Source organism: Kogia breviceps, chromosome 5, assembly GCF_026419965.1.
Source record: "Kogia breviceps isolate mKogBre1 chromosome 5, mKogBre1 haplotype 1, whole genome shotgun sequence".
In the NCBI taxonomy this organism is placed as follows: domain Eukaryota; kingdom Metazoa; phylum Chordata; class Mammalia; order Artiodactyla; family Physeteridae; genus Kogia; species Kogia breviceps.
Genome location: NC_081314.1, coordinates 41,396,849 through 41,541,027, shown reverse-complemented (window position 1 = coordinate 41,541,027; position 144,179 = coordinate 41,396,849). Strand labels below are relative to the sequence as shown.

The 144,179-nt window shown below is 38.4% G+C and overlaps 1 protein-coding gene across 1 annotated transcript; it reads right to left on the bottom strand.

Moving 5' to 3' along the window:
* Positions 1–37,129: 37,129 nt before the first annotated feature.
* On the bottom strand, positions 37,130–131,126 carry GMPS (guanine monophosphate synthase). The gene is made up of 16 exons (XM_059063809.2): positions 130,756–131,126; positions 92,157–92,338; positions 88,680–88,794; positions 81,755–81,852; positions 79,028–79,131; positions 70,141–70,334; positions 69,338–69,503; positions 52,819–52,970; positions 51,569–51,742; positions 50,077–50,182; positions 48,592–48,707; positions 46,073–46,198; positions 42,809–42,924; positions 39,618–39,748; positions 38,303–38,475; positions 37,130–37,252 (listed from the first exon to the last, which is right to left on the bottom strand). Exons 1-16 carry the CDS (start codon positions 130,780–130,782, stop codon positions 37,151–37,153), a joined length of 2,082 nt encoding a protein of 693 aa, XP_058919792.1. The 5' UTR covers positions 130,783–131,126; the 3' UTR covers positions 37,130–37,150.
* Between the last annotated feature and the right edge of the window lie 13,053 nt (positions 131,127–144,179).

The following is a 144,179-nucleotide window of genomic DNA, read 5'->3' as shown; positions in this document are numbered from 1 at the left end:
AATTCTAAGAGAATCCAGAAGAAATGCTAGAGATCAAAACCACTGTAACAGAATAAAGAATGCTTCCAATGGGCTTATTAGTAGACTGAGCACAGCTGAGGAAAGAATCTCCGTGCTTGAAGATATGGCAAGAGTTCTATTCTTGGGGGCTTTATAAATAATGTAAATTTAAAAAACAGAAAACTCTCCATTTGGAATCCTTGAGTTTCCAAATGTCATCTTTATAGGGCAGCTTCCCTTTGAGCAGCATTCAAAATTATGAGATGGAAGAATCTGAAAAAACAACTGCCAATTACAGCTCTGAACACTCCAGCATCTGTTCCTGCCAGCAGAGAAGTGAGCTTTCCCCTTGCTGTTGCATTTGTCACCTTCTGAGCTGAAATAGAGGGCCAGCAGCAAAGTGAAAATAAAGCACTAGAACACTAGTAACTTATCTCACAATACTCTCCCCAGCATCTGTTTTGTCCTAAAGCTCTGAAGACAGTCTTGCCAACAAACAAAGGTTTGGTTTCTCTTAGACAGCTAGAGAAATACAGAGCATACACAAGGGAAATCCACGTGGATATCTATGGGTTTCTTTCTTTTATTTGTATCTCTGAAAATTCTTCTTTACATCCCACCTGGCTTCCTGGAAAGAAAGAGTACTCTGTGGGCATCCAGTTGCTACAGTAAGTATTTTAACATTCCATAGCCATTTTATAAGGATACTGAATCATGTCTACAGTTTGACACTGACATTTCTAACATTTATAATATTCTAAACTTGTGATTAAAGTGGAAACACTGAGAAAATTTAGGACTTTAGGATGATAGCCAGTAACATCACTCAACAGTAAGTAGCACCTGCTTTTTTTTTAATTTTTTTTTTTTTTTTTTTTTTGCGGTATGCGGGCCTCTCACTGTCGTGGCCTCTCCCGTTGCGGAGCACAGGCTCCGGACGCGCAGGCTCAGCGGCCATGGCTCACGGGCTCAGTCGCTCCGCGGCATGTGGGATCCTCCCGGACCAGGGCACGAACCCGCGTCTCCTGCATCGGCAGGCAGACTCTCAACCACTGCGCCACCAGGGAAGCCCGCACCTGCTTTTTTTTAAGGCTTATAAGCATATGATTTTTTCTAGCTTTTAACTTAATAGACCTTATCATTTGGGGATTTCTGAAAAGGAATTTGAGTTTGGGTATTAACAGGCCCACTGGCTTCATCACCCAGTTATTCTCACAGTACCTGGCAATGACAGCTACGTAACTCATCCACACATAGTCTGGCACCTTAGGAATCCATGTCCTTTACCACTATACTACAGTGCCTCTTCCAGAGAACAGAAAAAGAGGATGTACTTCTCCAATCCATTCTATGAATTAAGTATAAACTCAAGATCAAATCAGACAAGTAGCACATAGGAAAGTATTATTACCCACTCATGAACATAAAGCCACTCGTGAACATAAATGCAAAAATCTTAGAGCATTAACACAACAAACCCATAAAAATGATAATATAGTTGACCTTTGAACAATTCGGGGGTTGGGACTTTGCCCCCTTCCTCAGAAATTAAAATTCTGTGTATAACTTTATAGTCAGCCCTATGTATCTACCATTATACATCTGTGAATTCAACCAACCTTGGATTGTGTAGTACTCTAATGTATTTACTGAAAAAAATCTGTTTATAAGTGGACCTGTGCAGTTCAAACCCATGTTGTTCAAGGGTCAACTGTACATCTTGACCAAGTTGGGTTAATACCAGAAATGCAAGGATAGTTAAACTGTATAAAATCTGTAAATGTATTTATCATGTTAATAGATTAAAATAGAAAAACCATACATATAATCATTTCAATAGATGCATAAAAAACATTTGATAAGATTCAATATGCAATCATGATTTAACAACAACAAAACCCTCTTACCAAACCAGGAATCAAAGGAACCTTGCTGAGTTCCCTGGTGGCCCAGTGGTTAGGATTCCAGGCTTTCACTGTGGTGGCCCGAGTTCAATCCCTGGTCAGGGAACATCTCACAAGCCACACAGTGTGGCCAAAAAAAAAAAAACAAACCTCTTAAAAAAAAAGGAACCTTGCTTACCTTGATAAAATACATAAAAAGACTGAAGAACAAGAGCAAACATAATTCTCAATGATAAAAGTATTCCCTTTAAAGTCAAGAAAAAGATTAAGACACCCTCTGTTATGAATTGCGTCCCCCCCAGAATTCATATGTTGAAGCCCTAACCCCCGATGTGACTGCATTTGGGGATAAGACCTGTAAGGATGTAATAAAAGTTAAGTGATGCTATAAGGTTAGGGCCGTAATCTGACAGAACTGATGTTGTTCTTATAAACATCATCATGCACAGAGAAGAGACCATGAGAGGACACAGCAAGAAGATGGCCATCTGAAAGCCAGGAAAGGAGGCCTCATCAGAAAACAAACCTGCTGACATCTCTGAGAATTCCAGCCTCCAGAACTGTAAGAAAATAAATTTCTGTTGTTTAAGCCACCCAGTCTGTGGTATTTTGTTATGGCAGCCCCAGCAGACTAAGACACTCCTCAGTAGTTGTTTCAATTCAACTCTGAATTGCAGGCCTCAGCCAGATGTTCTCCAACAGGAGAACACTCTATGACTTCAGGATAGGGATGTAAGCAATACAAAAAAGTTCTATCCGTAAAACAAAACATTGATAACTTCGAAACTGAAAAGACAAGCCACAACCTGAGAGAAGATATTAGCAACACATATATCTAACAAGAATCAATACCAAGAATATAAGAACTCCTACAAATCAATAAAAAAGGATACAATAGAAAAATGTGCAAAAGACATCAGCAGGTATTTCAAGGACAAGGAAGCAAGAATGGTGAATATAAATATAGAAAGATGTTCAATCTTCTCAAGGAAACAGAAAATAAATAAGACACCACTGTATACTCACTACATTGTCTGACAATATCAAGTATTGGAAAGGAGTAGATCAATGGGTTTGTTTTTTTTTTCACACATACCCACACTCCTAAACCCTATATGGAACTATAAATTGGCGCAGAAACTTCGGAAGATAATTTGACATTATCAAGTAAAGGTAAATATGTGTGAATCTTACAACTCAGCAATCCCACCCCTTGTTATACACCCATGAGAAACTCTTACACATATGAACCAGGAGACATGTACAACTATTTTTACACAAGCATTGTTCAAGATAGAAAAGCACTTGGAACACCCAAAGGACCACTGATGAGAGAATGGATGAGTAAATTATGGGGTATTCATACAATGGAAAACTATACAGAGATAAAAATTAATGGATCACAGTTACATGCAACATGAATGAATCTTAGAAATATAAAGCTGACTGAAAAAAAGCCATGTTTTAAAAGACTACATGCAGTTTAAAAACAATTTTATAAAGCACACAAAAAAATATGATTTAGTGATATATGTGGTAAAACTATTTACTTAAAAAAATGAAATGTAGGATAACATCTACCTCTGGTAGGCAAGGGATAGAAAAGAGGAGAACCGACCGGTTAAAAGGCATTGGCAGAGCTCTAACTCTTAAATTAGGTTGTGAATTCATCAGTGTTCATTTCATTATTATGCCTTTTAATTTACATCTGTGTTGTATACATTTGTATATAAATAAAATATTAAATAATTAAAAATTTTTTTAAATACTAAACTGATTTTTGGTTGGCAGTAGCCTGGACCCAGGAAAATTCAGGCTGAAGTTGAGTTCCAAAATATCCTCATGAAACAGGGCAGCTCCTTAGTCTTGTACTACATGACTCTTTAAGATTCTTAACATGTCTTGAGAGCCTTAACTCTAAAACATGTCCTATATAAGACATGTCATGTGCCATCTGTAATTTTGATTGCTGAATGTGTTGCAATCTACTGATAAGGCAAGAAGTTCTGATTTTTTCTTTAAAAATTCTACTTCAGTTGAAGATATTTTCATGGCTATAAGGTGACTTTTGTAGACATTTTCCATTTTGTGTGTTCAGAAGATTTCAATATATCTACTTTATATAGCACTGTAGCCCATCATTTGTGTGTTACTGATTTAAAAACATATTGTTTGATAGAGGCTCACTCTGGTTTTTGCTTTCTCCACTAGAAGAATAGTTCTTAAAATGTGGTTTGCAGATCCCTGGGAGGACCAAGATCCTTTCAAGAATTTCATGAGGTCAAAACTACTTTCACAATAACACTAACTTTTGCATTTTTAAAGGGTGTTGACACTTGCACTGATGGTGCAAAAGCAATAGTGGGTAAAACGTTGGCTTTTTAGCATGAATCAGGACAGCGGTACCAGCTATGCTAGTAGCTATTGCATTCTTCACCTCCACACACTTGCAGGGGCTGGGGCCTGGGGGAAGGACCCAGGTCACTTGTGAATGTCCCTGATGAAGCAGTAAAAACAATTACATTTCATCTTACTTGAGCAGATGTCTCTTACATATGTTGTGGCATGAAATAGAGAGTACACATAGAGTCCTTCATCACACCCACGTCTGATAGTTGTCTCAGAGAAAGCACTTGTGCAGCTGTTTCATTTGCAAGCTGAACTGCTTTTTGCATGGAACACCATTTTTACTTGAAATAATAGCTGACAGATAAACTAGGTTATTCAGATTTGGGTTTGGTAGACATTTTCTCAACAATGAACGAAGCAAGCCTGTCACTTCAAAGAAAACACCTTACAGTGTTTGTCACTAATAATAAAATTCAATTTTTAAAGATGACATTAAAATCTTTGGAAACTTATGATGGCCACCACGAACTTGACAGCTTCCCAACCCTCAAAGGCTTTTCTGATGAGATCAGTGGTGATATTAACAAATATGATTTTTTTATTGTATACAGCAACGTGCCACATTCGGAAGAACTGTATAACAGCAAGCCAATATTCTCCAAATGACCAACGCATGATGTTATAAAATTATACATGGCTCAAAGGTCAATTCAAATTGCAAAATAGATGAATTTTAAAATAACAGAGTGGGAAACCTAATAATCTTGTGAATGCTATCAAATTAACTCTTAACAAATCAAACTATTTTAACAAGTTTAACAAAAAGTTATTTTTCTCCCTCTGTAACTGCAGGAGAGAGGGACCTTCTCTGCTTTCCTTGTTCAGCCTTCTTTGGTTAATAATGAAGACTTGGTTTTTTTAGGATCTTAGCGCTTATAAACCAAAACCGGGCCTATACAAAACTATAATGACACAGAACAGATCAATGGATGCTTAGTCTTGGGGGTGGGGGACAGGGATCAATTGTAAAGGGCCAGGATGAACCTTCTTAGGGTGAAGGATCTATTCTAATCTAGATTGTGGTGGTGTTACATGACTGTGCAATTACCAAAATTCAACAGAATAATATCTTAATAAGAGGGGAAACTGGCCTATAGGGCTCAATTTTCCTGTCAGGAATGGAGTAAAAGGTGAATAGATTTTACTTAATAAAAATGAAATAAAGAGCACAGAGCTTTTTCTTTCTATGAAAAATCTTTTATTATAGGCCAGGTGGTCTAATCCCAGAGGTAGAATGCATAGCGGTTACAAATTCAGACTCTAGAGTTAGTCCTGAGCTTCAAACCTGGTGTTGTCACGTACTATCCATGTGACTGTGGGTAGGTCACTTATTCCAAGCCTCGCTTTCTTCATCTGTAAAATGGGGATCAACATAATACGTATCTCACTCTTTTAAGAAGTAAGGTAACGTATAAAGTGCCCAGCCCATAGGAAATGCTCCATAACATCTTTAATTACTTTACTGAACCATTTAGACATCTGATTGCTGTTCCCTTAGATGCTGTTATGGGTTGAACTCTGTCCACCTCACCCCTGCCCACCCCACTAAAGATGTTAAAGTCCTAACTCTCAGAATGTGACCCAATTTTGCAAAGAGCGTATTTACAAAGGCAATCAAATTAAAATGAAGTCATTTTAGGGGTAAGCCCTAATCCAATATGGTTGGTATCTTTATAAAAAGAGGAAATCTGGACACAGATACAGACACAAATGCAGGGAGAGTGCCATGTGAACATGAAGGCAGAGATCAGGATGATGCATCCACAAGCTAAGGAATGCCAAAGATTGCCAACATAGCACCAGAAGCTAGGGAAAAGGCATGAAACAGATTCTCTGTAACAGTCCTCAGAAGGAACCCCCCGCTACCAACACCTTGATCTTGGACTTCCAGCCTCCAGAACTGAGAGACAATAACTTTCTGTCATTTAAGCCACTCAAATTATGGTACTTTGTTACAGCAGCCGTAGCAAACTAATAAAGATGCTAACTGTATAAAGGCCAACCTTTATTAACTCCAGGTCACCAAGTAACTCAAAGAGACTATAAAATATGAACATAAATGAGTCACTTCAGGCAGAGAGAGGAGAGGGACAGAGAGGAGAGAGAAGGGGAAGGGGAAGGAACACAGAAACAATGATTGGGACTTTCAAGGTGAAAGAGGAAAAGCTGAGAAGGAAGCGGTTTGCATTAACAAGAGAAAATAAAAACCACGCAGAATCCTGCCCACTTCCTCTTTCAGGCTTCCCAGGGCTCCTCACCATGCATCACAATCAATGTCTGTATAAAAACTCACCCCCTATTGGCATCCATTTACTGGGTGAATCAGATATTTAAATATTAAGCTGTTACTTCTCTTTCCTCTCAGAATTTCTTTATGGGAGGAAGGTCTCAGCTCAGTTCCTTTATCAAACCACCTTCTAACCACTGACACAAGGCTTTGCCCAAAACAAGTGAGCCCAATGCTTCCAACAAACGTGTACTTTCCCTCAGACTCAGAAGCCCAGCCAGCCTTTACCCCTGCACAATAATTTCAAATCTTCACAACTCACTGGCTGCATAGATAATGGACTGTCACCTAAGGTTTTCTTATAAGAAATATTTCCTATTTATTTTTGTTATAAATTGCCCTGTACCTTGAATTCAAATGAGTAGGTCTCGTTGAGGAAACTAGAATAATCACTTTAACAATTTTCCTAAAAACATGTCCTAGGAGAAAGAGCCCTGTAAGGTAATCTGGGTTAATTCAACTACCAAATATTTAAATTCTAGTCAAGAACTAGAAATGATATAACCAGGACTTAAGTATTAAAACTCTTGACTTTTAGTACAGTGCTTTTTCCTATGTATCATTCACTCCCTGTAACTTTATAATAATAAAATAATTGGGTCCCACAATTAGATAAGGGCTAATTTGGATGCTGAACTTGCCCTTTCGAACAGAGTTTAGACTCCCTCCTTTTACAAGAACAGCTAGCTCTAAGTATACCTTTGCCTGTTGTATGGAAAGTAGGAAGCAAATGTTTGACAAATGTTCATGCGGACGTTGGCAGCTATCTGCCCCTTTCTGTTGTAAGAGTTCTGAAGGCCAAGTCACTGCCTCAGGGTGCCAAGGCAATTACAGGATGCACAGACCAGTGATAGGGCTCGAAAATGCCCAACATGCACTGTCCTCTGTCCTCAGGGTTATGCAGAGAAATAAGTCATGGAAGGACCAGACGAAGAAAGATACATACTCCAGCAGAACACTTACTCTCTAGCTATTCTGGGGACTAGGCTTTCAGCGGCTGAGATTCTCTGAGTGTTCACTCTAAGGCGAAAACGTGACATGACAATTAGCAGCAGATCAATGCCCACAGTACCTAAAATGGTATTTATGCTTTTCACGTGTTACACCCTGTTCCAAACACTTTACCCATCTTATTTTCTCATCAAAACTCCCGGAGACAGATATCATTACTATCCCTATTAAACTGATGGAGAAATTGAGGCACAGAAGGATTAAGTAACTCACCTGACATACCAAAGCTAACAGTAGCGAAACCAGGATTCAAACAGAGGCAGCCTGGTTCTGGGGTCTATATTCTGCACTGCATTTCTACTACCCTTACATCTCTACTACCCCCAGTGGTGTGCTGGTAAATGTTTAACAACCAGTTCTTGGGGGTGGGGATAGGGGGCTGATTTATAATATTTGCCCAGTTCCATGGTGTAAACAGTCCCACTATGGCCAGTTTCAAGCTGCCAACATGATATCACTGAATATAAAGTAGGTGAGAGCCAGCTTAGACACACCAGTAAGTTCAGCCAAGGAGTGAGTGAATGAAAGAAGACAGGGAGTCAGGTGCTGCCTCTCCTAGCAGCAATGCCTGAGGAATCTGCAGCTGTCACAGGGAGGACCCACTGAGGAGTGATTCTGATGCCTGACTCACGTAGTAGACTCTCTCACCACCACCCTGAGAAATGGCAGTCTTGGGATGTAACTAAAATATGATGACAAAATCCACAGCTTTTGGTTGAGCCCTGCTAGGCCTGAATGCTGGATCCCACCCCAGCCTCTTCCTTTCCCTAATGGGGGATCTCACCATTCCTTACTTCAGCCCTCTCTAACCGTGACCATCTCTGACTCTGAGCAGTGGAGTCACGGATGATGCTTCTGGCTGTCAACTCTGCCACCTGGTTGACAGGATGGCCTCCCCAGGGCCAGGCAGGCACCAATTTCCCCAGCTGCAGCCTTCACCTTGTTGCTTCTCTCAATCAATATTGCTGCTATTGTGCCACCATGCTGGATGTCAGTGGCACGGGTAGGTACCCTAGCACTGCTTCTGGCCACAGCACCTCCCAGTCCTACCCACCATTTCAAATGGCCCTTCTCCTTCCCAGACAGAGCAAAGTTGGTCCTCCAAACACCAGGGGGTACATGCCTATCTCAAATCCAAACTGGGGCAGAGCAGTTCCACTTCTGCCTCAAACTTGATTACCCTAAACTGAACCAGTGTAGCCCCCCATTGTATAATGGATTTTTACTGAGTGCCTAGGCACCATGCTGCTCTTCAGGAATGTAACAGTGAACACGGCAGTCCCTGCTTCTGCGGGCTTAGTCTGGTCAGGGATCAGAGGGACAGATTTCAGGTAGGTTTTGCTTTGCTATTAGAATGCATCAAGGAAACTGATCCTGAAAAACTGACCTCTAGTCAGCTTGCTGGAAAGCACTAGGAATGAGCATTTTACTTGCCCCCAGGCCTTGGCTACTTCTCTGATCTGGCTCCTGGAGCTCTCCCCATCCTCCTCATCTGGAACCGTTCCTCCCAAGATATGTGTGGCTCCCTGCCCTCACTTCACTCAGGTCCTGGCTTACCCATCAGACATGCGTTGTCTGCCCACCCTATAAAAAAATAGCATACCCTCAGCAACTTTCTATCCCCTCGCCCTGCTTTGTTTTTCTTCATAGAAAGACAGTCACTATTAAGTTTCTCATTTGTTTATTGCCAGTCTCTCACTACCGAAATGTAGGACCTTTGTTTTCTTCACTGCTGATTAAGGTAGGCAGAATCATGCTCCCCCCAGCAAGTGTGAACATGCTACTCCCTGGACACTGTAAACATGTTACCTTACATGGCAAAAGAGACTTTGCACATGTGATTAAGTTAAACACCATGCAATGGGGAGATTATTCTGGATTAATGTAATCCAGTGTAATCACTAATTTCCTTGTAAGTGAAAGAGGGAGGCAGGAGAAGCGGAGAGGAGTTGTGATGACAGAAGCAGAGGTCAGAGTCCTGTGATGTAAGAAAGATTCAAATGGCTATCGCTGGTGTAGAAAGTAGAGGAAGGGGCTACAAGCCAAGGAATGCAGGCCTCTAGAAGCTAGAATAGGCAGGAGAATGGGTTCTCCCCCAGGGCCTCAGCAAGAACACAGCCCTGCAATAACTTCATTTTTTCTCAGTCAAACACATTTTGGGCTTCTGACCTCCAGAACTATAAAAAAATAATAATAATCTATGCTGTTTAAAGTCACTAAATTTGTAGTAAATTGTTACAGCAACAATGGAAAACGAATACACCAATATCCTCAGCACCTGGAGCCAAACCATGAATAAGAGTTTGAAGGCAGCTGGGGGAAGGGTTTTTGAAGCAGAGGAAGAAGCATAGGTAAAGCCATGGAAGTGAGAGAATGACATGTTTTCAAAGGAAGTAAATGGTATATATAACATTGTATAGTTTATAACATACTTTCACATGCAATTTCTCATTTTTTCTTCCAGAGATTACCTTCTCCATTGAATAAATAAAAGCAAGTTAGTTATGGTAAGTTTGAATTCCTTGCCCAAAAACCCAGAGTAAGTTAAATGTAGGAACACATCTATAATCCAAAAAAAGTTAGGTTTGATGGAATATCTGCAAGCACGGAAAGCCGTGGGCCCTCTCGGTTAAGTTTCTTAGGAAGAGCTAAGATTTGGACTTGTGTTAGATGTTTGGGGGAAGATTCGATAAGCATGGTTTTGTTCTGGATTGAGTGTTCCCAGGTAGCAGGGGCAATTGTATACTGGGACATCTTGATAATTTGTAACTAGCATGCAGAAGGAACAGTGGGGAGAATGCTGTAATTGGTAGATAAGCAATGGTCACTGGTGTGAGCGACATGAGAAGATGTTAGGTATTCTTGCATTTTGCACCATGTTCTCTTTTGTCTGTGCTCAGACATGATTACAGAGTGGTCTGGTTTTGTCTCCCTCCATCTCAGACACAGAATGACCTTGGTAGATACTGGTTTTGTGAAACAGTTAACATTCAACAGAACACCACAGCCTATCCGTGAGTGCCAGGCCAGCTCCAGCTCACGGCTGTCAGGGGCTGCTTTTTTCTTTCTCACGCGGCAGGGCCCAGGTCCCTATCTTGTGGTGGCCGGCCCTGCACTCCTCCTGCTTCATGCTCACTTACCAGGCCTCTTGGGACTGTAGAGATGCAGCAGTTACCAGACCTTACTCGGCAGTTCTCCTTATCTCCCTTCTCTTCTGTTCCAGTTCCTTCTCCCACTTATTTTCATTTTCTGATTATATTGTATATGTTTTGCATAAATTAATGAAAAATCATAATCACAAAGGAAAACAAATTTGTACAATACAATCACTCACAGACCCACATCCCTAACACACCACATGGTTCAGTTTTGTATTCCCTTCCAGATCTGGTCTACAAGCATCCACACTTTTATCCAGGCATGAGCACAGGGTAAATATAATTATGTATTTTGCTTTTTTCATTCAGTGCTATATGAGAACCTTGTTTTCCCAATTACAAAATTTTATAGCATAATTAAGAACAACTTTGAATAACAAAGTATGTGCTTTCAGTGCTTCCACTCATTTTGTCTGGCTGTCAGTGGAATTCCACACCCAGGATGAAAAAAATGAGGTGAAAAGTACATAAGTAGGTCTAGGGGGTGGGGCTAAGCAGAGCTACTGAATGACTGAATGATTTCTGAACGCCCACTCTTTGGAGATCCCAGGATTCCATAATTGTGTTCTTGAGCTCTACCCTATGAACCATGGAGCTCCTCTTTGGAGATATGAGGGTTCCCTAGAGGTAAGGATAATCTGGGGATCTTTTCTCCTGGCTCAGAGAACAGCAAAAGGAAAGTTTAAAGGTAAATTTAAAAGATGATTGCTCCCTTAACACCAATCGAGAAGAGGCTGGATACACTCCTTGGAGGAGCATGGACTAGGTCCACTGCTAGGAAACTCATTAGGAGTTTCCCCAGCCATGTGAAGGTAGAAGTGGAATACAGAGTTGTTGGGTCTACTGGAAGCCAGTAGGCAGAGAAACAATGCACCCTGGAAATTGAAGACAGACCTGTTTTAGAAACCAACTTCTCGAGGAGAAGGTCCCCCCACTTAAGGGACAATGAGGCGTTTGGGGGCTGATACCATGTCTCATAATCATCTTCCACAACTGTGCTTAGTAGAGTCCCCTTAAATGATTTTTGAATAAATGAAACTGACTGAGGAAAGCAGATACTAAGGGCAGCACCAAAAAAGCTTTGCTGATGAATGAGCTGTTGCTCCCCAGCACCACCTGCTGAAATCCTTGGAAACTGACACAAGTCTTGGAGCCCCTGACAGACAGCTCTTAGACTGCTCAGAAGCTAGGGAATCATGCACAAGAGGAACAGTACCAGCTTTGGGACTGAAGCAGAGCAGCTCTTGATTGCTGAACTTCCTAGTCGTATTTCCCATTGGGAAAACAAAGGGGTAGAGATTATTGATTTCTTTTCAATCAACAGATAATGGTGGGGAAGAGGAAGGCAACAGAGCCAACTAAGAAACATTACGGGGTTTGGGCTGATAAATGTAGTGGGAACTAGATGCAGCGTGGCTGACCCAGATCCTCAGAGTGCAATAAAGCCTATTTCAGGAGGAAGGAGATTCATGGAAAATATTTAATTCACTGCAAAATAGTCTAAATTCACTTCATAAACTAGGTGTATATGTATGTAATGGTCAGTTCCTTAACTGGCGGCTTTAGCTCCAGCTGCTGTAAAAGATGTTTACCTTGGACATCTGAGATTTCTGGGTGCCACTTCTCTATGCAGAAAAGAAAATTTCTGAAGGCTGAGCTGTTTATTGAGACATAAAGAAAAATAACTGCACATGGTGTAGTTAAGGAGCTCCTCTCTCCTAGGAGGGAAAGTATTGCCAGCCTTAGGACAGGGCACAGATTGATGTTCCAGAATCTTAAGGTTTCTCCTTAAGAAGGCAGAGCCTCTCAAGTGTCTGAGGGAACTTTGTGGAATAGAAGGGCCATAGGATAATTGCAGATTCAGTGGTAGCGGGCTAGGTCGGGAGGGGAGATGGAATGTCTGTTTTTTCTTTGCTCCTGATAATGAGAAGGTAAAGGTAGAGGGGGAAGAGGGGATGAAAAAAGGCACATGGCCATTAAAACCGTAAGAAACAGTTGAAGCATGAAGTGATCCAAGACTAACTTTTGGAGAGCTAGCCACTTCTTTCTGAGGCTGGGGTCAAAACAAAGGAATTGCCTGTTGTGTTTTGTTGAGAGCGGCATTTGCTTCACTCTAATGGGAGAAATTATCTGATGTCACTTCTAAATCCACATAGACAAAGGGAGGGAAAGAGATGAGGGTGTCAGAAAGCAATGATAAGAGGGTGCAAGGAAAGGGAGAAATTACCAGACAATGGATATATCACAAGGGTCCTAGTTTTACCCCTTGAGTATCACTTCTGCAGCTACTGGGAGGATGTCCAGAAGTTTGGAATCCTAGGTAGATCTGGGAGCATTGGACTGACAAGTGCCAACACTAGTGCATTGGTTTCTGAGCATGGAATGGGTAGGGATATAAGGACAGAGGCTGTGGTTGTTGGATAGGGAGTCTTCTCCTGCATGTAGAGAACTAGCATCTTAACTGGGCAAAGAATTGGCTCCTGGAGTTGCCTCTTTATAACAAACAGTATGCTTGAATCTAGAGAGCCAGGTGGGGCCCACATTAGTGAGGACTGGACCCTACAAAATGTTGGCTCTCTTGTTAATGCTAATTGCAGGAATGTAAGATAGACTACAGAGGGAGGTGGAGTGGAACTGTGATAGGACAAAACTTGGGTAACCAATCTTTGTTAATAGGGACAAGCCAGGTAGTGGTCACATTGGTGAGGAACTGGTGCTGGAAAATGTTAGCTAAAGTTGATGGTAATTGGAAGTGCTTGACAGTGACTACAGAGAAGGCTACAGTGAAATATTTGGTAAGACAAAGCTTAGCCCATTTTTATTCATAGGGACAATTATGACTGTGTTCATACTGAATGAGGAGCAGAGTACTAGAAAATGGTAGAAAGAGTAGAGTACTAGAAAATGGTTCTCCTTTTTTGATGGTAATTGCAAGAACTTTAGGGCAACTAAAGACATTAGAGTCAAGTAGTAGGGCAAAACTTGGATGGCCATCTATACATAGGGACCAGCTAGTAAGTGCCCACACTAGGTGAGGATCTGGGCTCCCCAAAATGTTAGTACCTTTGTTGGTGGTAACTGGAAGAATTTTAAGGTGATTGTACAGGAGCTTAGAGAGAAATTGAATTAGGATAAAACTAGATGGCTAAGTTGGATTCAAAAGGACAAAGGTGGGGCTTCCCTGGTGGCGCAGTGGTTGAGAATCCGCTTGCCGATGCAGGAGACACGGGTTCGTGCCCTGGTCCGGGAGGATCCCACGTGCTGCGGAGCGACTAAGCCCGTGAGCCATGGCCGCTGAGCCTGCGCATCCGGAGCCTGTGCTCCGCAACGGGAGAGGCCACAACAGTGAGAGGCCCGCATACCGCAAAAAAAAAAAAAACCCCTCATCAAATCCTCCCGGGTTGGGACACATAGTTTCTCAAGGCAGGAGCCCTATGTGTTCCCCTTTGCCTGGCAAAGTAAAAAGCTATCCTTAAAAAAAAAAAAAAAAAAAAAAAGGACAAAGGTGGAAAAGAAGTGTAATTTCTCAAATCTACTGGGGCAGTGAGCCCTGCTCCTGTGGGTGGTCAAATGAGGCAGTCTCTTATAGTTAAAAAAAAAAAAGTTTTAAGATAATAGAGTAAGACACACAGAAAGAGGAGCTTCAAATAGTTGAAGTTGACATTGAGAATAAGAAAGAAAGAAATGTAGATACAGGGAGAGAGAAGAAAAAAATGCATACTAGGAGAAAATTAGTGGTATTGAAAAATTACTGCTGCCAAATGCCTTTAGACATAGACAAGGTTCAAAAGGATCACTCAACACTGCAAGGTGTAGGGGGCAAAGAAGATGCCATATACACACTTGAGTTGAGCGTTTGGACTGGGCCAACTACAGTACCGCCAAACCCCAATCTGGAGCAACCTAGAACAGACATTTGTGCTACGTGGAATTTTTTAATAGACTGATAAAAGTTATAGTTTTAGCATTACCAACTAGTATATAAGTTATTCTTTAATATATTATTGATTGGTTCTCTGCTTCCAAAAGGCTTTTGAGGTAGCTTTTGTTGGTACTGGCTTCCCATTTTCATGTAAAAAGGAGGAAAGCTCCAGGAGAACGAGATGGGTATATATAAATTTTAATGGGAGCAAATGGAGCAATAAACTTGAAGTATTAACATCACAGGGAGGTTCCTTCAGAAGCTACTGGCCACTGGAGAAGAGTGGCATATGTACCAGATCACTGCTCAGAAGGAGGAATAGGAAACAGGATTTCAAGAGGAAGAAAAACTTCTCTTCAGAGTTTTGCAACATTCTATACACATACACAAATGATAAGGAACACTGTATCCCTAGTGTGGACTTGAAGAAATTGTAACACAGAAATGGAAATAATACATTAATTTATTCTCTTGAAAGGTTCTAGCATACAGAATAGAGCAAAATGTTGAAGTCCCAATTTCCCCCTCCACTGACCTATCCCAAAGGCAACTAACTAGACAGTTCATAGTTCTTTTTCAAGCATTTATAGAATTACATTTTTTCAAATATAAGTATGATTAAGCTATATATGAGTTTTCCATATCAGCACATAGAGCTTTTTATTCTTTTTAGCAGCTACATGAATACTAGATTAGGCATGAACCCTATTTTGTTCTACTGTTCTCTGGATGGACAAGTTTTTCCCTATCTTATATTATTAAATACATTTCTACCATGATAATCCTTACATAAGTCAAAAAATTGTGTGTCATGAATCATTACGTAAACTCAAGGTGAATGTATAATTAAAGCCAACTTAATAGTTTTCCTTTATAAAGAGAATTGTGAAATGTTGCAATAGAATTAAGACCAAGAAACACACTTTGCATTAAATATATATAAGTAATTTAAAAAATAGACATCATTTCTCTAGTATGCATAGGGAAGAACACAGTCCAGCAAGGGGAAAAAAGGGAAGAGTAGTGAGGGAGAAAGGAAGAGACAGATGAAATCTTTGCTCTTTCTGAAGCTCAGTGGGCCTGGTATTAATAATACACTTGGTCCACACATTTTCTAAAACAAAGCTTCTCAGCTTTTTAAAGTCCAAAAATATGGATAAATCTGCCAAGTTTAAGAATTCTTACTTAAAATACAAAAGCAGAAACTTTCCTCAGATCCTCCATTTTCTGGATTTTCAATGAAAAAATATAGCTCTGTAGACTAGAGAAAATGGCTTTACAGATTTTAGGAATCAGAAGTTGAATTTCACAGAACACCTCCCTTGTCCTGTCACCCAATGTCCTAGAATTCAGGGGATTCAGAATCCCCTGAATTCTAGGACATTGTTACAAAATACTTTGGAAAGCACTTTTTTGTCTACATACCTGGGCCAGCTCATATTAAACCAAGGTAGAGATCAGATGAGGGAGAGTTTTTCCTCTCCTCTCCTGCAGGCCTAGTCACCAAACTTGGAATGAAGATTGTATTTACCAAGAATGTACAATATTGAGTGATCCAGAAGCAACTGAGGATCTGAATTTAATTATTAGTCTGGAAAATAACTTGAATTAATCAACTTTGATTCCTCAGAGGCTGAAAGATTAAAAAACAGACAAGGTAACAGACACAATATGGTCTTTCAGTCACCTTTTTAATGTTACTTATTTAACCAACTCTAATATAGAACTTTATATAGCCCAGGCTCTGATCTAAGGGCTTTGTACTCTGCCTATTCCTTGTCTGTAAACTAGGGATAATAATAACAATACCTACTTTGTAGAATTGTCATGAAGTTATATGAGGCTGAGTAACTTGTCCGAGGCCATATATCCAATGATGTGTTTCATCTCCTTTAAAATTTGTTCAATTTCTGCTTCCCTTCACTACTGGGGTTCATTAATTCTCCCAATTTACTGCAAAGAATGATAGAGGTGAGATGTGACCTAAAAGTTCTACTCGATACCCTTTTTACTCATCAGCAAGTTTTTTAGCACTTGTTCTTTTTTTTTTTTTTGTGGTATGCGGGCCTCTCACTGTTGGGGCCTCTCCCATTGTGGAGCACAGGCTCTGGACGCACAGGTTCAGCAGCCATGGCTCACAGGCCCAGCCGCTCCGCGGCATGTGGGATCTTCCCAGACAGGGGCACGAACCCGTGTCCCCTGCATCGGCAGGCGTGCTCTCAACCACTGCGCCACCAGGGAAGCCCAAAACTTGTTCTTAATGAGTGCTCAGTTGCAATTGATGATATAGAAAAATATTTTAAAATATTCATTTAAATCTTGATCTAAAAATCTCATGACAATACAAAACCTAAATGAAAAAGAAACTAAGGAATTTTTAAATAATTTTGAGTAATTATGAAAGCTTCTTCCCTTTCCTTTAACTCTTATCTGACAAGATTTGATATTTGGAATAGAAAAGGAGTTTGTCCAGGCTTAGGCTGATTTGGACCAACTGTAAACCAGTTGGTGTTTTTCTAAATAAACGTTCCTGGTTAGGGCAACAACTAACCACAGTTAATTAGTGACAGTGATTCAATATTAAAATTCAAAATAACCAAAAATAAAGCAATGCATGTCAAAGAATGTCATTACGTATAAGCTCCCACCCCGACACACACACACCCACTCATTTCTCATATGTGCACCTTTCAAGAGCCACTATTTACCTTCAATGGAAGGGCCTGAGTGGAGTTCCCTCTCTAATCTAGGCCCCTAGTTGTGTGGCTTCTAGCTACGGATTTATATTTAAACACATTAAATAACATGGAGCTCATTCCTTACAAGGTGCCCAGGTTCCCTAGACACACTTAATTTCAAAATTTCCAACAAGGGCATCAGGCCAAAACATAAGGCTGGAGGTTTTCTGTTGGGCAACTGCTTTTTTGTTTGTTTTTGCACTTTTTCTTGGGCTTTCAGGAAACTCATGCTCCCCTGCCAAGTGTCAAAAAGTTTACTTTTATCAAGACTTCTCCTTTCCCATATTCCCCCAGGCTCTTAAAAAGCTCTTTTAATCCATTAATTTCATCTAAAAGCCCTATTCCTTGTTTCTTCAGCTAATGGTTATGGTTTCTCCAGCTAAAATTATGGTCTAATTAAAGTACGGTTACGCCTTCTTCTCAGAGGAGTATCTACTTTTGTTTCGTGAGAATTTTCTTCTTACTGTGAAAGCATGCATTTAATTGTGGATAATTTAGAAAATTCAAACAAAACGAGGGGAAATTTTAGAATCCCCTCTAATCTCACTATCCTGAGTTAACACAGCAATAACATTTTAGTGAATATCCTTACAATTATTTCATATGCATATTCTTGCAGTAGTGGGTTCATTTAGTTCATAATGTTTTACATACAAAAACTACCTTCTTATGATGATTTTCTGTAATATCAACTTTAATGATTGTATGAATGTGCTTTAATTCATTTAACCAATATGCTTTTGTCCTCAGGTTACCAGACCCTGAGGACTTGCACCTAGAAGAGAGTGGACACCAGAAACCCTGAGAAGAGCAGGCCCACAGCATGATGGGAGCTGTCTTCTGATGGGGAGGGTGACGATGCATTTGTGGTTAGATGTAGATGGGTAATCTTGTCAGGTAGAGGATTTTTTGGCACTGTTTCTACTTATGGAACAAATGGTTCTCCCCTGCACAAAGCCACAGTATTTAAACACTAAACCTTTCTGCCCGTCTCACAGTGTAATTCTTTAAAAGTGATCTTACTTCAAAGTCATGTTTAGTGTTAGGTACAGACACCAAAATAATTATAGATACGTGTATATGTATGGGCTAATTAATATACATACATAGATTTCCTAGCTTTGTCCAGTGAAAGAGCCTAGAAACAGTGAAACACACCTCGGTAGCAAAAAGCACACCCAGCACCCAGATCTTGGCTTCTAATACTCAATACCGTTATACAATAAAAGAAATCAGAATCCTTGGAGAAACTGCTGATCCTAGAGCTGGGGCAGGGAATACACAAGATGAGCCAGAAACATCTTACAGTGACAGGAGAAAAAGGTTTTAACAAAAAGGTGGCGGGGGGCGGGGAGGGGGACGGCAGAATGTCAAAGAGACACATCACAGGAGCCAACCTAAAAGATCTCCCAACGGCTAAAACTAGAACACTTTGAGTAACAAAATAAATGACATGGGTCCAAAGTATAAAACAAACATCCATAGGGCTTCCCTGGTGGCGCAGTGGTTGAGAGTCCACCTGCCGATGCAGGGGACACAGGTTCGTGCCCCGGTTCGGGAAGATCCCACATGCCGCGGAGCGGCTGGGCCTGTGAGCCACGGTCGCTTAGCCTGCGCGTCCGGAGCCTGTGCTCCGCAACGGGAGAGGCCACAACAGTGAGAGGCCCGTGTACCGTAAAAAAAAGAAAAATAATCCATGAAATATCTAAAGTATAAAGCAAATATATTAATATAAATAAATGAATGGAAGAAAAGAATCAAATCTCCTAGACAGAACTCCAAATAATTTATGTATATATTCCCACCTTCCACTCCCCACCCCAGTTGCTGGCTAAGAGTAGGGTACAGAAAGGAGGGGAAAACCAATTTTACAGAGGAGAAAGCTGCCAAACACTACCTGGGCCAGGTGATCAAGATTAATATCACCAGTGATAAGTCATACAGACAGCATGTACTCCTTGATATGATGTCATGAGGGCACTTCATCTATGTGATCTTCCTCAGAAAAAAACATAACTCCATTCTTAGAAGAAAAACAGCAGAAAAATCCAAATTAAGGAAATACTGGGACTTCCCTGGTGGCACAGTGGTTAAGAATCCACCTGCCAATGCACGGGACACGGGTTCAATCTCTGGTCTGGGAAGATCCCACATACCGCGGAGCAACTAAGCCTATGTGCCACAACTACTGAGCCTGCGCTCTAGAGCCTGCGAGCCACAACTACTGAGCCCATGCACCACAACTATTGAAGCCCGTGCGCCTAGAGACCGTGCTTTGCCACAAGAGAAGCCACCATGATGAGAAGCCCGTGCACTGCAACGAAGAGTAAACCCTGCTCACTGCAACTAGAGAAAGCCACGTGCACAGCAACAAAGACCCAACATAGCCAAAAATAAGTAAATAAAATTAAAAAAAAAATTCAGCCATAAAAAGGAATGAAGGACTGATACAAGCTACAACACTGATGAATCTTGAAAACATTATGCTGAGTCAAAGAAGTCAGCCATAAAAGGCTACTTATTGTATGATTCCATTTATATGAAATGTCCAGAATAGGCAAATCCATAGAGACAGAAAGTAGATTAGTGTTTTCCTAGGGTAGGGGTGTTGAGGTGAGGGAGGGAGAACTGGGAATGACTGCCATTAGGTATGGAGTGTCTTTCTGAAGTAATGAAAATGTTCTAAAACTGACTGTGGAAATGGTTGCACAGCTTTGTAAATATACTTAAAACCACTGAATTGTACACTTTAAATGGGTGGATTTTATGGTATATGACTTCTATCACAATAAAGCCATTATTACAAAGAAAAAAACAAACTGAGGCACACTCAACAAAATACCTGACCAGTAAACCTCAGAACCATCAGGGTAATCAAAAAGCAAAGTCTTAGACACTGTTACAGACCAGAAGAGGCTGAAGAGACATAAAAACTATCTATAAGGTAGTAGTCTAGATAGGATCCTAGAACAGAAAAAGGACATTAGGGATAAACTAGTGAAATATGAATAAAACATGTTTAATTAATAGTAACGCACCAATGTTAGTTCCTTAGCTGTGATCCATGTAGTGCATAGAAATGCACTCAAGCCTGACTCCACAGTCAGCATTTTTAACCACTGAAAGCCCTGTCTCTCTTGTAGCCCTACTTACGGAAGCTGAGCCTTGGTTCCTGCTTGGGTGCTGCTTCAGTCTGGGATCGTCTCCCCATACTGAGGTTGGGATTCATGGACATGTGGGGATTGGGGAGAGGCCTAAACCATGTTTAGGTGTCCTCACCTCAGCCCTCATGTTGGAAGATTGTCTGTCTCATCCAGGCCTACCACTGCCATTCCAGGATTCCTCATGAAAAAAGCCATATGAGTTTAAAAAAAGAAACAACACTTCCTTAGCTCTGTCTCAAGATAGATTAAAATATAAAGCAGAAGCAAAGTATCTGAAAACCATATCATGATTCTCTCCTAAGTGTCATAAGATGATTCAAGCATGGAGTGGGCATTCAAATGTTGGTTAAATTATTAAATAAATTAGCTTTTGAAGACATTAAATATCCTTTTTTCAAGCTCTTAAAAAGTTAGGGACTTCCCTCGTAGTCCAATGGTTAAGAATCCGCCTTCCATTGCAGGGGACGCGGGTTCGATCCCTGGTCAGGGAACTAAGATCCCATGTGCCGTGGGGCAACTAAGCCCATGTGCCACAACTACTGAGCATGTGGGCCACAACTGGAGAGCCCACGCACGACTAGAAAGAAGCCTGCACGCCAAAGTGTAGGATCCGCACGCCACAACAAATATCCCAACGAAGATCCTGTGTGCCACAACCGAGACCTGAAGCAGCCAAAAATAATAAAATAAATATTTTTTTAAAAAGTTAAATTCTTCTTTCCAGAAAGACCACTAAGGATTGAAAAATCAGTCTCTATGATCTGATACAAATTAGCTTGAAAGAGGAAAAGATCTTGCAGGTGGTGGTTCTCTCTCTGCTAAAAGGACTGTGGTCTTGCTTCCAAGAAGGAAGCAGGATGGGTTTCTTTTTTAAAAAAATTAATTAATTTACTTTTGGCTGTGTTGGGTCTTTGTTGCTGCATACGGGCTTTCTCTAGTTGCAGCGAGCGGGGGCTACTCTTCATTGTGGTATGAGGTCTTCTCATTGCGGTGACTTCTCTTGTTGTGGAGCACGGGCTCTAGGCGCATGGGCTTCAGTAGTTGCAGCACACGGGCTCAGTAGCTGTGGCGCATGGGATTAGTTGCTCCATGACATGTGGTATTTTCCCCAACCAGGGCTCGAACCTGTGTCCCCTGAGTTGGCAGGTAGATTCTTAGCCACTGCGCCACCAGGAAAGTCCCAGTCTTCTTAGTTTTAAACCAAACTTGATAGGAGGCCCCAAATGATATGTCAGTGACCCAAGACATAGACCAGACTGATGGGAAGAGACATTTGCTCTCAAGTGGGGTTGTGGCTGGTGGGAGATGGGTGGGTCTCTCCCTATGAAGCTCTACAGGGCCGAGAGTGTGATGTAGAGAGACGTGCCCCCCAGGCTGGAATCCTCTACATAGCTCCACTTTTAACCAGTTGTGCAATCTTCCCATCACTGGAGCTTTAGTTGCCCTTTGGGATAAAATACAACTCTTTTTCCAGATCCTTACCAATTCTCATCTTCTAGAAATCTGAATGAACTAGAGATAAGCCACGAACAGTCTTGAGGCTAACCGTATTTCCCATCCCACTAAACTTCTTTATAGGCTGAAATTATCAAGAAATAAAATTAATTAGTGTTTCTATGCCTTTCCTTCTTCTTTCCTTCCCAATGACCAAGCTAATACAACAAGCAGGTCTATAGCTAAAGTCAGGCAGTAAGAAGACAGGGAACAGAGGGCATAAATAATTAGGCTCACATAACTGAGGGATGGATAGGTAGGTATCAAAAAGCTTTTTAAACAAATTATAATTGGACCAAGCCACACTATATGAGCTTCAACAGCCTGCACCCACCAATTTATACACCCTATTTTTGTTTTTCCTAGAAGGCAAAAGGCTGTAGCAGAGTGATAAAATGATCCAATTGTTTAAAACAAAGAAAAACTGACTTCACATCTTTTTTTTTCAGACATCTGGTTGCAAAAGTGTTTTAAATTGAGACAGGCTGACTTCTGGTGCTGAAGGATGAGAAGGAAAAGAAACCAATTAAAATAGGAACTCTTTTTGACGCTGAATCAGAAACTAAGCTGGTAAAGAGCCCTGTGCCTCAATCTGGGTGTGGGAGGAAGGAGAGGGGGAGCTGGAGATTTGGGGAGTGCTTAAACGTTGTTATGCAAAGAGGACTCTTAGGTAAACCTTAACATTATTTCTGAACTATTAGACAAGGATGCGTGGATTTTACTAGCCCAGTTTCACTGCCTAAACTGCAAAAATGAACTAAGGTTTATTTTCCCTTTGTTACTCAAATTTTCAACAGTTGTGGCATCATTTGGATCATTTAATCTCAGCTGTAAATTGCATACTCTGTGGACTCCCACCCCCAACTCTGCTCTTTGGTTTGGTTCTTTTGGGTCTTAATGCCAAGCTCCTATCCATCATGAGTCATGACTGGGATCTACCAGCCCAGCACCCTATACCTTGGTGCCCCCCAAGTGACCACATTTGAGCCTTCCAGGGAAACAAAGATTGCTCCTGTCATGACTCTCCAATGCTAAAAGGACCCAGAGATCATACTGCAGACAATTCTTCAGTAACTCTGTCTAGAGAAGCACACCAGGCATCAGCTCTGCATGAACGTGCCTAACTAGCTGGACTGTTACAGCCCTTGAGTCTGCTCCCTCTCTCACTCTCCCTCCCTCTCTCCCTCTCCACTCTCAGCCCAATCCCTCCCCCCCGCCAATATCCCTGGCTCCTTTCTGGACATCTCTTCTGTTCTTACTTAACCACCATACCCTGCTTACTTATAACCTCACCTTGCACAGGGTCAACACAGCCTCTCAGGATCCAACTCTAATTTATCTTAAGTTCCCACATCCCTAATAACTCAGTCTTTCAGAATCTCCTAGTTTAAATTCCCAAGGCAGGAAATAATAATCACCTCTACCCGAGAGAAGGTCTTCATATCAGGCCACTTCTCAGGTCACTGGCCAGTCTATGAACAGACTGCCTTTGTCTGTTCCTGTCAGTTGTAGTTAGGGTAGTTAGGGTGTGAAGGGTCATACAGAACAGAATCAGTCCACGAAAGCAGCAGAGGCTGTGGGCAGAGCAGGCAAGGTGTGCATATCGCTACCATTTGCTGGAAAACTGTTATGTGCCAGCATTGCACTAGGTGCTACATCTAATCTTATTTAGTCCTTACAATAATCCTAGTTAAGTAGGTAATATTTGCATCTGATTACAAGTGAGGGAAAAAGTTCAGAAAGATTAAGTAACTTGTCCAAGATTATACAGCTGATATAACCGATGAAGCTGGAGAAACAACCTCAAGGACTCCCTATCCCATGTTACTTCTACTCTGCTGACCTGCCTGTCATGCACAAACCACCTTTGACCTTCATTACCCAATCCCTGTTAAATCTGAGTGATGAGAGTTGCTTCCCTTTTAATCACTGATGCTGGTTATTTATGAAAACTAAGATAGTTTGCTGGCCAAAAGGCAAGCAATTACAAACACACATAAAACACAGAACATAACATCAATCAAACATTTGCTGAGCACCCGCTACAGACCAAACACAGTTACAGGTGTTGATGGGACACAAAAGGCAAGACCCATTCTCTGCCCTCACAAAGTTGACAACTGTGTATGGGAAATAGGCAAGCAAACAACTGCAAAGCAAAGCAGAATGGAATAAAAGCCGTAAGACAGATGCACATAGTATGCTATAAAACTGTAGAGGAGAGAGCAAATGCTCTGACCTAAAGGAACTGAGGGAAGATTCTAGGAGAGGTGACTTGCGTTGGGCCTTAAAGCACAAGCTGGCTTCATATCACACCAGCCTAGGCAGAGCACAGCCTAGACACACAACAGGGGCAGAAAGATGCCTAAAGTTTGAGAAGATCCAATGGCTGGAGGATAGTCTTAGAAGATGAAGATGGAAAAATAATTACATGCCAGGTAAAGCAGTCTGGGCATTATTCCATAGACACAGTAAGTTATTGCTGTGTTTTGAGCAGATGAATAAGGTGACCAGAACATCTTTATGAGCCCATGATCTGTGTTTCGAAACAAGAGATACTAGCTTGGATAGGGAAGAAACCAGGGGCAGAGAAAACCCCTAGTTGCTACTGCAATGAAACAGATCAGAGACAACCAAGAGTCTAGACTATGGTTGAAGCTGGGAATGGAAAGGAGCAGACTGACGAGACATCTTGGAAGGAGGCGAGGTCATCTGAAAACAGTGGATATATGTGTGGAGAGTTGGGTATGGTGAAGGAGCCAGAGGAATCAACCATAAAACAATCTCCTCCAGGCTTGGAGCCTCATTCTCTGGAGTCTAGCACAGTGCCAGGCAGGCATAGAACAAGTGCTCAGCCAGCAGTTACTGCCATGAATGAATGAGTGTTTGCTTCTTGGAGGATAATAAATGTCAAGTTACATACACCTTCCCTTTATTGAATAAATGCAAAACGTTTAATTATTACAATAGATAATAAATCTCCCTTGCTCTTCTACCATCAAGCCACAATATAAAACAGCCTATGGCTGCCTCACATTTGCCAGGCCACTCAGCAGCATATTGGTACTCAAAAATAAACCTCATGCGCAGTGGTTAAGAATCCACCTGCCAATGCATGGGACACGGGTTCAAGTCCTGGTCCAGGAAGATCCCATATGCCATGGAGCAACTAAGCCCGTGTGGTACAACTACTGAGCCTGCGCTCTAGAGCCCGTGAGCCACAACTACTGAGCCCATGCGCCTAGAGCCCGTGCTCCGCAACAAGAGAAGCCACCGTAATGAGAGGCCCACGCACCGCAACAAAAAGTAGCCCCTGCTCACCACAACTAGAGAAAGCCTGCACGCAGCAACAAAGACCCAAAGCAACCAAAAATAAATAATTTTTAAAAAAATAACCTCGTAAGATAAATACCATTATTCTTTACTTTTGTGAGTAATGAACTAAATAGTGTCTCCCTTCTGCAACAAAAGCTGAAAAACAACAGTGAAACCCTCACTCAGGATTAATTGCCTAACCTTTCCCAAAATTCTGCTTTAATCTTGTGAAAAAGAGTACTTACAAGATGTCCAGAGCAGAATTAAAGAACAGTTTCTAAAGGAAACCTGAACTGCCAACTGGCCTAACTATAAGCACCGTGGAAATTGTTCAGACCACCTTAAGTCAGGACCACGATTGCACTTCTTTGAATTCTGTGGTTTATTGCTTCCCACACTGGGAAGCCCCCAACCACCCAATCTCATTGAACAAATCCCCAATAACTGAATGCTATTCTCCAAGCATTCATATTTTAATTTATAATTCAAACAGAATTTGCAAAAAAAAAACAAAAAAAAGACTGCCTGCCTAGAGTTAAAAAAATAATTTTTTAAAAAACACAGCACTGTACTTAGGGCTGTAACACAAAAGGCTGAAGATACAGATAACTAAAAATGTAAGTGGTTTCCTATTTGGTGATATCAGTGTGGAAGCAAGGGTGCAGGCTAGGTTATCTGCCTGAGCTTAGCTTTTTCACCTAGGTGTTTGTTATTTGGAATTCTACTATTAGACATTTATTCCTTTGAAAAAAGCTTTGTCCTCTCCTTGCAGGTTTTTCTAAAAAGCATTCCCAATTTTGCATTTTATGACCCATGCTCTAAGAGTTCAAAGATAAGTTGTTGACCTTGACTTCAAAAGTTTGCAGTCTGGCTGAAGAAAATGAATACAAACAAGTAAAAGAGAAGCAAGAAATAAAATATAAACAAATAGTCATGGAATTCCTCAACAGACAGTGGGAACTTGGAAAAGGTATGAAATTTTCATAGAGGAGACCTTCTACTGACAGTCGTGACTAAATGTTTGCAGACATTAAGGGCCCTGGGTCTGGCACTCCAGATAGATGGAGCAGTAGGGGCAAAGGGGAGAAGTGAAACACCAAGGGCATGAAGGACCCACAAGTGGATCCACCTGGCTGCAGAAGGCAAGTTTAAGCCTGACAGGTAGGCAAGAGTTAGGCTGCGGAGGGTCTCAGAAGCTAGACTAAACACATTTCTCAAACATATAGCATGTCACTTGAAGCACATTAAGTAGAATGGAGAAACTATTCGTGACTGACTAGCCTGACCACAGCTTATCACAGACCTTATTCACGGCAAGGGAAAAGGGTTGATGCCACTTTCTTACATAGGAGGTGGGCTACCAGCTTTTCCAGTCCTTCTGACTTAGCCAGGGCATACTCCCAACAGGGCACACAATTCAAACCCTTGGCTAAATCACAGCCCTACACAATTTTGCACTAACTCTCCAGTTTTATCCTCCCAAACAACTCAGGCCGGGCAAAGTTTACTCACTTCTGGCTCCTTCTGGCCTCCACCCACCAGCAATATTCCATAATTTCTACCTCTCCGTGGACTACTTCGAGGACACAGCTCCAATCCAGAGGGTGACATAAAGCATCTGAACATCACATGAGCTTGAGGTGTCCTCCCTCACCTCTCAACTTTTTATGGAAATTATTGCCTGAATATTTTATTCTGCAATTACTCACATGCTAACTTATCACATGTGTTATTGTCCCAAATTTCTTTCCCCAACCAAAAGACAGAGAGGACAAATGTTTCATTACTACACAAACCACTAGAATCAGAAGAGAAAGGAAAGTAGACATACAATTTTTGTACTTCTCAAGTGCAAGGCTGGAAATTAAAAGACAGAAGTCAGTGAGATCTGTTCCCTTAGTCAGGGTTATTATCACATGGTATAAATTTCATAAAAACGAATACAAAGTCCTTGTACAGGTAAAAGGAATTAGCTCAAAATCTGGAGATCTGGCATAGTGTAAATTTATCTGAATTGTCCCAGCTAACTGAGCACAAGGAAATTATTAATCTGCATCATGTGTTTTATGTGCACTGCCATCTGTTTTAAGTAACAGGTTATGCTTCCACTAGCATTTTACAGATAATATTTTCATACATATTTCATTTTTCATACTTGACCCACACAGGCAATACTATTCCTAAATTACATTTGAGTTAACTGTTGCCCAGGAGATTGGTGTCTGGCCCAAGGTAACATAGCTACATGGAGTCAGAGTCAGAAATGAATCAAGTTTATTGGATTTCAGGCTAATGTTGAATCAGCAGAATTAGGAACAAATATTATTTCTAAAATACATTCCCAAACTTACACTTACCAGTTTAATAGGAACCTTACTTGAAGTCACTAATACTCTTAAGATTTTGTGATAGATTCTATTCCCGTGTCTCAGAGAGAAGCTTTTTATTTTCTACAATGGTTCTGAGACTTAGGGTAAAGAAATCACACAATGGTGAAACTATACACAAGACAGCTATGCTCCCTTCGTAAGCTGAAGTTCAATTTATTCCCAAACTAATGTGAGCTGGGCTGATTCCCTCTCTCTGCCAGACAGAGCGACATCTCTAAATTCTCAAAACACATTCAAGAGATGGCCATGCCATCACTGTCTACTTAACAAAGATTTTTTTAAAGTGTGTGTGTGTGGTATGTGACTGTTCTCCCTTGTTTTACAAAGAGAAATTTAATATAGTAGTAACAAATGTGTAGATAGCATATTTAGCGTAGTCTAAATCCAGTAAATTAAAATATTCACTACTACATATAGGTCTAAAAAGCATAGGATAGTTTTAAGCCTCTGTTCTAACAACAGGTACCTGACAAAACAAGCTCCAAAGTGAATGAAAGTGTATATCAAACTTGGATCTAGGCACATTCTATACACATATACTTTATATAATATATGGCATATCTGTTTCTACACTCCTAGGAAGATGCACTTAAGATTTTTAAATATCTATACTTTTGCAAAATATTCCAATTCTTAAATGTCAAAACCAAGAAAGACAACTCTTTCAATATTAAGGACACAAGTGTATTTTAGACATACCCTTCGAAGTTAAGACAACTAAACTGAGAAGAAAAAGAAATGAAAACACTGAGACTACATGGTTCTCAAACTGTTCATTCAGGCACTCCACAAAATAGGGACTATAAATAAGAGTTCAATTCATTACATCCTCACCACTCCCACTGCAATGTAGTTGCTTTCCAAAGAATTTTCTTGCACTTTGCTAAACACTAAAATTTAGTCCCCTGAAACTTTTTTCTTATTTAGAGCAAGTATCAATGTCCTAATGCAATTAGGTAAAGGCATCTTGACAAAAGGCACTCATGTTTTCCACTATTTTAATGTGGGAATTTAAAATATAGTTTTCTCTATGGTGTTAATTTTTTTAAAAAGGGTATGTGTTGGCAGGTTACATATTATCTAAAAGAACAGTAATATACAGTTGCATATGAAACAGCATCCTGAAATATAAAAAAAATTTTTTTTCACTAGAATTCAACACAGTATCTGGATAATCGTAAGGTTTAAGTGGGGTTCCTAGATGCTTTTCCTAGTATCTAATGTATATAACTCATTCCAATAATTCACTGACACTCCAAGAAAAATCTTAGCTGTGGTGTAAAATATAGCTTTTGATAAAAGTAGAATTTTTTGAAAGGTAAAATGACAGATCTGTGAGAGTACAAGATAAAAACTCAGTAATATTTTTGTTTTGAGCCATGTTAAAACAGTAAAAACTTTACGAAATACAGATGAACCAAATACAGTCTTCCCAGATAGCAGAAGGCCAGACTAAGTCACTGATCTGAAAGGATCCAGCTACCAGAGCAGTGTAGCCACCTGAAAGTAATTACTGAATTCAGTTTCTGAACATGGTCATTTCCTCTAATTTTCATATTGGTAACTCACTAATACATTTACTTTGATGGGTTTGATCAACTCTGATAACATAGTTCCAAACAATGAAATGAATCTGACTTCTGTATTAATAAAGGCAACTTATGTTTTAAGAAATTGAGAACAGTTTTGATCATATATAAATGAATATGTAAGAAATCAAATAAGTATGTATGTATACATGCATGACTTTAATTTTGGAAACACAAACAACTTTAGCTAATTATTTAAATAAAAAGATACCCAATATTTTATGTCTACTGTGTCCACTGTTAACACTATAGGTAAAACACTAACACCCTCCTGTATAACTAAGAGAAATAGATTAACTTTATCATCCAGAAACCTCTGACAGCATATGCAATTTCCTATTTCCCATATCCTGATAGTGTCTGTCCTCTTTTCTCCTGCTTCTTTTTCTCATGAACCCTGAAGCTTAATGACAAATACGAAAGTCATCATTTCCTCCTTTATGAAGTACACTGAAGACAAAAAGCATTAAAATCATTTCACATTAATTTAGCAAAGCTATTTTATGCCAACTTTATTACCACAACACACAATAGACAGTTCAGTATACCATGAACAATTACATAGTGATTTTACAACTACACTATTTACTCCGGTTAACAAAATATTTCTTTATAAAAAAATCTCTTCGAAAGGAGGTTACATTCACGTCTTCATTTAATATCATAAAGTGTAACAATGGTCATAGTAGATTCAAAAACAGAAAATTACTTACCTTAAACATCTGTATTCTCCAAAGGTATATACTCTACTTGGATCAGTCAAGGTTCAGGCTTCCTGGAACACTCAGAGGATTTTGGAGCTACTGAACTTAGTATACCCAAGAAATAGTCAAACATCCCCCCCCCCCCCACCGAGAGTCTCCTGATTTTGCTAATTCAGGGGTCATTAACAAGGTCAAGGGATGCCACAGGATTTACCAGTGAACAAAGACCCTAAATGGGTAAATTAAGACGGAACTGCTCAAAAGATTTCATTCAGGAAACTGAGGTTACAGGTAGGTAATTTCTAGCTTTGTAGAGAATTATATTGAAATGACATGACTCCAGAAGGCTTTCTGAGTAATAGTCTCAGTTTCATAATCTGGCTAAAGTCCAATTTGGAGACTTGGCTGCAGCATAGGGGTGGATTTCTCCTCTTTGACGAAAAGCAAAAGGAGTAGGAATAAAGAAGTTGAAAGAGAAAACCCTGTGTAGTTGCTGCACAGACCTCAAAGGGGGTAACATCTATGTCAGCTACCCTGAGTATTACCAAACGGGCCCGTGGAGTGTCTGACCTACAAGACAGTACAGGTATTCCTTGCTTTTTGAAAGTTCACTTTACATCACTACACTTTTGCGAAAGACCGACAGTAGTTCCTGTTTTCACAAACCGAAAGAAGTTGGAAAAGGATTTTTGCTTTTAGGAAAAAGGATGAAAAGTGAAAATAGTGTTCAGCGTTTGTTCTGCAGTGAGCTGATACAGAGGCAGCGCACACCTCAAGCAGCAAGAGTGGTGGTCCCAAGCTCCTTCCCTTCGAACTACACTCAGCATCTGGCTGCCGTGGCTTTGAACTCTGTGAGCATCTGGGCTTTATCTGGATTTATTTCATACATCATTAGCCAGATGTGTCCTAAGGTGATTGCTTCTTTGCTTTACGACATTTTGCCTAAAAGGTTTCATAGGAAAGCTCTACTTTTGGATAGTGGGGATAACCTGTATAGATAGAATCAGTTGCAGAGTCTGGTCCCTAGCTTTGAACTACTTTAGTTACACGGATCTTCACCAAGACAGTACCTAGGGCCTTCTCTTCTCACCTATAGGTTTGAAAAAGATTTTAAGCTATAATTAGAATGGCCAGGTATGTCCCTCAATAACAACTTATTCCAGCTGGGACATTTTAAACTGTCAATGCTTGGGCCTCACCAAGATTCTAATTTAACTGATTGTGGGGTCTGGGTGTTATAGAGTTAACTTCTCAAGTAGTAACAGCAGGCATCCAGGGTTGAGAACCACTGAAAAAGGTTAGATTTGGGTGGTATACTTGGGCATATTCAATATATGACTAGGGTGGGTGCCGGCATTTTGGCAATCTTTGGGGGATTTCAAATCTTTTGTCATTAAATGAAATGTTTGGACATATAAAAGCCAAGGATGCCACCATTATTGTCGTCAGGCCCTACATTGATGAAAAAGATTCCATGGTTTCCTACATTATCTGTGTGGCTAAACTACCTCAGTAAGGACAAAGGGGTACTTTCCAAGGGTGGAGACATCCAACTTGTATTCAGTTCCCCATTAAACTCTAATTGGGTGTACCAGTTTACATTCCCACGAACAGTGCAAGAGGGTTCCCTTTTCTCCACACCCTCTAGAGCATTTATTGTTTGTAGATTTTTTTGATGATGGCCATTCTGACCAGTGTGATACCTCACTATAGTTCTGATTTGCATTTCTCTAATAATTAGTGATGCTGAGCATCTTTTCATTTGCTTTTTAACCATCTCTATGTCTTCTTTGGAAAAATGTCTATGTAGATTTTCTGTCCATTTTTTGATTGGGTTGTTTTTTTGATATTGAGCTGCATAAGCTGCTTGTATATTTTGGAGATTAATCCCTTGTCACTTGCTTCATTTGCAAATATTTTCTCCTGTTCTGAGGTTTGTCTCTTTGTTTTGTTTATGGTTTCCTTTGCTGTGCAAAAGCTTTTAAGTTTAATTAGGTCCCATTTGTTTATTTTTGTTTTTATGTTCATTACTGTTGGTGGGAATGCAAACTGGTACAGCCACTATGGAGAGCAGTATGGAGGTTTCTTAAAAAACTAAAAATAGAGCTACCATATGATCTAGCAATCCTGCTCCTGGGCATCTATCCGGAGAAAACCATAATTCAAAGATACATACACCCCAATGTTCACTGCAGCACTATTTACAATAGCCAGAACGTGGAAGCAACCTAAATGTCCATCAACAGAGAAATGGATAAAGAAGATGTGGTACATGTATACAATGGAATATCGGCCATAAAAAAGAATGAAATAATGCCATTTGCATCAACATGGATGGACCTAGAGATTGTCATACTGAGTGAAATAAGTCAGACAGAGAAAGACAAATATCATATGGTATCTCTTATATATGGAATCTAATAAAAGGCTACAAATGAACTTATTTACAAAACAGAAATAGAGTTACAGATGTAGAAATTAAACTTATGGTTACCGGGGGTAACGGGAGGGGGAGGGGTAAATTGGAAGATTGGGACTGACACATACACACTACTATATATAAAATAGATAACTAATAAGGACCTATTGCAGGGAGTTCACAGGGAACTCTACTGAATACTCTGTAATGGCCTATATGAGAATAGAATCTAAAAAGGAGTGGATATATAACAAATTCACTTTGCTGTATACCTGAAACTACAACAACATGGTAAATCAACTACACCCCAATAAAAATTAAAAAAAAAAAAAAAAGAATGAGTAAAAGTAAAAAAACAAAAATAAATAAATAATACTACGAACAGTCCAAAAAAATTCTAATTGGGGGCCAATGAAAGAAGCATCTACTGAGGTAATAGCTAACGTGTGTTCTCACCACATTCCAATGAGAATTCAGGAGAGGGGGAGAGAGGAGGAGGGTGTTAGGAGTAGGAAAGGGAGTTGTTTGGAAAGGTAGGAAGAAACAGATACAACATTGGGCATAAGAGTTTCAGAAGATTTCTGAGAGACAGTACTATTTCCAGAAACTAATACTCACTTAGCTGTAAGAAGATGACTAACACCTTGGAAATACACTTATCCCTGATGGTCAATTACACACTGAGAACCTCCTGTTAAGCCTTGCCCTGAAGGGCCTTGGAGCATTACCTCTTCAATGTAGAGAGCAGAAAACCTGGATTCTAGCTTTGCCAACAATTAGCTATATATAAGTTGAGTATGGGAGACTTTTCACTGGTCTCAAAGCCAAAGCATACTCTTGTTAACTTTTCCAAAAACACATAAAGAGATTGCTCCTAGGAACATGTTGTTGATGAGTATCTTCCAAGTGTCACGGTCACAACAGAAGAAAGATTCTCAAGTGGTCAAACCTTGATTTATGCCTCAGGTTCAAAAAATGGTAATTAATATCTGATTTTACAATATTTTAATGTTTACTTTTGACCGGGTCATATCTGATGTTAAAAGCACTTAAAACTATCCCATTTCTCCATTCTATCTCCTGCTATGTTTTTTCTTAAAGCATTTAGAACTGGATTTGATGTAAATATAATTCAACTGCCTCATCTTACATGTTAAAAAAAACACAGAAATGACCAAGTTCACACAGCTGTTTAATGGCAAGACAAAGCACTAAAGATGAATGGCCCTACCTACCTATTCTGAATGTCCTCATTTTCAAGAGCAGTGGTCCCCAACCTTTTTGGCACAAGGGACCAGTTTTGTGGAAGAAAATTTTTCCACAGACAGGCTGGGGATGGTTCAACCGGTAATGATGGCAAGCAATGGGGAGCAGGAGATGAAGCTTTGCCCGCCGCTCACCTCCTGCTGTGCGGCCCAGTTCCTAACAGGCCACAGACTGGTAGCAGTCCGCGGCCCGGGGGGTTGAGGACACCTGCTCTAGAGGTTTGATTCAAGTTACTCAATAAAATGGGCTATCAGGGAATAAGTCCAAACATAGCAAGGAAACAAACTTTTATGATGCCTGTTTGGCTACATGCATGCACCTATCTTAGGATAAAGGAGTGGCAAAAGATGGGAAACTCAGGTAACCCTATCTCCCAGATACATCTAAAGACCTACTCTCAGCAATTATGCCAGGTTGCTACTTTTAACAGAGCTGATGATCATAGATGGGGCCACAAAGTTAGGGCAAGGTTATTTGGTTCTCAAGTTTCTTTCAAGCCCACCAATCTTAAGAAAAAATGATGCTTTCACTAACCTGCCTTCCTCCTTCTATAGGTACAAAGAAACAAAATATATTTATTAGATAGAATATATTCCCAGGTAAGTGGTGAGTGTTGGGAAAGAAGCAGTCATGAGCGGCCAAGGATAACCAATGATGAATGTTATTAGACAGGGAGACAGTGTTCTAAGTAAGCCTTGATTAAAAATAAACAGCCAGGGCTTCCCTGGTGGCGCAGTGGTTGAGAGTCCGCCTGTCAATGCAGGGGACATGGGTTTGTGCCCTGGTCCGGGAAGATCCCACATGCCGTGGAGCAGCTGGACCCATGAGCCGTGGCCGCTGAGCCTGTGCGTCCGGAGCCTGTGTTCCGCAATGGGAGAGGCCACAACAGTGAGAGGCCCGCGTACCGCAAAAAACAAAAAAACAAAAAAACCATCTAGTAAGTTTATATAATTTTAGGTGCCAAAATTCACTTAAAAAAAGAATAACTGGGAAACCCTACGTTTAATTCTTAAACTCTTTAGGTAGCTATTACTAAGCTGAGCTTGTTTCCTTAACTGTAAAATGGAACTGCAATCTTTTTTTTTTTTTTGCGGTACGCAGGCCTCTCACTGCTGTGGCCTCTCCCATTGCAGACACAGGCTCCGTATCGCAGGTCAGCGGCCATGGCTCACGGGCCCAGCCACTCTACAGCATGTGGGATCTTCCCGGACTGGGGCACGAAACTGTGTCCCCTGCATCGGCAGGCGGACTCTCAACCACTGCACCACCAGGGAAACCCTGGAACTGCAATATTAACTTTTCTCAGGTCCTCAGATGAAATACTGTGAAGGTATAGAGTAGTACTATATGGCACAAAGCAAAAAGTTCTTTGCAAAGGAAGAGAGGGTACTAATTATTAAGAAATCTATGAAATGTAGATTTTTTTTACTATATCATGTCAAGAAGTGTTGTGGAGAAACCATTTTTACAGTTTTAAGGATTATATAAAAAGGAGTTTAGTGAACAAATATCAGGAAAACATTAAGTTAAAAAGAATTGTTTCTAACTTCAAATTTTCTCAGAGCTTTGAAAATAACATATACCATAAATCTCCAAGATGGAAGGACAAGTGAGCAGCACTTTCCAAACGTATATGATCACCTAACCCTTTATCTCTGTGCAACAGTGTTCCACAGAATTTAAAAAAAGTCTTCCTAGATTCCTATTATTTGCTTGAATACAAAATCATAAGACACTTTTGCTAGAAGAGGAATTCTTTTCACTAAACACAAATGTTTATAAGCCTTTTTTAGGTTGTCTATTCCAGCTCTAAAATAACATGCCTCCAAATCTGTTAAGGCCAGACCACTAATATACCCTTTTTGCAAAAAGCCATTATGACTTCCTCATCATTTGGACAGAGAATGAACTCTTCAAGTTTTGTAGAAATCAAATACTCCTGTCTCTCAGATACAGATAGCTGTTACAGCAGTCAAAAGCTCTTCCCTTGCTGGTCTAGCAACACAGTTTTCTTATATGCTGTGCCAAACGGAATGAAAGGAAGACTTCTGCCATGCGTAATTTTATTATTTACCTAACACTGAATCCAAAACAAAATTGTATACCTGATTAATACAAAAGATCTTGAAGATTAGGTAAGAGGCAGCAACCTGAGATGGAACTGGTATGAGAAAAACATGGTAACATTTTTAAATAGTAACATCAGCTAAAATACTGAGAAATGGCTGCAGAATTCAAAGCTAGTACTGTCTATTTTTATGAATGTTATAAAAGCATCTGTTAGAAACTGGTGGCAACAGCAAAGAGTCCTACACCAGTTCTTAAATCTTCTCTTACAGCTGGTAGAAAGGAGTACAAAGTTCGGCAATACTTCGCACGAGCCAAGACTGGTCACAATCTTCTGAGCAGTGCATAAAATAATGTATCTATAGATTACATCTAAGAGTTCATTTTACAACTCTTTACTAGATTACTGCAGGCATGCATTTGTAAGTTGTGGGCATGCACGATGGTTTGTGATCTCAGAGCTGCTCCTCTGACCAAACAAGATTAAAATGCTTGAACTTTATCTATGCTAGACCAAAGACAGTCTCTTCTGGGGAGAGAGCAGAAACTTCCTCTACAAGGCTATGGGAGCTGGCAATGTAAGTCTGGGAGGATAAAGCTCCTTACCGATGAACAGGCTGACAGTATGCAACGTGGAGCATGATTTGAAAACATTTTAAACTGAGACTACTCATAGTTCCTTCCTCCCACGGCTGTGATGACATAAAATTCAAAGAACTTGAACAAATTCCTGGTGCTTTTCCATCTTAAGGTAGCTTACCATTTTATGGCCCCAGTGTCCTGCAAAAGTGGATGGAATAGCCCACCTCAACCTTTATCTGATATGTTGACTCCTTCCCAGAACCTTTGGAAGAATAAGGTTACTTTATGGGAAACGCAGATTCTCCATAAGGAATACATACTAAGTCACACTGGTAAATAATGGTGTTTCTAATATCTCTTAGAAACTGGCAAGGGGACAGAAGTCCATTACCAGCCCCCTAACTCACCCACTCCCATAAATCTTCGATGACAGAGACATCAATAGCAACAGTGAGTTTATACATAAAGAACAAGTGAGGCAGAGGTAAAGGCAAAAGCAGTGTCAGTCTGTCTGAGTGTAGGCAATGGTGCTTTGCTTATACCCATACAAACTCTTCAGTCCCTTTTAGTTATCCCCAACTCAGCTCTTAAGCCGTAGATTTTTGCTGCAGAGAACTCAGATGTGATGTAGTTGCTCCAGTAACTGTTTTGACAGTACTGCATGTCAATACTGGGAATGGTTTCTAATCAATTTAATCTGCACACGGAACTTTAGTAGAACAAGAAGTTTATTACTCCCACTCAGTAGTTCCTGGGGGCTTTGATGTTAAGTCATACATAATTCGAGAAATACCAGGAATCTTCTTAATCTCAGTGACCATCTTTAACACCACCTGTTATAAAACAAAGATTATAAATAAAGAGCCAGGGTCCACTGTGTGTCTAACAGACTTAGAAGTCCTGCATTTGTAACTGAAATTAAAACACAATCTATTTTTACTATTGTCCTCTATGTATATGGGATATATTTATGATTAATTTATGTAGTGACCCTCTACAGATTTAAGTGACTTAAATTCAGTACTACTCAAAGTGCAGTCAGCAAATCATGTTTGTTACTGGTCCATAACAAGTGTTTAGAAGCATTTATAGCAATTTGACATTGCTGTGGCATCCAAGTATCTGATTTTACAGGTTTATGCCAATGCTTCACAAATTATCTGTGGCTTACAACGTCGAGGCCATGAAGGTGGCACATAATGCAAGGTAATAATAATCATTGCTACATGTATAGACGAGGAAGGCCTTGTCACTTGACTGGCCAGAGACGTGGCAAATGTGAGCCTAAGGGAAAACAGACTCTAAGCCACATTCCCCAACCCAGCTATCTAGCTATATATAATCAGAGCCCTGTATTAAGAGTCCTAGAACAGTGGTCCAACAAATAGTCTCACTTTGACTTTCATTCATTATGCAAATAGCTCCTCTAGAACACTCTAGTGGAGGGATAATAAGAAAGGAAGATGGTGATCAAAACTGCAATTGGTAATAGGCAGAGCAGTAAGAAATTCATGGGTGCCTGGCCATAATGCCATCAAATCTCACCCCTATGTCTAATAAACTCTTCTTCACTCTTAGTGTTTTCTTCTCTACTTGGAAGATACTATTTATAAAGTAGAGGTTGGCAAGATTAGATAAAATATGATAGATTAGAGTTGGTGATTCTCCACAGAGTAATCAGACATCTGTAGTTTAATAAACTTAAGGTCTTTTTCTACTATAGTGCATTAAACAACCAATTACATGGAGATTAAAAAGAGCCTATTTTATGAACAGAAAACCAACCTCAGAAATACCAACATTGCCATAGCCTATTCCATTCGCCATTATTATAAAATGTATAAGGTATTAAAAATGTACATTAGGAAAAAAGTATCAGTTACCTCTACAGGGATCTCATTGCCAGGGGTTGCAGGTATACCAGTCATGAAATCACTAGTAATAAAGGTTCGAATAACCACGGATCTCTGGCATGAAGGCTGCTTCTGAAGTGGGTCCCGATCAAAATGTAAAGGTGTCAAAATCACCGGCATCTGGCTGATTTTCCCAGCATACCCTAAAGAAAGGAAGTTAACATGTAGAGCTAATCACCACACAACAGAAAAGCACTCTCTGCTCAATTAAATCCCCCCAGACAGATCTAAAATCGCACACATACACACACCACTTCTTAGGACTGTCATCATGTACTGTTTTTAGCTACTCTTATAGCACTGTACGTAAACATAATCACAAATACAAATTACAGAATTTGATGACTGCAGTGATATGTTACAGCGATGTGATATACATATAAAATCAATTCATTATTCATAGTAGTTATCTTCTATACTGCAGACACTGAATAAGAAAATACTGAACTGGGCTTCCCTGGTGGAGCAGTGGTTGAGAGTCCACCTGCCAATGCAGGGGACGCGGGTTCGTGCCCCGGTCTGGGAAGATCCCACATGGTGTGGAGCGCCTGGGCCTGTGAGCCATGGACGCTGAGCCTGCGCGTCCAGAGCCTGTGCTCCACAACGGGAGAGGCCACAGCAGTGAGAGGCCCATGTATCACAAAAAAAAAAAAAAAGAAAATAGAAAATACTGCACCACTAACCCAGGGGAAATACAGAGTTAGGTTCCCGACCACTTTCATCAACTGATTAATACATGTCCTTGCTTATGTGTGTTTCTGCTTAAAGACACCTTATGCAATATTTATTGTAGGTTCATTAACGTTGAGCTCACAGCCAATGGCACTATAACTCATGCCTGAATGAATCTCATCTAACAAACCTATTTTCTCAGTAAGGTACATCACAGCCTTCCTGTGCTCAGGAACCTAGACAGCACCTCAGCGCTATTTTAAACAGCGATATCACCAACAAAAAGCACGAAAATGCAAAAAACATGTCATTAAATAGACCACTAAAAGGACACTTGTTTATAGAAAGAGCTGAAACAAGAAGGCAGAGGATGGCCTTGTTCAACCTCAGCTGGGATCTTATGAGTTGAGCAACTCAAATTTTTTGCCACTTTGTACATGTCTGCAAATGACCACAAAGGTGAATAAATTTTATACAGATAAGGCAATGTCACAGAACTACCCAAAGAATTAAATAATAAAACTAAAAGCTGAGTCCTCCTACTAGAAATAATAATGCCATGCTTCCAAAATCTAGTTAAAGCATTCAGTGATGAACAAAATGGGCAGCTTACCAGACTCCCTGAGAATGTTATGGGCCTCAAAATCAGCTTGGCGTAAAGTACTGAGCACCCCTGTTGTCAAGAAAGTGGGAGTAACATCTGTAGGAGGTTCTTTAACTGGTGAGCCAAATATATAGACAACTCTAGAAGGGGGTAGTGAAAATTATAGAGAAAACACATTTTAGTAAGAGAAGCAAAGCACATAAAATAACATTCTTTCCATTTGTTCTCAGGCCCCTCTCTTACCCACTTCAAATCCCCAAATGGGTAGGATAGGAAATAAGATTATAGAAGGGTCTCTATTCTATGAACCTTCCTCAAAGTATATTTTCTGGAATACTAGTATCTCAGAATGTGCGAAGATATAAGTGGTTATCACAATCCTCTTTCCATTTAATGTACTGGATTGAAGTGTATCCCCCAAACTTCATGTCCATCTGGAATTTGTGGGTGAAAATAGGGTCCTTGTAAATGTAATCGAATAAAGGTCATAATGGTGTTTGGGGGAGTAATCCAATGATTGGTGGGTGTTTTTCTAAGAAAAAGGAAATCTCGAAACACAGACACACGGAGAAAAGACAGCCATGTAAAGATGGAGACAAAGATTGGAGTTATACTGCCACAAGCCAATGACTGCCAGCAAACAAAAGAAACTATGAAGAGATGAGGAAGGATTCTCCCGCTAGAGCCTTCTGAGAGGGCCACGGTGCTGCTGACAACCACCCTTGATTTCAGACTTATAGCCTTCAATAGCCTCCAGAACTGTGAGATAACAGATTTCTGTTGTTTTAAGCCTTCTAGTTTGTGGAAATTTATTATGGTAGCCCTAGGAAATTCCTGGGGAAACACTAAAATAAATAGATTTTATAACAAAACTTCAGAAACTATAATATGCTAATATGCGATGGAAACTTCCAAGATGAGACTACAGTGAATTTCCCAAACTTATTTGACTGCCAACTCAACCTTTTTTTTTTTTTTAGCATTTTGGAAAACACTGATCCCAAAGAAAGATTAAGAATATCACCCAAGTTAAGACTTGGTTGAAAAGGAATGACTTACTACTGCTTCAAGTAAATGTCTGTTTGAAACTTATGAAGATATGCTGCAGATGTTAATAAAAGTAGGATTTGGAAGGTAGCTTGAGGAAATTAGGATCAAATAATTACAACAATTCAAGGGGAATCTTGCCACTGGTTTGAGGAATCTGTTCTACAACCTTCACCCAGAAAACGAAAGAGAAGGGGTAGAGATGAGCGTCACCTGGCTCTTTCCAATCCAACTCCAGCCAGCAGGCAACTGTCCCTTTTCCTTAGCCCTATCTGTCTTTAGCAGAGAAAATAAATCTCCCCTGCAACTGTCATGGTGAAGTTTAATAATGCTTTTTGCTTTTTTCTTAATAGGTACTTAAAATAAAACATACGGAAGAAAAAAGGATCAGATTAAAACCACCACTACCACCAAATACTTCATTGCCTCCTTCCAAACATACTGTCACAAGAAGGGTTTTGTTCCATGCATAGAAAGTAAGCCACACTTCTTCTAAACAAAATAGTTCCTAGAGCTCATAAACAATTCTTGGGGGAAAAAAGCAACTATGCAAGAGAATGCCATGAACTTGCTCCTTTTTCTCTTATTTCGTGCAAACAAGAGTGATCATAGAATGTACAGGGCTAGGCAGCCTTCCAGTAAAACTGGAACTGTCCCTCTCTATATAAAGATTCCATCATGCAAATTAGGGGGGAAAGACTGATAAAAATGGAAAGATTTTTTTTTTTTAATTCCAATTCCCAAAAAAAGGCCCTGGCAAAGAAATCAAAAATTCACCAACACCCTTTAAGGGCTTCTAGGTTCACATTTTAAAATCTAGTTTTATGTTTATTGGTTCTTAGACTTTATTTTTTTCCTTTTTTGGGGAGGGAGGAAGGGTTAAGAATGGAGGGAGAGACAAGTAGGGAAAAAAGAAAAGACAGGCAGAGAAACCAGACTATAAAAGGACCGAGATAAAGTTTAAAGAAGGGTGAGTGCTCTTTGGCAAAAGAAAAGGACAGAAAGATAGGTGAAACAAGAATGTTGTGAAATGAAAAACATATTAATTATATAATAAAAGCCGTGGAGCCAAACTTAGTGAAAGGGAATTTTCTGTATGACCTATGAAGTTTATTTAGGTATTAGCATGTTTCAGAAGATGAATTATGAACCATTATTTTAACCAAAACAATTATCTCCATTCAAAACAGGCAATTACAAATTTACCATTATTTATTAATAATTCACCCTTTCAGTGTGTTAAAGGTGCTTCTGTATTTGGGGGCCTTTGGTTCATCTATGCAAGCCTTTTAAAGGACATGTTCTCATCAGTAAAAATGTGATTCCCCTTTGACTTCTTGTCTTGAATACCATACCAGCCTACAAATACTAGCCACACCAATATAGAAATATACATACCCTGCTAAGTAAACACCAACAAGTAGGTTTATAATTTCTGTAGCTAATTTAAGTAAACTGAAATCTCAAGAAATTCTTTTTGGTTGTTAACTGCCTAAAACCCACGAAGAAAATAGAAAAGAGTGAAACACTGTAAAATAAGAACATTTAATTAGCAATCGGGTACTAAATGAGTAAGACTTTTGAACTTATAACAGACAATGCTCAGTATTACATAAAGATTATATCAATAAATCAGTTATTGATATATCTGACATAAGAAATTAATGTGTAAATTAAAGGAAAACTGGATCTGAAAAACTAAATTCAAATTTTTTTTAACATTTAACGCTGTTACTTTCATGTTATCTGGCATATGTCTCTTTCTTTTGATTTACTCTGGCATTATTATTAAATTGACTAAGTCCCTAATGGTAATTCTATAACCTGTACAACTCTTTCAATCCTTCTGGAATAAAACATCTAATCATAAAACAAGTAGTGTAATTGGGAAGACATATTTTTAAAGCTGTCTTTAGTATTTCATACTACAATTAAAAACCTTCCTATTTCTCAAGCAAAAAATTTTTTAATAAGCAGATGATTGTACCGTGATGAAGGAACAAAGTACAAGGTATTATTAAATATCTGCTGGATTATGACCTAAGCACATACCTGTATCTACACTTGAGCCATTGGTCTTTCAACATGGGAAGACCTTAAAAAAAACACATCCTTCCATTACATCTCACCCCTCCACCACCTGCAGAACACACCTGTTAATGTTGTGACACATGCGAGGTATAAGTCTAGCCAGGAAAATAAGAGATTCCCAGTCAGGCTCATCCTTACTGGAGATTCCACACACATAACTATAAGAACGACAGTCACCCTGAAAATAAAAATACAATTGATAATTTTAATGATTTTACAGAATTCAAAAGATGGACTGGAAAATATTTCACGCATGATGACACCATTAACAGCAATTTTTTAAACAAAAATATGCTTGACTATAAGTATATATGGATAGTTTGCTAATGATATAAACAAATCCTAAATTAAAATCCCCTATTTAACATTTTTTGTATTATTTATTTATTTATTCATTATTTTTGGCTGCGTCAGGTCTTAGTTGAGGCATGCGGGATCTTTCACTGTGGCGTGTGGGCTCTTTGTTGTGGTGTGCGGGTTTTGTCTTCTCTAGTTGTGGCGCGCAGGCTCCAGGGACCATGAGCTCTGTAGCTGTGGTGTGAGGGTTCCAGAGCGCGTGGGCTCTGTAGTTTGTGGCATGCAGGCTCTCTAGTTGAGGCGCACAAGCTCAGCAGTGTGGGCTTAGTTGCCCTGCATCATGTGGGATCTTAGTTCCCTGACCAGGGATAGAACCCGTGTCCCCTACACTGGAAGGCGGACTCCTTACCAATGGACCACCAGGGAAGTCCCTAACATCCCTTGTTAAATTCTACCTAAATCAGCTCAGACATTAAAAAGAAGTGTCATGGTAATTTCAATAATTTATTCAATATACACCAGAGATCCACTGGGATTTCATTCCAAATACCTGCCGAACTACAGATAGCCAGCACACTTAATTTGGCAGACAAGATCTGCCAAATCCTTTAGATGGATAAAGGATTCTCAAGTCAGATATAAAAATAATTTATTCCTTTAAAATAAGAAAGTTAATTTTAAAATAAGTGAATAAAATTGATATTGATTCCCTTTTCCTCTGTCCTGTTTAATTCAAGTCATTTGCTTAAAAAAATTAAACTGAAAAGCAACTTAAAAGTAAGATTCATTAGATAACTACCTAATACACAGTAAACTTAAGAATTCATACTATTTGAATGCTAATAGTATCTATCAAAGTTTAAAATGTACATGCTCTTTAATCCAGGAAATATTACTGAAATACATGAATAACTGCTTGAAAAAATAAGATATTACTTGCTGAAATGCCTATAATAGTGACAAAGTGAAAATGGTTTAAATGTCCATTGGTAGGGGAATGATTAAATAAATTATGGTATAATCATACATGGAATATAAGGCAGCAGTCAAGAATAAGAATCTACTTGCAATGGCATGAAAAGTTCATGATGTTCAGTTAAAAGAAAAAGGTGATGAACAACGTGTCAATAATTCCCTTTCATTTTCTTTCTAAATGGTTCTGGAGGGAACATTTAACTGGAGAGCAGAAATAGAGAGAATTGCTTTTTAAATGTACTGTACATTATTTTTTTTTACAAATGCAGTTTATTTTGGTATTTAGAAAATAAACTTCATTGCTATACTAACCATGAATTATGATTTTTATCTGGACTTCTAAGAGTCTCAGCTTCAAAGGCCTAAGAGGCTAGATAAAGTTAAGATAACTAACAACAAAAGAAACTTCTATTTTGCTGGGGAAAATAGTGGAGCCTGAATAAGCTTCATTTTTTTAAAAATTGAAGTGTAGTTATTACAATGTTGTGTTAGTTTTAAGTGTACTGCAAAGTGATTCAGTTATATATATATATATATTCTTTTTCAGATTCTTTTCCATTACAGGTTATAGTTCCCTGTACTATACAGTTGTTTACCTATTTCATATGTAGTAGTGTATATATATGTTAATCATATTTTTTAAAAAAGAAATCAAATCACTCATCCAACAAATTATATTTATTTATTTATCCATAGCATTATCTACGAACTTATCAAAAAAGGGGAATGGGGAACTAGTTCAACTCCCGCCTACCAGGAGTTAGCATACAGAGCTGGAAGTTTTCTATAATAGATCTACTTAGGACTGGAAAAAACAAAAACAAAAAAAACCACTTGTCTGCTCTTCTATTTTTATACAGTAGGGTAATATCTTCTTGAAATATCATATGTTGAGATTCAAAATGAATCTGTATATGATAAATGAGATAATCCACACACCACTGAAATAAAATTATTCCTACAATTCCAGGAATGGTTATTTCAACATGATTTAAAAACAATATAAGTAGCTTTCACATAGGGCCTTTAAAAAGAGGGAGAAGAGGGGAAATAGCTAGCCCTATCATTTCCATGAACTAAAGTATTTTAGTTTAATTTTAAAGTAATGATGAATTTTTATTGTCTTATTTACAAACAGAGCTACATGAATTCAGGAGAAAGAGGAATTTAAAAGGATGGCTCAGATTCACATATTTATGGCAAAGAGTATATATTAAGTTTTAGATGAACAATCTCTAAAACGTATTTAATTTCTTCCCACGCATAATTCTACTATAAGAGAACATTATAAATACATTAACCCACTTAACTGGCACTTGCACCATTTTGAGTTGAATTATTGACACCTTTTCTAGTTTTCATTTAACTTCAAATTCTAAATCACAGAAACCATCCTCTTCCCTAGATTCCCAAGATTTTTTCACCTAGAAACTCACCTGATGATCATATAAATAAAGAACTTAATATAATCTATGAATAGCATTTCAAAAATGAGAACTATATTACAATCACATGCTTTTACAATTGGAAAGACAGAACATACTGAAAATGTTAGTTGTACATTATCACAGCTAAGAGAGACAGGGAGAGACTGGACATGTTGAAGAGGCAGAGGACACTGGTTTAAGGAATACACAAGCTGAGAACAATGCCTAAATGGTGTAACATGTACATCTGGGGGCCTTCTTGCAGTTAGAGACTTCTAAAGCCACAGAATATTTCATATCAAGAAGGATAAATGAGGACATAACCTCTTGGTACCTGTTCTTCAAGGCAGAAGCAAGCAAGCCAATCCTATAGCAAATCATTCTTTGAATTTTTTTTACTTTTGTTAGAGATGTCAGGTATTTCAAATCTACAAATTTTCAGCCTGAATATTTAGTTCCTGTTACCTTATTCACTTCATAAACATTCTATAAAATATTGCCTTGTTACATTTTTAAACTTGGTGTATATACTTTCATATTTCATTTTCCTAAGACGTTCCTATTCCAATATTAGCAAAAAGAGCAGCAGAAAGTTATGTCACAGGTCAGTGAAGTCACACAACTCACCTGCACACCCACAGTTTTAATTGGTAGCAGGAAGGCATTCAGTGAATGCAGACTTGTAATTTGCATCAGCTTCTCCTGATCCTCTTCTGTTGTGCAGGCTTTGACTCTCTGTAATAGTGTATGTGGCTAGGAAAACCAAAGACACACTTCTCAGGGTTTCAAGAAACACAGTATTCACTCTTTTGGTACATTTTACTATCTTATGTATCTACACTTTCTGGTTTATAGCAATAGATTCTATTCGGTATTTCTCTCTGACTTGTGTGTGCTATGCAGTGTGTCAGAATTTCATTTCTGAGGCCCAGGGCTATGAGAAGTTAAATATCAGGACAAGAAACACAGATTAGATTTATATACATGGAGGCTTTAATCCTCTGTCAACAGCAAGGGACACCTCACGTGAGTCAAACCATCTCCTTATCTCTAAGGAAACTTTTTGCCATAAAGTCAACTTTGTCTGAAATTAATATATCTCTACCTACTTCCTTTTTTTTGGTTTATTTGCCTGGTATATGTTTTTCTGTTCTTTTACCTTCCCTCTTCCTATCCCTAGGTAAACAGACTATAGTTAGATTTTATTCCTCAATCTAGTTTGACAATTATGTCCTAACTAAAGATGTTAATCCTTTTAATTGTGGGTTAACAATATGGTTGAATTCCATCTTACCATTTAATGCAGTAGTTTCTATTTGCCCCACTTTTTATATTTATTTCTCCTTTTTTATATCCCTCTGAACTGATGATTTCTCCCAGCTCATTTATTTCCCCTTTACTAGCTGTGAAGTTAAACCCTCTATTTTTATTCTTTATCATTTCCCCTTACGTGGGGGTATTTAACAAAAAAGAATCATCTCTGCCCGTCTGGCAAAAAATACAAAGATCTTTGAATGCTTTAACTCCAATTGATCCCCCTGTGGCTTATATGCTATTTTAGCTATATAATGTTATGCTACTTTTTAAAAAATAAACACCAAAATTTAGATCAGTTTATACAGTCCATGCCTGTTTAATTTTATCCATTTACCATTTTATTTGCTTACCAGTCCCTGTATCTCAGACCTTTCAACTGGTATCCTTTTGCTTCTCAAGTCATTTCTTTAAATCAGTGGTTCTCAACCTTAGCTATACACTCAAATTTCTTAGTATGCTCAGGTCCCATCCCACATCAATTAAATAAATTCTAGGGAGAAGAGGCCCAAGCATAGAATACTTCAAAAGCTCCCCCCGTTGAATCTAATACACAGCCAGGGTTGAGAACCACTGCCTTTATAGTTCCTTAAGTAACAGACTGTTGGTAGTAAATTCTGTTTATGTGAAAATGTCTTTATTTTGCCCTAGTTCTTTGAGACAGTTTATCTGTTCACTATTGTTCACAATTATTTTCTCTTGGTACTTTGAATTCTTCCTGCTTTTACTACTGCTTCCAGTAATAGCCTTTCCTTTATGCAGCAATCAATCTTTTCTTTGCAGCTGCTTTGTCTATGGCAGTCTGTAGTTTCCATAGTTATGCCTATTAGGTGTCAAATTCTTCTCCTTTATCCTGATTGGAATGTATTATGCTTCCTGAATCTGAGGCATGGTATCTTTCACCAGTGTGGGAGAATTTCAATACTTTTGTCTATTATCTCCTTCTGGATATACATTAAAGGTGACATTCCCATTCTACATTAACCTCTTTGAACCATATTTTGTCTTTGTTCCAATTTCTGGATAATTTAACATCGATCTTCACTAATTCTCTCTTTAGCTCTTTTTAATTTTAGTTATTTTCATTTCTAGAACGTAATTTTTTTTCAAAGCTCCCCAGTCACTTTTTATAGTCTCTTATATCTTATTCTTATTAAAAATTGCTTCTTTTAATTCTCAGTACTTTTAAATGTTGCCTATATGCTAATTCCAGTATCTGAAGTGCTTGAGGGTCTTCTACTAGTTGTTTCCACTAGCTCTCATTCATGGTGCCTTACTTTTATATCTATTTTATAGTTTTTTATTGTAAGCTCATATTTGTTGAAACTCTGTTTATGGGAATTCTTTGAGGCCTGGTTGAAGAGACTCCAAAGAGAATTTACATTGCTTCTTGTCTGACACATGGAAGCACTACCAACCAAAGCCCACTTTAACACAGATTATAAATTTAGGCACCAAATATACAGAAGAACTGGAGACTTTTCCATCATCCTCAATTTAGAACTAAAATGATCTCCCTTGCCTTCTTGCAATAAATATGAAAGGGTATTTTAAAATACTTTGTATCTAGTATTTTCAGGGATTCAAGGTATCCAATCTGTTAAAATATATGGAATGGCTGAAAAGAGAAGTCTGCATTTAAGAATGTCTGTAGAATACTTTCTTCATAGTCATTTCCAGAGGTTAAATTACCCTGAATTTTCAAATAATGAAACCTTAATCAATTTTATTGTAAATACTGGAGTACAGCAAGAATCCATTCAATTCCTTGCACCAATTAGCTGTGTCTGTTTAAAGCTCCTATAATAAACAAATTCAACACAAATTATTACCTTTTTAACGCTTGCAGAAAAATCAGCTACTATTTTCAAAATATTGTTGGTTTCAGGAAAATCCTTACAGATATAAGGTTCCTCAGCACATATTACTCTGATTGCCAGGCCTGGACCTAAAGAGAAGAGTAACAATGGTATTTAAAATAAATGTTATGTTTAATATAAACTTTTAAATTAAAAAAGGTCACTATTCCCAAAATATAAAACACCACTGCCATTGTTTTTTTAACCAGTTTTATTGAAATATAATTGACATATACACTTTAGGTTTTTTAAAGTGTTTAATATGAAATGCAGCTATTAGTTTCCCATCCAACTCATCATTTTTAGAATGCTTCAGTTCTGTTCACATCAATGACATACACCTCTTATTTTAAAAGTCCCTGTATTAAGAATCTCAAAATTCTCCAATAAATATTTTAAATTCACAATATACATGCCAATCTATTTAAAATTACTTTCATACACAATCCTTTGCCAACACACCTTAGGGACTGAACGTCTTAAATTAATACAGTTGAAGTCAGCAATATAAACAAGTGCGAATCTCCATATGGGCTATACCTTTGTAACACTGTTTATGGAGGCAATAGGGTAGTTAAGGGTAACAAACTCTGAGGAGAGCTTATTGGGGCTAGAATCCTGGTTCCAAACCCAACCTGCATAACTTTTGGCAAACTACCCTCTGTCCCAAAATTCTCTCAGATGGACAATAGGATCATAATCTACTGTGAGGATCAAATAAGACGTGTAAAATACTGTATTTAGCAGAACGCCTAGCACGTACTAGTACTCAAGAAATGTTAACTATTACTATGCTTTTTCATTTAATTAGACCATTCCCTCAACTCATCACCCAATGACTATTGTAGAGACCTAGAAACTGAGGTATAAGATTTGCCAAGCTCAAGAACTCATAACAAAAACAGGTTAAGACTCACAATCCTAACTTTAACAAATACCACCTCTAATTAATTTTACTTTATGACAGCAAATGACTATTTAAAAACTGAATATTTTCATTTGGTAATGAATTAAATACATACAGCACTGTGCAAAGAAATGGTTCAACCATTCAGACAAGTCAGGGGATAAGGATTTCAGAGAACTGAGTTTTAACCCTGTGGAATACATCATGGTATAGTAGAAAGAACATAAAAACCCAAGTTCTAACACTAAGAATTGTGTGGCAGTGTTATTAAAATATCTCTTGGCTTTCTCATCTGATGGCAACATTACATGACAATCTATTTACACAAGGATAATGTAATATTTAAATATATATATACAATAAAAATGAGTATTTAATAAAATGAAATATTTACAGTAGGCACTAAAAGGAATATTTATTCCCTATCCATCCTTTCCTTTCGTTAAAGTTACATATTCCCTAAGATGATAAATTACTTCAAAAGTTGTCTGAATTGATTTTTGTTCAACATGAAGGCATAGTAACAAATCAAACAGAATTCTATTTTTTACCTGGGAATGGATGCCTGGAAACTAACTCTTCTGGAAGTCCAAGTTCTCTGCCTAAGATTCTTACTTCATCTTTATGAAAATCTTTCAAAGGTTCTATGACTTTTCCCTACAGGGAATAAAAAGGCCAATTAATACAAATTAGTAACTAAATGACATGGAAAACAAAGAGTAACAAATTACTGGCTTTTCCTGTTGTCTTTTACCTTTAAAAATCAGTTTTTAAAACTTCACCTTTTAAAGTATTTCTTCTTATGTGCATATATAAGGAATTAGATATTTTAGGGATCTTCATATTTCTCTTTGAAACATTTTAAACGTAAAACTCTTAAATAGAAATAAATCAGAACAAACCTACCCACCAATCTCTGATCTAGTTGTCACTGTAATACAAGGAAATCAGAAAATATACTAGTGTTTAACAATTAAAACTCTCCAAATGATACCATCAAAAAAGTGAAAAAACCTACAGAAGGCAAATCATATATCTAATAAAGGGCTGTAACAAGACTATATAAAGAACACATACAATTCAATAATGAAAAGATAAATAAGCCAAGTTAAAAATGGGCAAAAGATCCGAATAGATATTTCTCCAAAGGCGACATACAAGTAGCCAATAAGCACATAAAAGATGATTGATATCATTAGCTATTAGGGAAATGCAAATCAGAACCACAATGAGATACCTACCACTTCTCACCCACTAGGATGCCTAAAATAATAAAACGGTACAGGTAATTCACTCACTAGGATGGCTAATTAAAAAAAAAAAAAAACAGAAAAGAACAAGTGTTGGGCAAGGTATGGAGAAACTGGAAGCTTTGTGCACTGTTGGTGGGATTGTAATATAGTATAACTTCTAAGGAAACATTAAGGAAGTCCCTCAAAAAATTAAAAATAAAACTACCATAAGATTCAGAAATCCCACTTCCTGGTACATATCCAAAAGAATTCAAAGCAGGGGCTCCAAAAGGTATCTGTAAACCCATGTTCATAGCAGCACAATTCACAACAACAAGAAAGTGGAAGCAATCCAAATGTCCATCGGTGGATAAATTAACTATATATATATATATATATATATATATATATATATATATATATATATATATATATATCCACATACAACAGAATATTATTCAGCTTAAAAAGGAAATCCTATCACATGCTACAATATGGATGAAACTTGAGGACTTATACTAAGTGAAATAAGCCAGTCACAAAAAAACAAATGCTGTATGATTTCACTTATGAGGTATTTAAAGTAGTCAAATTCATTGAAACAGAAATTAGAATGGTAGGTTACAGGGGTTCGGGAGAGGGAGAAAAGGGTAGCTGTTGCTCAAAAGGTATAGAGTTTCAGTTTTGAAAAATGAAAAAGTTACAGAGATCTGTTTCACAACAATACAAATATACTTGACATTACTGAACTGTACACTTAAAAATGGTTAAGGGAGGGAGGTTTTATGCGAAAGTTCTCATAAGCTTTTACCTCCTCTCTCAACTTTCTGATAAGCTCTGTGTCGTTATGATGGGTTTTGATGAGTTCAGCTTTGCCACTTGCAACAAGGGATGCACTTTCAATTAGATCAGGCCGTAAAGTACCTTGGGCAAGGAAAACCTCCTCTGGTTTCAGGTTCATTTCTCCAATTACTTCATTAGCAATCTATAAACAACAGGAGTAAAACAGCCTTTTAAGAGATGAATTCTTCTAAAAGCAAAATTTTATACTTTCAGCTAAATTTCTTAAGAGTCCTTTTGCAATACTGACCAGGAGATGAAATCTACCATCCTCCAAAATAAACTCCTTTAAGAACACATGCTTATAAAAAGAAATGAAATTGAGTTATTTGTAGTGAGGTGGATGAACCTAGAGTCTGTCATATACAGTGAAGTAAGTCAGAAAGAGAAAAACAAATACTGTATGGTAACACATATATATGGAATCTAAAAAAAAAAATGATTCTGATGGAACCTAGTGGTAGGACAGGAATAAAGACACAGATGTAGAGAATGGACTTGAGGACGGGATGGGGGCGGGGAGGGGAAGCTGGGACGAAGTGAGAGAGTGGCATGGACATATATACACTAACAAATGTAAAATAGCTAGTGGGAAGCAGCCACATAGGACAGGGAAGATCAGCTCAGTTTTTTATGATGACCTAGAGGGGTGGGATAGGGAGGGTCTGAATGAGACTTAAGAGGGAGGGGGTATGGGGAACATATGTATACATACAGATGATTCACGTTGTTATACAGCAGAAACTAACACAACATTGTAAAGCAATTATATTCCAATAAAGATGTAAAAAAAAAAGAGACAAAATATTAGCAATAAAAATAAAAAAACACACTGTCAATGTCAACCAACTATACATTAATAAATTTTTTTTTAAGTCAAAAAAACACATGCTTAATGTGATTCAAAAAGGTATATGAACATTCCCATCAAAAGCCTAAAAAAATCTAGCCATTGAAATACCCAAAGAACTAAAATCTAATACAACTGAAAATATCTATTCTTAAGCAGTGAAAATAACAAACTGAAAACATAAGTACACGTTTTTTAAAAGCATAAAACAGTTTCTACTAAGTCAGTATAATAGCAATATACAGTAAAACTCTTAGCCAACAAAAGGATCAAAATAAGTCACAAAATTTGGTTATATGGTATAATGATAAGGAAAAAAATACTAAAGTTCACAATGAAAATAGTACACATTGAGGATATTAAAAATGTACCTTAACAAAAGTATCCCCAATGATTTTTCTTTTCTCCTCAGGACTCGTAGTCATATTTAAGGTTTTGCTAATTCTCTTTCGTGGAGTTCTGTCTTCATCTGATATTGGTAGAGTTGTTGTTCCATTGTAGAAAGAATGAGCAGCATTGATCACTGGGTAAGAGAAGAGAAGCATGTTTTAAACTAACATGATTTTTGAAAATCACAAATGATAGGTCAAACTACAAAAAGAAAACCCATATGGCTCCTGTGATCTCCCCGTAATTTGCCTACATATCCCAGAACTACCAGTAAACTATGACTGACAGAGTCCATACAGAGGCACTCACTGAATCTTGGTCCATTGAGAATCCTGCGGCATTAATTCTAGGACTGGGGACTTCCCTGGTGGCTCAGTGGTTAAGACACCATGCTCCCAATACAGGGGGCCTGGGTTTGATCCCTGGTCAGGGAACTAGATTCCACATGCATGCCACAACTAAGAGTTCGCATGACACAACTAAGGAGCCAGCGAGCCGGAACTAAGGAGCCCGCCTGCTACAACTAAGACCTGGCGCAACCAAATAAATAAATAAATATTAAATATCTAGGGCCATAATATCACAAATTATGCTAACTGCCTCCCCTCTTATTCAGTGCTTCACCACAGCAACAAGCAAAAGCCCCAACAAGAACCATAACCCCAAGGGAATCAAAGCAGTGGTACATACACGAAGATCAAAATCCTCAAAAGTGTACACTGAGCAGTCTCTTGAAAAACCGAGGTCTATAAACATATATTTAGTGAACCGTGGCTGTCTCTTTATTTTTTTCTGAATTTTAGATTATTTTTTTAAAGCAGATTCTTATTAGTTACCTATTTTATACATATTGGTGTATACAGGTCAATCCCAACCTCCCAATTCATCCCCGACACACACCCCCACCCCCACGTTCCCTCCTTGGTGTCCATACGTTTGTTCTGTACATCTGTGTCTCCATTTCTGCCTTGCAAACCAGTAAACCTGTACCATTTTTCTACACTCCACATACATGAGTTAATATACGATTTTTTTTTCCCCTTTCTGACTTCACTCTGTATGACAGTCTCTAGGTCCATCAACGTCTCTACAAATGACCCTATTTTGTTCCATTTTATGACTGGGTAATATTCCACTGTATATATGTACCACATCTTCTTTATCCATACATCTGCAAATGGGCATTCAGGTTGCTTCCATGACCTGGCTATTGTAAACAGTGCTGCATTGAACACTGGGTCTTTTTCAATTATGCATGTGTCTTTTTGAATTATGGTTTTCTCTGGGGATATACCAAGTAGTGGGATTGCTGAATCATACAGTAATTCTATTTTTAGTTTCTTAAGGAGCCTTCATACTGTTCTCCATAGTGGTTGTATCAATTTACATTCCAACGAACAGGGCAAGAGGGTTCCCTTTTCTCCACACCCTCTCCAGCATTTGTTGTTTGTAGATTTTCTTTTTTTTTTAACATCTTTATTTGACTATAACTGTTTTACAATAGTGTGTTAGTTTCTCCTTTACAACAAACTGAATCAGTTATACATATACATATGTTTCCATCTCTCTTCCCTCTTGCGTCACCTTCCCTCCCACCCTCCCAATCCCACCCCTCTAGGTGGTCACAAAGCAGAGGTGATCTCCCTGTGCTATGCGGCAGCTTCCCACTAGCTATGTAATTTACATTTGGTAGTGTGTATATGTCCCTGCCACTCTCTCACTTCATCACAGCCCACCCTTCCCCCTCCCCACATCCTCAAGTCCATGCTCTAGTAGGTCTGTGTTTTATTCCCGTCCTACAACTAACCTCTTCATGACATTTTTTTTTTTTTTAGATTCCATATATATGTGTTAGCATACGGTATTTGTTTTTCTCCTTCTGGCTTACTTCACTCTGTATGACAGACTCCAGGTCTATCCACATCATTACAAATAACTCAGTTTCATTTCTCTTTATGGCTGAGTAATACTCCATTGTATATATGTGCCACATCTTCTTTATCCATTCATCTGTTGATGGACACTGAGGTTGCTTCCATGTCCTGGCTATCGTAAATAGAGCTGCAATAAACATCTTGGTACATGAGTCTTTTTGAATTATGGTTTTCTCAGGGTATATGCCTAGTAGTGGGATTGCGGAGTCGTATGGTAGTTCTATTTGTAGTTTTTTAAGGAACCTCCATAATGTTCTCCATAGTGGCGGTATCAATTTACATTCCCACCAGCAGTGCAAGAGTGTTCCCTTTTCTCCACACTCTCTCCAGCATTTATTGTTTCTAGAATTTTTGATGATGGCCACTCTGACCGGTGTGAGATTATATCTCATTGTAGTTTTGATTTGCATTTCTCTAACGATTAATGATGTTGAGCATTCTTTCATGTGTTTGTTGGCAACCTGTAGTATATCTTCTTTGGAGAAATGTCTATTTAGGTCTTCTGCCCATTTTTGGATTGGGTCGTTTGTTTTTTTGTTATTGAGCTGCATGAGTTGCTTATAAATTTTGGATATTAATCCTTTGTCAGATGCCTCATTTGCAACTATTTTATCCCATCCTGAGGGTGTCTTTTAGTCTTGTTTATGGTATCCTTTGCTGTGCAAAAGCTTTTAAGTTTCATTAGATCCCATTTGTTTATTTTTGTTTTTATTTCCACTTCTCTAGGAGATGGGTCAAAAAGGATCTTGCTGTGATTTATGTCATAGAGTGTTCTGCCTATGTTTTCCTCTAAGAGTTTGATAGTGTCTGGCCTTACATTTAGGTCTTTAATCCATTTTGAGTTTATTTTTGTGTGTGGTGTTAGGGAGTGTTCTAATGTCATACTTTTACAGGTAGCTGTCCAGTTTTCCCAGCACCACTTATTGAAGAGGCTGTCTTTTCTCCACTGTATATCCTTCCCTCCTTTATCAAAGATAAGGTGACCATATGTGTGTGGGTTTATTTCTGGGCTTTCTATCCTGTTTCATTGATCTATATTTCTGTTTTTGTGCCAGTACCATACTGTCTTGATTACTGTAGCCTTGTAGTATAGTCTGAAGTCAGGGAGCTTGATTCCTCCAGCTCCATTTTTTGTTCTCAAGATTGTTTGGCTATTTGGGGTCTTTTGTGTTTCCATACAAATTGTGAAATTTTTTGTTCTAGTTCTGTAAAAAATGCCAGTGGTAATTTGATAGAGATTGCATTGAATCTGTAGATTGCTTTGGGTAGTAGAGTCATTTTCAAAATGTTGATTCTTCCAATCCAAGACCATGGTATATTTCTCCACCTATTTGTATCATCTTTAATTTCTTTCATCAGTGTCTTATAGGTTTCTGCATACAAGTCTTTTGTCTCCTTAGATAGGTTTATTCCTAGATATTTTATTCTTTTTGCTGCAATGGTAAATGGGAGTGTTTTCTTAATTTCACTCTCAGATTTTTCATCATTAGTGCATAAGAATGCCAGAGATTTCTGTGCATTTCATTTTGTATCCTGTTACTTTACCAAATTCACTGATTAGCGCTAGTAGTTTTCTGGTAGCATCCTTAGGATTCTCGATGTATAGTATCATGTCATCTGCATACATTGACAGCTTTACTTATTCTTTTCCGATTTGGATTCCTTTTATTTCCTTATTTTCTCTGATTGCTGTGGCTAGAACTTCCAAAATATTGTTGAATAAGAGTGGTGAGAGTGGGCAACCTTGTCTTGTTCCTGATCTTAGTGGAAATGGTTTCAGTTTTTCACCATTGAGAACAATGCTGGCTGTGGGTTTGTCATATATGGCCTTTATTATGTTGAGGAAAGTTCCCTCTATGCCTACTTTCTGCAGGGTTTTTATCATAAATGGGTGTTGAATTCTGTCAAAAGCATTCTCTGCATCTATTGAGATGATCATATGGTTTTTCTCCTTCAGTTTGTTGACATGGTGTATCACGTTGATTGATTTGCGTATATTGAAGAATCCTTGCATTCCTGGAATAAACCCCACTTGATCATGGTGTATGATGTTTTTAATGTGCTGTTGGATTCTGTTTGCTAGTATTTTGTTGAGGATTTTTGCATCTATGTTCATCAGTGATATTGGCCTGTAGTTTTCTTTCTTTGTGACGTCTTTGTCTGGTTTTGGTATCAGGGTGATGGTGGTGGCCTCATAGAATGAGTTTGGGAGTGTCCCTCCCTCTGCTATATTTTGGAAGAGTTTGAGAAGGATAGGTGTTAGCTCTTCTCTAAATGTTTGGTAGAATTTGCCTGTAAAGCCATCTGGTCATGGGCTTTTATTTGTTGGAAGATTTTTAATCAGTTTCAATTTCAGTGCTTGTGATTGGTCTGTTCATATTTTCTATTTCTTCCTGGTTCAGTCTCGGCAGCTTGTGCATTTCTAAGAATTTGTCCATTTCTTCCAGGTTGTCCATTTTATTGGCATAGAGTTGCTTGTAGTAATCTCTAATAATCTTTTGTATTTCTGCAGTGTCAGTTGTTACATCTCCTTTTTCATTTCTAATTTTATTGATTTGAGTCCTCTCCCATTTTTTCTTGATGAGTCTGGCTAATGGTTTATCAATTTTATTTATCTTCTCAAAGAACCAGCTTTTACTTTTATTGATCTTTGCTATTGTTTCCTTCATTTCTTTTTCATTTATTTCTGATCTGATCTTTATGATTTCTTTTCTTCTGCTACCTTTGGAGTTTTTTTGTTCTTCTTTCTCTAACTGCTTTAGGTGCAAAGTTAGGTTGTTTATTCGAGATGTTTCCTGTTTCTTAAGGTATGATTGTATTGCTATAAACTTCCCTCTTAGAACTGCTTTTGCTGTATCCCATAGGTTTTGGGTCGTCGTGTCTCCATTGTCATTTGTTTCTAAATATTTTTGATTTCCTCTTTGATTTCTTCAGTGATCACTTCGTTATTAAGTATTGTTTAGCCTCCGTGTGTTTGTATTTTTTACAGATCTTTTCCTGTAATTGATATCTAGTCTCATAGCGTTGTGGTCGGAAAAGATACTTGATACAATTTCAATTTTCTTAAATTTGCCAAGGCTAGATTTGTGACCCAATATATGATCGATCCTGGAGAATGTTCCATGAGCACTTGAGAAAAATGTGTATTCTGTTGTTTTGGGATGGAATGTCCTATAAATATCAATTAAGTCCATCTTGTGTAATGTATCATTTAAAGCTTGTGTTTCCTTATTTATTTTCAGTTTGGATGATCTGTCCACTGGTGAAAGTGGGGTGTTAAAGTCCCCTACTATGATTGTGTTACTGTCGATTTCCCCTTTTATGGCTGTTAGTATTTGCCTTATGTATTGAGGTGCTCCTATGTTGGGTGCATAAATATTTACAATTGTTATATCTTCTTCATGGATTGATCCCTTGATCATTATGTAGTGTCCTTCTTTGTCTCTTGTAATAGTTTTTATTTTAAAGTCTATTTTGTCTGATATGAGAATTGCTACTCCAGCTTTCTTCTGATTTCCATTTGCATGGAATATCTTTTTCCATCCCGTCACTTTCAGTCTGTAAGTGTCCCTAGGTCTGAAGTGGGTCTCTTGTAGACAGCATATATATGGGTCTTGTTTTTGTATCCACTCAGCCAGTCGGTGTCCCTTGGTGGGAGCATTAAATCCATTTACATTTAAGGTAATTATCAATATGTATGTTCCAATTACCATTTACTTAATTGTTTCAGGTTGTTCTTGTAGGTCTTTTCCTTCTCTTGTGTTTCTTGCCTAGAGAAGTTCCTTTAGCATTTGTTGTAGAGCTGGTTTGGTGGTGCTGAACTCTCTCAGCTTTTGCTTGTCTGTAAAGGTTTTAATTTTTCAATCAAATCTGAATGACATCCTTGCTGGGTAGAGTAATCTTGGTTGTAGGTTTTTTTCCTTCATCACTTTAAATATGTCCTGCCACTCCCTTCTGGCTTGTAGGGTTTCTGCTGAAAGATCAGATGTTAACCTTATGGGGATTTTCTTGTGTGTTATTTGTTGGTTTTCCCTTGCTGCTTTTAATATGTTTTCTTTGTATTTAATTTTTGACAGTTTGATTATTATGTGTCTTGGCGTGTTTATCCTTGGGTTTATCCTGCATGGGACTCTCTGTGCGTCCTGGACTTGATTGACTATTTCCTTTCCTATATTAGGGAAGTTTTCAACTATAATCTCTTCAAATATTTTCTCAGTCCATTTCTTTTTCTCTTCTTTTTCTGGGACCCCTATAATTCGAATGTTGGTGCGTTTAATGTAATCCCAGAGCTCTCTGAGACTATCCTCAGTTCTTTTCATTCTTTTTTCTTTATTCTGCTCTGCAGTAGTTATTTCCACTATTTTATCTTCCAGGTCACTTATCCGTCCTTCTGCCTCAGTTATTCTGCTATTGATCCCACCTAGAGTATTTTTCATTTCATTTATTGTGTTGCTCATTGTTGCTTGCTTCCTCTTTATTTCTTCTAGGTCCTTGTTAACTGTTTCTTGCAATTTGTCTATTCTATTTCCAAGATTTTGAATCATCTTTACTATCATTATTCTGAATTCTTTTTCAGGTAGACTGCCTATTACCTCTTCATTTGTTCATTCTGCTGTGTTTTTATCTTGCTCCTTCATCTGCTGTGTGTTTTTCTGTCTTCTCATTTTGCTTATCTTATTGTGTTTGGGGTCTCCTTTTTGCAGGCTGCAGGTTCGTAGTTCCCGCTGTTTTTGGTGGCTGTCCCCAGTAGCTGAGGTTGGTTCAGTGGGTTGAGTAGGTTTCCTGGGTGGGGGGACTAGTGCCTCTGTTCTGGTGGATGAGGTTGGATCTTGTCTTTCTGGTGGGCAGGTCCACGTCTGGTGGTGTGTTTGGTGATGTTGGTAGCCTTATTGTGATTTTAGGCAGCCTCTCTGCTAATGGATGGGGCTGTAGACCTGTCCTGCTCTTTGTTGGGCATGGGGTGTCCAGCACTGTTTGTTGCTGGTCCTTGAGTGAAGCTAGGTCTTGGTGTTGAGATGGAGATCCCTGGGAGATTTTCGCCATTTGATATTGCGTGTAGCTGGGAGGTCTCTTGTGGACCAGTGTCCTGAGGTTGGTTCTCCCACCTCAGAGACACAGCCTTTACACCTGGCAGGAGTGCCAAGAGCCTTTAATCAACACGGCTCAAAATAAAAGGGAGAAAAAATAGAAAGAAAAGAAAGGAAAGAAAGAAGGAGGGAGGGAGGGAAGGAAGGAAGAAAGGAAGGGAGGGAGGAAGAAAGGATGGGAGGAAGGAAGAAAAGAAAGAAGGCAGAAAGGAAGGAAGGAAGGAGGAGAGGAAGGAAGAGAGGGAGGAAGGGAGGAAGGAAGGGAGGAAAGAAGGGAGGAAGGAAGGGAGGAAAGAAGGAAGGAAAGAAGGAGGGAAGTAGGGAAGAAAGGAAGAAAGAAAGGGAGAAGACAAAATAAAGTAGGATAAAATATAGTTATTAAAAGAAAAAATAATTATTAAGAAGAAAAATTTCTATTAAAAATAAACAAAACGGGTCGGTCTAACCCTAGGACAAATGGTGAAAGCAAAGCTATACAGACAAAATGTCACACAGCAGCACACACATACACACTCACAAAAAGAAAAAAGGGGAAAATAATAGTATATCTTGCTCCCAAAGTCCACCTCAACTTGGGATATTTTGCTGTCTATTCAGGTTTTCCACAGATTCAGGGCACTTCAAGTTGACTGTGGAGCTTTAATCCACTGCTTTTGAGGCTGCTGGGAGAGACCTCCCCCTCTCCTCTGTGTCAGTTGTTACTTCTTTTTCACTTCTAATTCTATTGATTTCTATTGATTTGAATCTTGTCCCTTTTTTCCTTGATGAGTCTCGCTAATGGTTTATCAATTTTGTTTATCTTCTCAAAGAACCAGCTTTTACTTTTAGTGTTCTGTGTTATTGTTTCCTTCATTTCTTTTTCATGTATTTCTGGTCTAATCTTTATGATTTCTTTTCTTCTGCTACCTTTGGGGTTGTTTTGTTCTTCTTTCTCTAACTGCTTTGGGTGTAAGGTTAGGTTGTTTATTTTAGACGTTTCTTGTTTCTTGAGGTAGGATTGTTTTGCTATAAACTTCCCTGTTAGAATTGCTTTTGCTGCATCCCATAGCTTTTGGGTCATCATGTTTTCATTATCATTTGTTTCTAGGCATTTTCTGATTTCCTCATTGATTTCTTCAGTGATCTCTTGGTTATTAAGTAGTGTATTGTTTATCCTCCATGTGTTTGTATTTTTTACAGATTTTTTCCTGTAATTAATACCTAGTCTCATAGTGTTCTGGTCAGAAAAGATACTTGATACGATTTCAATTTTCTTCAATTTACCAAGGATTGACTTGTGACTCAACATATAATCTATCCTGTAGAATGTTCCATGAGCACTTGAGAAGAATGTGTATTCTGTTGTTTTTGGATGGAACATCCTATAAATATCAATTAAGTCCATCTTGTTTAATGTATCATTTAAAGCTTGTGTTCCTCATTTATTTTCATTTTGGATGATCTGTCCACTGGTGAAAGTCCAGTGTTAAAGTACCCTACTATTATTGTGTTACCATCGATTTCCTCTTTTACAGCTGTTAGCATTGCCTTTTGTATTGAGGTGATCCTACGTTGGATGCACAAATATTTACAATTGTTATATCTTCTTCTTGAATTGATCCCTTGATCATTATGTTGTGTCCTTCTTTGTCTCTTGAAATAGTCTTTTTTTCAAAGTCTATGTTGTCTGATATGAGAATTGTTACTCCAGCTTTCTTTTGATTTCTATTGCATAGAGTATCTTTTCCCATCCCCTCACTTTCAGTCTGTATGTGCCTGAAGGTCTGAAGTGGGTCTCTTGTAGAGAGCATATATATGGGTCTTGTTTTTGTATCCCATCAGCCAGTCTACGTCTTTTGGCTGGAGCATTTAATGCATTTATATTTTAGGTAATTATAGATATGTATGTTCCTATGACCAATTTCTTAATTGTTTTGGGTTTGTTACTGTAGGTCTTTTCCTTCTATTGTGTTTCCTGCCTAGAGAAGTTCCTTTAGCATTTGCTGTAAACCTCGTTTGGTAGTGATGAACTCTCTTCGCATTTGCTTGCCTGTAAAGGTTTTAATTTCTCCGTCAAATCTGAATGAGATCCCTGCTGGGTAATCCTGGTTGTAGGTTTCATCACTTTAAATATGTCCTGACACTCCCTTCTGGCTTGCAGAGTTTCTGCTGAAAGATCAGCTGTTAACCTTATGGGGATTCCCTGGTGTGTTATTTGTTGTTTTTCCCTTGCTGCTTTTAATACCTTTTGTATTTAATTTTTGATAGTTGGATTAATATGTGTCTTGGCATGTTTCTCTTTGGATTTATCCTGTATGGGACTCTCTGTGCTTCCTGGACTTAACTATTTCCTTTCCCATATTAGGGAACTGTTCAACTATAATCTCTTCAAATATTTTCTCAGTCCCTTTCTTTTTCTCTTCTTCTTTTGGGCCCCCTAGAATTCGAAAATTGGTGCATTTAATGTTGTCCCAGATGTCTCTGACTGTCCTCAGTTCTTTTCATTCTTTTTTCTTTATTCTGCTCTGCAGTAGTTAGTTCCACTATTTATCTTCTAGGTCACTTATCCGATCTTCTGCCTCAGTTATTTTGTTATTGATCCCCTCTAGAGAATTTTAAATTTCATTTATTGTGTTGTTCATCACTGTGTGTTTGCTCTTTAGCTCTTCTAAGTACTTGTCAAACGTTTCTTGTATTTTCTCCATTCTATTTCCAAGATTTTTTTAATCATCTTTACTATCCCTATTTTGAATTCTTTTTCAGGTAGACTGCCTATTTGCTCTTCATTTGTTAGGTCTGGTTGGTTTTTGCCCTGCTGCTTCACCTGCTGTGTGTTTTTCTCTGTCTTCTCATTTTGCTTAACTTACTGCGTTTGGGGTCTCCTTTTCACAGGATGCAGTTGGTAGTTCCCATTGTTTCTGGTGTCTATCCCCAGTGGCTAAGGTTGGTTCAGTGGGTTGTGTACGCTTCCTGGTGGAGGAGACTAGTGCCTGCGTTCTGGGGGATGAGGCTGGATCTTGTCTTTCTGGTGGGCAGGTCCATGTCTGGTGGTGTGTTATGGGGTGTCTGTGGCCTTATTATGATTTTAGGCAGCCTCTCTGCTAATGGGTGGGGTTGTGTTCCTGTCTTGCTAGTTGTTTGGCATAGGGTGTCCAGCACGGTAGCTTACTGGTCATTGCCCACCTCAGTGGCACAGTCCTGACGCCTGGCTGAGGCACCAAGAGCCTGTCATCCACGAGGCTCAGAATAAAAGGGAGAAAAGACAGAAAGAAAGAAAGAGAGAGAGAGAGAGAGGGGTGGATGGAGCGAGGGAGGGAGAGAGAGAGCGAAAGAAAAAAAGAAAGAAAAGATAAAATAAAACAAAATAAAGTAAAATAAAATAAAGTTATTAAACTAAAATTTAAAAATTATTTAAAAAAAACAAAAACGGACATACAGAAGCCTAGGACAAATGGTAAAAGCAAAGCTGTACAGAAAAACAATCACACACAGAAGCGTACACATACACACTCACAAAAAGAGAAAAAAAAAAAAATATATATATATATATCGTTGCTCCCGAAGTCCACCTCTTCAATTTGGGATGATTCCTTGTCTATTCAGGTATTCCACAGATGCAGGGTACATCAAGTTGACTGTGGAGATTTACTCCGCTGCTCCTGAGGCTGCTGGGAGAAATTTCCCCTTCTCTTCTTTGTTTGCATAGCTCCTGGGGTTCAGCTTTGGATTTGCACCCACCTCTGCATGTAGATCACCTGAGGTCATCTGTTCTTCACTCAGACAGGACAGGGTTAAAGGAGCAGCTGATTCGGGGGCTCTGGCTCACTCAGGCCAGGGGGATGGAGGGGTATGGAATGCGGGGCGAGCCTGCCGCAGGAGACTCCAGAGTGACGATGCACCAGCCTGAGGCATGCCGTGTGTTCTCCCAAGGAAGTTGTCCCTGGATCACGGAACCCTGGCAGTGGTAGGCTGCACAGGCTCCCGGGAGGGACGGTGTGGGTAGTGACCTGTGCTTGCACACAGACTTCTTGGCGGCTACAGCAGCAGCCATAGCATCTCATACCCGTCTCTGGGGTCCACACTGTTAGCCGCCTGAGTACAGGTCTTCTAACTCCTTTGGTAGGTTTATTCGTAGGTATTTTATTCTATTTCTTGTAATGGTGAATGCAATTCTTTCCTTAATTTCTCTTTCTGATCTTTTGTTGTTAGTGTATAGGAATGCAAGACGTTTCGGTACATTAATTTTGTATCCTGCAACTTTACCAAATTCATTGATTAGCTCTGGTAGTCTTCTGATAGCATCTTTAGGATTTTCAAAGTATAAGTATCATGTCATCTGCGGTGACAGTTTTACTTCTTCTTTTCCCGTTTGTATTCCTTTTATTTCTTTTTCTTCTCTGACTGCCATGGCTAGGACTTCCAAAACAATGTTGAATAATAGCGGCTAGGGTGGACAAACTTATCTTGTTCCTGATCTTAGAGAAAATGCTTTCAGTTTTTCACCATTGAGAATGATGTTTGCTGTGGGTTTGTCGTATATGGCCTTTATTATGTTCAGGTAGGTTCCCTCTATACCCACTATCTGGACAGCTTTTATTTTTAGCATAAATGATGTTGAATTTTGTCAAAAGCTTTTTCTGCATCTATTGAGATGATCATATGGTTTGTATTTTTCAATTTGTTAATATAGTGTATCATATTTATTGATTTGTGTATATTGAATCCTTGCAACGCTGAGATAAATCCCAGGGATCATGGTGTATGATCCTTTTAATGTGTTGTTGGACTCTGTTTGCTAGTATTTTGTTGAGGATTTTTGCATCAGTATTCATCATTGATATTGGTCTGTAACTTTCTTTTTTTGTAGTATCTTTGTCTGGTTTTGGTATCAGGGTGATGGCGGCCTCATACAATGAGTTTGGGAGTGTTCCTTTCTCTGCAATTTTCTGGAAGAGTTTGAGAAGGATGGGTGTTAGCTCTTCTCTAAATGCTTGAGAGAATTCACCTGTGAAGCCATGTGGTCCTGGACTTTTATTTGCTGGAATATTTTTAATCACAGTTTCAATTTCATCCCTTGTGATTGGTCTGTTCATATTTTCTATTTCTTCCTGGTTCAGTTTTGGAAGGTTATACGTTTCTAAAAAGTTGTCCATTTTTTCCAGGTTGTCCATTTTATTGGCACAGAGTTGCTTGTAGCAGTCTTTTAGGATGCTTTGTATTTCCGTGGTGTCCACTGTAATGTTACCTTTTTCATTGCTAATTTTATTGATTTGAATCCTCTCCCTCTTTTTCTTGATGAATCTGGCTAAAGGTTGATCAATTTTGTTTATCTTCTCAAAGAACCAGCTATTAGTTTTATTGATCTTTGCTAGCATTCCCCCTTTTTTTTTCATTTATTTCTAATCTGAAAATGATTTCTTTCCTTCTACTAACTGGGTTTTGTTTGTTCTTCTTTCTGTAGTTCCTTTAGGTGTAAGGTTAGATGGTTTATTTGAGATTTTTCTTGTTTCCTGATAGGATTGTACTGCTATAAACTTCCCTCTTAGAACTGCTTTCACTGCATCCCATAGGTTTTGGATCATCGTGTTCTTGTTGTCATTTGTCTCTAGGTATTTTCTGATTTCCTCTTTGATTTCTTAAGTGATCTCTTGGTTATTTAACTTATTGTTTAGCCTCCATGTGTTTGTGTTTTTGAACATTTTTTTCCTTGTAATTGACTTCTAATCTCATAGTACTGTGGTCGGAAAAGATGCTTGATATGATTTCAATTTTCTTCAATTTACCAAGGCTTGATTTGTGACCCAAGATGTGATCTACCCTGGAGAATGTTCTGTGTGTACTTGAGAAGAAAGTGTAATCTGCTGTTTTTGGATGGAATGTCCTATAAATATCAATTGACTCTATCTTGTCTATTGTGTTGTTTAAAGCTTGTTTCCTTATTAATTTTCTGTCTGGATGATCTGTCCATTGGTGTAAGTGAGGTGTTAAAGTCCCCCACTATTACTGTGTTACTGTTGATTTCCTCTTTTATAACTGTTAGCATTTGCCTTATGTACTGAGGCAGTCCTATGTTGGGTGCATATATATTTATAATTGTTATATATTCTTGGATTGATCCCTTGATCTTTATATGGTGACCTTCCTTGTCTCTTGCAACATTCTTTATTTTACAGTCTATTTTATCTGATATGAGTATTGCTATCGAGCCTTCCTTTGGTTTCCATTTTCATGGAGTATCTTTTTCCATCCCCTCACTTTCAATCTGTTTGTGTCTGAATGTCTCAAGTGGGTCTCTTGTAGACAGCATATATATGGGTCTTGCTTTTGTATCCTTTCAGCAAGCCTGTGTATTTTGAGCATTTAATCCAGTCACGTTTAAGTAATTATCGATATGTATGTTCCTGTGAGCATTTTCTTAATTGTTTTGGGTTTGTTTTTGTAGGTCCTTCTCTGTGTTTCCCACTTAGAGAATTTCCTTTAGCATTTGCTGTAGAGCTGGTTTGGTGGTGCTGGGTCTCTTAGCTTTTGCTTATCTGTAAAGCTTTTGATTTCTCCATCGAATCTGAATGAGCTCCTTGCCGGGCAGAGCAATTTTGGTTGTAGTTTCTTCCCTTTCATCACTTTAAATATTTCCTGCCACTCCCTTCTGGCTTGTAGAGTTTCTGCTGAGAAATCAGCTGTTAACCTTATGGGAGTTCTCTTGTATGTTCTTTGTCATTTTTCCCTTGTTGTTTTCAATATTATTTCCTTGTCTTTAATTTTTGTCAATTTGCTTACTATGTGTCTCGGCGTGTTTCTCTTTGGGTTTATCCTGCCTGGGACTCTCCGCGCTTCCTGGACTTGGTTGGCATTTTCCTATTCCATGTTAGGGAAATTTTTTATTATAATCTCTTCAAATCTTTTCTCAGGTCCTTTATCTCTCTCTTCTCCTTCTGGGACCCCACCCCTATAACGTGAATATTGGTGCATTTAATGTTGTCCCCAGAGGTCTATTAGGTTATCTTCATTTCTTTCCATTCTTTTTTCTTTATTCTGTTCCACGGCAGTGAATTCCACCATTCTGTCTTCCAGGTCACTTATCTGTTCTTCAGCCTCAGTTATTCTGCCATTGTTTCCTTCTAGTGTATTTTTCATTTCAGTTATTGTATTGTTCATCTGTTTGTTCTTTAATTCTTCTAGGTGCTTGTTCTTTTTTTTTTTTGCCGTATGCGGACCTCTCACTGTTGTGGCCTCTCCCGTTGCAGAGCACAGGCTCCAGATGCACAGGCTCAGAGGCCATGGCTCACAGGCCTAGCTGCTCCACGGCATGTGGGGTCTTCCCGGACTGGAGCACGAACCTGTGTCCCCTGCATCGGCTGGCGGACTCTCAACCACTGCAACACCAAGGAAGCCCTAGTTGTTTGTTCTTTAATTCTTCTAGGTCTTAGTTAAACACTTCTTGGATCATCTCGATCTTTGCCTCCATTCTTTTTCCAAGGTCCTGGATCATCTTCACTATCATTACTCCGAATTCTTTTTTTGGAAGGTTCCCTATCTTCACTCCATTTAATTGTTTTTCTGGGGTTTTATCTTGTTCCTTCATCTGGTACATAGTCCTCTGCCTTTTCATTTTGTCTATCTTTCTGTGAAGGTGGTTTTTGTGCCACAGGCTGCAGGATTGTAGTTCTTTTTCCTTCTGCTGTCTCTTCAAACCCCACACTCCAAAGGCCCCCCTTTGGCCGTGCTACCTCTACCCTTCCACAGAGGTTGTAAGCAGAGGCCCCGCCCCATGCTTGAACATCGCCCTTCCTAGGCCCTGACCTGAAGGTCTTTTCTGGCTGCATGTGTACTGAACCTAGGCCCCACCTCCCACTCAAACGTATCACCCTTGGCTGTCCTTTTAAAGAGCAAAGAATTTTAAAAACTAGGATCTTTATTTGGTAGCAAGGCTGAACAATTGGTGGGCTTCACTATAAGATGCCAAGGCACCTGGCTACTTCACTGGAGGATATCAGTGAATTGGTAGGTCTTTCTCTTAAGCTGGTCAATTACCCAGAGAAGACATCTCCAATTTCCTGCTTATCAACATTGTGGTAGTTTGAATAGAGGAAGTGGCAAGGGGGAGGGAGATACCATTCAGTAGATAAGATTCTTACTTCCACCCTCAGCTATGCCTGGTATTGACATGCCCAAGACCAAAATCTCTCTTGTTTAGCCTAGAGTCTCTAGAGAATAAATCCACAGTCTTCTGATGAGGAGGGATAGCAGCAGTATGTTCCTGTTTTAAGGAAAAAGGATCTGCTTCTCTGATTTTTAACCAATCCATTTTAGGCTAACCCGGTGAACCAGGCCCCAAAGGGGAGTCAATGTTTCCAACTGTTGAGCCTACACGTAAGTCTTCTGTTTTGTTGCCTTCCTTCCCTCACCCCATACCCCAAGGTTTTGGAGTCCTCCATTCTACTATGTCATCTAACAAGGACAGATGCAGGTTTTTGTGAAGCTGAAACTTAAACAATTTGGAGGTCCACTTCAAGAAAAAGAATAACAAATCAGGCATTTTTTAAATCACAAGTAAATACTAGCATGGCTAAAACAAACTATCAACTATACACAGAAACACTGCAAATCACAAATATAGCACCAAACCCAGACTAAATGTATCCCCAACTCAACGTTTTCTTAGTGTAATCCCCAAATGCCTGCAGCCACTACAAAACCACCCAAAAGAGAGCAAGTTAGAGTGGAAAGAAAAAGTAATCTAAATTAACTGCAAATTATTAAAATATCTTACTTGCAAATTGCATAAAAATTGTAACTATGAGAAGATACTACTAGGATCCTTCTCCAGATTTTGGAAAAGCCTTGGCTAATGAGCAGTCCTGAAATTTAAGCTTCATTAGCTTAACAGACAAAATCTACATAATCCATCTGCTTTTCACTTTCCAACATTTTGTTGAAACCATCAGACTGCTATTACCTCCTCCCTATTTCTCATCCTTCTGGCATTATACTTGTTTTATGCCTGTACTGTTATTTTAGTGATGTTTCCAAAGGAGAAAGAAATAGACTCATCTTTACTTCAAGTTTAACTACAACTCTTCATCTTATACTCAACCTTTTGACATCAATTCCAGTTAAATCAATAATATGTATTTATATCATTAAACTACTGACTTAATTTCACTATAGGTATTGCTTATATCGTGTTTTTTTTTAAGTATAAAAGATATCCACAAATGTAAAAGCAGTTAAGGCCTAAGGTGAACAGAAAGAACAGAATAGTAGCTGGAAAATGGTAACTTACTGATCTATATATAACATTAGGAGTAATCAAGATTCCAAATTTATACTGTGACCCCTCTTGAACCAAAAGTAATTAAAAGGTAAAAATACAAAACATTTTCAACCATAAGCTTAGTGGGAAAACTGTACTTGGTTAAGGCAGTGTGCTAACTTAATCATAAACTAGATCTGATTGAACAAGTTCTGACATGTAAATTAACTTTTCTGGAATTAAATACCTTTGACTTGAATTCCAAGCTTTTTGAGGGCCTCTTCAACAGACTGACTTTCCCGTTTTCTCATAAAGCCATTATCAATGTGCACAGCAATGACTTGCTCTTGGTTCAAAGCACGATTCAACAAAGCTGTACAAACTGTTGAGTCTACTCCACCACTGAGCAAAACCTACAGGGTGAAATGAAAAGTCAAACTGAGTAGAATAAGGAAAAAGAAGATAAAAGTTATCAGCTTAAATCACCACCTAAAAACACTGTTTGGGGAACTCCCTGGCAGTCCAGTGGTAAGGACTCCATGCTCACTGCCAAGGACCCAGGTTCAATCCTTGGTCGAGGAACTAAAATCCCACAAGCTGTGCGGCACAGCCAAAAAAAAAACAAAACAACAAAACAAAAACAAAAAACCACTGTCTGTACAAAAGGTATGTACGGTAACTGAACGAGCACTCTGAAACAGTGCAACTCAAAAGCACATGATCGGGCTTCCTTGGTGGCCCAGTGGTTGAGAGTCCGCCTGCCGATGCAGGGGATGAGGGTTCGTGCCCCGGTCCGGGAAGATCCCACGTGCCGCGGAGCAGCTGGGCCCGTGAGCCGTGGCCGCTGAGCCTGCGCGTCCGGAGCCTGTGCTCCGCAACGGGAGAGGCCACAGCGGTGAGAGGCCCGCGTACCGCAAAAAAAAAAAAAAAAAAAAAAAAAAAAACCACATGATCACCCAGTCAAAATTTAAGGGCTATGCTGAGTAACCCAACTCTGAGTTCTAATATCACTGACATAAATTTATAGACTTTCAGATGTAAATTGCTTACCAAAACTTTTGATGTGCCAACTCTCTCTTTGATCTCCCGAATGCACTCAAGTTCTCTGTTCTGCACAGTGAAGGTCCCACTGCACCCAGCTATGTCGAAGAGGAAATTTTTCAGTATTACTTTCCCATTTTCTGTAAGGCCAACTTCAGGGTGGAACTGGGCTCCATATAATTTTTTAGATTCATTTGCTATACCTTTATAAAGAAAATAATCATAAATTAAAAATTTTTCCCATTGAAAAGACTCAACCAGAACCCACAGTAATTCCTCACAATTTCTTCCTCCATAAATGTGGAAACTCATACAAATTAGTGGATTTTTAGCTATGGGGAAAAAAAATACAAATAAAAACTACATTGCCATGGTGCAGCTTTATAAAGGTCTTTCCTTATACAGCAATTAATGAACTACATGACCTTGAAATAAGTCCTACAGAGATAATTCACAGTACCCTCACTTCTCTACCTAGGTTACTACAATTGTCTTGTCTATTTAATGTAGTGATAACTCGATTTTAGATCTTGGCCCCATATGCCTTCACATGCAATGTGCAGGTACCAATTTTCTATATTAGAAAATCCTCATATATTAAACCTATCAGAATATTCTAAGTGTTTCTTTCTTGGGTACTATTAACCAAATATAACTTCACTAACTTGATTAATGTGTTTCTGACACTTTATCATCTATAGAGCAGCAGATGTTAGGCTAGATGTTTTACATAGACATGTACTACCCCATATCTATGGCTCTGAGATATTATTCCAGGGTTTCAACATCTGACAATCAGTGTGATATACACTAACAAAATGAAGGATAAAAATAATATGGTCATCTCAATAGATACAGAAAAAGCAATAGATAAAATTCAACATCATACGTGATAAAAACTCTCAACAAACTGGGTAGAGAAGGAACGTACCTCAACATAATAAAGGCCATATCCAACAAGTCCACAATTAACATACTCAGTGGTGAAAAGCTTTTCCTCTAAGATCAGGAACAAAACAAGAATTCAACAAAGTATTGGACATCCTAGCCAGATGAGTCAGGCCAGAAAAAAGAAATAAAATCATCCAAATTGAAAACAAAGAGGTAAAACTGTCTCTATTTGCAGATGCCACAACACTGTCTCTAGGAAACCCTAGAGATTCTACCAAAGTGCTGTTAGAACTAATAAATTATTTCAGCAAGCTTGCAGAAAAGAAAATCAACCTACAGAAATCAATTGTGTGTGTACCAACAACAAACTGTCAGCAGGAGAAACTAAGAAAACACTGCCATCAACAAATCAAAAAGAATAAAACACTTAGGAATAAATTTAACCAAAAAGGTGAAAGATCTGTACACTGAACATTGTTAGACCTTGATGAAAGAAACTGAGGAAGGAACAAATAAAAAGATATTCCATGGTCATGGATTAGAAGAATTACTACTATTAAAATGTCAATTCTCACCAAAGTAATATACAGATTAAATTCAACCTCCATCAAAAGTGGCAAAGTAGAAAAGTGGTGACCTAGGGACTGGGGGACGAGGGGAATAGGGAGAGGTTGGTTAAAGCGTACAAATTCTTGGGTTTAAGATGAATAAGGTCTAAGGATCTAATGTGACTATAGCTGATAGTAAATTTCAGTGATCCAATACAGTGTTAAGAGAGTAGAAATTAAATGTTCTCACCAAAAAAAAGTAAATACAGTTGACCCCTGAACAATGAAAGGCTTAGGGTTATCTACCCTTTGTGCAGTCAAAAGTCTGCATATAACTTTACAGTCAGCCCTCTGGATCTGCAATTCCACATCCACAGTTTCAACCAACCACAGATCACATACTACTGAAGGACATATTTAGCGAAAAAAATCCACATGTAAGTTGACCCACACAGTTCAAAACCATGTTTTTCAAGGATCAACTGTATGTGAGGTGATGGATGGGTTAATTAACTCGGTGGGGAAAAATCCTTTCACAATGTATATCAAATCATCACATTGTACCTTTTAAATACTTTACAATTTTGTCAATTATACCTCAGTAAAGCTAGAAAAGTTAATTCTTTAAAAAGTTGGGAGAAAAAAACCCACCAACCTAAAATTCTGTGCCCTGAGAAATTACCCTTCAAAAATGCAGGAAAAATAAAAAACTTTGTCAAACGAACAAAGATTGAGGTCATTTATTGCCAGGAGACTACCTTACAAGATATATTAAAAGAAGTTCTTTAGGAAGATTGGTTCAAGATGGCGGAGTAGAAGGACGTGCACTCACTCCCTCTTGCAAGAGCACTGGAATCACAACTAACTGCTGAACAATAATTGACAGGAAGACACTGGAACTCATCAAATAAGATACCCCACATGCAAAGACAAAAGGAGAAGCCACAATGAGACAGTAGGAGAGGAGCAATCACAATAAAATCAAACCCCACAACCGCAGGGTGGGTGACTCGCAAACTGGAGAACAATTATACCACAGAAGTCCACCCACTGGAGTGAAGGTTCTGAGCCCCACGTCAGGCTTCCCAATCTGGGGGTCTGGCAATGGGAGGAGGAATTCCTAGAGAATCAGACTTTGAAGGGTAGCGTGACTGCAGGACTTTGACAGGACTGGGGGAAACAAGAGACTCCACTCTTGGAGGGCACACACTAAGTAGTGTGCGCGTCAGGACCCAGGGGAAGGAGCAGTGACCCATAGGAGACTGAACCAGACCTACCTACTAGTGTTAGAGGGTCTCCTGCAGAGGTGGGGGGTAGCTGTGGCTCACCATAGGGACAAGGACACTGACAACAAAAGTTCTGGGAAGTACTCCTTGGCTTGAGTCCTTCCAGAGTCTGCCATAAGCCCCACCAAAGAACCGGGTAGGCTCCAGTGCTGGGTCACCTCAGGCCAAAAAACCAACAGGGAGGGAACCCAGCCCCACTCATCAGCAGACAAGCAGATTAAAGTTTTACTGAGCTCTGCCCACCAGAGCAACACAGAGCTCTATCCACCACCAGTCCCTCCCATCAGGAAGCTTACACAAGACACTTACATAGCCTTATCCTCCACAGGGCAGACAGCACAAGCCAGAAGAACTACAATTCTGCAGCCTGTGGAAGGAAAACCACATTCACAGAAAGAGAGACAAGATGAAAAGGCAAAGGACTTTGTACCAGATGAAGGAACAACATAAAACCCCAGAAAAACTAAATGGAGACAGGCAACCTTCCAGAAGAGGAATTCAGAATAATGATAGTGAAGATGATACAGGACCTTGGAAAAAGAATGGAGGCAAAGATTGAGAAGATCCAAGAACTAAGACCTTTAACTAAGACCTAGAAGAATTAAAGAACAAACACCTAAAAGAATTAAAGAACAAAAAAACAGAGATGAACAATACAATAACTGATATGAAAAATACACTAGAAGGAAACAACAGCAGAATAACTGAGGTTGAAGAAGGGATAAGTGACCTGGAAGACAGAATGGTGGAATTCACTGCCACAGAACAGAATAAAGAAAAAAGAATGAAAAGAAATGAAGACAGCCTAAGAGACCTCTGAGACAACATTAACCACAACATTCACATTACACGGATCCCAGAAAGAGAACAGAGAGAGAAAGGACCCAAGAAAATATTTGAAGAGATTATAGTTGAAAACTTCCCTAACATGGGAAAGGAAATAGCCATCCAAATCCAGGAAGAGCAGAGAGTCCCAGGCAGGATAAACCCAAGGAGAAACACGCCAAGACACATAATCAATTTGACAAAATTTAAAGACAAAGAAAAATTATTGAAAGCAACAAGGGAAAAATGACAAAGAACATATAAGGGAATTTCCATAAGGTTAACAGCTGATTTCTCAGCAGAAACTCTTCAAGCCAGAAGGGAGTGGCAGGACATATTTAAAGTGATGAAAGGGAAGAACCTACAATCAAGATTACTCTAGGGCTTCCCTGGTGGCGCAGTGGTTGAGTCCGCCTGCCGATGCAGGGTATGCGGGTTTGTGCCCCAGTCCGGGAGGATCCCACATGCTGCGGAGCGGCTGGGCCTGTGAGCCGTGGCCGCTGAGCCTGTGCATCCGGAGCCTGTGCTCCGCAACGGGAGAGGCCATAACAGTGAGAAGCCCGCGTACCACCAAAAAAAAAAAAAGGTTACTCTAGCCAGCAAGGATATCATTCACATTCAACAGAGAAATCAAAAGCTTTACAGACAAGCAAAAGCTAAGAGAATTCAGCACCACCAAACCAGGTCTACAACAAATGCTAAAGGAACTTCTCTAAGTGGGAAACATAAGAGAAGAAAAAGACCTACAAAAACAAACCCGAAACAATTAAGAAAATGTTAATAGGAACATACATATAGATAATTACCTTAAATGTGAATGGATTAAATGCTCTAACCAAAAGACACAGGCTCGCTGAATGGATACAAGAGCAAGACCCACATATATACTGTCTACAAGAGACTCACATCAGACCTACAGACACATATAGACTGAAAGTGAGGGGATGCAAAGATACTCCATGCAAATGGAAATCAAAAGAAAGCAGGAGTAGCAATACTTGTATCACATAAAACAGACTTTAAAATAAAAAATGTTGCAAGGGACAAGGAAGGATGATCAAGGTGCATCAATCCAAGATAATGTAACAATTATAAATATATATGCACCCAACATAGGAGCACCCCAATACGTAAGGTAACTGCTAACAGCTATAAAAGAAGAAATACACAGTAACACAATAATAGTGGGGTACTTTAACACCTCACTTACACCAATGGACATATCATCCAGACAGAAAATTAATAAGGAAACACAAGCTTTAAATGACACAACAGAGAAGATAAAGTTAATTGATATTTATAGGACATTCTATCCAAAAACAGCAGATTACACTTTCTTCTCATTTGCACATAGAATATTCTCCAGGATAGATCACATCTTGGGTCACAAATTGAGCCTCGGTAAATTTAAGAAAATTGAAATCATATCAACATCTTTTCCAACCACAACTCTATAAGAGTAGAAATGAATTACAGGGAAAAATAAAAAATAAAAAACACAAACACATGGAGGCTAAACAATAAGTCTAAATAACCAAGAGATCACTTAAGAAATCAAAGAGGAAATCAAAAAATACCTAGAGACAAGTGACAACAAAAACACAATGATCCAAAACCTATGGGATGCAGCAAAAGTAGTGCTATGAGGGAAGTTTATAGCAATCCTACCTCAAGAAACAAGAAAAATCTCAAATAAACAATCTAACCTTACACCTAAAGGAACTAGAGAAAGAGGAACAAACAAAACCCAAAATTAGTAGAAGGAAAGAAATCATAAAGATCAGAGTATAAATAAATGAAATAGAAACAAAGAAAACAATAGCAAGATCAATAAAATTAAAAGCTGGTTCTTTAAGAAGATAAACAAAATTGATAAACCATTGGCTAGACTCATCAAGAAAAAGAGGGAGAGGACTCAAATCAATAAAATTAGCAATGAAAAAGAAGTTACAACAGCCACCACAGAAATACAAAGCATCCTAAGAGACTACTACAAGCAATTCCATGCCAATAAAATGGACAACCTGGAAGAAATGGACAAATTCTTAGAAAGGTATAACCTTCAAAGACTGAACCAAGAAGAAATAGAAAATATGAACAGACCAATCACAAGGAATGAAATTGAAACTGTGATTGAAAATCTTCCAGCAAATAGAAGTCCAGGACCACATGGCTTCACAGGTGAATTCTCTCAAGCATTTAGAGAAGAGCTAACACCCATCCTTCTCAAACTCTTCCAAAAAATTGCAGAGAAAGGAACACTCCCAAACTCATTGTATGAGGCCGCCATCACCCTGATACCAAAACCAGACAAAGATACTACAAAAAAAGAAAGTTACAGACCAATATCAATGATGAATACTGATGCAAAAATCCTCAACAAAATACTAGCAAAAAGAATCCAACAACACATTAAAAGGATCACACACCATGATCAAGTGGGATTTATTCCAGGAATGCAAGGATTCTTCAATATATGCAAATCAATCAATGTGATACACCATATTAAGAAATTGAAGAATAAAAACCATATGATCATCTCAATAAATGTAGAAAAAGCTTTTGACAAAATTCAACACCCATTTATGATAAAAACTCTCCAGAAAGTGGGCATAGAGGTAACCTACCTCAACATAATAAAAGCCATATATGACAAACCCACAGCAAACATCATTCTCAATGGTGAAAAAATGAAAGCATTTCCTCTAAAATCAGGAACAAGACAAGGATATCCACTCTCACCATTATTACTCAACATAGTTTTGGAAGTCCTAGCCATGGCAATCAGAGAAGAAAAAGAAATAAAAGGAATACAAATTGGAAAAGAAAAAGTAAAACTCACTGTTTGCAGATGACATACTATACGGAGAGAATCCTAAAGATGTGAGCAGAAAACTAGTAGAGTTAATGAATGAATCTGGTAAAGTTGCAGGATACAAACTTAATGCACAGAAATATCCTGCATTCCTATAAACTAACAATAAAAGATCAGAAAGAGAAATTAAGGAAATAATTCCATTCACCACTGCAACAAATAGAATAAAATACCTAGGAATAAACCTTCCTAAGGAGTTAAAAGACCTGTACTCTGAAAACTATAAGACACTGATGAAAGAAATCAAAGATGACACAAACAGATGCAGAGATATACCATGTTCTTGGATTGGAAGAGTCAATATTGTGAAAAGGACTGTACTACCCAAGGCAATCCTACAGGTTCAATGCAATATCAATAAGCTAAAGAAGAAAAATTACATGATCATATCAATAGATGCAGAAAAAGCATATGAAATAGATCCAAATGCCCATTCATGATTAAAACTCTCAGGAGACTAGAAATAGAGTGGGACATCAATTTGATAAAGACTATCTTCTACAGCCTACAGCTAACATCATACCTAACCATGATAAACTCAAAACTTTCCCACTAAGATCAGGAACAAAGTAAGGATGCTCCCTCTCACCACTGCTTTTCAACATCACAATAAAAGTCCTAACTAATACCATAGGACAAGCAAAGGAAATAGAACTAATAAATGATTACAACGAAGTTGCCAGATACAAGGTTAACACACGAGAGTTCATTGCTTTCCCATATACCAGCAATGAACAAGTGGAATTTAAATTAAAAATAAAATACAATTAACATTAGCACGCCCCCCCCAATGAAATACTTTGGTATAAATCTAACAAAATATGTACAAGATCTATATGAGAACCCAATCACTCCTAAGCACTTCTACCTCTACCAGCCGGTTCCTTACGCCGTCTCCTTTCCTGATTACTACAACAGATTTCTAGCTGGTCTCTGCTTCTACTCTACCCTCACTGTAGCCAGGGTAATCCTGAAATCAGATTGTGCCTCTCTCTCCTTCGTTCAAAACTCCACCTCACTATGAGTAAAGCCAACATTTTCACAATGGTCTCTAAGGTCCTGGTGTTCTGGTTCCCAACAACCTCTCCGACCTCATCTTCTACCACACACTCCATGCTTACTCTGCTGTAACCTTGTGGCTTCCTTGCTGTTCCTTAAACAAGGTCCCATCCCAGGAACTCTGTACTGCTATTTACTCTTTCCCTAAATATCCAAAAGGGTCAGCACTTACCTCCTCCATGTCTAATATCATCTAATAGGAACACCATCTCCATCTCTGAATACCCTATCTAAAACAGTAACAGTCCTAATCACACATTCCACAACACTCTTCTATTTATTTTTTCAGTGCATTTAAACATGTCCAACACCCGACTTATTTTGTATTTATCCGTGTTCTGTCTGTCCCACCCCTCCCCCATCTCCGCCCTCACCAACTATAACATTAAACAGAGGTTTTCTCCATTTTGTTCACTAGCACCTAGAACTGTGCCTGGCACATGTGGGTACTCAGATATTTGTTGAATGAATTAATACATAAGCTCATCTACCATGACTGATCTCATATACGAAATAAAAACCTGTCAATATAAAAACCATTCCTGATAATTCCTATGCTAATACATTAACCTGTTAAGTAACTACAGGTAGAATACTCAATTCAATTTATCCATTACGAATTTTTTTTCCAACTTTTTAGGTGTAGCATATCAAACAAGAACTTTATTGATAACCCCACTTTTTTCTTTTGCAGATAAACAGGATTACCGGTGATTATTTACATTACAATTATTCAAATAAGCAAGTTAAAAAAAATCACAAACTGCCAGAAAATTAACTCCTCTTCCTCAAAAAACCAGAGAACAAAAAATGGTTTAGAGCATGTGTTGGTAAACTTCCTACAAAGGGTTAGACAGTATAAACTTTAAGCTTGGTGGGACACATACATATAGCCCCTGTTGTTTATTATAACCCTTTTATAATGTAAAAGTAATTCTTAGTTCCTAAACATACAAAAACAGGCTACAGGCTGGATTTGACCTACAGGTAATAGTCTGCCAACCCTGGTTCAGAGAAATGCCCTGAATGCTTAGTCTGGTGTTTTATAGCATCCAAGATACATGCCTATATATACCTAAGAAAAGCATAAAAAAAGGAAAATTATGAATACAGCATGCTGGAGAGGTAAATAGTTCTCAAATTTTTCCTAAGTTGTAATAGCTGTATTTTATGTCTGAAAAACATATTAGAATAAATATTTTTAAAAGTATTTCAGAGCAAACTAGTAAGTGACTTCTAGATAATCCTTCTAATATTAAATACCCTTCATAAATTAATGGTTGACCCTATGACATTTACAATATCTTTAAAAAATAAACATCAAAAACAGTACCTCATACAGAAACATATGCTTATAGGCTTCTCAGATAAATTTTTTACAATTAAATCTGCAAAAGTTTTAGAATTTTTACCTGCCACAATATTCCCAGAACGTGCCACAACCTTGAATCCATCAGCTACTTTGTCTACACTATCTCCATGGGTAAGCAAAACAATTTCTTCCTTCTGAAGGCCCCTAATAAAAAATAAAATACACAGATAGCTTAATTATTAGATATGATTAATGGATTCTTTTGCTTTATTTTTTTCTAGCTTTATTGAGAAATAACATATATAACATTATGTAAGTTTAAGGTGTACAATGTGATGATTTCATATACATATATATTCTGAAATGATTACTACAGTAAAAGTTAGTTAACATATCTACCACCTCACACAGTTACCATTTTTGTGTGTGGTGAGAGCATTTAAGATCCACTCTCTTAGCGACTTTCAAACATACAATACGGTGTTGTTAACTGTAGTCATGCTGTACATAAGATTCCTAGAACTTATTCATCTTATAAATGGTAGTTTTTTGCTTTAGAAATACTAGCTTCTTCTGTGTGTAAATCAAGAAAAGAGAGAAAGTATGTAACACTGCAACACTGCTAGAATTTAAACTTATTCTGCCATTATAAAGCAAATAATAATAAATTTCAAAAAAGACAATCCATAGAAATTGAAAACTGAAACAATATATAAAGTTGTTATTTTTTTTTAACTTTTAATTTTATGTTGGAGTATAGTTGATTAACAATGTTGTGTTAGTTTCAGGTGTACAACAAAGTGATTCAGTTATACATATACATGTATCTATTCTTTTTCAAATTCTTTTCCCAATTAGGTTGTTACATAATATTGAGCAGAGCTCCCTGTCCTATGCAGTAGGTCCTTGTTGGTTATCCATTTTAAATACAGCAGGTGTACATGTCAGTCCCACACTCTCTGACTCTCCCCACCCCCAGCCTGTCCCCCCACCCCCAGTACCTGTAAGTTCGTTCTCTAAGTCTGTAAGTAAAAAATAAATAAATAAAGCTGGTAATATAACGCCCCCCACCACCACACACACACAATTTCAAGAGGCTATAAGATAATAATTTCAAAATTATATCTCTTTTGGAATTTATCTTAAGGACAGAAGTAATTAATGGCATGGATTAAAACAGATGTAAGTAACACTTATCAAATGCAATTGTGTGGACTTTCTTTGGACCTGATGCAAACAAATCAACCATAAAAAGATATTTTTTACATTATAAAAAATCTGAACAAGGACTTGGTATGAAATAATATTAAGAAATAAAAAATTTTAAATAAGCAAGAAGATAAAGTACTTTAAAAGCAAAAGGATGTTTTGCAGTTGTTATTATTGTCATCACTATTACTTAGGATTAGTGTAGGTTGTAACTGAGTACCAGGATTTTAGAACTGTAAAGACAGAAAAATTTTAAATCTTAACCAGATCTTTACATTTAAAGCCTCCTGTAGTATCACCTTGTACCAGCAAGATTCCTGAAGTAGTTCTCAAGAGTAGTCACTTGAGACACAGATCAATGTAAGCAACACTTCTCCATTATAAAGTAGAACAAGCACTGGATTTCAAAAACGTATTTTGGCAATGAGCAGCTTCAGTTCATAAAATTATTTTGGGCAACTCTGGCTTTTTTTTATTAATATCCCTTTGAAAACAAGAATCCCTGAATACAGATATACTTATTTTTGTTCTTTCTAGTATTAAAGAAAAGCCAGCCACAGCCAGTTCTGTGTAAAAACTGGGAAATCTCCATTTCGGATAAAAGTTCTTAACTTGCATTTAAAATTTCTGATCTGTCCAATTTGGAGAACACTATTCATTAAGAATTAATTTAAGCACAACTCAATGGAGGCTGTAAGAATATGTTAATAAACAAATCTATAAAAATAATTAGCACAGTTATAAGAAATGATAATAAAAACAACATGTGCACATTAACTGACATCAGCCAGTGTTTTACAGACTGAATGCAGTTAGGGAGAAATGTGATTTTTAAATAAATATGAAATTTAGTTCAAAAAAAAGTAAGTGAGTAACTTTATCAATAGTCCACCTAAATGGGCTATATCCAAAACATTGGAAAACCCCAAAAAAGAAAGCAAGTGACTAAAACTTAAGTCTTCTGGTCTTTCAGGTCTTTCACTTACTTTTTTTTAGTAAGGCAGAAGATAAATGATTCTAGAAAGCCAATGAACAGCTCATTCACCAATCTTCAAATACATTAGAGCTGCTGTACCTAATCTATTATCACCTAGCAATAAATTAATACATTCACTGTATTAAAGACAGTACACCAAGTATAGTTATGCTCAGATACAGTACAGAAAGTGAGGAAGAGGGAAATAAAACACATATTTAGTAATGAGTCCAGCAATGGGTAGCTTGCTAAGTACCCAGAGCAAAAACATGGTAGAGGAAGAGGTATACAAATGCAGGACAGTTTAAAACATTATCCATTTGCCACATCTGTCATACTAATGTTTAGAATCACACGCTACTGTAAGAGTGAAAAGGAAAAGCTACAAATGTTGGCATCACAATATGCTGTCCCAAAGAGGGGTTCAAGACTGCACAGGGGCTTTTAAATTATCATCACTGCATTTGCTGCTGTCTTGACACTCAACTGGAAGACAAATATGACAATTAACATCTTTGCCCACTACTGTGGACTTAATTTTGTCTAAGAATTACAGAATCTCCAATTTTGAAGAATAACATTCCCAGCTGTAAGTTAGTTAATCTACTAACATTCTTATTGATCTAAAAATATCTTTAATACCTGAATAACGAGCATGTGTTATCCACACTAATACTGAAGACTCCATCTTCTCTAACACTTTTTTTGTGCACAGTACCTCCAAATACCTTATTCATCATCTGTTCAAGAGAAAATAAATTGATGTTAATATAAATCAAAAGAAAATTACTCAATTTCTTACATTAATAATTTGTTTCTTATTTTTAGGATAGCTGTTATGTTTGTGCCCAAAAAATAAAGGAAGTCTGACAGCTGTAGATAACTTGGTGTTATTATATATAATTATAAAGTTCTTAAAAGGCATAGTTATAAAACAAAACTAGATTAATAAAAATTAACCTCAGGTCAAATTCCTAAACACTGACAAATTTTCCATTTAGGGTACTTTAATTCATCTGTTAAAAAATAGGGATTTCTTTAACACTTTCATCTGTTTAATTTTAAAGCATTTTAAAAGGCACTTTGAGCTTAGAAAGTACCTAGTTGGTATTAAAACCAGGCAGATATAAATTCCTCCAAACTGTTTAATCTTTGGCCCCAAAGGAATAGTCTGAAAATCTGCAAAAGGCTGTCCTGTTGAGATGGGATAAGCAATAAAATCTGTTCTTTCGGGCTTCCCTCGTGGCGCAGTGGCTGGGAGTCCGCCTGCCAATGCAGGGGACACGGGTTCGTGCCCCGGTCCGGGAGGATCCCACGTGCCGCAGAGTGGCTAGACCCGTGAGCCATGGCCGCTGAGCCTGCGCGTCCGGAGCCTGTGCTCCGCAATGGGAGAGGCCACGGCAGTGAGAGGCCCGCGTACCGCAAAAAAAAAAAAAAAAAAAAAAAAAAAAAATCTGGTCTTTCAATTAAATTTATTTGTTCAAATCCCATACACCTACAGACTTTTATTTTAAGTGGTCTCTACATTCTGACCCTTCTTGTGTCAATCTTCTTATTTATCACTTACATATGTCCAAACACCCCCAACACACAAGATTTTTAGGAACATTAAATCTGCATCGATAAAATCACTATAACCCATCTTGATATGTCTGTTCCACAACAGGTGTCATAAGATACCTGCCACAACAATATGTGATGCAGGTTGACCCAGCTCCCAACAGAAAAGTAGGCAGAGGGTTAAATAAATGTTCATTCTTGTGATGCACAATGGCATATTCTTCAAAACCATCAGCAAATGCTGCCTGCCCTCTACATTCTCCTCTTAGACATTCACAATTAACCTTCCTGCAATAAAGGTTTGGGTTAAGTCCAGCAGTTAAAAAAACCCTGCTAACCCTTGTTTAACCCAGTATTGCCCAAACTAAAGACTCATAAGTAAAACACTTTCTGCAGCACCTTAACCAACACAGTTTAGGAAACACTGCTGCAGTCTAATCAGTCCCCTTGCCTCCAGTCTTGCCTATCTTCCAGCCTATATTCCAGAGATCTACGAATGTCAGCTACTAAAATATAAATATGATTCTGTTAGTCCATTATTAAATTCTTAATGGCTCTCTATCATCTACATCTGGGTTGGTAAATTTTTCCTGTAAAGGGCCAAAGAGTAAGTATTTTAGCCTTTGCAGGCCCTACTGTCTCTGGAGCAACTGTTCAACTCTTGTTGTCGTTAACACAAAAGCATCCACAGACAATACTTAAAGGACTGGATGTGGCGGTGTTCCAGTAAACTCTATTTATGGGCACTGAAATTTGAATTTCACTTAATTTTCACATGTCACAAAATATAATTTCTTAAAAAATGTTTTTCAACTCCAACCATAAAAACCATTTTAAAATCATAAAAACCATTCTTAGCTTGAAGGTCATACAAAAACAGGCAGTGGGCCAGCTTTGGCAGCAGGCTATAGTTTGCTGACCCCTTGTCTACAGGATAAAGTCCAATACGGAACATAGACTTTTCAATAACTTGCCCCCGTCTAATTTCACCTCTCATCTTCCCTGTCATTCTCTACTCCAGCCATTCAAACTGGTGTGATTACCGAAGCTGACCATGTCCTCTCCCCACCATGTCTTCAGGTCTCTTCACAGTCCCAGGGGCCTAACAAAGTATGTGGCCCAGAGCAGTCAGTCATTCAAATTTGCTGAATGAAAAATGAATGTTTTCCTCTACACCACTCAATGAACCTTGTGCACCTCTGCCTCCTCTAATTTGCAGTTCTTAATTAGAAGACAGCTAAATGATCAAGATAACCAAAGCTGTTGGAACGCTATACAATTTAAAAGTTCACAGAGTCTAAATTAAGGCTTTTCGAAAGCCAAAGGCTTGAAGTAAAATTTAAAGCTATGTCACCTGTTCAGAAGGCTTTCATGCTTATTCTTGATTCCTGACTATGTATGCTACTTAAGGGTGAAAATACACGGAATTGAAAGACCAGCTAAGTGTGCGGGGGGGAGGAGGGAACAACTTTATGTAGAGTAAAACACTTTACTTTGTTAAAATTTTGTTTTAATATTCTATTTTGCCTTAAGGAAATGGTTTTCAGTAAGGATTCCTGATAACCTCGAGGTCCTAAATGCCTCAAAAAAAACCCCTGTAAGTCTACTAGGTCTACCACTCTAACTGGGTCAGCTTCCCTCTTATCTGTCTTATATGCCAAGGTTTTAAAATAAATCTTAGATTTGGGAGGGGGAAACGGAAGAAAATTCCACCAATAAAAACAATTTGACAAAACCTGTTGGAGTGTATAAAGAAGCCAAATGCTTGTAATAAAGACGTTTCTTTAAAAAAAATGAAATTATAGTGAAGAGAGAAGTCACAGTCTAGAAGGTATATGCAATATATATGATTGGCAAAAGTTTAGTATCAAGCATACATGAAAACAATCTAAAAAATTCAACAGAAAAATGTGCAAATATCACAAATAAGCTTTTACAGCAAAGCAGACACTAATGACTCATGGCAAATAAACACATGAATCTCAAAATAAGGAAAATAACTATTAAGACTACAACATGATGTCATTTAACACCTCTTCAGCTAGGCAAATTCAGGAAAAAAAAAAAAAAGCTGACCTTGTTAAGGCCTGGCAGAGGTATAGAGCAGAAGGAATTTTTTTTTTTTTTTTTTTTTTTTTTTTGGCAGTACGCTGGCCTCTCGCTGCTGTGGCCTCTCCCGTTGCGGAGCACAGGCTCCAGGCACGCAGGCTCAGAGGCCATGGCTCACAGGCCTAGCCACTCTGTGGCATGTGGGATCTTCCCAGACCGGGGCATGAACCCACGTCCCCTGCATCGGCAGGTGGACTCTCAACCACTGTGCCACCAAGGAAGCCCCAGAAGGAATTTTTATATACTTATATACTGCTCTCGGAATGTACTTTGGGGACAAATATCATTTCCTAGTGAAGCTGAGACTCAGCATTTCAATTAATGATTAGCCTAGAGAAAAGTCTGTGTATGTACAATACCAGATGAAGAGTCCAAAAATATTCAAGGCAGTATCTGTAATAGCAAAAACCTGGGAAAAGACCAGTGATACTAACAGTGGAATGTATAATTAATTTGTGCTACATTCAAGCCATAAACTCAGTCGTGAAAATAAAATTAATGAATCTCAAAACCAAAAATGAAAATATACCAAGTATGATTTCACTTATATTAAGGTCAATAGGCAAAACTAAGTAAAATATTATTTAGAAATACAATATTTATAAAGCTACAAAGAAAAGAAAGGGAATGAATAACATTTCAGGAAAGTGTTACCTCTTGCAGGAAGAGAAAAGAATGTACAATGGAAAAAATCATAGAGTTTTAAAAGTTCTACTAATATTCTATTTCTTATGTTGAATGGGGCATAAACAGTAATAGAGGTAAAGGGAGGAAGGAGCAGGACAGACTTTTTTCTTCCAAAGCAAAGAACTACCGGGAAGCAATCAGAAAGACTCTTGACAAGAGTTAATGGCAGAAGATGGTACAGAAGACATTGAAATAACTAAAATTTCAGGATGCCATAGAGGGGGCAAAGGTATATACCAGAGTGAGAACTTTGGTGCTAAAATTACTCAACTAAGAGTCACTAAGAAGCGGTAGTCCTTTACAAACAGCATATTAGCTGCGTGGTATGTATGTATGTATGTATGTATTTTTTATAGAAAGACAATTTCTGCCCAAAGGAGCAAGATCAGCCTATTCCCTTATACTACTATGAAAGTTCAGATGACAAAGGCAAAATTTTTTATGCATTTAACATAAGCAGGCCAGGCTCTGGCTACCATAGACCCCTACTGAATGACAGAAAAATGTGGTCTTACAATTTGTAAGGGGGTACTGACATAATGGAGAAACAGTCGGCCACTATCATTTAAATTAAGGGAGCATTTTCCAGACCTATTTCACTCTAAGTGGGTGCCAAAAAAATATCTTGTGAGACTCTTCCTTACAAAATGTTATAATGCCTCTCAATATACTAAAAACCATTTAATTACAGGTTGTGCTGGAATTCCCTGGCTGTCTAGTGGTTAAGACTCTATACTTCCAACGCAAGGGGGGCAGGTTTGATCCCTGGTCGGGGAACTAAGATCCTACATGCTGTGTGGCATGGCCAAAAATTTCTTTTTTTATAATTGTAATTATTAGTTGTGCTTTATGATTAATATTGACTACTAAAAAGGCAAGGAAGAGCAATAAATTATGTAAATACATTACATCATGGGACAAAGACATATTTTTTTTTTTTAAGTCAGCCAATTTCCAATGTTCAATCTGATCAGGAAACAGGCTCTTATGAGAAAACATATTAGAATACTAGGTGGGAAAATCTAAAAATAAGCTATTATCCAAGTCTAATTTATAATCACCAGTTGACTTTTCGGAGCACATTACAGGGGAAAAAGAACATTTTACTATAAAATTCTTGTTGCCTAGATAAGAAAATATCCATTATTATAGATTTTGTATTTTATATATTTTTAGTCAGCATTTCCTCTAAATCAATAGAAAACCATAACAATCAATTAACAAGAAGCAAAATCTGGTAAAGCTGTTTTGCAGACCAGTGATTTCTAATATTCTGCCCTTGTATCAAGAGTAGGAATAATAAAAATATTCACATTCTTAAGTAAACATTTATTTATGTTTCCTTCCTTTACTGAAAGCTCCAGAGACAGCTATTAGAAAATATACTGGTCTGTTCACTTTCTAACTTTTGAATAGCTTCCCTTTGTGCATTATTCATATCAATACACAAGTTTCAACCAGGTTATTTAAAAAAAGACAATTCACTGTTCTGCTCACTACTAAAATGAGGAGGATCCCAAAATGGCACCAACACCGGGGTCCTTATGGTAGAATAAGATCCCCAAAATAGCTTTCTCCAGTGTCTATATCTCCAGGGTGAGCTCCAATTGCCTACCGCCTCTCCAGGAGACTCTCCAAGATCAGCAGGTGGGTCTGACCCAGGCTCCTTCTAAATTACTGCTTCTGCCCTGAGTCTTGGAGCGTGTGAGATTTTGTGTGCACCCTTTAAGAGTGAAATCTGTATTTCCCACAACCCTCTGTCTCTCCCAAAAGTAAGCCCCACTGGCCTTCAAAGCCAAATGTTCTGGGGGTTCATTTTCCTGGTGCAGGACCCCTGGGCTGGGGAGCCCAATATGGGGCTCTGACCTTGGGGGAAACCTCTGCAATTGTAATTATTCTCCCATTTGTGGGTCACCCACGCAGGGCTATGTGTTTTGACTGTAACTCTGACCCTCCTACCCATCTCATTGTGGTTCCTTCTTTATATCTTTAGCTGTAGAAGACCTCTTCTGCTAGATTCTCATCAATAGTTGCTCTGTAAATAGTTGTAATTTTGGTGTGCCCATGAGAGGAGGTGAGCTCAGGGTTTTCCTACTCCACCATCTTGGCCACTCTCCTACATATACTTAATTGACATTATAGTGAAGACACCTGGCAGACACCATCTTAACAAAATAATCAAAATGAACATCACCTATCATGATATTAATTGACATCATGTGCCTCCTAATGAGATGCTCTGAGAAGAGCACAGCATTACTTCTGTGGTATTCCTGCCAAAAATACATAACCTGTATCTAACAATGAGTAAACATCAAACAAGCCAAGACTGAGGACTACTCTACAAGGTAACTGGAATGTACTTTTTTTGTGTGTGTGTGGTACGCGGGCCTCTCACTGTGTGGCCTCTCCCATTGCGGAGCACAGGCTCCGGACGCGCAGGCTCAGTGGCTATGGCTCACGGGCCCAGCCGCTCCGCTGCATGTGGGATCTTCCCAGACCGGGGCACGAACCCATGTCCCCTGCATCGGCAGGCGGATTCTCAACCACTGCGCCACCAAGGAAGCCCTAATGTACTTTTTTTAAAAATTGCCAAGGTCATGAAAGAGAAGGAAAGATTGAGGAATGATTCTAAACTAAAGTAATGTAAAGCGACATGACAACCTAATACAACACATGGTCCTAGACTGGATTCATGAATTATAAGAGACATTAATGAGACCAACAATAAAATGTGAATGGAGTCTGTGGATCAGATGCTAACATTGAGTCAGTGTCAACTTCCTGATTTTGATAACTGTACTGTTGTTATGTAGGACAGAATTCTAGTACTTAGAATACAACAAGTAACAGAACACCTTGTTTGCAAATTACTCTCAAAATGGTTAAAAATGTCATAATTGCAGAACTGAGTAAAAGTATACAGGAGCTCTGTGAACTACTTCTGCAACTTTCCTGTGTATTTAAATATCTAAGTTTTTTTTTAATGGACAGTGTTTTGTTGTAAGCAGTAATTTAGTTGCTTTTCTGAAAATCCCCACTGAAGTCAGTTCTGCCATACTAGTGTAGCAATTCATAAACAGTTGTAATATGAACAAATTATCTCATATAACTAAATATCCTACTTACTCTAAAGATAGAAAATACTAATACAGTAGGAGTCAAAAGCAGAATAAATTAACTCTTAAGGCAAATTCACAAATGCATATACCTGCATGCCATAGCAAATTCCAAGAACAGGCTTGCCAATAGTGAATATTGCTGGATCAAACCAGGGAGCATCTTCTGCATACACGGAATTAGGTCCTCCAGAGATGATAATAGCACTGTGGATTTAAGGAAGAGAGTAATGAAGAATCTCTAACTGCTAATTTTTATACAAGGTCTATGCCCTCTCTTGCTTGTACCACTGAGGGAGACTCAATACAGATTGAGAGATTTTGTTATGTTTTCACTATGCTATAGCAGATCCAGATTCTACCAGCCTATTAACAGCCTCTTACACAGCTTACTTTTTTTTTTTTTTTTGGCCGCAGCATGCGGGATCTTCGTTCCCTGACCAGGGATTGAACACGTGCCCCCTGCAGTGGAAGCACAGAGTCTTAACCACCGGACCACCAGGGAAGTCCTCTACACGGCTTACTTATTTTTACTCTACTTTATTGCAATACATGGAAGTTTATCAATTCAACAAACACTTGTTAATAAGTACAAACTTCCAAATATATAAAACCAATGTTTCAATCTACGAAGGTTAGTCTGTATTTGTTTTTGTTTCCTCATCAGTGGAGGAAGTAAATGAGAATTCTAAAGCGAGATGGTGAAAATACAGGTCTCCTGAGAGGTCAGGAGTGAAGCAGGTCACAGTAGGACAACTGAAGGTTTTATGAAGGCCCTAGATTATGCAGGGCAAAATACTCTACAATAAAGAATGGCAGAAAATGTGAAGACTTACCTAACTTTGCCTGTTTAAAACCTTTCCAATATTCCCAACAATTTTACCTGAGACCTAGGAATAAGAGCTAACACGACTTGCCTCATATGCCCTGCTCTCAGAAAAGTGGTCAGTATTATCACTTAACTACATTACAACTTATAGAGCATTCCATGGGTTAACTTGGGAATAGAACTATTCATATAAAGAAAGCTGAAAATTGAGGCCTATATTCCTCACCTGGCCTCTAATACAGCTAACTTTGATCCTCAGCATTTAATCAAAAACTTTATAGAACACTTTAATGTTATGATTGTTACATAAAAATTCAGATTTCTGGATATTCTTTAGGAAAAACAAGGGAAAAAATCTGCTAATACTGGACTTTAACCCTCACATGGCCACAAATAACTGGAATCACAGAGAGACTTGCACCTTCAGACTACTCATGCTCTCCAGTTTACACAATACAGGCATATTTATGCCCTTTAATCAATTTAAAGTACCCTCAAACTCATTTTAAAGTTTGAGTTTGCAGGAATCCTGATTTATCTATATTTCTAAAGGAAAATGCGTTCCAAGATATAACCAAAATCTACTTACAAACAACACTGGATTACAATTCACCTTATAATTAGTGGCTGCCTGCCATGCAAAACATATAAACTAAAATGCTAGACTTTAATACATCCAGAAAAATAATATAAGTCAAATTCATAAAAATTACTCAACAAGCTAATGTATTTTTAAAAAATATATAACAATAATTTAAGTGAGCACAGAAGCCCTACTCTTTAAACCTTGTATTGGTAACATGAATTTTGGTATACATTATGTCTGTCAGCTTATCTCTTGCAAAAGAGACTGAAGATAATCTAATCAGATGATAAATGTGACATCTTTAAGATAACAATTTTAAAGGGGAATGGGGCCAGCCCTAAGGGTAGATATGTAACCTAGCTTCTTAAAAATGCAGAAGCTAAAACTCTCTAAAACATACTTAATAATCAAAATCTCTAGAATTTTAGTATTTAGTTTTATAAAGGATAACCACCATGCAACTGCCCAGCATCCCTCATTAATCTGCTAAACAACTCAAGGCTATAAAGATTCTTAATACTATTAAAAAGGAAAGGCAACCGACTTAGTCAAGGATAAAACTCAAGCTGCCCTTAAGCCAATTGTGAAAATTCTTAACCCAGTAAGTCTTGAGAAGAGCTAATCACTCATTCTGAGTTTTCTATTTCTACCCTGCTATTATTTTTGAAACAACTTGCAATTACAAGGCCCACGAAGTCCTAAAGCATTCCAGATACCAATTTTATGTATTAAGCAAATCAAGGTTCTAAAAACAGGTAGGTTAAGATGTCTCTCAAGTCATAAACCTAAAATTTATTCTTGAAAATGGGTGGTCAAATAACTATCTCAGCAGAAAGGATTATAGTAATGAAGGCCACAGTGCTATAGTTCCTATTCTACAGAGAAAAGAAGCTATAGGTATAAGCAGGACCTAGAAACTGTTGATGATCAGGTAAACAGGTGACAAGAAAAACAATCAGACTTCTATTGCCAATATTGGTTACCCTATTCCAAAACATTTGGTCGATTAGTTTGCTGGGGATTTTTGTGTTTGTTTTGGGTTGGGAGAATGATGGAACTTGGATCTGACAGACAGCCATTCAGATTTCTTGCAGTTTTTGATTCCCTTAAAACTGGTTCTCACTGGCAAATCAAGACAGTTGAATTAGATAAACTTCTTATTCCAAAATTCTACAGTTTAAAAGAGATACCTGTTTTTAATCTACATCCTAAAACTAGAACACAGTTAAATGTAAACCTCCTTTTGCTGATTTGCAATTCACTCTATTTCAGAAAGAAGAAACAAAGGATAATGTATTCTCATCTGTGAAGTTTTTAAAAGTTAACCATTTCTCTAATGGAAAAACATTGTTTTTAAGAAAAATTAAACACATTATATTTTGGAAGAAATACAGCATTAAGGCTTAACAGCTAATTAAGGATATAGACTGCAGCTGCTTGCTTCTGAATAACACTCAATAAAAAAACAAACATTAATTCCAAGAGAAAAGACACAGCATTAAGCACAAATAGTTGTTAAAGGAAGAAGTTACAAGTTGGATGTCATTTTGACTAGTTTTAAGAGTACAAACTATAGAATTAGCCCTTAAATTAGAAGACTTCATAATTTAGAAACTAGTTTCCTGGAACAGGAAGCAAAAGAGACTCACTGTACACAGAACTCTCTAATTTAAGTATTCTAGCCATTATATATATATATTCCTTTGATCAAATGCTCTGGGATGAATGAATGAATGAATGACCATAAGAGCCAACTCTAAGTCTGATCCAGAAATCCTATGAAACATAAGATGTTCAAATGATAAATTCTTAAAACTATGCAAATAAAATTAATGTAATCTTTTCCTTTAATTTAAATTCCTTTTAATTCCCAGAGCCATGGGAAATTTCTTGTAAAACCATTCCATGTCTTCTTTTCTTTTTTTTTTTTTAACATCTTTATTGGAGTATAACTGTTTTACAATGGTGTGTTAGTTTCTGCTTTACAACAAAGTGAATCAGTTATACACATATGTTCCCATGTCTCTTCCCTCTTGCATCTCCCTCCCTCTTGTCTTATTTTCATTAAGTAATTCAGTGCCTAAACAAATTAATAATAAAATATCCTACAATCTAAGCTCAGCCTCCTCAGAAAAACATAAGTTAAAAGTCTACCGGAATCCTTGCTCTTTTACGGCAAATGCTGGTGTTTCCAAGGGGAAGATTTCAGACTGCACAAACAGTTCCCTCACTCTCCGGTCTATGACTTTCCCATACTGAGCACCCGCATCCAGAATGACAACAGCTCCTTCATAGTGGTGGTGGCCATCCTTAAGGTCTCCTCCGGAATTCTCCAGCTGCAAATATTAACACAAATGTCTTCTTAATTATGAAAATTAGAGCTACTTTTAAAATTTGTGGTCACTGTCAGCTCCAAAAACACACAGAAACTGTTAACTTAGGATTTTGAGTTGCCAATTCAAACACTTCTTTTCTTCAAGATTTTTATACATATCCATACACAGGCATAAATATAAGTTACCATTTACTGACTACATGATATAGTCACTTTATGTTTAACACATCTTATGCACTTATCCAATACTAGGGTAAGCATACAGTCCAGCTGTGCCAAAATAAAGTACTGGTTTATACCATGCCTGTTATAATGGAATTATTATTAATAGTGCCTCCTTCAAATCTCAAAAGCATCCCAGTTTGGGCAATAAATTATATGATCACCCTATCTAATTGTCACAGTATTCCTATGAGGGACATACTGATGAGGAACTGAAAGTTTCCTCCCAGAGTATATAAGCATACCCAAATTTACTTTATTAGAATTTTCTGTATTACCTGAGGAAGAAATATATATGCATCTGACCCATAACACTAAAAGTTTTTAAATGTCTTTTAATCTTATCTCTGACAAGTCTACATTGAAAACACTTCTCTGGAGAGCAATTTGGCAAAACATAAAATTTTAACTATATGTGCTGAAATATTTATCTGGAGGGTGCTAAAATATTTACCTGGAACTGGCTTCAAAATAATACAAGGGGGATATCCCTGGTGGCGCACTGGTTGAGAGTCCACCTGCTGATGTGGGGGACACAGGTTCGTGCCCTGGTCCAGGAGGATCCCACATGCTGCGGAGCGGCTGGGCCCATGGGCCGTGGACGCTGGGCCTGCACGTCCGGAGCCTGTGCTCCGCAACGGGTGGGGCCTCAACAGTGAGAGGCCCGTGTACCGCAAAAAATAATAATAATAATAATAATAATAACGCAAGGGTAGGTGGGTATGGATGAAACAAGACTGACTATAGGTCAACCACTGAAACCACTGAAGTTGGGTGATACATACATTGTGTTCACTTTAGTCTCGATTCTGTTTTTTTATATTTTACATAAGAAAAAGCTTTAAAATGTGTATGTACCCTGTAAATCTACTTGGAGGAAGCATATACAATATGATCCCATTTTAAAACATTTTGTGTAAAAGTGCAAGTGTATGTACATGTATGAAAAAGAATGTATAGACAGATATACACCAAAATATTAACAGAAGCAGTATCTGAGTACTAATGGAATTAAAGTAGGTGATTTAACATTTTTCTTTATGCTCTTCAGTATGTTCAAATATTTACAATAGACATATTTTTGTAGTTTTTCCCCCTCCAATTGTAAAATTTGCACACTAAAAAACCCTTAAGCAAGCCCCTTAGGCACCTGTGTAACACTTTCATCCCTCTTCCCTCTCCATTTAAGTGAATAAATACATGCAGACTGTGACTGCATAAGTACAGTCACAGTGGACTCTGGACCTGGTGGTCCAGAGGTTAAGACTCTACGCTCCCAATGCAGGGGGCCCAGGTTCCATCCCTGGTCAGGGAACTAGATACCGCCTGCCACAACTAAGAGCTTGCATGCCGCAACCAAAAGATCCCACGTGCTGCAACTAAAGATTCCTCACACCACAATAAAAATCCCACGTGCCACAACTAAAACCCGGTATAGCCAAATAAATAAATACATAAATATTTTTTTTAATAAATAAAAACAAATGCAGACTTCACAAACACTTCTTCACCACGGTAATGAAAAAAGCAACAATCACAGGCATCCACAGAGGAGGATTTGTGAGAGGAACCCAACCATAGGCCAGAAGGAATTCCTAAGATCACAAAATGAAGGTTTTAATCATAAGAATATCAAGCAATGTAGAATAATCAGATCACAGAAAACAGAAGTTTATAGACTATATTAATGCAAGAAATGCTAAAACCTTCTCCTTTCAGACCTTTACCCTTAGTCTTAGTATACGTATATACACACACATTCCCCTTTGAGGAATTTATCTAATTTTTAATTTATTTTTGTAAAGAATAAATTACTTTTTAAAGACCACTATGTTATTGTGTAAATGTCTCAGATTTAGGTCCATTATCACCTTCACAATTTTCAACAAATCCAAGTACAACCTGTTTTCTCATATTACAGGCAGAGTTCTCACTTTACGTGATTCTGATATGCAAGAATTTCATGCCATGCTTTATACCAGGGTTTAGTTAACTATAAACAGTCCCCGATATCATGGCTCCAATTTCAGTTAACATACATTAACATATAATAATTACATAAAGTACAAACATTGCTCCTCAGTCCACAAATCATCACATAAGTAAGATGAACATCATGATCAGTAGCCAATCATGTCCCTTCTCTCAAAGTCTACTGGTGATTAGTCACTGCACAACTAACAGCCAAGAGTGCAATTGTTCTGTCTTCTTGTTGCCCAGTGATAAATCCACATGCCATTTTACACATATGGATAATCAACGAAGATGAAAGTGCAGCAAAGAAATTAAAAGTGATATGATGGAAGTGAATTTCGAATCCAATGTAAATGGAATTATAGAAGAAATAGCTGGCCATGGCAAGGTTGACACTGCTGCAGTATAAACCCCTCTGAGATGTGCAGTCAGAGGAACTTAGTGAAGGCAACTTATCAACATCAATGAGTGGTTGTGATAAAATGGATAACAATGTCCCAGAGGAAGTCACTTCGAGAAAATACTTCAAATTAAAGAAACTCTTGGAGATATTTCATGACATTCAAAGTGCAAAGGATAAAATGTTGAAAGCCATCAAAGAATAAAAAAGATGTGAAGGGAAGCACTGTATAAAAAACTTATCAAGAGTAGTTTAAAAAGAAATAAAGAAATAAAGCACAATTCTCAATGTTTCTAAAGTTTTAAGTTATACTAAATAGTAGTTTCACTACTTCCCTATTCTTTATAATTAACAGTAAGAATATTTCAACAAAAATTTTTAAAACGTCACAAAACCATCATAATTTTCCCATTGATTATACGATTGCTTTGCATGGTTTCAGCTTGCAAGTCCATTTTTACAATCATTTTACTATCACACAGTGAGGACTATTTCTTTAAATCAACCATTTTTTTCTTAAATAAATTAGTTTTAAAAGAAAATTTTATACTCTTTTCTTAACACGTTTTAAAACTGTTCAATCAAATGACATCAGAGATCACTGAGGACACACTGAATCCTTGCCTCACTTCTTTCTACCTCAGCTATCAACTTGCCTATCCAGCAAAAAGCTTCAACAACTCAGGGAAAAGCAAAAAGGTCACCAGTAATAAAAGCAGAAGTTCCTTTCCCTGAAAACCTTGAATCTATTTACTCTTACTTCACACAAAGTTGTATAGTTTGATCATTAGGCTTCCAAACCTTCAAGGGATTAGAAAGAGCACCCTGAAGAGAAAAATAGCTCATTAGTCACATCAGTAGTTGAGACAAACGAAATTCAACATCACAAGACAGAAAAACCTATTTTATCTATTTATAAAATTGATTTAAAACTAAAGACGAAGTCTACCCCCCTCAAGTGACCTTAAGTCATCATAATAAAGTAAGTAATGTTCATGTATTTTATGATAGCAAGAATGTTAAGTAAAAACTAAACCATATTCAGCACCCTATTTAAGAATAAGGCAAAAGAATTTGCAGATACTATAAATATGTAAATGGCATCATATTTGAATCCTCCTGAATCTCCTCATATCACTGACCACCTGATATCAAAACCAGAACCCAAGACATATATCATATAACTAAATGACAAGTTATTCCTCCAAGAACCCCAAAATACAAGCTGATGGGAATGATCTACCAGAGCCACAATCCCTGGTGTTACAACATGTGTGTGGGAAGCAAACAGGAATCATTAAAGAAAACCAGAGAATTCCACAATGGCCAACAGGTAGTAGCTAAAAGGCACAGGGGCCAATTTAAGAACAGCAGCTGCATTGGGAGGAGGTGTGGCCACTCCAACGGGAGCAGAGGCAGCAAGAGAACCTAAGGAAAGCCTAAAGGGTGGAATGGGTTTAATTCCCCTGAACCTTTGAAGCTGACAGGCTAGGACTCCCTTCTGGGTCAGGGCTCACAATAAGGAGCAACTGCTGGGATCAGAATCAAAATTAATAGGATAAGCCTGAACCAAGATGGTGGAGTAGAAGGACATGCTCTCACTCCTCTTGTGAGAACACCAGAATCACAACTAGCTGCTGGACAATCATTGACAGGAAGACACTGGAACTCACCAAAAAAGATACCCCACATCCAAAGACAAAGGAGAAGCCACAATGAGACGGTAGGAGGGGCACAATCACAGCAAAATCAAATCCCATAACTGCTGGGTGGGTGAATCACAAACTGGAGAACACTTATATCACAGGAATCCACACACTGCAGTGAAGGTTCTGAGCCCCATGTCAGTCTTCCCAACCTGGGGGTCCAGCAACGGGAGGAGGAATTCCTAGAGAATCAGACTTTGAAGGCTAGTGGGATTTGATTGCAAGACTTTGACAGGACTGGGGGAAAAAGAGACTCCACTCTTGGAGGGCACACACAAAGCAGTGTATGCATCTGGACCCACTGATTGAAGCAGTGCCCCTAGGGTAGACTGAACAAGACCTACCTGCTAGTGTTGGATGGTCTCCTGCAGAGGCAGGGGGTGGCTGTGGCTCAAAATGGGGACAAGGACACTGACAGGAGAAGTTCTGGAAAGTACCCCTTGGCATGAGCCCTCCCAGAGTCCGCCATTAGCCCCACCAAAGAGCCCAGGTAGGCTCCAATGGTGGGTTGCCTCAGGCCAAACAACCAACAGGGAGGGAACTCAGCCCTACCCATCAGCAGTCAAACGGATTAAAGTTTCACTGAGCTCTGCCCACCAGAGCAACACAGAGCTCTACCCACCACCAGTCCCTCCCATCAGGAAACCTGCACAAGACTCTTAGATAGCCTCATCCAGCAGAGGGCAGACAGCAGAAGCAAGAAAAACAACAATCCTGCAGCCTGCAGAAGGAAAACCACATTCACAGAAAGACAGACAAGATGAAAAGGCAGAGGACTATGTACCAGGTGAAGAAACAAGATAAAACCCCAGAAAAACAAATAAATGAAGTGGAGATAGACAACCTTCCAGAAAAGGAATTCAGAATAATGACAGTGAAGATGATCCAGGACCTTGGAAAAAGAATGGAAGCAAAGATCAAGAGGATGCAAGAAATGTTTAACAAAGACCTAGAAGAATTAAAGAACAAACAGAGATGAACAATATAATAACTGAAATGAAAACTACACTAGAAGGAAACAATACCAGAATAATTGAGGCAGAAGAATGGATAAGTGACCTGGAAGACAGAATGGTGGAATTTACTGCTGTGCAACAGAATAAAGAAAATAGAATGAAAAGAAATGAAGACAGCCTAGGAGACCTCTGGGACAACATTAAAGGCAACAACATTCGCATTATAGGTGCCCCAGAAGCAGAAGACAGAGAGAAAGGACCCGTGAAAACGTGTGAAGAGATTATAGTCGAAAAATCCCCTAACACAGGAAAGGAAATAGCCACCCAAGTCCAGGAAGCACAGAGAGTCTCAGGCAGGATAAACCAAAGGAGAAACACGCGGAGACACATAGTAATCAAATTGGCAAAAATTAAAGACAAAGAAAAATTATTGAAAGCAGCAAGGGAAAAATGAAAAGTAATATACAAGGGAACTCCCATAATGTTAACAGCTGATTTCACAGCAGAAACTCTACAAGACAGAAGGGAGTGGCATGATATACTTACAGTGATGAAAGGGAAGAACCTACAGCCAAGAATACTCCACCCAGCAAGGATCTCATAAAGATTCAATGGAATAATCAAAAACTTTACAGACAAGCAAAAGCTAAGAGAATTCAGCACCACCAAACCAGCTGTACAACAAATGCTAAATGAACTTCTCTAAGTGGGAAACACAAGAAAAGAAAAGGACCTATAAAAACAAACCCAAAACAATTAAGAAAATGGTCATAGGAACATACATATCAATAATTACCTTAAACATGAATGGATTAAATGCTCTAACCAAAAGACACAGGCTTGCTGAATGGATACAAAAACAAGACCCATATATATGCTGTCTATAAGAGACCCTCTTCAGACTTACGGACACATACAGACTGAAAGTGAGGGGATGGAAAAAGATATTCCATGCAAATGGAAATCAAAAGAAAGCTGGAGTAGCAATATTAATATCAGATAAAATAGACTTTAAAATAAAGAATGTTGTAAGAGACAAGGAAGGACACTACATAATGATCAAGGGATCAATCCAAGAAGATACAACAATTATAAATATATATGCACCCAACATAGGAGCACAATATATAAGGCAACTGCTAACAGCTGTAAAAGAGAAAATAGATAGTAACAAAATAATAGCGGGGCACTTTAACACCTCACTTACACCAATCAACAGATCATCCAAAGACAAAATTAATAAGGAAACACAAGCTTTAATGACACACTAAACCAGATAGATGTAATTGATATTTATAAAACATTCCATCCAAAAACAGCAGATTACACTTTCTTCTCAAGTGCGCACGGAACATTCTCCAGGATAGATTACATCTTGGGTCACAAATCAGGTCTCAGTAAATTTAAGAAAACTGAAATCATATCAAGCATCTTTTCTAACCACAACACTATGAGATTAGAAATGAATTACAGGGCTTCTCTGGTGGTGCAGTGGTTCAGAGTCCGCCTGCTGATGCAGGGGACACGGGTTCGTGCCCCAGTCCGGGAAGATCCCACATGCCGCGGAGCAGCTGGGCCCATGAGCCATGGCCGCTGAGCCTGCGTGTCCGGAGCCTGTGCTCTGCAAAGGGAGAGGCCACAACAGTGAGAGGCCCACGTACCGCAAAAAAAAAAAAAAAAAAATCTTCCAACAGGGCTTCCCTGGTGGCGCAGTGGTTGAGTCCACCTGCCGATGCACAGGACATGGGTTCGTGCTCCGGTCCAGGAAGATCCCACATGCCACGGAGTGGCTAGGCCCATGAGCCATGGCCGCTGAGCCTGCGCATCCGAAGCCTGTGCTCCGCAACGGGAGAGGACACAACACTGAGAGACCCACGTACCGCAAAAAAAAAAAAAAAAAAATCTTCCAACAAACAAAAGTCCAGGACCAGATGGCATCACAGGTGAATTCTATTCAAACATTTAGAGAAGAGCTAACACCCATCCTCCGAAAACTCTTCCAAAAAATTGCGGAGGAAGGAACACTCCTAAACTCATTCTATGAGGCCACCATCACTTTGATACCAAAAGCAGACAAAGATACTACAAAAAAAGAAAATTACAGACCAATATCATTGATGAATATACATGGAAAAATCCTCAACAAAATACGAGCAGACAGAATCCAACAACACATTAAAAGGATCATACAACATGATCACCTGGGATTTATCTCAGGGATGCAAGGATTCTTCAACATACGCAAATCAATCAATATGATACACCATATTAACAAATTGAAGAAGAAAAACCATATGATCATCTCAATAGATGAAGAAAAGCTTGACAGAATTTAACACCCATTTATGATAAAAACCCTGCAGAAAGTAGGCATAGAGGGAACTTTCCTCAACATAACAAAAGCCATATATGACAAACCCACAGCCAGCATTGTTCTCAATGGTGAAAAACTGAAACCATTTCCACTAAGATCAGGAACAAGACAAGGTTGCCCACTCTCACCACTCTTATTCAACATAGTTTTGGAAGTTCTAGCCACAGCAATCAGAGAAGAAAAAGAAATAAAAGGAATCTAAATCAGAAAAGAAGAAGTAAAGCTGTCACTGTATGCAGATGACATGATACTATACATAGAGAATCCTAAGGATGGGACCAGAAAAATACTAGAGCTAATCAAAGAATTTGGTAAAGTAGCAGGATACAAAATTAATGCACAGAAATCTCTGGCATTCTTATACACTAATGATAAAAAATCTGAGAGTGAAATTAAGAAAACACTCCCATTTACCATTGCAGCAAAAAGAATAAAATATCTAGGAATAAACCTATCTAAGGAGACAAAAGACCTGTATGCAGAAAACTATAGGACACTGATGAAAGAAATTAAAGATGATACAAATAGGTGGAGAAATATACCATGTTCTTGGATTGGAAGAATCAACATTGTGAAAATGACTCTACTACCTAAAGCAATCTACAGATTCAATGCAATCCCTATCAAACTACCAATGGCATTTTTTACAGAACTAGAACAAAAAATTTCACAATTTGTATGGAAACATAAAAGACCCCAAACAGCAAAAGCAATCTTGAGAAAGAAACACAGAGCTGGAGGAATCAGGCTCCTAGACTTCAGACTATACTACAAAGCTATAGTAATCAACACAGTATGGTACTGGCACAAAAACAGAAATACAGATCAACGGCACAGGATAGAAAGCCCAGAGATAAACCCACACACATATGGTCATCTTATCGTTGATAAAGGAGGGAAGGATATACAGTGGAGAAAAGACAGCCTGTTCAATAATGGTGCTGGGAAAACTGGACAGGTACATGTAAAAGTATGAAATTAGAACACTCCCTAACACCATACACAAAAATAAACTCAAAATGGGTTAAAGACCTAAATGTAAGGTCAGACACTATCATACTCTTAGAGGAAAACATAGGCAGAACACTCTATGACATAAATCAGCAAGATCCTTTTTGACCCACCTCCTAGAGACATGTAAATTAAAACAAAAATAAACAAATGGGACCTAATGAAACTTAAAAGCTTTTGCACAGCAATGAATACCATAAACAAGACCAAAAGACAACCTCAGAATGGGAGAAAATACTTGCAAATGAAGCAAGTGACAAAGGATTAATATCCAAAATTTATAAGCAACTCATGCAACTCAATAACAAAAAAACAAACAACCCAATCCAAAAATGGGCAGAAGAACTAAATAGACATTTCTCCAAAGAAGATATACAGATTGCCAACAAACACATGAAAGAATGCTGAACATCATTAATCAGTAGAAAAATGCAAATCAAAACTACAATGAGATATCATCTCACACCAGTCAGAATGGCCATCATCAAAAACTCTAGAAACAATAAATGCTGGAGAGGGTGTGGAGAAAAGGGAACCCTCTTGCACTGCTGGTGGGAATGTGAATTGATACAGCCACTATGGAAAACAGTAAGGAGGTTCCTTAAGAAACTATAAATAGAACTACCATACGACCCAGCAATCCCACTACTGGGCATATACCCTGAGAAAACCGTAATTCAAAAAGAGTCATGTACCAAAATGTTCATTGCAAGTCTATTTACAATAGCCAGGACATGGAAGCAACCTAAGTGTCCATCAACAGATGAACGGATAAAGAAGAAGTGGCACATATATACAATGGAATATTACTCAGCCATAAAAAGAAATGAAACTGAGTTATTTGTAATGAGGTGGATAGACCTGGAATCTGTCATACAGAGTGAAGTAAGTCAGAAGGAGAAAGACAAATACCGTATGCTAACACATATATATGGAATCTAAGAAAAAAATGTCATGAAGAGATTAGTGGTAGGACAGGAACACAGACCTACTAAAAAATGGACTTGAGAATATGGGGAGGGGGAAGGGTAAGCTGTGACAAAGTGAGAGAGTGGCATGGACATATATACACTACCAAATGTAAAACAGATAGCTAGTGGGAAGCAGCCGCATAGCACAGGGAGATCAGCTCTGTACTTTGTGACCACCTAGAGGGGTGGTATAGGGAGGGTGGGAGGGAGGGAGACGCAAGAGGGAAGAGATATGGGAACATATGTATATGTATAACAGATTCATTTTGTTGTAAAGCAGAAAGTAACACACCATTGTAAAACAGTTATACTCCAATAAAGATGTTAAAAAAAAAAAAAGACAAGGATGTCCACTCTCACCGCTATTATTCAACATAGTTTTGGAAGCCCTAGCCACGGCAATCAGAGAAGAAAAAGAAATACAAGGAATACAGATTGGAACAGAAGAAGTAAAACTGTCACTGTTTGCAGATGACATGATACTATACATAGAGAATCCTAGAGATGCCACCAGAAAATGACTAGAGCTAATCAATGAATTTGGTAAAGTTGCAGAATACAAAATTAATGCACAGAAATCTCTGGCATTCCTATAACTAAAGATGATAAATCTGAAAGAGAAATTAAGGAAACACTCCCATTTACCACTGTAACAAAAAGAATAAAATACCTTGGAAGAAACCTACCTAGGGAGAAAAAAGACCTGTATGCAGAAAACTATAAGACACTGATGAAAGAAATTAAAGATAATACAAACAGATGGAGAGATATACCATGTTCTTGGATCGGAAAAATATTGTTAAAATGACTATACTATCCAAAGCAATCTACAGATTCAATGCAATCCGTATCAAATTACCAATGGCATTTTTTACAGAACTAGAACAAAAAAATCTTAAAATTTGTATGGAGACACAAAAGACCCCGAATAGCCAAAGGAGTCTTGAGGGAAAAAAAACAGAGCTGGAGGAATCAGACTCCCTGACTTCAGACTATACTACAAAGCTACAGTAATCAAGACAATATGGTACTGGCACAAAAACAGAAACATAGATCAATGGAACAAGATACAAAGCCCAGAGGTAAACCCACGCACCTATGATCAACTAATCTATGACAAAGGAGGCAACGATATACAATGTAGAAAAGACAGTCTCTTCAATAAGTGATGTTGGGAAAACAGGACAGCTACATGTAAGAGAATGAAATTTTAGAACACTCCCTAACACCATACACAAAAATAAACTCAAAATGGATTAGAGACCTAAATGTAAGACTGGACACTATAAAACTCTTAGAGGAAAGCATAGGAAGAACACTCTTTGACATAAATCACAGCAAGATCTTTTTTGATCCACCTCCTAGAGTAATGGAAATAAAAACAAAAATAAACAAATGGGACCTAATGAAACTTAAAAGCTTTAGCACAGCAAAGGAAACCATAAACAATATGAAAAGACAACCCTCAGAATGGGAGAATATATTTGCAAACGAATCAACAAAGGATTTATCTCCAAAATATATAAACAGCTCATGCAGCTCAATATTAAAAAAACAAACAACCCAATCCAAAAATGGGCAGAAGACCTAAATAGACATTTCTCCAAAGAAGACATACACATGGCCAAGAAGCACATGAAGAGCTGCTCAACATCACTAATTATTAGAGAAATGCAAATCAAAACTACAATGAGGTTATCACTTCACACCAGTTAGAATGGGCTTCATCAGAAAATCTACAAACAAGGGCTGGAGAGGGTGTGGAGAAAAGGGAACCCTCTTGCACTGTTGGTGGAAATGAATGTTAACTGATATAGCCACTATGGAGAACAGTATGGAGGTTCCTTAAAAAACTAAAAATAGAATTACCATATGATCCAGCAATCCCACTACTGGGCATATATGCAGAGAAAACCATAATACAAACAGACACATGCACCCCAAATGTTCATTGCACCACTATTTACAATAGCCAGGTCATGGAAGCAACCTAAATGCCCATCAACAGACGAATGGATAAAGAAGATGTGGTACATATATACGACGGAATATTACTCAGACATAAAAAGGAACGAAATTGGGTAATTTGTTGAGACGTGGATGGATCTAGAGACTGTCATACAGAGTGAACTAAGTCAAAAAGAGAACAACAAACATTGTATATTAACGCATATATGTGAAACCTAGAAAAATTGTACAGATGAACCAGTTTTGGGGGCAGAAATTGAGACACAGATGTAGAGAACAAATATATGGACACCAAGGAGGGAAAGCCGTTGGGGGGTGGGGGTGGGGGGTGATGAACTAGGCGATTGGGATTGACATGTATACACTGATGTGTATAAAACTGATGACTAATAAGAACCTGCTGTTTAAAAAAATAAATAAAATAAAATTCAAAAAAAAAATAAGATAAGGAAAACAGAAGGGCCAGACTAAAGTGTGGGGAGGAATCAGTGCCAGGAATGCTCAGAAAACAAACTGTCATGATTTTAACAGAAGAGGGAGCTCTATCAATTTGTAGAAAGTACCTGAAAATTTAGAAGGTATTCTAAAAATGCAAGAAATAATAGGAATTCCCTGGTGGTCCAGTGGTTAGGACTCCACGCTTCCACTGCAGGGGGCACGGGTTCCATCCCCGGTCCCATAACTAAGATTTGTGTGGGGAGCCGAGAGCAAAGAAAAAAATGCAAGAAATACACCTGATACTAACAGAACATTGTTTTGTTTTGTTTTGTTTTTAAACATCTTTATTGGAGTATAACTGTTTTACAATAGTGTGTTAGTTTTTCCTTTACAACAAACTGAATCAGTTATACATATACATATGTTCCCATATCTCTTCCCTCTTGCATCACCCTCTCTCCCACCCTCCCTATCCCACCCCTCTAGGTGGTCACAAAGCACAGAGGTTATCTCCCTGTGCTATGCAGCAGCTTCCCACTAGCTATCTAATTTCCATTTGATAGTGTATATAGGTCCCTGCCACTCTAACAGAACATTGTTAATCAACTATACTCCAACATAAAATAAAAATTTTTTTGAAGTAAAATGCAAGAAATTAAGTTTGCATGGAAGAGAATCAGTAAGCATAGAAGTTAAATTCCATACAAAGTTACTAATAGTAAAAAAGGAAATAAGGAATAGAATAATATCTCTAAAGAGAGCAAGACAGAAAGACAAACTCAAACAACAGATGAAAACTGGAATGTGCTAATTCTAAATAAGCTAAAAGGTAGTAAAATTAGGCAAGGCATGAAAGAATATGAATCAAAATTAGACTATAAACCCAGAATAACCAATCCCAAGACATACTCTCAACAATATCATTTGGCTTTAAAGAAAAAAAACCCTTTGAATATATTGGTTAAAAACTTATAACTCACTCAACTACACATTTGTTGCATGTAGTTTTCTTTACAGGTGTCTTATTTTACAATAAAGATTTTTTAAATAAAGCAAAAGAAAGGAACTAAGAGTCTGTACCTATTATTTCAGGTGTCTTACATATTTTCTTATTCATAATGTATTTGTTTTACAGATGAAGAAAACGTCAGTTGCCTGGAGATAGGACTAAAATGTAAGTCTTTTCAAACCCCAAAATAATTGGCACTGCAGAAGGAAAGTGGGTAAATATGAATTATATTTCTGGAAGACTACCTTCAAAGTTATTTTACTTTTTAATATTTTGGTACTTAAAAGGGGTAAGCTTTATTACTTTAAAAAGTTTCCTTACATGACTGAAATAATGTTCTGTTGATGTCTCCAAGAAAAGAACTATTATACTATATAAACGATTTTTGAAATTGAATTTCATCAATAATAAACTTATTCGTGTAATTGCCTTTAAACGCCCTTTCAAATTAGAAGCCTTCAATTATTGAAATAAAATTAAAAGTTTTGGGGTTGGGCTTCCCTGGTGGCGCAGTGGTTGGGAGTCTGCCTGCTGATGCAGGGGACACAGGTTCATGCCCCAGTCTGGGAAGATCCCACATGCCGCGAAGCGGCTGGGCCCGTGAGCCATGGCCGCAGATCCTGTGCGTCCGGAGCCTGTGATCCGCAACAGGAGAGGCCGCAACAGTGAGAGGCCCGCGTACCACACAAAAAAAAAAGTTTTAGGGTTAAGAAAAATTTTTTAAATACCCACCCACACCCATTTTAGTGATCTGAGATTCTCAACTACTCAGAATAATCCTTTCATTACCAAAAGACTACTGGAAATTTGACCATGTTTATCTAATCTCACCACATCTGTAGCTAAAAAATTAGTACAGTTTCTTCATAAAATTATCCAACATCTCAGGTATTTTAGATGAATCAACCTCACCAAAGGTTTTTCTTAAGAGCTCATCACCTCACATACAATGCTGAATGAAGTTTGAGCCTACAACTAAAGGATTAAAACAAAGAGACTATAGTTCTTGACCTTACCATATGCTTGTTATACCCTCCTTTTATTTTGAAAAATTTTGAACCTACAAAAAGTTGAAAGTATGGTACAATGAACAGCATCCTACAACTAAATTTAACAATTAGTAACATTTTGCCACATTTGGTTTATTTCTACCTATATATATACTTTTTTCCCTGAACAACTGGAAAGTAAATTGTAGATTTTTCACTCCCCCAAAATCTTTCCATCATGGACCTCCTACAAACTGGAGCATTCCCCTGCATAACTACAGTACCATTTTCACATCCAAGAAATTTAACACTGATAGTATCTATACACAAATTTTCCCAAATGTCATGAATACCTTTATGGCTTTTTCTTTCTTTAATTCCAGAACCCTATCAAAGACCACACATTTTGCACACACATTAATATAGAACTATTCACCTCTTCACATTTTTATGGTCTTTAATGACAGTGACATTTTTAAAAGTTCACAGTAGCTTTTTGTAGAATGACCCACAACCAGGATGGGTTTCCTGTCTCATGATTAGACTCTAGATAAGCATTTCTTTTTGGCAACAATTTTACATTGGTGATGATTTTACACTGCCTTCTCCTGATGTCATACAATGCCAAGGACACAATGTCACTTTGTTCCACTACTGGTAATACTGACTTTGATCACTTGGTTAACATGACTGTGTGCTTGAAAGAAAAAAAAAATCTGATTCAAGTCCTCCCCCTGCTTAAAACCCTATAGTGACTTTCCCTTAGAATAAAGTTCAATAAAGTCCAAAATACTTTCCAAGTCCTATGAGGCCTTGGCCTACTCTTTAGCCTAAACCGCTCTTTTAAACTCTCCACAGTCCCACAGAGTAGTATGCTGTCCTCTCTGAATCAATCTCAAACACGTCAACTGAAAGAAATCAAATATCTCTGAAATCAGGCTATATCTTAAATTTTCCATTAGCCCAATGACAAAGCTGTAACTACCATGGTCATAATTATGTACAATTTGACATAAAATCCTTTAAGGGAAAGTGATTCCCGGAATCTCTCAGGAAATCTCCCTTAGAGCAGAAAGATGCCCCAAGAGTTAAGGGAAAGAAATACAGGTGAGCATGGCTGAAAGTCATCTAGAATAGACATGCTGGAACTTTAAGTATCTCACCAAGTACGCCATTTCTCTATGCATTCTATGAACAGTAAAAATGAGTAAAATCCCTAGAAAGTGTAGTGGCTCCTTATTCCTAGTGGTATGCCTGGACAAGTGCAACCCCTTAACACTTCAGTCAGCAAAACATTTAAAAACCATTTGAAGGACTTCCCTGGTGGCACAGTGGTTAAGAATCCACCTGCCAATGCAGGGGACACAGGTTTGAACCCTGATCCAGGAAGATCCCACATGCCACGGAACAACTAAGCCCTTGCGCCACAACTACTGAGCCTGTGTGCTGCAACTACTGAAGCCCATGCGCCTAGGTGGGCCTAGGTGCTCCTCAACAAGAGAAGCCACCGCAATGAGAAGCCCGTGCACCGCAACTAAGAGTAGCCCCCACTCACCGCAACTAGAGAAAGCTGCGCACAGCAACGAAGACCCAACACAGCCAAAAATAATAAATTTATTTTAAAAATAAAAATAAAAACCATTTGAAGAAGAACTGAGTTTTGGTTATTACCAGAAAAACTTCCACTGACATCTTCTGGTAAGAACAAAGAAGTGCTAGCGTCAAAAATTCCAGAATGAGTTCTCAGTGGCCTGGAAAAAAATCCCAGAAGTAACTGAGTACTCACAAGGAATAATGAATCATCAAAATTCTTGATGGAATAAGAGATCTGTGGAAAAACAGGACCTGGACAACTCAAGTCAAAAAGTAATTCAGGGGCTTCCCTGGTGGCGCAGTGGTTGAGAATCCGCCTGCCGATGCAGGAGACACGGGTTCGTGCCCTGGTCCGGGAAGATCCCACGTGCCGTGGAGCAACTAAGCCCGTGAGCTATTGCCGCTGAGCCTGTGCGTCCGGAGCCTGTGCTCCGCAACGGGAGAGGCCACAACAGTGAGAGGCCCGCATACCACAAAAAAAAAAAAAAAAAAAAAAAAAAGTAATTCAGAAGAGTCAGGCTAAACATGAAGAAAGTTTAGAAATACTAAAACTAATTTATTTCATATAAATAGATACATAGATATGTTTTGTCTACACCTAAGTACTATATAAGTCTTCTAAAAAAGTCTAAGTCTCTGAAATGTATATGAAAAATTCTAGGTGCAATTATTGAATACAGGTGACAGTTATACTGTTGTTCATTTTACATAATAAATGTATAAAATGCCTTTAGGAAATGATGTCATACATCTGCTTAAGCAGCACTTACTTATCATCGACTAGTTCATGTTACCTAAATTATGATCACTGTTATGGTTCATTTAACTTATAATTTCAATACATTTGCAGATACTAATGATTATAAGCAAAAATTCTGATCACTCAGTTCATCTGCATTCATTTTTCTCTATCTTGTTTAATCTAAGTATGCAACCTACAGACCTCTTCAGTAAATATTTTCAATAAATTACTATTTTTTTAAGTTTTCAGTGTTCAACAGGTTTGGGAAATACAAGTCCCTACTGACATACAGCACTGTCTTAGCCTTTTACTGCTCCTGGTTTGTTAATGAGTTCATATGTTGAGGAAACACTTTTCCCTAATGAGATTTCAAGCTAGTAACTATTCAATGTTTCTGCTTTGTTTCTACACGTTATCTGGGACCATGCTACTATGAATTCCATATTGCTTCTAATTTAATTATTTTTTTCTCCTTTACTGAACCAATTTGTAGTAGTTCTGATTACAACTTCATCTTCTTTTGAATAAACAAATATGTCTCTTGATTCTTCAAAGTCATTCGAAATCTTCTTCTCCCCTTATGTATAACGGTGCTGACAGCTCCTTTCAAGTTCAAGTGGGCACTATTCCTGAGCATAATGAACAGTCTGAATGTACTATCTAAATCAATGAATTAAAAAGCGGTTTAGCTTGGATTCAGATACTACTACTAGCACACTCTTAAAGACAGCCAGACCCCATGTACACAAACTTTAACCGTGGAAATGGTTGAGGAATTTCAACTTCTCAGGTAAATATAGCTCTAATGCTAAACATAGTTCTGATGGGTTTAACGGATACATATGATCACTGGGTAAGAAAATAAACACACAACTGTTTATTACCTTTATTTACCAACTTCAGGGGAAATAAAAATTTATTCCAGTTCCACAATTTCTAATTCCAATTTTTAAACCTTTTGAAATCAATTATATATTTTCCCCTTGGATTTCAATGACCCTAAAAGAGTCTTTCCAGAAAGTTATAGCAATGTTATTTGGCTGACAAACTATACTTATGTAGCCAGTTTTAAATTAAATAATTAAGAAAACTTAGCACTGTTGGCTAAAATCAAAGTACACTATTCTTTACCTCATGATTTTTCAATCCTTAAAAGTTTTATTATAGCTACTTTTCCCATTTGATGATGAGCATTAACCAACAGAGGATCAAGGTTATCTCTAGATAAATCTAACCCACTCTTAATTAGCCCAAATCATCCTACTTCTAAAAGTTGGCAATGTACACACACACACACAGAGAAACAACATTCAGTAACAACTGTTGTCATACCATTAAAATATTAGAAGGAAAAGTTTTGAACCATGTTCACGCTTATCTGTTTATTTATACTCCTCACAGATTTTTTCTTTATATTGACCTTTAGTTTTCCTGACTCTGCATTCCAATTGTGACTGAGATCTACTACTTTAACAAAAAATACTTCTTTGGATGGTGATTCAAGTGTGTGTTGCCTGTTCACATGAACAAGAACCAAAGGTTCTTTGCAAAGAGACAAAGAAATAATATTATAGATTTATATACCTAAATAGCCTCTCTTCAGTTCATTTCCCCATACTATCAGTATACTAAAGATAACCTTAGATGACACTTTTCATGCAGAGATGAAAGATAATCAAAGGGCTTTCTCTTCCTAAATATACTGAGTTTGTGAACAGACTCAATTTTGCCTTTAATTACTTTTCCTAAAATACTTTTAAGACGTAATTGTAGCTTAGATCTATACATTTTTTCCTAAGAAAAACTTTAAAGTTTAAGCATAGAATGTCACAATTTCACAGGTATTTAGCACATGGTCCATTTTTCAAGATGCAACTATTATACTTCATAAACCCAACCTCCTTTCTACATCTTGCCCTTTCTACTGTAACATGTGCCTGAACTACACTTTGTTGAAACTAATAATGAGTTAATAAAACTTGAAAAAATTATGCACAAAATTGGTGAAAGTTAGGGAAGGAATCAAGCATGAATTCTGCCTTTCTAGTATCAACTCTGCCACGCAGAGTAACCATGCAGTAAGTGAAAGAAAGTTCTTTATAAACAGTTCCAGAAAGAACAGAATTAGAATATCATCATTTTGCAATCTCTTAAAAAATAATATATCTAAGGCTACTGTGGTCCACAAAAGGATCAGTGCTGGTATGCAAATTGTTGCCAGTTCATAACAAAAGGTACATAAATTTTATATAAGCATTCATAAACTTATATAACAAGTTGACAGTAATTTTATTTCCTTGAATCTATAATAAAACTTTGGGGCTTTTATTTTCTATGTCTTAGAATTTTAAATTTCATTTGTCTAAAAGTTTATTGTATTTTATAAAAATAGCAGTCATGGTAGGATTGGAAACTTTTTTAAAAAACTGGATCTTTATTGGAGATCTGTGAGAAGCACTGAACTAGATGTTGGCTATTAAAATCATTAAAGACTGATGAGAAATTTGATAACAGATGAATAAGATGGCAACACCCTGAATCAACTGATCAATCTTAACCTACAAAAATAGAGACAAGACATATGTAACTTTTTTTGTAACTGAAGTATAGTCGATTTACAATGTTGTTAATTTCTGCTGTACAGCAAAGTGATTCAGTTATACATATATATACATTCTTTTTTAATATTCTTTTCCATTATGGTTTATCATAGGATACTGAATATGGTTCACTGTACCATACAGTAGGACCTTGTTGTTTATCCATTCTAACATGTAATAGCTTACATCTGCTAACCCCAACCTCCCACTCATCCCTCCCTCAACCCCCTTCGCCCTTGGCAACCACAAGTCCATTCTCTATGTCAGTGAGTCTGTTTCTTTTTCGTAGATAGGTTCTTTGGTGTCATATTTTAGATTCCATATATAATTGTTATCCTGTGATATTTGTCTCTTTCTGACTTACTTCACTTAGTATGACAATCTCTAGTTGCATCCACGTTGCTGCAGATGGCATTACTTTGTTCTTTTTTATGGTTAAGTAATATTCCATTGAATACATATACCACATCTTCTTTATCCATTCATCTGTTGATGGACATTTAGGGTGCTTCCATGTCTTGGTTACTGTAAATAGTGCTGTTATGAACATAGGGATACATGTATCTTTTCAAATTAGAGTTTTGTCTGGATATATGCCCAGGAGTGGGATTGCTGGATTATATGGTAATTCTATTTTAGTTTTATGAGGAACCTCCATAGTAGCTGCATCAACTTACAATCCCACCAACAGTGCAGGAGGGTTCCCATTTCTCCACACCCTCTCCAGCATTTGTTATTTGTAAAGTTTTTAATGATGGCCATTCTGACTGGTGTGAGGTGGTACCTCACTATAGTTCTGATTTGCATTTCTCTAATAATTAGCAATGTTAAGCATCTTTTCACGTGCCTGTTGGCCATCTGTATTTCTTCTTTGGAGAAATGTCTATTCAGGTCTTCTGCCCGTTGTTGTTTTTTTTTTGCAGTACACAGGCCTCTCACTGTTGTGGCCTCTCCCTTTGCGAAGCACAGTCTCCGGACGCGCAGGCTCAGCGGCCATGGCTCATGGGCCTAGACGCTCCGATGCATGTGAGATCTTCCCAGACCAGGGCACGAACCCGCATCCCCCGCATCGGCAGGCGTACTCTCAACCACTGAGCCACCAGGGAAGCCCTGCCCATTTTTCAATTGGGTTGTTTTTTGTTGTTGTTAAGTTGTACGAGCTGTTTGTATATTTTGGAAATTAAGTCCTTGTCAGTTGCATCATTTGCAAATATTTTCTCCCATCCTGTAGGTTGTCTTTTCGTTTTGTGTATGGTTTCCTTAGCTGTGCAAAAGCTTGTAAGTTTGACTAGGTCCCATTAGTTTATTTTTACTTCTATTGCCTTGGGAGACTGACCTAAGAAAACACTGATACGATTTACAGACATATGTAACTTACTATAAGGCACTAAGTAAATGTATGTGAAGGAAAACTGACCACATGTTTATAACTACTGAGGTGAGTGACAGAGACATTATACTCTTTGCTCTACTTGTGCATGTTTTTTTATTTACTTATTTATTTATTTATTTATTTATTTATTTATTTATTGCGGTACACAGGCCTTTCACTGTTGTGGCCTCTCCCGTTGCAGAGCACAGGCTCCGGATGCACAGGCTCAGCGGCCATGGCTCATGGGCCCAGCCGCTCTGTGGCATATGGGATCTTCCTGGACCGGGGCACAAACCCACGCCCTCTGCATCGGCAGGTGGACTCTTAACCACTACACCACCAAGGAGGCCGTTTTTAAATTTTCCATATGTAACAGACTACATTGGTCCTAATTCTTCACTATTCCTTATATCCATGCCTTTTGTCATGTCACTTTGCAGTTTGTCCTATTATAGGCAGAATATATCACTCTTGACCCTGAGCTCAACCACGAGACCTGCTTTTGCCAATGTAATGAGGGCAGAAGTGATAGTGTGCCAAGCCTTAAGCCATTTTAATGTTCCTTGTCTCCTATGCTTCTGCCATCATCATGAAAACACCAAGAGTCTACTCATTGATCCAAGCAAAGGATGCGAGTAGTGAAGCTCAGCTGAGCTCACCCACAAACTCCTGAGCAAGAAGTAAGCATCACTTGTCTTTCTGAAAATGTTTCTAATACTACCTAAAGTGAAATTTTTAAAAAGCCGTCTAACACCAAAGCATCCACGGCAGGTTATGAATCAATAACAAATTATGATTCTGCTTTCCCTGGCCATATATAGCAGAAATATATTAGAATGCAGGGGAAATTGTACAAAATGGCTACCATTAAGTTTAGTTCTCTACGACCTTGACTTCAAAATATACGTTATATTGAATATTTGGCTTTAGAGATTAAAATATAACTGCATACTTACCTCTTTTTTTAAAGGGGGTAACTAATGAAGGAAAGACATCAGGGAAGAGAAACCACTTAGAGGCACTATTAAATAACCTCTGGAGAGCTAGGGCTGGTGAACTCAAGAGGTACCGGACTAGACAGGATAATATGCCTCACACACAAACCAATAGAAATTTTCTTATCTAGTACTTGAAAATAGATTTTCTATGAAAATACTACACCAAATCCAAGGTTGCATTTTTAAAACAGTCAACCTTATTAAATCCAGAATGCTTCAAATTCTATTTATTTTTATCAATTTTATTGTCAAATTATTTTTTTATTTAAAATTCAAATTGCTACTACCAAATAAAGTAGTGGTTCATTTCTATTGGTTTTTATAAATCTGTCTAAAAGTCGCCTGTTTGTCCACAAACCACATACTATTTTGATTAAAATACAGCTGAGCAAGATACTTTAAAAATATCCTTAAAGGTAATGCAACTTTTTAAAAGTTTGTTTTACTATATCAAGATTTATCTCTTCCAGGCATCAAGTACCTATTATGACAGCCTAAATATTCCAAGCTGTAGGAAGTGGGGAATACCAAAACCTATCAGGGGCTATCTTCTGTTCCAGCAATTTCACTCCTAGGTGTTTAGAGAAATGAACACCCAAGTCCTCAAAAATTGGAAACAATCCAAATGGTCATCAATATGTGAATGGATAAACAAATTTTGGTATATCCATATAGTGGAATACTACATAATAATAAAAATGAACAAACTACTGATACACACAACATTGATAAATCTCAACGTTATAGTGAGTAAAAGAAGCCAGAATCATTGTATGATTCCACTGATATAAAATTCAAAAACACACAAGTTAATGTATAGATACAGAAATCAAAACAGTGACTGCTGCTGAAGGAGTGGAGGAAGTGACTGCCAAGGGGCATGAGGGAACTTTGGGAGGGATGGAAATGTTCTATATCTTGACTGGGTTAGGGGTTACGTGGGGATATATATTTGTCAAAACTCAAATTGTACACTTAAAGATCTGTGCATCTGTGCACTTCACTACATGTACATTTTACCTCTACAAAAACAAGCAAAATAAATCACCTATTTGTCACCTTTTTCAAACTACCATTTCTCTCCACAAACTGAAAGACAATGTTACAATAAGCAACTGTTACCCTCAGCCTTCAGGGGCACTGGATGGTCAAGCCCTGCCATGGTGTCAATAACAAGGCCAACACTCACTCAAAACTAAGAGCCACTCCTGTTTCAAAACCAAAAACCTATAAAGTTAAATCCACTTATGTGGACTGATTAATCATCCATTAAAAGTTTATACTTTTATCCCATAAAAATTTTTAGTCTAACTCAAGCTACATCCACTCAAAGTATACCAATTACCTCTAAAACAGCTATCTTCTTCAGTGTGATGCTTTAAGTCTTGTGCCTTATTTTGCCCAATCAGACGTTGGACTTGGGAGGACTGTATCTCACAGTTCAATACAGTAATGCATTAATATGAAAATGATCCACTAAAATGTCAACTAGGGTCTCAGTCCAAAAACTGATCACACAAAGCAAGTTTAGTAAAAAGTAAATGGTAGTGAATTCCCTGGTGCTGCAGTGGTTAGGACTCCCTGCTGCCACTGAAGGGGTCATGGGTTCAATCCCTGGTTAGGGAACTAAGATCACACGTGCCACTGGGCACAGTCAAAAAAAAAAAAAAAAAAAGTGAATGGTATCCCAACTCATTCTATGAAGCCAGAGTACTGTCCTAATACCAAAACCAAAGACCTCACAAGAAAACTCCAAGCCATTATCTCTTTCTTTCCATATTTTGGCTGCATTGGGTCATAGTTGTGGTACGCAGGATCTTTCGTGGCAGCACGCAGGCTTCTCTCTAGTTGGGGCGTGCAGGTTTTCTCTTCTCTAATTGTGGCACACGAGCTCAGTAGTTGCGGCGCACAGGCTTATTTGCCCTGCAGCATGTGGGATCTTAGTTCCACGACCAGGGATCGAACCCATGTCTCCTGCATTGGAAGGCAGATTCTTTACCACTGGACCACCAGGGAAGTCCTCAAGCCATTATCTCTTATGAATGTAGATGTAAAAATTAACAAACCAAATCCAGCAACTTATAAAAAAGGATTATACACCATGGCCAAGTGAGATTTATCCCAGGAATGCAAGTTTGGTTTAATATCCCAAAATCAATTAATTAAACGTATCCACACAATAAAGAACAAAAACCATATGATGATCAGAATATATGCAGAAAAAGCATTTGTCAAAAATCCAACATCTTAACATAATAAAGACAATCAACCAATGAACAGAAAGAAATGCCCTCAATCTGATAAAGAGCATATATGAAAAACCCACAGCCAACATTACACTTAATGGGTAAAGACTAAATGCTTTCCCCTCAACTAAGATCAGGAACAAATATTTCTGCCCTCACCACTTCTGTGCAAAAGTATGAGGTATTAGGCAGGGCAATTAAGCAAGAAAATGAAATTAAAAGTATCCAGAGTGGAAAGGAAAAGTAAAACTATCTCTATTTGCAGACGACATGATCTTATATTGAGAGTTCCATTAATATACTATTAGAATAAATAAGTCGGATAAGATAGTAGGATACAAAATAAATACACAAAAATCAACTGTATACACTTGTAATAAACAATTCAAATACATAATTAATATAAAATTCCATTTACAACATCATCAAAAAGAATAAAACAATTTAACTAAAGAAGTACAAAACCTATACTTAAAAGGCTATGTAACACTACTGAAAGTTTTAGACATAAGTGGGAAAACATCCCAAGTATGTGTCAGAAAACTTAATACTGTTAAGATAGTACTAATCCCCATATTGATCCACAGATTCAATGTGATCTCTATCAAAATCCTTTGCAGAAATTGGTAAGCTTATCCTAAAATTCATATAGAAAGTCAAGGGACCCAGAAGAGCCAAAACAAGCTTACAAAAGAAGAACAAAGCTGTCAGACTCACATGTCCCAATTTCAAAGCTACAAAATGAAGACAATGTGATACTGGCAAAAGGATAGACATACAGATAATGGGACAGAACTGAGAGTCCAAAAATAAACGGTCAACTGATTTCTGAGGAGGGTACCAAAGTCATTCAAAAGTAAAATAATAGTTTTTGCAAAAAACAGTACTGCAACAAGTGGATAGCCACAAATTTAAAAAATGATGTTGGTACCTTGCCTTATAGCACATACAAAAAATTAGCTAAAATAGAACAAAGACCTAAATTCAAAAATTAAAATTATAAAAGTTTTTAAAAGCATAGGCAATTGCACAACCTCTTCAGGATCTTGAATTAAGAAATGTTTCTCAGATATGACATCAAAAGCACAGTGACAAAATTTTAAAAAATAAGTAGCACTTCATGAAAACTAGAAGATTTTATGGGACTTCCCTGGTGGTCCAGTGGTTAAGAATCCGCCTTCCAATGCAGGGGACGGCTGTTCAACCCCTGGTCAGGGAACTAAGATTCCACATGCCGCAGGGTAACTAAGCCCATACACCACAACTACTGAGCCCGCACGCCACAACTAGAGACAAGCCTACATGCCACAACTTAAGACCTGATGCAGCCAAAAATAAAATAAGTAAATAAACAAAATTAACTAGGCCTATTAAAAAAAAATTTCTTAAAAAAGCTTTTATTTAGCAGAAGACATCATTAAGAAAGTGAAAAACAACATACAGAATGGGAGAAAATATCTGCAAATCATATTTCTGATAAAAGACCTGTCACTAAAACAAAGAATTCTTACAACGCAATAAAAAGACAAATAACCCATCTTCAAAATGGGCAAAAGATATGAACAGACATTTCTTCCAATAAAATATACAAATGGTCAAAAAGCACACAAAAAGATGCTCATGATAATCCTTCAGTAGGGAAATGCAAACCAAAACCACAATGAAATACCACTTCATACTCACTATGATGGCTATAATCAAAAAGACATGGGTTGGGCTTCCCTGGTGGCACAGTGGTTGAGAATCTGCCTGCCAATGCAGGGGACATGGATTTGTGCCCCGTTCTGGGAAGATCCCACATGCCGCGGAGCGGCTGGGCCCATGAGCCATGGCCACTGAGCCTGCGCGTCCTGAGCCTGTGCTCCGCAACAGGAGAGGCCACAACGGTGAGAGGCCCGTGTACCACGCAAAAAAAAAAAAAAAAAAAAAAAAACATGTGTTAATAACAAGGATGTGGAGAAATTGGAACCTCATATACTGCTGTCAGAACTGTAAAATACTGAAGCCACTTTGGAAAACAGTCTGACAGTCCACCAAAAGGTTAAACATAAAATTACCACATGACCCAGCAATTCCCCTTCTAGGCATATACCCATGAAAAATGAAAAATTATTTCTATATAAAAACCTATACAGGAATATTCATAGCAGCATTATCCATAATAGCCAAACAATGTAAACAACCCAATGTCCATCCTCTGATGAATAAATAAGAGGTGCTATATCCATACAATGGAATATTATATGCTAATAAAAAGGAATAAAGTACTTACACATACTACCAGATGTATGAACTTTGAAAGCATTATGTTAAATAAAAGAAGCCAGTCACGCAGTGGTTGAGAATCCGCCTGCCGATGCAGGAGACACGGGTTCGTGCCCTGGTCCGGGAAGATCCCACATGCCGCGGAGCAACTAAGCCCGTGAGCCATGGCCGCTGAGCCTGCGCGTCCGGAGCCTGTGCTCCGCAACGGGAGAGGCCACAACAGTGAGAGGCCCGCATACCGCAAAAAAAAAAAAAAAAAAAAAAAAAAAAAAAGAAGCCAGTCACAAGAGACCACATATTGTAAGATTCTAGTCATATAAAATGACCAAAGTAGGTAAATCTATAGAAAATAGATTAGTAGTTGTCTAGGGTTGGGAAGGAGAGGTGGGGGGTGGGGGGAATGAGGATTGACTGCTAAAGGGTACAGGATTTCTTTTGGGGGTAATGAGAATGTTTAAAAATCAACTGTGGTGATGGCTGCACAAATCTGTGAATATACTAATAACTATTGAACTGTGCCCTTTAAATGGGGGGGGCAGAATTTTATGGTATTTGAATTATATCTGAATTAGGCTTTTACAAAAATAATTTTTTTTGAGAAAAGTATGGTGGAACTAGGTGGTGGACACAAATGTTGACCAAAATTTCTTTTAACCTGCTTGTCTGAAATTTTTCATGAAATATTAAAAGCAGGAAAAATCACAGCATAAAAAAGTTTCACTATTACCAGTAATATGCCAAAACAATGATCTATCCACAACCATTTTTATGCATCTAGAGTCTCCCAAATTAATTAGGGATTGTTCACCCAAAAGTTGTCCAAAGCAGATTTTAGAATTCTGGAGTCCCTGATTTACATTCACAACGAAACTCAGAGGATAAGAATTAGTTCTCCAAATTACAAACAAGGTGAGGGTGACTTAATTTTACATAAACCTCCATTGAGTTTTGAGAATAAAAAGGATTCTGTTCTCCTGTCGACAAACAGGACAAATAGAGAATTTTAAATGTCCAGGCAGTCTTAAAGGTTTGGGAAACATCCTCTGCAAGTGTTATGGCAGACTAGAGCAGATTATTTTACCTTTTGGTCAGTTTCGACATTTCTGGTTCTCTAGTTTTAGAAAACAAGTAATTTGACACTGAATTTTTTTTTTTTTTTGGCCGTATTGGGTCTTCGTTGTTGCACACGGGTTTTCTCTAGTTGCAGCGAGCGAGGGCTACTCTTCGTTGGGGTGTGCATGCTTCTCATTGTGGTGGCTTCTGTTGCTGCGGATCATGGGCTCTAGGCATGCAGGTTTCAGTAGCTGCAGCATACGGGCTCAGTAGTTGCGACACACGGGCCCTAAAGTTAGCAGGTTTCGGGAGTTGTGGCAGGTGGGCTCAGTAGTTGCAGTGCAGGCTCTAGGGCACACGGGCTTCAGTAGTTGTGGCTCACAGGCTCTAGAGCGCAGGCTCAGTAGTTGTGGCGCATGGGCTTAGCTGCTCCACGGCATGTGGGATCTTCCCAGACCAGGGATCAAACCCACGTCCCCTACACTGGCAGGCAGATTCTTAACCACTGCGCCACCAGGGAAGTCCTGACACTCAATTTTTAAGAAGTTTAGAATAACTCCCAGAATAGTTACTAATTCAGAAAAAAACTATTTTAATGTATACATATTAGGCTTGAATTTTAGCCAAATTTTAAATACATGTCACTAGAGAAATCAATATCCAAATTCAGGATGATATGTACTCTATAACTGGAGTGACCATATGGCCCAGTTTGCCCAGGACTGTACTAATTTACAGCGGTTATTCCCACATCCCACCAACTAAAAAAGTGTCTCATGTTTTCCATTTTTTAAATATTATTATGAATAACTGCATTAAAGTAAGATAGTATGCGTTTGCTATAATTCCACTTTATACTTCCATCTTCTACCATGGCTTTGCCTAGTACTCTGTGGAGTGCACATGCAGTTACCAGAGTTCTCACTTCAACTTCTGGTTCAATCTAAAAGCCAACCACTGAGAACCCATCTCTCTCTTTCCTGACCCTTTCCTGATCAAAGAAGTACACCTGGACACTAACTCTACCCAGTTGTGGGTACTGATAGCAGAATGTTTGAAGCTGCTGTCCCGGCCAGCCACTTGGTGTACATGCTAGTTGTGCCACAGCCATTCTTCAGCTTGCAAAATGCGCATAACCTCCAGGCCTCCATCAGCTGGGTCAGTGGGATATGTAAGGTGTTTGTGAAATACATATAGGAAAGAGACTGTGTATTCCTGTGCATAATGTACAGAGAGAGTAATCTGCACTTAATGCTACATAGTTTTGCTATTTATTTAATTGGATTTACACGATACAGCAAATATTTATTTTATTTAGTAACATTTCACAGCAATTATTATCAATTTAAATTATTTTTAGCATCTCCTTTTATGCTCAAGTGCCCCAGTTTATACAAAGAGTATATGGTCACACCACAATAAACAAAGACCTTATTCCCTATCAAGTTGTAGTGGACTACATGAGGAAATTTATAAACATAACTACATAAAGCATCTCCTGGGTCCTCAAAACCATGAACCCGAAGGGATGGCAAGGGTCAACCAGCCAGAAAACTAAATAATTTCACACTATTACTATAGTAAAGCATTTTTGAACTGCTGTGATTTTTAAATACAAAAAAAAAAAAAGAGATTCTACATGAGAAGAACATTCTACCAAACCTAGAACTATATATGTGATACAAAGATTCTAAGTTCTATTACTTCTTTGTTGATTCATAAAGTGCTTCAGAATCACATATTAACCCTGAGGACTTCATTGACTTTGAGCATCTAAACAAAGATTAGGTTAGAAGGAGGCATGAAAACAGTTTAAGTACCTTAACAAAGAAAAACTCCATTGTTTTGGATAGCAAATGATTATTCATTACTCCAAACAGCATCCTTTAAATTATAACTCATTAAATAGGCTTAAAAAGTATCAAACACATTTGAACTAATATCGGGCAAAACTATGTATTTTTTTAATTCTTAAAAGACAATTATTTTCCTTAAGAGACAAGTTGGCCTAAGGTGATCTGAGGTTCCTGGAGGAATTTCAAAACCTTTCAAGTCTAAGAACAGAAAACAATAAAAAACATTCATTTTGTCGTAACAGCTCTTCCACTCTAGATGAATACCTTAACAGACAGGACAAAATCTGGAGGGAAAAAAAATATCCAACTTTGACCTTTGAAAAAAATGTACTATAGAGTTATCATAGAAGAATAGTTTTTCCATTCTCAATGTACCCCAAATAAAAATCTCAGGTCATCTTTTCATTCAGTTCAAAACTTAAATTTGAAAATGGCAGATTTAAATATTCAACATTAGATGTCATTAAAGATTCTATATCACATGCAGTCAATAAGTATTTATAATAAAAAACCTTTAACCCAAGCATGATATACTGTAGTCAAAATCTCAGTGAAGGTGGTGGGGCTGGTCCTACATCTGTTCCAAAAGGGTCTAAGGTTTAGGAAGAGACATTCAAGATGGTGGAGGAGTAAGACATGGAGATCACCTTCCTCCCCACAGATACATCACAAATACATTTACATGTGGAACACTCCTACAGAACACCTACTGAATGCTGGCAGAAGACCTCAGACTTCCCAAAAGGGTAGTGGTGCTCTGGCCGGGGGTCAGGCCTGTGCCTCTGAGGCAGGAGAGCCAAGTTCAGGACACTGGTCCACCACAGACCTTCCAGTTCCATGTAATATCAAACGGTGAAAGTGCTCCCAGAGATCTCCATCTCAACACCAGGACCCAGCTCCACACAACAACCAGCAACCTACAGTGCTGGACACCCTATGCCAAACAACTAGCAAGACAGGCACACAAAACCCACCCATTAGCAGAAAGGCTGTCTAAAGTCTTAAGGTTACAGACACCCCAAAACACACCAACAGACGCAGTCCTGCCCACCAGAAAGACGAAACCCAGCCTCATCCACCAGAACACAGGCACTAGTCCCCTCCACCAGGAAGCCTACACAACTCACTGAACCAACCTGAGCCACTGGTGGCAGACACCAAAAACAACAGGAACTATGAACGTGCAGCCTGTGAAAAGGAGACCCCAAACATAGTAAATTAAGCAAAATTAGAAAACAGAGAAACACACATCAGATGAAACAGTAAAGTAAAAACCCACCAGACCAAACAAATGAAGAGGAAATAGACAGTCTAGCTGAAAAAGAATTCACGGTAATGATAGTAAAGATGATGCAAAATCTTGGAAAGAGATTGGAAAAAATACAAGAAACGTTTAACAAGGACCTAGAAGAACTAAACAACAAACAAACAATGATGAAAAACACAATATGAAGTTTAAAATTCTCTAGAAGGAATCAAAAGGAGAATAACTGAGGCACAAGAATGCATAAGTGACCTGAAAAATAAAGTAGTAGAAATAACTACCACAGAGCAGAATAAAGAAAAAAGAAAGAAAAGAATTGAGAACAGCCTTAGAAACATCTGGGACAACATTAAATGCACCAACATTCGAATTATAGGGGTCCCAGAGGAGAAGAGAAAAAGAAAGGGACTGAGAAAATACTTAAAGAGATTATAGTTGAAAACTTCCCTAACGTGGGATAGGAAATAGTCACCCAAATCCAGGAAGAGCAGAGAGTCCCATACAGGATAAATCCAAGGAGAAACACACCAAGATGCATATTAATCAAACTATCAAAAATTAAGTACAAAGAAAAAATATTAAAAGCAGCAAGGGAAAACCAACAAATAACATACAAGGGAATCCCCATAAGGTTAAAAGCTGATCTTTCAGCAGAAACTCTGAGAGTCAGAAGGGAGTGGCAGGACATATTTAAAGTGATGAAAGAGAAAAACCTACAAACAAGATTACTATACCCAGCACGGATCTCATTCAGATTCAAAAGAGAAATTAAAACCTTTATAGACAACCAAAAGCCAAGAGAATTCAGCAACACCAAACCAGCTTTACAACAAATGCTAAAGGAACTTCTCTAGGCAGGAAACACAAGAGAAGGAAAAGACCTACAATAACAAACCCAAAACAATTAAGAAAATGGTCATAGGAGTATACATATCGATAATTAGCTTAAATGTGAAAGGATTAAATGCTCCCACCAAAAGACAGACTGGCTGAATGGATACAAAAACAAGACCCGTATATATATGTCTACAAGAGACCCACTTCAGACCTAGGGACACATACAGACTGAAAGTGAGGGGATGGAAAAAGATATTCCATGCAAATGGAAATCAAAATAAAGCTGGAGTAGCAATACTCATATCAGGTAAAATATACATTAAAATAATGTTGCAAGAGACAATGAAGGACACTACATAATGATCAAAGGATCAATCCAAGAAGAAGATATAACAATTGTAAATATTTATGCACCCAACATAGGAGCACCTCGATATGTAAGGCAACTGCTGTCAGTTATAAAAGAGAAAATCAACAGTAACACAATCATAGTGGGAGACTTAAACACCTCACTTACACCAATGGACAGGTCCTCCAGACAGAAAACTAATAAGGAAACATAAGCTTTAAATGACACAACAGACCAGATAGATTTAACTGATATTTATAGGACATTCCATCCAAAAACAGCAGATTTCACTTCCTTCTCAAGTGCACACAGCACATTCTCCAGGATAGATCATATCTTGGGTCACAAATCAAGCCTTGGTAAGTTTAAGAAAATTGAAATCGTATCAAGTATCTTTTCCAACCACAATGCTATAAGACTAGATATCAATCACAGGAAAAAAAATCTATAAAAAATACAAACACATGGAGGCTAAACAATACACTACTTAATAACCAAGAGATCACTGAAGAAATCAAAGAGGAAATCAAAAAATGCCTAGAAACAAATGAAAATGAAAACACAATGACCCAAAACCTATGGGACGCAGGAAAAGCAGTTCTAAGAGGGAAGTTTAGAGCAATACAATCAACCCTACATCAAGAAACAATAAATATCTCAAATAAAGAACCTAACCTTACACCTAAAGAAATCAGAGAAAAAAAGAATCAAAAAACCCCAAAGTTAGCAGAAAGAATGAGATCATAAAGATCAGATCAGAAATAAATGAAAAAGAAATGAAGGAAACGCTAGCAAAGATCAATAAAACTAAAAGCTGGTTCTTTGAGAAGATAAACAAAATTGATAAACGTCTAGCCAGACTCATCAAGTAAAAAAGGGACAAGATTCAAATCAATAGAATTAGAAATGAACAAGGAGAAGTAACAACTGACACTGCAGAGATACAAAGGATCATGAAAGATTACTGTAAGCAACTCTATGCCAATAAAATGAACAACCTGGAAGAAATGTACAAATTCTTAGAAAAGCACAACCTTCCCAGACTGAACCAGGAAGAAAAGGAAAATATAAACACACCCATCACAAGCACTGAAATTGAGACTGTGATTAAAAATCTTCCAACAAACAAAAGCTCAGGACCAGATGGCTTCACAGGTGAATTCTATCAAACATTTAGAGAAGAGCTAACACCTATCATTCTCAAACTCCTCCAAAATACAGCAGAGGAAGGAACACTCCCATACTCATTCTACGAGGCCACCATCAACCTGATACCAAAACCCGACAGATGTCACAAAGAAAGAAAACTACAGGCCAATATCACTGATGAACATAGAAGCAAAAATCCACAACAAAATACTAGCAAATAGAACCCAACAGCACATTAAAGGGATCATACACCATGATGAAGTGAGCTTTATCCCAGGAATGCAAGGATTCTTCAATATACGCAAATGAAACAATGTGATAAACCATATTAACAAACTGAAAATAAAAACTATATGATCATCTCAATAGATGCAGAAAAACCTTCTGACAAAATTCAACACCATTTATGATAAAATCCCTCCAGAAAGTAGGCACAGAGGGAATGTATCTCAACATAATAAAGGCCATATATGACAAACCCACACCCAACATCCTTCTCAATGGTGAAAAACCAAAACCATTTCCTCTAAGATCAGAAACAAGAGAAGGTTGTCCATGCTCACCACTATTATTCAACATAGTTTTGGAAGTTTTAGCCACAGCAATCAGAGAAGAAAAAGAAATAAAAGGAATCCAAATCAGAGAAGAAGTAAAGCAGTCACTGTTTGCAGATGACATGATAATATACATAGAGAACCCTAAAGATGCTACCAGAAAACTACTAGAGCTAATCAATGAATATGACAAAGTAGCAGGATACAAAATTAATGTACAGAAATCTCTTGCATTCCTATACATTAATGATGAAAAATCTGAAAGAGAAATTAAGGAAACACTCCCATTTACCACTGCAACAAAAAGAATAAAATACCTAGATATAAGCCTACCTCAGGAGACAAAACACCTGTATGCAGAAAACTATAAGACACTGATGAAAGAAATTGAAGATGATACCAACAGATGGAGGAATATACCATGTCCTTGGATTGGAATAATCAACACTGTGAAAATGACTCTACTACCCAAAGCAATCTACAAATTCAATGCAATCCCTATCAAATTACCAGTGGCATTTTTCCCAGAACCAGAGAAAAAAATTTCACAATTTGTATGGAAACATAAAAGACCCCGAACAGCAAAAGCAATCTTGAGAAAGAAACACAGAGCTGGAGGAATCAGGCTCCCGGACTTCAGACTATACTACAAAGCTACAGTAATCAACACAGTATGGTATTGGCACCAAAAAAGAAATACAGATCAATGCAACAGGAGAGAAGGCCCAGAGATAAACCCATGCACATATGGTCACCTTATTTTTGATAAAGGAGGCAACAATACACAATGGAGAAAAGACAGCCTTTTCAATAGTGGTGCTTGGAAAACTGGACAGCTATATGTAAAAGAATGGAATTAGAACACTCCCTAACACCATACACAAAAATAAACTCAAAATGGATTAAAAACCAAAATGTAAGGCCAGACACTATAAATCTCTTAGAGGAAAACATAGGCAGAACATTCTATGACATAAATCACAGCAAGCTCCTTTTTGACCCACATCCTAGAGAAATGTAAATAAAAACAAAAATAAACAAATGGGACCTAATGAAACTTAAAACCTTCTGCACAGCAAAGGAAATCATAAACAAGATGAAAAGACAACCCTCAGAATGGGAGAAAATATTTGTAAATGAAGCAACTGACAAAGGATTAATCTCCAAAATTTACGAACAGCTCCTGAAGCTCAATATCAAAAAAACAATCATCCCAGTCCAAAACTAGGCAGACCTAATTAGACATTTCTCCAAAGATATACAGATCGCCAAAAAACACATGAAAGGATGCTCAACATCACTAATCATTAGAGAAATGCAAATCAAAACTACAATTAAGTATCACCTCACACCAGTCAGAATGGCCATCATCAAAAAATCTACAAACAGGGCTTCCCTGGTGGCGCAGTGGTGGAGAGTCTGCCTGCCGAAGCAGGGCACACGGGTTCATGCCCCCATCTGGGAAGATCCCACATGCCGTGGAGCGGCTAGGCCCGTGAGCCATGGCCGCTGAGCCTGCACATCCGCAGCCTGTGCTCGGCAACAGGAGAGGCCACAATAGTGAGAGGCCCGCATAATGCAAAAAAAAAAAAAAAAAAAAAAATCTACGAACAATAAATGCTGGAGAGGGTGTGGATAAAACGGAACCCTCTTGCCCTGTTGGTGGGAATATAAATTGATATAGCCACTATGGAGAACAGTATGGAGGTTTCTTAAAAAACTAAAAATAAAACTACCATATGACCCAGCAATCCCACTACCAGGCATATACCCTCAGAAAACCATAATTCAAAAAAAGTCATGTACCACAATGTTCATTGCAGCACTATTTACAATTGCCAGGACATGGAAGCAACCTAAGTGTCCATCGACAGATGAATGGATAAAGAAGATGTGGCACATATATACAATGAAATATTACTCAGCCATAAAAAGAAACAATATTGAATTATTTGTAGTGAGGTGGATGGACCTAGAGACTGTCATATAGAGTGAAGTAAGTGAGAAAGAAAAAAATAAATACCATACGCTAACACATATATATGGCATCTAAAAAAAAAGGTTCTGGAGAACCTAGGGACAGGACAGGAATAAAGATGCAGATGTAGAGAATGGACTTGAGGACACAGGGAGGGGGAAGGGTAAGCTGGGATGAAGTGAGAGAGTGGCATAGACATATATACACTATCAAATTTAAAATAGATAGCTAGTGGGAAGCAGCTGCATAGCACAGGGAGATCAGCTAGGTGCTTTGTGACCACCTAGAGGGATGGGATAGGGAGGGTGGGAGGGAGACACAAGAGGCAGGAGATATGGGGATATATGTATATGTATAGCTGATTCACTTTGTTATAAAGCAGAAACTAATACACCATTGTAAAGCAATTATACTCCAATAAAGATGTTTAAAAAAAAAAGAGTCTAAGGGTTAGATGGGACCAAAAGTGGGAAACTTGACAAGTAGTCCAAAGAACATTACTCTTATAATCTTGCCTTAATAAAACTGAAAAAAGTTACTATGTCTAATGTTTGCTACATACATATATTCATATAAAACACTGAATAGTTGTAAAAAGTTTTTAAAGAAAAGCTGACTGCCTATGCTCTTGTTTATATGAGACAAGATCTTAACTAAATAACATTATATCAGCTCTTTAAGGAAAAGAATAATCTCTGCCTTGGATGGTTAACCAAAGTAGCCCTGAAGAAAAAGAAAAGCCAGCTATGTTTTTTCAGCTTAGGAAGCTAGAACTCAGAAAGGTCCTTTCCAGCTCTTAAATGATACTCTGTGGGTAAAACTAATGAAAACAGCCCAAATCCTTTTACAGAATTTAGATAGGTCTCTCCCTAATTTCTATCATGCAGAAATGTCTTTTTCAAAAACACTGAAAAATACTGAGATGTACCAGAATAGGAATCAAAATGAGCTCTTTCCCCACTTTAATTTATCAACTAAGATTTACACACAAGTGTCAGAGGCACAATAAATGTAAAAAGTAAGCTTGGGTCCAGTACCTGTATTTCACACCAGAGGGAAAGGTGGTTTCAGTGGTAAGCTATGGAAAATAGATGCCTACTTAGATTTCTGGGTGGACCTCTCAGAATATCATATTTCACTTACTTTACTCTGCAAACCCCCCCATATTTAAACGTCTCCTTACTTTAAATGTTTCTTATGATCAATGACATATCATTGATCATATCAAAAGAAAGTTTTTACATATCACGGCTTACTTACAGGGTTTTTTTTCCCCTCCTTAGGAGTCCATGAAATAATCATAGATGTGATGAAATGTTATTTTCCTGAATTGCTCCTCTTGAAAATGCTTTCAATTTGTTTTACATCTAATTGTTAGTAAAGTTAAAAAAAAAAAAAAAAAGGGAATTCCCCGGCAGTCCGGTGGTTAGGACCCGGTGCTTTCACTGCCTGGGCCCAAGTTGGATCCCTAGTCTGGGAAGTAAGATCGCACAAGCAGCAGAGCAGCACAGCCAAAAACAAAAGTAAGAAAGAAAGAAAAAACAAAGACACATGCTTGCTTATGCTACAAAACATAAAGAACCTTGAAATAAAAATAAGGTAACCAGCAATTCACCTGGGTCTCAAATATATCAAACTGATAAGATTCTCTTTAAAATTCAAGTTGGACAAAATAAAAACATACCAGCTAGCAAAAATACTGTATGTTCTGTACACCGGAGTCAGGTAACTTGGAAACTAAATATTTTAACTTCCTGCTGCCACTCAATTTTGTGTAAATACTGTTTTCAAATCAGCACCTATTTTTCAAAGTCTGTAGATTAGGTTTGAATCCTCCTAATAACAGAGTCATTTCCTCTACCAGCACAAAGATGAATCTTTTCAATGATTTTACGGCTCAAAATTAAAGGGAGAAGAAAAATGCTTTGTAAGTTAACTAGTGTACAGGAAAGAGCTGTATGTTGAGGTTTACATAAGCTTCTGAAGTCAAAAAACAAAAGGTTAGCGTGTCTTCATTCACCTTTATGATCTTGAGAAAGAGGTCCAACTAGTCTGAACATTAGTTTTCCTCGGTTTAAAGGAGTTTATCAGCTACCTTAATCTTTCTCATTTGTTCAACAAATATTTCTTTGAATGTTTACTAGAGAGTAAGCAATTATTCATGGAAAGGGCCCACTAAGATGTGACTAGGCACCACCTTTATAAGAGAATACTGCCGAAAAGACAATGCTACCTGACTTAGAACACCAATTCCCACCTGATGTTTAAAGTTCCACACATCCTGAATGAAACGTAATGAAGTAATTTCTTTTAGCCAGGCCCTAAACAGCGTGTGGGAAGTAAATTTCGCTTAAATCGCAATTCAAAATCGCGCGGGTTCCCGCTGACAACACCGATTGTGCGGGTCTGAGAGAACTCCAGGCCAACGAAAATTTCAACACAGAAGTGAAAGCGAAGGTGCTCGATTCAGAAGCGAGACGAAAAAAAGGGTCTGAAGAAGTGCGTCGGCGGTGACGAGAAACGCAGAGGTGGCCCAAACTACTCGCTCCACTCGGCACATTGAGTTTACTTCTCCCGCACCCGGGACTCGCGACCCGCCAGGGTTCCCGGGCGAGGTGGCGTGGGCCTGCGTCCCGGAAGGGGCTCGCAAGGCCAGGAGCGGGTCCCATCGCAAACCAACTTGAAAAATAAGGAGTGAGCGGGATGGGGGCGGGGCTGGACACTCGCTCCTTCCCTCGGAGAAGGATGGGGGGAGGGGAACGGAGTGAGCGACCCTCCGGCCACCGGCCTCGACCCCGGGAGGGCGCTGACGGGGGCTCGGGGGGGAGGGCGCGCGGTCACGCGGCCGCATCCAGGGCCGGCCTCGCCGCCGCGGACCCCAAGGCCGACGTGGGGGAACCCAGCGAGCCCCACCGAAGGCAGGCGGGAAACGGGGTGGCGGGAAGACTCGGAGGCCCGCCCAGCTCCAACGCTGCACGCGAGGCCCCGACCCCGCTCTGCCTTCGGCGGGCCCCGGGAGCTCCACAAAAGGCTGCCCGACTCCCGAAGGGGCTGGGTGAGGGCTGAGGAAGCCCCCCTCACAGATAGACAGACAGACACTCACACACACACACACACACACACACACACTCACACACACACACACACACACACACACACACACACACAGACGCCCTCTCGCCTCCCTACCCCCACCCTCCGGCCGCGCTCCGCGGGCTCTGAGCCCCACAGCGACGCGGGGGAGGCTGGGGCCAGCGGCGCGACCACGGGAAGCTGACGCCCTCCCCGACGCCAGGAGCTCAGCGGGCGCAGGAACCCCGACACGCAGACAAAAATCAACAAAGCACCTGCCGCTCCCGAGGAGAAAACATGCCACAGGCCCCGACTGGAGGCTCTCCGACGCGCCGCTGCCAGGGCCGCAGGGCTCCGTTGGCGGGCTGGGGGGAGGAGGCGGGGAAGGGCCCCGCGCAGTGGCTCCCCGGCCCCGGAGCCTTGCCTCCGTCCGGAAGCGGTGAGGCAGGGACCCCCCACGCCAGAGACTGACCTTGGAGTCTCCGTTGCACAGAGCCATCGGGGCTGGGGCGGCGGCAGCGGCGGCCAGAGATGAGACGGGGCGGGAGAGGGCCGGTGGGGTCGACGCCACGGGCCGGGGCTGAGGAGGAGGCCTGGTCGAGGAGCGGGCGGGAGGCGCGGAGAGGAGCTGGCCGCCTGCGAAACGCCGAGTGGAGCAGCAGCCGCGGAGCGCGGGCCCCAGCGCCGCGGGAGAGCAGACCAGCAGCGCGCACGCTGCCCCCGCCTCCTGCTTCCGCACTGGCCGGCCACTGGGAGGAGCCAGAGCCCTTGTGGCTAGGATGCAGAGCAGCGGACACCCGCAGCTGCCGCCGCCGCCGCCGCCGCTGCTGCTGCAGCCCAATAAGCCCGCCTCTGGAGGAGGGGACTTCGGCGTCCGGCCCCGCCTCCAGGTCCGTCCGGGCCGCCCAGGCCCGCCCCCGGGTAAAGAAACCTGCGGGTCTCGCGCCTGCCCACCCACAAGAGGAGGGGCCTGCGGCGCCTGGCCACGCCCCCGCCCCGTCTGGCCCGCCCTTTGGAGGAGGAGCCCGCGGCGCCCAGCTTAGCTGCCCCGGTCCCGCCCCCGTACCCGGTAGCAGGCGCTGAGAGAAAGGTCGGTGGTGCCCTGCCCCACCCCCGTCGCTAAAGCCGGCCTTGGAGAAAAACCCAAGCCGCCGTGCGCTTACTGTTGGCCCGCCGGCCCGCAGTCTTTGAGACGAGAGAGGCTGGTGGCACTGAAGAGGAGGCCTCCAGAGAGCTGGGTCGCTGGGGAACGCTTACCCGGTGGTGCGGCCTCATCCCAGGTTGCGGGTCATGGGGGAGGCCAAGGCTGCTTTGAAGAGTTTCGTGGTGACTTCAACGTGGACTTAAAAGTGACATTTGATCATTTAGTTCCCTCAAAAGTTCTACAGTGGGTGCAGAATTTCCAAAAGGAAAGGGTTTGGAAGCGGCAACCTGGTGGGAAACTGGACCGGCTGAGTAGAGCTCTGTTTGTACAGCAATATTTTTATTTGGATTGTTTGTGGAAAAGGGAGGAACTGTAGTCTATCCAGCTCCTCACTGATACATTGCATTGATACTCAATGCAAGTATTACAGTACCTTGAATTTGGTCACCTGTGGGTCTAAACCAGGGCTGGGGAATAAATAATAACACTTGGGGCGGCTTTCCGTTTACAAAGCCTTTTAACAGATATTCAGTTAATATTATAATACAGCCAATATTTGCTGAGCTCATGCTGTGTGTCAAGCTCTAGTCCAGCTTTAAGGAGTTAGAGTGAGACTGCCCTGACTTCCAAAAACTCATTTTATTCTAAATTATCCCGTGGAAGTAATGCAGTAAGATTGATGTTCTTACCCACTTTTACTAAACAAAATTTGAGGCCCAGTGAGATTATGTGCTTTTGCCTCTCTATATAGGAGGTAAGGGGTACCTGACCTGGGAAGGGATAGGCAGTTTGTTAGTAAAATATTTACAGGATCAAAAGGCCCAAGGCCCTCCTGGACCTCACACTCAAGGAAAGTATTTTACTTACCTTTTTTCGAGGTGAAAAATGGCTACTCGAACTTTCTAAAGCCATGGAGACTGTGTTCTCTTGTTAGGTCTGAGTGAACAATCCAGAGAACAGTGTGGTAACCAATAGGAGAACTGCATTAACATCCACCTGGAATGGAATGGAATGTGATGTGCCGGCATTAAGTATTGGCTAAACCCCATCTGTATTAGATAATGCCTAATTTAAATATATTCTAGTGGTCGCTTGTGTTTATGGCTAAGAATGTCAGCATGTACCAGAATCCTTATACCTTAAGTCTTCTGAAGCTTTTGACTCTATTCACCCCTTACTCCTTCTTGAAACTGTATGTCCTTACAGGGCACCATAGAGGTGTCATTTTACCTCCATGATTGTTCTCCATCACCTTTTCTTGTCCCTCTTTGTATATCTTTCCTATAGGAGGAAACTTAAGTATTGGTTTTCTTCAGTTTTTCCATTCCTAGCCCTCTTCTCATCTTATTCTTCACCTGTGTTTCCCTGGGGCACTTATTTAAAAATATAGACTTGCTTAAAAACACCTTAATAGGCTGTATGTCATGACAGCTGTCTCTTCTGAGCTCCAGGTCCCTATCACTGTATACATCCTCAGTTAGATGTTAAGTGTCATAGTGGGTCCCAAACTCAAGTCTGAAACAGAACGTTGTTCAAGACTATTCTTGTTAATTTCTTGTTCATTTTATATATCAATTATTGAAAGAGGGGCACTAAAATTTCCAACGGTAATTGTGATTTTATCAGTTTCTCCTTATAGTTCTATCAGTTTTTGCTTTGTGTATTTTGAAGCTGTTTTTAGGATCATAAATGCTTAGAATCATTATTGATCCCTTTATAGTTATGAAATGATATTTTTAGATCCCCAGTAATATTCTTCACTCTGACATCTACTGTGTCCAAAATAGCATGCCTGCTTTCTTGACTGGTTCTTGGCATGATATATCTTTTGCAACCCTTTATCCTGTTTGTGTCTTTATGTTTAAAGTGTTTCTTGTAGACAGCACATAATTACATCTTGCTTTAATAGGAGTGTTTATACCATTTACATTTAATGTGATTATTGATATGGTTAAGTTTATTTCTTTAATCTGGAGATTCTCAAGGCAGTAAGCTGAGGCAATTGTAGGGCTCATCTTTCTTGCTTCCTGTCTCTCAGGGATCTGTCCTTTGTTGCTTGTTATCCAGTATCTTGCAACCATTGTTGCATATATTTTATCTGAGTTTTCTGTTATTGTTGTTTCCAGAAGGGTGCATCCAGTTTATCACTCTATTTTGGCAGAAGTGGAAGTGTTTTAATGATTAGTTGAGTCATCTTAAACCTGTAAGGTCTTCCTTCTGTTACCTGTCCTATCATATTTTTATACGATTATTAAGGTTAAGGGTGAAGACTGCCCTGAATTCAGAACAACTTAGGCAACATAGAATAGTGATGCTGATTCTTATAAATATAATTGTGTGGTTTCTGGGACCAATACATTTTAAAAGAAACATTTCAGAAAATCCACAGAGAGAAAATTTATGTAACTTTTCAGATTTGATGAGTATCATATAAAATATTTATTTCAGATATAATCCATGGTCATCTTTCAAATGTTTAATATTTTAAATCTGCCATTAACAAAAAAATTAACTTTTAAACTTATGAAGAATATTCGATGTCAACTTAAAATGTGGACGGAAGTACATAGTTTTTCAAAATCCTTTTAGGACGGTGTGTGAGTTAGAAAAAAAAAAAAAAAACTTGAAGACAGCTGTTCTAAATTTGATCATACATCCTTTGCCCAGAATCTTCTTAATGGGTCCCCATTGCTCTCAGGATAAACTCCAAAACTTCTAACATTGCTTACTTGGTACTTGGAAATTTGACCAGCCCGTTTACCTTGTAGCCTGCTATTACCACTGCCCTCCTCACTCTACTCTCTAGCCATATTAAACTTCTTTCATTCCTTAAATATGACATGATCTCTCTTGACTTGGGCCTTTTGCACAGAAATGTCTTTTATAGAATATTTCTGTTCCCCTCCCCAAAACCCCGAAGTCTTGGGTTAGATGTCTCTTCCTCTTTTGTGCCCCCATAATCCTTTCCCCTTCATCATTACTCACCACCCTCTACAGTGTTACCTGTTCAGTTGTCTCTGTCCACAGAAAAGCCCTGGAAACAGTAACATCCAGTAGCAACAAGCAAACCTAGCACCCAGATACTGGTTTCTAAATACCAGTCTCCAGCAAGAAAAACCAGGACTTCTTGGAGAAATGGCTGATCTCAGGACTAAGGCAGGGATAAGGTGACCAGGAACATCTTTTTGTGCCAGGAAGTTAGGAAGTGCTCAGAGAATGATGGGCACATTTCAGAGGGACACAGAGTCACTTTGAAAAGATTTTACTGGCCAAATCTGGAAAAATATATTAAAATAGCGATGGTAAACATATTGTACGCTCTGATTAAATTAAGAATCTATCAGTCTCTGATGATAAAAATAAATGATTAAATGGAGAGAAAACCGTTCCGTATAATAGTCAACTAATAAAGTTCAAAGGAATAATTGAGTTAGAAAATCATCATTTGTACACACTATGTAAAATAGATCATCAACAAGGACCTACTGTAGCACAGGTAACTCTACTCAACGTTCTATAATAACCTATATGGGAAAAGAATCTGAGAAAGAATGGATATATATATATATATATATATATATATATATATGTATGTACAACTGAATCACTTTGCTGTACCCCTGAAACTAACACAACATTGTAAATCAACTATACCCCAATATAAAATAAAAATTAATTTTAAAAAAAGGCAAGTCATCATTTGGCAACCACACAAATAATAAATTCAGACAAGAAACATCAATGGATGGTAAAATTCGTGGATGAAAGTAGGATCAAGAACAGATTTTATTTACATTGTCTTAAAGTATCTCCCTACAAAATAATAATTATACAAGGAAAATAGTAACTTTACAGTGGAAAAACTTGAGGATACCTCGTTACTCAAGTGGTTGAAGTTAGGAAAAAATCAACATGTGTCACCTGATGAATGCAATGAGGCAATCATAGTTTTACTTCAGTAGTGCTTGCCTAAAATGTATAACCTAAGGGTGAGTAAACATCAAGCAAACCCAAATGGAGGCACGTTTAAAAAAATAACAGGTCTGTAATTTTTCCAGTTATCTCTTGCTTTGCAAAAAACACCCCTAAATCTAGTGGTTTAAAACAACATTATTCATTTTACTACAATTTGGACAGGTTCAGCAGGAGCAGCTCTTCTTTGCCCTAATGGGTCAGCTAATACAGCCCAGAGCACAGCTCCACTAGACCTCAGCTAGAGTGGCTCAAAGGCTGGGAGCTAGAATCATGTGAAGGCTTTCCCACTCACATCTCCTAACACCTAAACAGGGAGACTCAAACAACTGAGAGCTGGAATAGCTGCAGCCCATCTGGCATCTCTGTCTCTATGTGGTCTCTCCATTACCACAGCTTCACAGTAACTGGATTTCCTATGGGTCAGCTCAGGACTCCCAGGGAGTGTGAGTGTGTGAGAGAGAGACACAAGAGCAAGACAGAGAAAGAACTAGTGAGAACCAGGTAGAAGCTGTGTGGCCTTTTCTATCTAGCCTTGAAGTCACCGTTTACTTCTCTGCATTCTATTCATGGAATAAGTCAAAAGGCCTGTCCAGATTCAAGGAGAGGGTTCTGGAAGAGCATGTGGAACTGCAAATGTGGTGCGATGCTTGGAAAATACAATCAGCTACAGTAATCTTAAAAAAATTAAGGTCAGTATATGGAACTGTTCTAGATTGAAGCTGAGAGAAATACATGCACCTAGATGGAAACTTTTGCTATCAAGGGTATTTGGGGATCAGTTGGCAAACCTTGAATGCTCTAAGAGAAGGGTTTATGGGAGCTCTTTATTGCAACTTTGCTATAAGTTTGAAATAATAAATAAAAATAATAAGACACACCATAAAAGCTTGTTATTTAAAAATCTTACAATTACTCCTTTCATAAAGCAACAGATGATTGTGTAATGAAATAACCAATCATATTTTTGAATGTCACATTTTATTAAAGCAGATCATTGAATGTTATTATCATAATTATATTTTTATTGATTACCTCTGCTATGCCGTCTGTCTCAACTGTTCTCTCAAATTTTGGTCACCTTCTCTTAGAGCCAAACTGACATCCTCCTGGTGAGAACTGATTCAGCCAAATCCTGTCCCTTCATCATCTCTAGGAAAGGGAGGAATGCTATTTTTTGTGTCTTGCCTTTGACAAGTTTCTAAAACTGGTGATGAAGAAAACCCTTAACAGTAGTAGTAGTAGTAGTAGTAGTAGTAGTAGTAGTAGTAAATCTTACACAACACTTTATATGCCAAGGCCCTATTCTAAATTCCTTACTTGTCAACTCATTTAATCCTCATAACAGTCCTATGAGATGGGTACTATTATTATCTTCTTATTGCCCTTTTATGATTGAGAAGACAGAGAGAGAGACTAACTTAAGGTTATATAGACAGTAAACCACAGAGCTGAGATTCAAACCAGGCCAACTGGCTCTAGCCTTTTATTGTTTATTAAATATTCAAAATATACATTGCCAAACAATCTTTAAAGCCACACATATTACTGGGCACATTTTAAAACAGAGTAATGGCCCTGTTAACCACTGTTTCTTTCATCTGTTTGCAATGCCATGATTTTGATGAATTTTTTTGAATTGGTTATCCTTAACAAAATTCATGGCACAAATTTCACTGGGTGTTTATATATTTAATTGTGGTAAAAAAAATACACAACATAAAATTTGCCATCTTAACCATTTGTAAGTGTACAGTTCAATAGTGTTAAGTATATTAACATTGTTGTGCAACAAACCTCCATAACTTTTTCATTCTGCAAAAAACACATCCCATTTCCTCCTCCTCTCAGCATCTGATAACCACCATTCCATTTTCTGTTTCTATGAATGTGACTACTTTAAATACCTCAAATCATACAGTATTTGTCTTTTTGTGACTGGTTTATTTCACTTAGCATAATGTCCTCAAGTTTCAACCAGGTTGTAGCATGTGAAAGGATTTCCTTCCTTTTTAAGACTGAATAAAATTCTATTTTATATTAAATATATATACATATGTCTATCCATTTAACTGTCTATGGGCATTTGGGTTGGTTCCACATCTTGGCTATTGTGAATAATGCTGCTATTGGCATGTTCATATATTAAAAACTGAAAATATAAGAATGAAACATGTTAACTCATAAAATAGCTCACAGTGAGGGTGAAGCAAATGAAGCTCTCCAGGTTTTGAAATGTAGTATGCTTTCTGTTCTTGTATAAGTAATGATAACACTTTACATGGAATTTTTTTAAATTAATTTATTTATTTTGGCTGCGCTGTGTCTTAGTTGCAGCACGTGGGATCTTTGTTGTAGCATGCAGACGTCTTAGTTGCGGCATGCAGACTCCTTAGTTGTGGCATGCATGCGGGATCTAGTTCCCTGACCAGGGATTGAATCTGGACCCCCTGCATTGGGAACACAGAGTCCTACCCACTGGACAATCAGGGAAGTCCCTACATGGAATTTTTAAATTTAGGACTTTAAGCTGTTTTCATATGTCAAAATCACTTTTTACATAATGTCCATGAATTTAGTATTCTGGCAATAGGAATCATAATACTTATACAAGTACATATGTTACTGAACTGAACTTGGGTCCACTCACCTGCCGCACAGTAAGGGCAATTTACTGACACCAGGTTGTGGTGAAGGAAAGTACAGTGTTTATTGCAGTGCCATGTGAGGAAAACGGGCAACTCATGCTCAAAAACCCTGAACTTCCCTATGGCTTTCAGGGAAGGGTTATTAAAGGCAACATTTGGGATGAGGACTGCAGGGTACCTGCCTTTCCTCTGATTGGTTAGTGGTGAGGTTACAGGGTGGTGTTACAGGAATCTCAGTCACCAACCTCTGGTTCCAACCAGTCTGGGGCCTAGTGCTTGTGCTCAGAAGGTAACCACCATCCTTCGCCTGGTGGGGGCCTTAGTTCCTGCAGAACAACTCAAAATATGTGTCAGATTGTTATGTATAGCCCTTGAGAAGGAACTGGGACTCCGTTTTATGACTAAACTATTGTTTCTTAACTGCTTTTCCTTTGTTTCCTTCACTTCCTTAATTGCTTGAGTCTGCTCTTTGGAACTCAAGGAAGGTCTAGGAGGCCAAAGCTTTTTCTTTTTTTTCAACAAAAAAGAACTGGGGACAGGAGGGGCCTTCGTACTTGCGAGGGCCCTGCATGGTCCTGCTCAGTTTCAATCCCCCATTTTCTTTTATACTTCTAATCCTGAGGGGGACAGGAGTGGGACAAGAAAGGGAATCAAGTTTTGGGTAGAGAGGTTAATCATAAATTTGGCAGGGGAGCTCAGTTTTAAGGGGACTCAGTTTCGCATATATTTGGGGCTCAATTTGTAACCAGTAGCTTGATGTCTTTAAACTTCTGCATCTTCCTGGTAATAAGCTCTACATTCAGAGCCTCAATTCAACCAAGACACCACAAATCTGAGGCTAACAAAAAGCGGCGTGGCCCAAATTTACTTAGGGACTGTTACAAGGGTAGATGCTTTTCCTGAAAGGAGAAACTACACAAAGTCTGCCTTTTCAAACCTACTCCCATTTTACCTAAGATTTCTTTCCCTAGTGGCGGTGTTAGTTGCCCAAAGTAAAATTTCTTCTCTGGGAACAACTTGTTGGAAAAGATAGGTAAGCAGCATTTCAAAAGACTATTTAAAAATGTGAAAGTATATTGTAAAGATACCCAAGGGAATGTTTACCCAAAATTCTTTGAATGGCCTTCCTTTCTCCACTTGCCAGCCTCCGACTCACACATTTGTTACCTCATTCTCCAACTTTCTTCATTCCTTAGCCAATTCAACACATCTTTTGACTGTCCTTCTATTGTTCATTTTGACATTTCTCTTTGCCCTTTAATTGTCCACAATATATACATGAAAAGAATGTTTGGTTGTGGGTGATTGTGAAATCGTACAACTCAAACAGGACTCGAACCCAGTCAAAATCCAGATTGGGACTTGAACCCACTGTCTTTTTTTGCGGGTGGGGGTTACACGGGCCTCTCACTGTTGTAGCCTCTCCCGTTGCGGAGCACAGGCTCAGCGGCCATGGCTCACGGGCCCAGCCGCTCCGCGGCATGTGGGATCTTCCCGGACCGGGGCACGAACCCGTATCCCCTGTACCAGCAGGCGGACTCTCAACCACTGCGCCACCAGGGAAGCCCTGAACCCACTGTCTTTTAATTGAGACCGCACACCTGGTCTCTCAGGACTTAAATGAAGCTCAGGTTCTTTATGTCTCAGCACAGAAGGAATTCGGTGAGAGACAAAGTAATGAGTAAGAAGGGATTTATTTAGACAGATACACATTCCATAGACAGAATGCTCTCATCTCAAAAGGCAAGAGCGGCCCTGGAAGTAAAACACTCCAGAGACAAAGAGTGGGCCATCTCAGAAGGCGAGAGGCCCCGAAATATGGGGTGGTTAGATTTTCTGGGCTGAGTAATTTCATAGGCAAATGAGTGGCAGGATTATTACATCTATTTTGGAGAAGGGGCAGATGTTCCCTGGATATGGGCCACCGCCTGCTTTTTAGCCTATTATGGTCAGCCTCAGAACTGTCATAGCGCTGGTGGGTGTATCATTTAGCATATGCTAATGAATTACAATGAGCATATAATGAGGCTCAAGGTCCACTGGAAGGCAAATCTTCTGCCATCTTGGACTTAGTTGGTTCTAATCAATTTATGTTGTATCCTCAATGGCTAAGTAATTCTTTTAAATGTTGTACCCTTACCCCTTCCATCCTGTTTCAATTGTGTTCTCTTTTAATTTTCTTATATAGCATTATATATTATATATGAAAGCACTCTGTAAATGATAAAACACTGTACAAAATGTTAGTTATTTTCAGAATATATTCCACTGCCTAGCACATTGTGGGTACCCAATGATTTAGTAAAGCATTATATACTCTGTCCTAATTTTTAAAACCATGTACATTGGAACATGACAAGAGATAGGGAAACTTTAACAGCAGAACAGGTATGTTAATCTCTAAAGTATATGTAGCACATTATAATAAATAAAAACAAAAGTTACCAACACTCCAATTGAGAAAGGTAGAGACAAAATTCACAAATTAGGCAGTACAAATAGTTAATAAACATGATATGCTATTTTAAATATTTTGGCATCATTTTCCCAGCCTTCTGAAATCCCATAAAATGAGAGAAGAAAAAAATTTTAAGTAAAATGTGGCAATATTGGAAAAACAGGTAGAATGTCATAAGCAGAGAAAAATGTTTCTGGCAGGAGTGCAAAATGGCACAACTACTTTAGAAAATACTTTGGCAGTTTCTTATAAAGTTAAATATATACATAACATAAAACTCAGCAATCCTATCCTAGGTAAGTGCCCAAGAGAAATGAAACTTATTTACACAAAAACCTATATGCAAGTGTTTATAGTGACTTTATTCATAATCTCCCAAAACCGAAAATAGTCCAAATGTTCTTGAACTGGTAAATGGATAAACACACGTTGGTACATCCATACAATGAAAGGCTACTCGGCCAAAAAAATGGGGGGTAGAGGGGTACTCCGGGAGGAACTATCAATACAGGCGGCAACATGGATGAATCCCAATGCATTATGTGGACTGAAGGAAGCCAGACTCAAAGGCTACATGTTGTACGATTCCATTTATTTGACATTTTGGAACAGACAAAACTATAGGGAGAAAAAAACGTATCAGGGGTTTCCAGGGGCTGTGGGCTGGGTGGAGAGGCTGGCTTCAAATGAGCACAGGAGAATTTTTTGGAATGATGAAACTATTCCATATCTTGATTGTGGTGGTGGTTACACAACTATTTGTGAAAATGGTTTATATTTGTCCAAACTCATAGAACTGTACACTAAAGTTCTACTGTACATAAATTATACCTCAGTAAACCTGATCCCCCTTACACCCCCAAGGAAAAAAGCAATTAAAAAATTCTGAGGAATATATAGAAGATTCTAGTCCACTCCATATGAATGATAGTGAACTAGAAAAGCAGTCAAGAAATCTGCAACTACACACAGGTTTAGGAAGAGGCCACTAGATGGTGGTATTAATTTTTGTAATAGAGCCCAGGAAACACTGGAAGCTCAGAGATCACAGGCCTGGAGCAGTTTTTTTCAAAATTTTCCTATAAATCCATAGCTATAACTCCTGCTGTCAAGCCTTAAGCTATATTGGTTTCTGTGTTTTTGCTAAGCTAGGTCTCTCAGCCTTCCACTGATTCTGGGAAGCCATCAATATCCTTCCAGTTAAATTCTCTCTCTCTCTCTGCTTTTGTTTTTGTTTTCTGAAACAGACCAAACAGCAGAACTACTAAGGCTGTTAACCAACTTTTTGTTTGTTTTGTTTTTCTTCTTACTTTTCATTACATAGAATTTTGAACATGTATGCAATAAACAGAATGGTATAATGAACTCCAATATCACCAAACATCAATAGTTATTGATAATCTGACATTCTTAATTCATCAAACCTTCATCACTTCCAACCCTCATGCAAATAGTTTTTTACAGTCATTTTTCTAATGAGATAAATTTACATTATTTTGAAATGCACAGGTTTTTTAAAAATAGGCTTATTTTATCTCAGCAAAATTGAGCAGAATGTACAGAGATTTCCCATATGCCCCTTGTCCCCACACATGCACAGCCTCCCCCTTCAACATCACAGAGTGGTACATTTGTGATAACTGATGAACTTACACTGACACATCATTATCACCCAAAGTTCATAGTTTATATTGGTGTCATACATTCTGTGGGTTTGCACAAATACATAATGACATATAACTATCACTATGGTGTCATACAGAGTATTTTCACTTTGCTAAACATTATCTGTGCTCCCCTTATTCATTCCTCCCTCTCCCTAACCCCTGGCAAAATGCACAAATGTGCATACAATTCCAATTTGTTTTGGACAGACCTAGTTTGGAAGTTTATAATAACATAAAGCAAAAAAGAAAAGGGAAAGTTGTAAGAGAAGACTAAAGAGATAAGTCCAGTAAACAAACTAAAAGTTTACTAGGATTTCCAGGAGGAGTTAATGAAGAGGAAAGAAAAAAAGGAAAAATCAAATACATTATAAAAGAAAATTTCCCTTAATTCATGAAAGATTTGGAACTTTCTTCAAAAACGCCTAATAAATGTTGAATAAGATTAATAGAAAAACATACATTTACATACCTTCACACATTCTGGTGAAAATTCTGAACTCTGAAAAAAAAAAGAAAACTCCACAAGCTTCCAAATGGAAAAACAGGATACCAGCAAAGGAACAAAAATGAATTGATGGTGTCAACTGAAAGGGAAATAAAAAAGCACAATGTGAGAGCTCTGAGTTCAGTTATATTTGGGTTGTTACGGAAGACTATAGACTATAGCCTGGGAGACAGCCCTTCAGAGAGTTCTGAGGAAGCACTCAGAAGAGGTAAGGTGGGGAGGTCAGTATACCTGTGATTTTGGCAAAGAGGTATATGCAATCAAGCACACATCTGAGTAGAAGATTGCTGCTAGTCACGAGGAGCAGATGTCTCCATTAATGATTTTAGTGCTTTTCTAGGTAAGAGAAGATGCAAGAAATTTGGTTCATAAAATTTTCTCCTGAAAATATTTCACTATGAGAAGGCCTGTTCTGCCAGTTTTCCCAGAGTATAAAGTGCCTTATTTCTGATGTCCACCTGAATTCCTTTCAGGGTGTGTTAAAGGTCAGTGACTACAGTGGCTAGTGACTTCATTCTTGTAGAACCAGATGGTGAGTGACATTTTTTTTGTTGGCAATAGTGAACAACAATCATATAATAATATGTTATAAGTAACTTTTTTTGGTGTAATTCATACCTTGTTTTTGAGAGCTTCAGCCTCAAGACACAGGAAAGAAGAAATAAAATTTTTAAAAATTGATATCATAAACATGCACATATGCTTTTATCATTAATAGATTACAATTAAAATAACATCACATTTTGTGCTTTCATACTGGTGTAGACTGACAAGTTTGAAATATGAAGGGTAGATGAGGGGCAAGTAAATCCAGTTAATCACAGCTAAACAGTATACATTAGTACAAAACTTTTTGGAGGACTATTTGGCAATATATTACATTTTAAATATATATTTCGACCCAGAAATTTCACCTCTAAAATATATGTTTTATTTTTATACACATTTATAATATTGATATAAATTTTACATTTTATGTATGTATTTGGGAGAGTATTGGGAAAAAAACCATCAAACCAGAAAGAACCTAAATGGTCATCTGTGTCATAAGTATGGGCATCGAACTCAGTTCTAAGAGTGATTATCTCAAGAGACAGGAAGTGAAAACTACCAGTTTCTTAAGACTTGAGCCTGGAAATTATTCCAGCATCGCTTAAGCTGTATTCTATTGGTCACAGAGCCTAGATTCAAGGAAAGGGACATAGACTCAAAGGGAGAAGTGGTAAAGAATTTGGAAGCTATGTATTTAAAACTGCCGTATCAAGTTCAGGGAAGATAATATGTTTTTAGGGTTAGGGTTGGATCCTCTAAAAAACCTCAAGAGTTTAGATACTCAATGTGGAGTATACATTATGTATGACGAGCTGGCTTACTATGTGTAATATCTGTCATTGTATTACATTGCTACCTACACCTTAATTACACCAAGATTGCACCATACCTTACATCAGAATTTCTTGACTATCCCTCACCCTCAAAGTACTTTTGGTCAAATATTTTGC

Excerpts from the sequence above, each read along its gene's own strand:
- GMPS (XM_059063809.2), bottom strand. The coding sequence starts at position 130,782 with ATGGCTCTGTGCAACGGAGACTCCAAG. Across the intron at positions 48,708-50,076 it reads TTCCAGGCATCCATTCCCAG|GTCCAGGCCTGGCAATCAGA; the intron begins GTAAAAAATAGA and ends TCTTCTCTTTAG. Across the intron at positions 37,253-38,302 it reads GCAATGAGATCCCTGTAGAG|GTGGTGTTAAAGATGGTCAC; the intron begins GTAACTGATACT and ends GTTTTATAACAG.